Source organism: Pinus tabuliformis, chromosome 9 (assembly GCF_031772625.1).
Source record: "Pinus tabuliformis cultivar Carrire ecotype Pingquan chromosome 9, CPIR1, whole genome shotgun sequence".
Classification (NCBI taxonomy): domain Eukaryota; kingdom Viridiplantae; phylum Streptophyta; class Pinopsida; order Pinales; family Pinaceae; genus Pinus; species Pinus tabuliformis.
Genome location: NC_142307.1, coordinates 752,039,206 through 752,183,384, shown reverse-complemented (window position 1 = coordinate 752,183,384; position 144,179 = coordinate 752,039,206).

Here is a 144,179-nt window from a genome sequence, read left to right as displayed (position 1 = left end):
TAGCCATTCATACAACCATTGCTTTGTTTTGAAAGCAGTCTTCCATGCATATTGCTCTGCTACTCTAACCTGATGGTAACCACTACGTAGGTCCAACTTGGAAAAGTAAACAACCTCTTTCAGCTGATCCAATAGATCATCAATGCGAGGAAGGGGATAACGATTCTTGATCGTTATTTTATTCAGTGCTCTGTAGTCAATGCACATCCTCCATGAACCATCCTTCTTTCTCACCAACACTATTGGATATCTGCATGGCGATGTACTCGGTCTTATGAACCCTTTTTCGAGTAGCTCCTGTACTTGCTTCTTGATTTCTGCATTCTCTAAAGCAGATAACTTGTACATTCCGATGTTAGGAAATGGAGCATCTTGCTACAAATGAATATCATGTACAATTTCCCTTTTTGGTGGCAGACCTTTAGGTTCTTGAAATAAGATATCATATTCTGAAACAACTCTTTCTAAATCAGCTTTTTGTTTAGCATCACAGCCCTCAAATACATTGGTTTTTTTAAGTTTCTTTTCCTTTACAACCATTAGTAAAAATTGCTTGCATGAATTTACAATCCTTTTCATCTACCCTGAGTTTATGAGAGTATAATTATTTTTGAGTTTGTGAGCTCTTACAATATATTCTATTCCATCTTTAACAAGTTGATACTTATTTTCAGCTCTATAGAAAATGGCTTTTCTATCATACAAGTAAGGACTTCCTAAAACAATTCCACATATATCCAAGGGAATTACATCTAACTCAACCTCATCTACAAATGCTGAACCAATAGCAAACCTAAGTTTATATTGTCTAGTCACTTGTAGCTTTGCTTTATCACATAACCAACCCAATGGATATGGCTTCTTGTGAGCTGTGGTTAGTAATCCTAGCTTCTTTACAATTGCTTCAGAAATTAAGTTTACTTGTGAGCCACTATCAAAAAAAGTATTAATCTTTTGATGCTTGGAAATAACTCTAATATGAAAGAGCTCATGTCTTTTCCTCTCATTTTTTTCACTATCAATAGTTTGGGCAAAATTACTAGTAGATGCTTCAGAATTTTTACCTTGTATACCTGTGGCTGTGATGGTTGTTTCATCACTTGAGTTTGACCCCAAATATTTCTGAACAGCTGCAACAACCTTCTTCTTCTTGCCATCGAACTTCTTGGGTTTCAGCTCCGGATGCAAAGACAAGCAATGTTCATCATCATGCCCATCCTTCTTGCAGTGAGTGCATGAAGGTTTAGCCTTCTGTACAACATTTGCCTTCCTCTCTTTCCATTTCTGCTTCCTCTTTTCCTTGTTCTTGCTTGCAGTGGGTTTTGATGATCCCCTAATCTCTGGGTTCACATTCTTGCCTCTAGCCTCTAGATGGGTAGCCTAAAAAGATACCTTAATTATGCTAATAGGGTTAAACATGAGAATGGTGTGCCTCAAATAATTATGCAGACCACCTATATACTTCAGCAAAGTTTCAGGTGAGTCTAAACAAATGCCTAGAATCAAAGCTCTTTTTCTAAATTCCTAGGTATAACTTTGCACACTTTTCCCTTTTAATTGGCGAAGAGTTTGCCAACTCATCATAGCTTGCTACATATAAGCTAGTGGATACAACTGTTATTTAATTGCAGAAACAAATTCACTCCAAACATAAAGAATTTTACCATGCTTCTTCAAGTTAGCTTGTGTCCTGCCTTCCCACCATACCAAGGCAGTTCCTCCAAGGCGTAGGCTGGCCAACTGAATTTTACTCCTATCTAAATCAATGCTCTGCACCCTGCAATACACATCAATCTATCTAATCCAGTTAGCTAGCTTCTCTGCATTTAACTCTCCATCATATATTAGCAAATCAAATCTAACATCTAATTTAATCAAAGATGTTTTCTTCTTTTTATTTTCAGGGCTATCAGGAGGTGTGGATAGAGGAGCCTCTTTTCCTTTCCCTTTGCCTTCAGAATGGCCATCTAGAAGAGATTCTTCTGTTCCTTTGTCTTGTTTGGAAGTTGAAGAATCTTCACTTCGACCTTTCTTAAATTCTCTATACCTTTCTTCTACCATGGCTCTCATGGTTATGAAACTGTCCATGAATTGAGAGTCTGATTCCAAGGGGTTTTCTTCTGCCATTTTCCTCCTAGGATAGACTCTACCAATTTTTGGGTTAGTTTTAACCAATTCTCCTTCTCTCGATTTGAGCTTGGACCTAGTTAGCATTCACAAACAGTCCAGCACAGGCTTGTGTAACCTTAGCAACCTAAAGCCTCTAATACCACTTGATCTGTAAATGAGATCTAAGACAAATAATAAGGTATTACAGACTTATATGCGTGGATTTGTCTATGTTATTTTATGCAATGGATTGAGAAGATTGTGAAATACACAAACAATGAAGCAGTAAACAAAACATAATAGATAACACATAACATAACAAATTTAATGAGGAGTTCACCCACTACTCCTGGGCTACATCTCCTGGTCCAACTTTTAGTGGTGGCCTCTCTATTATGTCTTCAAAACAGAATTTTTACAACAGTGAGCTCAATTTGAGCCTCACACACAATAGATGCAACAACAAGAGCTTTACTTGAACCTCTCAAGCTTTCTCTGAGTACACAGACTCCCTCAATGCTCTCTATCTCTGTCCTAGCTCTGTCTCGGCACTGCCTTCAATACTGCCTCTTTTGTTTGCTCTCTGTTTGTGGCTTTAAAGCTAATTTGGGATGTGTTTCTCCTTCTCGGCTTTCTGTCTCCCAGGTCTCTGTCCGCTTGAATCCCTCTTCCAACATTACACAATCATTGCACAATGCCTAAATGGGAGGTGGCCACCTATTCTGCAATGTAAAAGTGCCTTGGTCCCTTGAAATCCTTCAGAATCCCAAACGCGGTCGTTTTCTGTTTTACACAGGAAAATGCATTCACGATTGTGAAATTCTGCCAAAGTATAGTTCAATTCGGACTTCAAAAAGTCCTTAAATATGGTCTATTCCCCTATTGGGTCTATCCTCAATCGCTATCTCAAGTCGCTTTGGCCTTGCTCCAAGGTTCCCATTTGTATTTTTGAAATACGTCAAAACTGCGAAAATGCATTAGAAATGGCTTTTCTCCAGACTTGAAACAATATACATTTTATTTCACGAACCCTTTCAGGTCTGGCTCATCGCATCGGCATTCATCCTTCACATTTCGTTTAATAAATGAAAACTGCAAAACTGCATTAAAATTGGCTTTGCTACGGATCTCAAATCTTATGCAATGACATTTATATAACCATCGGGCTGGTTCATCGGATCATAGATGTGTCTGTGTATATGCCCGCTCCTCTGTGTAGCCCCGATTGCGATATCACAATGCGATTGATCTCAATTGCATATCGCTCATGCCCCGGGCCATTGCAAGCGCTCTTTGTAATCATCGATAGTGATCATGCGATGCAACATGGGCCGTCGATTTGCGTGCTTGATCGACGGTCCTAGTTGACTCCGCTGGTCACCATCGTAAGTGGTATGTAGTTTGCATCGATATCCATTGTATGTTTGTGCCGATTGCGATTGCCAATCAGCTCTGGACCGTTGATTGGCCAGATCTGACGGCCATTGTGCATTCATTTGTTCTGCCTCTGATACTCTACTTTTTTCACTGTTTTCATGTGTTTTCCTTGGTTTTTGCCTCCCGATAGTGTTTTTCTGCCACTCTAAGGGCTCTTGGTATGCGATGGTTTTGATCTTTGGCATGATTTTAAGAATTTTCAAGACTTAGAGAGTGTTCTAGGATCCATTTGGATCAACTACTGCTCCCTTCAACTGATCAAACAAGTCGTTAATCCTCGACAATGGATACCTATTCTTGATCGTCACCTTGGTCAGCTTCCTATAATCAATGCACAATCTAAGAGTCCCATCCTTCTTCTTCACGAACAACACTGGTGCAACCCATGGTGATATACTTCGTCTAATGTATCCCTTATCAAACATTTCCTTCAAATGCAACTTCAAATCTACTAACTCTGGAATGGTCATCCTATAAGGTGCCTTTGATGCTGGTGCTGCCCCTGGTACCAACTCAATAGAAAATTCTACTTCCTTGTGTGGATGCAACTATGGAATCTCTAATGGAAAAACATCTTGAAATTGCTGCAATATAGGGTACCTATTGAATATTTATGCATCCTCAACATCCTTACCCTTGTCACTATAAATATGAACTGCAAACATCACACACCATTTCCTGCAATTGCACTTAGCCTGCATAGCTACGACCATCTTCACTGATGTAGGCTTCTTCTTCCCCTTCAAGATTCTCTTCTCTCCATTATCATCTAGGCACTCAATTTACTTATCATAGAAATCTACTTTGGTCCTGTGGAGATATAGCCATTCCATACCCACAATCATACTATACGATCCCAATGGAAACACATTCAAATGTGCTGTCGTAGGCATACCATTCAACTCAAATGCACAAGCTCTTACCTAGTGATGAACTCTGTTCTTCGTACCTGCAACCAACTGCACCAACCAATAATCTTCATGCGCTTTTTTTCTCAAGCCACAATTATCCACCAGATCAAGATTAACATAACTATAATTAGATCCAGGATCAAACAAAATGGAAACAACTTGATAAAAAATATTACCGTCCATCTCATGATAGATGCCTGGTGATTCGCCTACCTATTTTCCATAACTGTATAAATCCAAGTAATGCTATGACCAACATCCCCAACTATCTACGCCTCTTGAGGACTATAGATCTGAGGCCTACCTCCCTCGTACAATCGAAAATCCTTCTTACGATGATCTTTGCCACATATCCAACACTGCAACTGTGCTGGACTATCACCTCTAGTTTGCTGCTCTCTAGGATGTGATACATGTCCCTTCTCAACTGTACTGAACGTCTTGTAAGGAGCAACACTTTTTGTCTCACCTACATCCAGGAAAAATTTAAGGGGCGAAATTTCGCAAATGGGATATTTTTTGGACATTTTCCAAAAACAATATTTTCTAATTTGGTTAAAAATTCATCTATTTTTCGCATATATGATTAAATGGATGATATTTGCCAAAAAATTACCAATTTTAATAGTAAATTACATGTTTTTTATTGAATATTTTCCAACATTCTATATGCTTGAATTTTTGAACTGGAATAGTCGCCTACAATACTATATATAAGAAACATATTAAATCCTTAAAAAATGCCTTGCCTTCATCCTGAGGTGTTCCCCGCTTCGATGGGCATTTTCCTTTGACTTTCTCATTTCCTTTCAAGTCATGTTTAGGCTCAGATATTCACTTTGACTGCTCATAATAATGATGCAATTTACAGATGGCTTCCTCTGATGATCTAGGCTCATCAAAACCAATCTGGTCTATATATACTGCTGACAATCCACTAATGAATCTCTAAATCTTAGCCTTCGCCTCCTTGAGATATGAAACATACCTCAACGACTCCAAGAATATGCTAGTGTACTCATCATCTGTCATAGAACCCATCTGTAGCTCATAAAAATCCTTAGCTCTATCATCCTAGTACCTCTCTAATAAGTACTTCTTCTTGAAGAGTTTCTCGAACTCATCCCAAGTTAAGTCTTCTTCCCAAATACATTTGACATTTTTCACGACCTCCCACCAGATATCTTCCTTCCCTTTAAGGCCAAAAGTGGTTATCTTAGCTTTCAGTAGCTATGAAATTTGGATAAATTCTTCATTCCAATCAACCATGCCTCTACATCTTCTGTCTTCTTCATCTCTCCATGAAATTTAGGAGGCTCCACCTTATTGAACTCCTCAAGAAAATACTCAACCCTCCTATAAGGATGGTGATGGTGATCACTGTAATGATGTCCCTTGGACAAGGAACTAGAATTATGCCCATACATACCAGTCCTCCTCTCAGGTGTATCTAGTGATCTTCCACCTATAATTGTGCCCCCTCTGTGCCCCCTCTATCCAACCTATATCCAGATCAAGATATGCTACCATAGGCTCCATTAGTTTTCTCTTCCTACTCTTGACTGATTCTCATATGTCCTTGTCTCTGTAACTTTGACAAGCTCTGAAGGATTGTTGCATTAACCTCTACCTGCTTCTCCTGAGCCATTGCAAGTATTTCCTGAGCCTCAACCAACCTGTCATTGTTTTCTTTGCAACTTTTGATCTCTTCCCTCAAGCTCCTTAATGTATCTACTATACTAGGAGAATACTCTTCTCCTTGCTGCCCAACTGATCTATAGGGGGAGTCACGGGAACTATAGTCTACCATTTTTCTTGTCATCTTGAATTCTCTTCTTCCTGCAAGGATACCATGTTAGATAAACCAAATAGATACCAAAATCAAATCCATACTTGAGTGATGTTCAAGGGAGGCTTATCTCATCTGCAAGATCAGTCCACATTAGCATGTACATGTATAATCATAAACATATACGTGTAATAACATAACATCACAACAACATCATGCATGATCATACCAACTATATACCCTGATCCCATGCATGACAACCATAACCTTGACAACATCAGACTTATCCAAAGAGAGTGAAACCATGCTCTGATACCACCCTGTAGTGTCAAATATGACCATAGAGTGCAAACATCTCTGATACCACCCTCTAAAGCCTCCTCCCACATTTACCCACTTTCACCAACTTTCCTGAGGTAAACATGAGTTGAGGGTCACTATGATATGACTCAACCTCCTATGTGACCTTAAGGAAACGAAGTCAACAACTGAAGACCTTACTGACTTTCCTCAGGTGCCACATGACCTCCAAGAGTAACCCAACTCCTCCAGGTGTCCAACCCACAACTCACTTTTTCCCTGACCTTGAGCCCTAGTCACTTCTTTTCCAAGGCCTCAATTTGACTATGGGTTCTGAGTCGCTCCCATAGGCCTACATCAGTGTGACTGTGGCATTTTTTTTCCAGTGTTGTGATAGCTATTGTGAGAATTAAGGCAACTTTCTAGGGCTAGGGTTAAGCCTCTGCCCAAAAATCCATGAAACTTACAGAACTCATAAAAGAGATAAAGACAATGTTTTCAAACCAAAACTTGAACTAGGACTTGACCTGACCATCCCCAACCGGGACTGAAATTTTGCCAAACACTTGGTAGATATGAAACCTACAGGTTATGAATGCAAGTCTGAACATAAGGGACTGAAAACTTAACTGAGGTTTAACAAGAAGGGTATCCACCTTCTCACATTAGATGTCATATCATCAATTAGGTCTTGCATTCATTATTTATTCAGTTACAAGTAAGAAAAAGAATAGATCCATGACCAAAAACTGTCATATAACCATGCTTATAACAAGCATACAAGCAAATAAATAACCATAAGGGAACAACCATTAAATGCACATAATAACCAATACATTTCCTTACCAAAAGCAAGAGAACTTATCTTTTATTAAACATAGGAAATTACTAACTAGGTTCGAGACTCCCACATTCCACCCGACCATAGATTGGATGAACCATATATTTCTTTCAGCCAATCACCTCTGTGCCAATTCCAAGCATGAATGTGGGATCTCATGGGAATAACCAATCCAAATACAACCAAGGGAATCAAGAGGTTAAACCACCTCCACCCTCTTCGAACTCTGATCACACCTAAACTAGTGCCAAGATCACAAAACCAAAATAAGATTGGATGCTTTTGAATTTCTTCACCGTCCTTGAGAAATTTTGTTGTCTCCACCCTTAGGATTTACCATGTATCCCACCATTATCGGTCAAGGGATTCCTAGGCCTTTGGGAATTTTCCTAAGACCACCTCACCCCAGATTCCAAAACCATCAAATAATCCAAAGCTCAAACTAAGAACAATCCCATCACACCATGGTTATCAAAAAATGGCAAGGCTAGGCTAAAATCCACTCTCAATCTCAAAAAATTCTATGCCAACGACAACAAAAGAACCATATATCAACATGCACATACCATGTATGTCAAAACTAGCTAGGAAATCACACATGCAATCTGTTACCTGCAAGTATTCCTGCTGAAGCTACTTGATTCTTGCCTTCCTTTGTTTTCCTTGTCCTTCTTTTCTTTCCTTGCTTTCTTACCTTCCTTCTCCTCTTGGTGCTTTTCTCCTCTCTGAAACTAATTCCAAAACTGAACTGAAAAAAAGGTACCCACTGATCCTCATGAGCATTTTTATTAACGAGGCCTCTATTTTCTTCAATTTTCCATTATTTTCCTTCATTTTCCTCCTCACATGCAACTTATGACCTTTCACCTTCCTTTTCCCCTAATTTCCATTATGTTCATTAATAAAATGCCAAATAATGCCTCTTTTCCTTTCCAAAGCCTTAGAAATTTCCTTTTCCAATTTCCCTTAGCCATAAACACATCACGTGATGCCCACTAGGATATTTTGCCCAACATTCATCTTGGAATAAGTATCCCTTGCCTGTAGTTTTATTTTACCTTTATTAACTTTTATTACATGAGATTTTAGACCGAGGCTGTTACAGAGGGATTTTGAAGAGGAAACCTTCCTCCTTTCAAGTATAATACTTCCTTATCAATTTGTATAAGAACCAATTCGAATTTTCCTCTAGGGGTATGCATTTCTTAGTATTCTTGTGGAGAGAACTTGTTATTTAGCAACTCCACTTTCATTTCTAGCAGGGATGTACTTGGATTTATTTAAATAATTAACTTTGGTGCCATTTTTAGCTTCTAAAGCCTAGTTTCCTTCATAGGAATCTGAGTTTCCTTGGGATTGGCCATCCTAGGAGCCTTAGATCCCTCTTGTAAAATTTCTTTATTTCCTTTGAATGCCTTTTTCACTTGCATCTCTTATTTCTACATTTACTATTCATGTTTCTTTTGTTGTAGGTTACATTGGTTAAATGATTGAAGTGATTAATTTTGCAGGTTATTTACAGATTCAAAAGCTTGATGAATCCTTATAACAACTTTAAAAATTCATATTCATCATTGAGCTACTTGGATTGGTCTACTAGTTCACAAATCTAGAATCTCTGGAAACCCCTTGTAGCAAAATAGTAGTAATTTTTTGCTATTTTTTAGAATGTGTTAATGAGCTTAATTTGATTTGATTCCACTTCTATTGGGTCATAAAAAAATTCAAGTTAATAAAAAAATTTACCCCATAGCATTTTTACTTGGTTAGGTTAGGCATTTGGTAGGACAACTAGCTCACTAGATCTTGAATTTTCAGTTTCTAAAGTATTATTTTCTACTATTTTTTAGAGCATGTCAAGCGGGGTATTTTGGAGTGATTCCACTTGTAATGGAGTCCTAAAACATCCAAATTAATGGAAAAAAAACTCCCATCCCATTTTCATTTTATTTACTTGGGCATTCAACAAGTTATCTCGCTCTTGTAGCAAAACAGGGCCTCGTGTAGTACCTCCTGTAGCACTCCTCTAGCACATGTAAACTTGTCTAGATCTGCTCCAAAAGCTTGGTTTTTGTACCTTAGGCTTGAATAATGACCCCTAGGCTCGAAAACCATGATTGAGTAAGACAAAAATACCTCTCTCTTCTCCATTGCAATTCACCTCTGCAGTTTGGATTAGTGGACAAATTGATGACTTGAAGAGCATAATGATGATTTTCATGATTACTTTATGAAGCACCTTGTGAAACATATTGAAAAAATATATCTTGAATGCAGTGATTGAAGAATCATTTCATTTTGTTTCAAACATCTTAAGTTATGGCTTCCATTTCCAACATTGTTGTTTCTATTGCATAGACTAGGTTTCCTTTTGATATACCATTTACACTCTGCAAATAGGTTAATGTTTACATTTATACAAATAGGATTAATATTTAGATTCATGCAAAGTAGAATAACCTTTCCTTTTTGAAAAATTAACTAGGATTTACACTCTACAAAAGTAATTATGTTTATGCAAATAGAGTAGTATTTCCATTTATGCAATTAGTTTAGGCTTGGATTTAATGTTATGCACTCCATTGCATCAGATCAATGAAAGAAGGAGACATTGCATATTGCACATATAATTTCGACACCTATTAAGTTTGTATGAACCCGGGGTTAATAATTTAAGTTGGTAGCCTTGGGAGTTGCAACATTCTTGTTGCAATACTGAGGCTCATCACTTTTTGGCGTCATTGTCGAGGAGGTGTCAAAGTATGCATTGTTTTCTTCCATATTTGATTCATTTCTTTTACTTTCCGCAAGAAGAAATTGCACTTAGGCATATTTCATTTCAAAGAGAGAAGAAATTGCACTTCATTAACAAAAAAAAAAAACAAAACAAAAACACATATGCAACACCAAACACCCCCATTTGATCACATGGTGCAGTAAGAACCACATCACCATCTACTTTTGCAGGTAGAAGAAGAAGAGGTGGTAGAGACAGTAGAATAAATGGATGGAGATGATGACAGTGAAGAAGATCCTCTTGGATTTCCCATTCAAGATATTGATATCAATGTTCATATGAAGACCATTCCTCCATCTTTCCTTCCCAACTTCCATGGTATGAGGTTAGAGGATACATAAATCTTTCTCTTTGAATTTTAAATCCTTTTTAGATCTTGTGGTTACTTATTAAACACCCAAAAATTGAGATTGTTTCCGAAAACATTGAAGGATAGAGATCTTTAATGGTTCACGAGTTAGGGACTAATTCAATAAGATCATGGAATGATATCAAGAATATATTTCTAGAAAAATATAAAGATCACGATCTTAGAAGAAATATTTAGAATGAATCAAAAATAATATGAGAGCCTTGAGGATCTAATAAAGAGGATCATGTATAATGTTAAGAGTGAAAAATTACATCATTTAGGATTTGACACACTAAAAACCCTCTTACTTAGAACAATTAGAAATGGGTGGAATGATCTCCTTGATCTCACGAGTAGAGGTGATGTATACCAATTATCATTTGAAGAAATTTTTGAAACATGCAAACTCATATCAAGAGAAAGGGAAAAAGTAAGTAAATCAACAAAAATATTGGTAAGTCAAGCTGAAGTTGGAAATTTTCGTGATAACTTTAAAACAAAAATTCTTTGCAATCTAAGTGAACAAGTATAAATTTTAAGAATGCAAGATGAGAAAAAAGAATATGTTGATATTTGTGTTGTCCATGGAAAATCACATGCTATTAAATATTTCCCACCATTACCGAGGTTGAAAGAAGTTTACCAAGAGGACAATGGAGCAAGTCAATCACCAAAGCAGCTATGCTATGCAGCTCCAAGAAGACCATGGAAGCCTATTCAACCTGGTATGATGTAAGAAACTAATTTAAATTCTTATGGTTATGCACATCTATCTCAAAGTAATTGGTACACACCCTTTCCTTGGCAACCTTGGCCATCTCAACCCCAAAACCAATCTTGGAAACAAGGTTGGAAAGAACCATGGGATAGATCCACAATATCCTCATTGTTTTACTCAATATCCTCCATACCCAACTCCATGATATCCCTACCATCTCAAATACAAACACAACCCCAACCACATCCATCTAAAATATCCACTCCCACTCAACTACCTGTACCACCATTTCCAAACCCAAACAATGAAGTAACTCAACCCACTTACAATGATGAGGTACAACACTTCCAAAAAAACTCCTGTTGATCTAAATGGTATTCATCTTAGCTCAGGAAGAGTATTACAAGAAAGGGATTTTCCTAATTTCATTGAAGAAAAACATCTAGAATAAGAAGATCTAGAAGAATCATGTATCACATTTTATTGAGAGAAACCATTGGAGCCCGAGATTGAGGAGTTTCTTTTATGCTTACCATCAAATAATTTATGTGTGCAAGGGACTAATCGAAAAAAAAGTAAAATATTTGAATGGAACAAAAAAATAAGACATGAAGAATGATCCAGATGAGAAAGCAAACCAAAGGAATCAAAACTATATTGAGGTTTGGTTCCAGAAAATAAACAAGATGGAGCATCACTCTCTTCTTCAACAATGCCCGATGTCATCGAATTCAAAGCATTTGGTCTCTAATATTAAAATACATTTCAAAGCATATGTTTCGAGCCTACAAATGAGTTTATCTTCCATATTATTTTGCACATGGCTCAATTGAAAGTATTCCTACACTTGAAAGAGATTTTGTTTTTTCAAGTAGAGTAGGATAGAAAAAGAAATAAAAATGGAAAAAGAGAGAGAAAAAGGAAAATAATAAAATGTCGGGTGAAAACCTCATTTGAGGTGCCTAATATTGGCTCACTGATTGAAAACCTACTTGAGGCAGTCGGTGGTTTGGAAAGAAAAAAAGGAAAAAAGGAAAAAAGGAAAAAAGGAAAAAGATCCTAGGTGAAAACCTCCTTTGAGGTGCCTAGGCAGACATACTAGTTGAAAACCTCATTGAGGCAGCTAGTAGGCCTAGGAAAAAAAAAAGAAAAAAAATGAAAAATGAAAAGGAAAAAAGGTATTTGCTTCCGTGTATCTCTCTGATGAATGTAGGTGATCTCCAACATTTAAAAACAACAAGAACAATTTAGCACCAAAAGAAAAAAATTGATCAAACACCTAGTCAAAGGAACTCAAACTTGGGATTTCTTCTCTTGTGCCTAGATGCTCCAATAGGATCAGGGCCATGTAAATCCATCACCCTCATCCATTTCCAACATCAACCCATAATTTAAGCCTTTTGCATTCATTTCCCTCGTTGCCCTAAAATGCTACAGGAAGGTTCTATTTTGCTACAAAAGGCCAAAATACATAGGGAAAAAATTGTTTTTACCATATATCGAAAATGATGTATCCATTGGCCGAGCTGTTTCATGGGGAGATGAATATGGATTATGGTAAGATTCACAAGGAATTTCAACTAATTCTAGTGCACATTTTTTAATAAATTGGCCTCCATCACCTACAACCATTTTTATTTTTTTGCTAGATTCATGCATCCTTTGGCCATATTTTTTATGGGGAGATGCCTAAGGATGATGGAAACATGCTCACCAAATGTTAGGTCAATCCAATATACCGTTTGAGAGATATGGATAATTTTTTTTTGTTATAAGAGTATTCTAGAATTGCTACACGAGTGACCATAATTGCTACAAGAGCATGATTGTCATGGAAAAAGGTTACGGATCTTATGTTTTTCGTATAGGAACAAGAGGAGGGGTCCACCATAGCCTCATCATTCATTTTCCACAATAATTGACCTCTTCTCCACTCCCATTTTCGTCTCTGTCCATGAAAACAATCCATTTTCACCCTTTCTTCCATCCCTTCCACCACAGAAAAGACCGTTGATCCATGTTAATAAATTACTCATGGATTATCATTATTTTTAAGGTATCACCTGAAGGAAAAATTGATCCTAGGCGGATCTATGTGTGATTTTAATTTAATTAGGAACGCAAAATTTTTACAGATATAACCATAAATACATAGATGCAACAGAAATAACACTTCATTTCATTAATATCAAATACTGAAATATGCTTACAAACAAAGTGTAAATAAGAATAGCACGGGCGATGGTAGCTTATCTTTGAGAAGAGATGTCATGGCTACATGCCTATGAACGGTGTTACAATGAGGCTCGAAGGCCTATTTATTATTGATAAATAATGGAAAACCCTAAACATCCAAAATCCTAACCCTAGGAGATGAAGCCCCAAAACTATGGGCCCCGTTTGGGTAAATTGGTACCTCAATTTCCCAGGGTCATAAATTTGGCATATAATCTCTGTTTGACATGCACAATATCTCATTAGAAATATCTATCCCAAGACGACAACTTCCGACTGGTTGGCCCCATTTTTTCCAAAAACCATCATTTAGGGCCTTAAAATGGCTTCAGAAGTTCAGGACCCGAAAAACTGCCAAAAATAGTAAACTCTGCTACAATTAAGGAAACTGAAAAACCGAAAGGGGCCGTGGTGGGGGTCCCAGTGGAATAGCTGGGTGACCACCAACATCCACCTGGATCAGCCTTCCCCTCGTAGGAAGCAATGGTCCCCATTATGTTGAGTGCCTCCATGAGTTGGGGAAAATTCTGTTGAACTTGGTCCCTGATGAGCCACTTGACTTGGTGCAGGAGTTGGCCAACTTTGACAACTCGATATAGTTGGATCTTTTGCTAGCGAGTGTTCTTGACCTGTGTGTCCATAATCCGATCAGTTGTGGCATGTTCCATGTAATTTGGGTTTAACTCTGTTGGTGTGAGTTGTTCTGCAATGTCTGATGTGTCCAGTAATGGTGGGAAGTATGGTCGAAGGCGGTCCACATTGAACACTGGGTGTATGCCAAGGAATGGGGGAATGCTGAGCTTAAAATCATTGTCTCCCACAACCTTGGTAATGGTGTAAGGACCATATCAAAGTGGTTTGAGCTTCCGATGGGCTTTGGTAAGGCGTTCTTTCTGTAAATGCAACCAAAATTTGTTGCCCACTTGAAACTTGTGTGGCACTCGATGTTGATGATGTTGCTGCTTATACTTGACATTTTCCATAATGGAGTGGAAATATATCAGCCCATTGGGTAGAGGTGCTCCGGGAGTCAGATCAAATGAATTCTTGACCTGACAGTGCAAAGGTGCCCTTGTGGGTGAGGAGAAGATGTCCCTGTATTCTTCCACGACCATATCCACCTGCTTCTGTTGTGTGGAGGAACCCTTCCTGGGGGCCATGGATGTGACTATGATCTTCCCCTTACTTTGAGAGCGAACCAGAAAGAAAATAAATTTCCTAGTCTGGGAGATGATCTTACTGCATTACTTAGCAGACATCAAAGAGGTGGTGGTAGGTGGGGCTATCTCTAGTATACTCCATAACGTATTACTGAAAGAAATAATAACAGAGCGAGGTCTCAAATCATATATATCATGTCACTTCCACAAGTATGGTTGTCCTAATAATACATCACGAACGTCAAGAGGAGCAACATCACATATTACCTCATTTGTGAAGGGCTTGATGCTGTAGGGAAGGCGACACTACTGGCTAACTCAAAGATCTTTTCCTTGGTGAAGCCACCCAATTTTGTACGACTATGGGTGTAGTGTGGTTGGTAGGCCCAACTGCTTCATGACCTCTATTGAAATGAGGTTCTTTTGGCTCCCACTATTGATAATGAATTGTAGTGGCGAACCCTTCACCCACATCTGTGAGTGGAAGAGACGCTCCCCCTCCTCTAGATCTTCGGGCTCATTCTTTTGGATCTTCATGGTGGAAATAGTGGCACTGGGCTCTGCATCAATGATCTGATTCCCCTTATCATTCCTCTTATTGCATTTTGACTGAGAGTCAGAACATGCATCTGATTCTGAAGCCTTCAACTTGGCCACCAACCACTGGTTGGTTCGACACTCACTTGTGTTGTGAGTGGAGCTCTTATGGAACTAACACCACTTTCCTATGTCCTTCTTTGAATTCCTGGTGTTGTTATTTTCTTGCATCTTGGACGGGTTGTCTTGGGTCACCCCGCCTTGGCTTTGTCCTTTGTTCTCTGGTTTGGGGGAACCTTTCCCTTACTTTGGATTCACAGATCCAAAGTCTTGCTTCTTTTGTTTAAACTTCTACTCAATCTTGACAACGTATCGGTACGTTGTGCTAAGTGAGGATATGTTCAGGAACTCCATCTCATCTTGGATGTACCTGTGTAGCTAGTCACGGTACTTGAGTACCAAATGTTTCTCAGAATCCTTGATACCCAACTTAGTGAGAAGGGTCTGAAAAAAAATGGTAAAATATGACATGTCTTGGTCCCCTCCATGTCAGAGTGTGGTCTGCTTTATGTATTTATCGTCATAGCTCCTAATAGGGTAGTACTTCTCCTTGATGGTGTCCTGAAACGATTCCAAAGTGGGTGCAATCGAAAATAATGAGGGCGTGCTTTCATCCTCTTGCTCACTGTAGGTTTCCCACCAGTCCTTGACGTGGGCGGTAGCTTTGAGAAGAGCAAAATTAATCTTTTCCCACCTGAAAAAATCATGAAAAAAAATATCCTTCTAGCATATTTAACCATTTATCTATGCCGTCTGCATCTATCTGATCCTCAAATATGGGAATGTAAAAGTTAACTTGTACCTTAAAGGATGTGGTGCTTCCAGAGTAGTTGCTGGAAGTAGGTGTGTCGCCCTTGGGTAGTCACCGAAGGATCTAGGAAAAGTTGTCCATCATCACGTTCCTTTGTCACTCGAGGGCTTCTTCGAGCAATATTTTGAAAGGATCTCCTGCCCCCTCATCTTTCTTTTCTTCCCCCATGGGAGGCCATCAGGATTTGCGATGCTAGTCTTGCAAAGGTTTGACCAGTTCAAGCCCTAACTCCTTATATCCCGATCTCACTGGGGACATGCAAAGAAAAAAAGAGAAAGAACAAACTGCTCTGATACCATTGATCCAAATTTATTCAGGAACGCAACAAATTTATAGATATGACCATAAATACAAAGATGCAACAGAAATAACACTTCATTTCATCATTATCAAATACTGAATATGCTAACAAACAGAATGGAAATAATACTATCTCAGGTGATGGTAGCTTATCGCTGAGAAGAGATGTGGTGGCTACATGCCTTTAAACTATGTTACAATGAGGCTCGAAGACCTATTTATTATTGATAAACAATGGAAAACCCTAAACATCCAAAACCCAAACCCTAGGAGATGAAGCACCAAAACTATGGGCCCCGTTTGGGTATGTTGGTACATTAATTTCTTGGGGGTTGTAACTTTGGCATACGATCTCCATTTGATGTGCACAATACCTCGTTAGAAAGATCTATCCCAGGAATAAAACTTACGACTAGCCAATAGTGGTTGATTGTGTTTTTTGGCCCTGCTTTTCCATAAAAACGTCGTTTAGGGCCTCAAAACGACTCCAGAAGTTTAGGACCTGCAAAACTGTGAAAATAGTAAATTGCTACAATTAAGGAAACTGACAAATGAAAGAGATAGTGGTGGGGGTCCCAATGGAATAGGCAGGTGGACACCAACATCCGCCTAGATCAATGTGACTACTACAGGAAGACACATAATCTGCACATCCCATATCAGACCATAACTAGAGCATCAAATTTATAATTCAGTCACCATGAGCACTTTAGGATTTCAATTTTGATACTTCAACAACCACAAGAGATCATATCAGATGTTATAGGATTCTTGATCACCTAGCAAGCAACAACACTCAATTCTAAAAGCACCTACACAAAAGAAAAAGGACCTGGATCATCAAGTTTCAACTAGCAGAGAACATAAAATGTCTATATTCTTCTCAAGAAATTTTAGAAGGCAAGAGAGACAAAGCAATGAACTCATAGAGGAAACTCAAAATAGCCTCACCCATGTCCAAATCATTCATGCAACCGTCAAAGGATCAGCTTTAGCACCACCAAAGGCATCTTCAACAACCATATCAGCAGCCTCAATATCACCTGCAAAAACACATCAAGGGTAAGGCTCAGGTATGCAATCCCATAAAAATTTCCTGCGAACTTATTTTAGCTTGGAAAACATTACAATTATATGAAGGAAAATGTTTTTTATAGCCAAAATTAGTAGCAAAGCAACCTCGGCCTTATCTAGTAGTTAGCTTGACTTTTCCACCAAAACACCTGCACGTGAGAGAGAGGGAACAAGAAAACAATGAAGAGGACTTAAAAAGTAGGTTGTAATCATTTGGTCATTATGGAGGACAAGGAGTGGAAAGGGGTAAGTGACATCCAACTCAGTTAACAAAAAAAACACTATGAGTTTATTTTTCATGCAAAGAAAAAAAGAGAAAAAAAAAATAAAATAAAAGAAATAATTAAAAAAATAAAAATAAAAGGTGGACCCACCACCTCTTGGAATGCAAATATTAGTTTCTATAGGAATGTAAAATTTTTCTACAGGAAGAAAATTTTTGTGTAGAACAACCACTTGATCCTTGGAGAGAAAGGAAATATTCAAAGGAATTGACAAGGGTGCAAACAAAGATGCTACAATTGAAAAACTAATTGCTATAGGATGAAGAAAAAGTGTTACAAGAAGGGACAACAACAACTCAAGAGGAGGGAGAAGGTCCACAAGGACTTCAAGAGCCCACTCCACAACTTGGTATTAGATCTTATTACAAAAAGAGGTAGAACTCACATATGGGTACAAATTGCAAAATCCAAGAAGGTGGAGGATGTGGGCCTCATGAAGGAAAACATGCAACAAATGGTTAAATAATTGGCCGAATTGGGGCTAAAAGAATTAATTATGAAGGAGCAACTGCAAAGGTTAAGAGAGAAACTATAGGAACAGGAGGCACAACTTGCTACCATGGAAAGTTTGTCCATTAAGGCCATCCAATGCAAGCACCCATCCAACTAATCGTCACTTGAGCTAAGGAATGGAATTGCATGAAAATACATATGAGGCATAAAATAAGAGCAATAGGGCAAGAAGTTGGATAGGTTGCTCAGAGGATGAGCAACAATTTTAGTAGGGGGATATGATGGGCCTCCAAACTAGACATAAATTAAGGCCCATATAACCTTTCCTAGGCACATAAAGACTATATTAAATCTCTCCTTCTACACTTAATAATGTTTTTTTAGCTTTAATATGTTCTTAGAAAGGTTTAGAGGTAATTGCATATTATGTGCCTAATATTATTTATTTTTGCAGAATATTGAGAGAATATGGTGTAAATTCTGAATGAGATAATATAGGGAATTCCTCCCTACTATAGGATGGAACAATATTGGATAATAAATAAAATGAATATCATGAAATTATTGACAAATTCTGGAGCTCCACTGATTGAGAAAACCTAGGAATGTGTTCCCTATCATTTAATGCAGATGCCCAGTGTTGGGAACCAAATCCACTATTTGAGGGATTTTGGAGGGAAAATCTTCCTCCTTTCAAGGAGAATGCTTCCCTATCAATTTTTATAAGTACTAATGAGAATTTTTCTCTAGGGGCATGCATTTCTTAGTCTTCTTGTGTAGAAAACTTGTTATTTAGCAGCGCCACTTTCATTTCTAGCAGGGATGTACTTGGATTGATTCAAATAATGAAGTTTGGTCTCATTTTTATCTTCTAAAGTTTGGTGTAATTTTTAGCTTCTAAAGTTTGGTTTCCTTCATAGGACTTTGATTTTCCTTTGGCTTGGCCATCCCAAGAACCTCAGAGCTCTCTTGCACAATTTTTTATTTCCTTTGAATGTCTTTTTCACTTGCATCTCTTATTTCTACATTTACTATTCATGTTGATTTTGTTGTTGGTTACATTGGTTGAATGATTGAAGTGGGTTTTTTTGTAGAATATTTATAGATTCATAAGCATGGTGCATCCTTAGAACAATTTTAAAAGTTAATATTCATCATTGAGCTACTTGGATTAGTCTATTAGTTCACAAATCTATAATTTCTGGAAATCCCTTGTAGCAAAATAGTAGTAATTTTCGGCTATTTTTTAGAACGTGTTAACGAGCTTCATTTGAGTTGGTTCCACTTTTATTGGGTCATAAAAACATTTACTTTAATAACAAAATTTACCCCATAGAATTTTCACTTGATTAGGTTAGGCATTTGGTAGGTTAACTAACTCACTAGATCTTGAATTTCCATTTTTTAGAGTAGTAATTTTCTGATTTTTTTTAGCACATGTTAACAAGGGTATTTTGGAGTGATTCAGCTTGGAATGGAGTCCTAGGACATCCTACTTGATAAACAAATTTTACCATCCCATTTTCATTTGATTTACTTGGGAATTTGGAAAGTTATCTCACTCCTATAGCAAAACAGGGCCTCTTGTAGCACCTCCTGTAGCACTCCTGTAGCAAGTGTAAACTTGACCAAATCTACTGCAAAAGCTTGGATTTTGTCCTTAGGATTGAATAATGACCCCATAGTCTCTAAAAACATGATTTATTAATACCAAAATACCTCTTAAACCTTGCACCTTCTCCATTGAAATTCACCTCTGCAATTTGGATTAGTGGACAAATTCATGACTTGAAGAGCATAATGATGATTTTCATGATTACTTTATGAAGCACCTTGTTAACTCTATTGGCAAAATCTATCTTGAACATAGTGATTGAAGAATGATTTCATTTTGTTTCATACATATTAAGCTATGGTTTTGTTGAAGCCTCGAAAATCGCTGCAACAACATCGGGGATAACCACCCGGTCCGGACCTTAGTACAGCTCCTTTTCCGTTTGGAATAGTGGCTCCGACTGGGGATAATGGGACCAGTTTCCCAAAAGTAGATAATCAGGATGAATGGATGATTTATAAAACTAAGCTAGCGATGGGCGGATAACTAAACTATTTAACAAGAATACAAGAATTATAACCTATCCCGGGAATCTATTGAACTTTAAAGTGCAGCGTTTAATGGTCTGTGTCTAAGGACAGGCATATAGATGACTCCATCGATCAGACATAGATATTAATTCATTCAAGATTACTGTGCCTAAATAGTTAAGCCCAACGATTACAGCAATATTACCGCACTCATCATTTATATTATCGACATATACATGATTAAAAGGAAAGCATATCATAAAACATCCAATAGTGGTATGAATATAGATCTGCTGTTACAACGCATGCATATAATCAACAATAGCAAGGATAATCAAATAACAATTCACATAATAGGAATGAATTCAGACATAGATAGAAATACCATATGAGCTGCTTTGACACTCCCGATATCAATCGCTACTTGTAATTCTTTCTTCAACGCAGAAACATTCACAACAACGACAATAGTGCACAATTGCATAAAAAGCTTCTTTGCTGAATTAAGAAAGACTGGTCCAGTTTCATAAAAGAATATTGACTGAAGCACAATAGTGCAAACTTCAGTCTTTAAGTCTGGTACAAAACTTTACGACCCTTTCCAAAACAATGAAAGGGTCTATAAATACTAAATTAATCTAAATATCTATCAAACTGAAATGCAACTAAATCGGTATCAATAAATTTTGATCCTATTTTCCTCAGCGATCTGGCAATTGGCGGCATGATTCATCAGGTAGGCTGCTTGCCTTTAAATCTGAGCTAACTTATCGCAAGCATTGGCTCTACTTCAGGAGGTTTGTTGAGGCGCGAACTGAGCTGGGCGGCATAGGTGGCATCCTGAATATCGGGAATTATACACCCGATTGCATCTGTTAGGCACTTAAGGGCGGCTCTCTGTGTATGCGGCTTTACCAGGAAGAGCCAATATGCTTCCATAGTTAAACTATTAATCCCAGCGATTAATCTCCCTTTCTCCTCTAAATCAGGATAGCATGATTGTTCCAATGTATTTGTTGTTGTTATCTTTCCTGGTGTACATTGGGAAATCATATTTGCTAAGTAGAGAGTGTTGTTAACTAGATCAACCAGATTGCTGGAAGTTGATTTACATCTTGAAGCTGCCCTTTCTGCTTTCATCACCTGAGTGTGCCATTCTGTGAAAAGTATGTCTTTATATGTTTCTGAAATCTTGGGCAAATTTGCTTCTCTCCCTTGATCAGAATCTTGCCAGTCAAGATATGCGGTTATGATCTCTTCGGCCTGGTCTAACTCATTCCTGGCCTTCTCTACCTGTTGATTTATGGATGTCGTTAGCTCACACAATGGCTCTGCCTGAGCGATTTGTTGACACAGGAGCCTAATTTGGGATATTAATGCAGTGTTTATTTGCACTGCTTCTGCTCTGAATTCACCCACCTGTTGAGCGCCCTTTATCTTTTCGAGCTGCGATGACAATTGAGCGATTTGCTCATCTTTTGTTTTCATCATTTTCTCGTTTGCTGCCCTTAATTGTGCCAATGCCTCTGATAATTCCTTCTGTTTCTGGATTGCGTTTTGGTCGAACCTTTGCTTTTCTGCCTGCAATTGCTGAGTTAATTGACTGTTCACTTGTTGTTGTGTCGACAACTGCTGCTCCGCCTGCTCTGCCTTCTGCTTTGATTCAGCCAACTCTGCCTGTAATGCGAAAATTTCTTGGTCCTTAGTCTTCAGTAGAAGACTTACCTCCGATGCCTTGTCGATTGTTGCTGCCGAATAGGCTCCCGCATACTGTGATAGTTTTGTTAGGTCATCGGAGGGGTCGAATTCCTCCTTCCAAACCACGCTGCCCGTTACAGTTTGTTCTGGAAAAAGGGGAGGTTGATCAATCTTCCTCCTTTTCCTTTGTCTTTTTACCACTGCCTTATGCCTCGGGCTGTAGAAAACATCCAGGGGAGGAATATCTTCTACCTGGAGAATGATTTGGTTGGAGGGGTCTTTTGGTATTATCTCAACATCCTTGGAAATGGGTGGGCCGCTGGTTCCACTTAGAACCTGAGGTGAAGTGATGTCCTGTATATCGTTTGTCTTGGAAGTGTCTGTATCCTTGGAACATTCCAACCCACTGATGATAGAGTCAAATTGCTTCCACTCTTGAAGCAAATTAGGGTCAATAGTAGTATCTGTATTGACATCAGTGGTGGTTTGTTTTTCCTTTTCAGCTTGGGCTTGGGACCCCTTCCGCACATTTTCCTGCTCTCTTTTCTGCTGTTCCTCTTGTTCTTTATTTTGCCTTTCCTCTTGCTCTTTGTTTTGTTGTTCCTCTTTCTCTTTCCTCTGTTTCTCCTCGTGTGCTTTCTTCTGCCTATCTTCTTTTTCTTTTCTCTGCCTTTCCTCCTGTTCCTTTTTATGATCCTTTGTTACCACCGGAGGTTCCTTTGACTGTTGCCGAACAGGCTCGCTTGATGATGTCGCCGGGGTTGTTGCTAGTAAATCTAGAGGCAGAGTTTGCAACCTCTATTCTCTAAGCTTATTAAACTCAGTCAACCCTTCATCATTATATTTCAATCGAGCGAGTTCTTTAGCCTGACCTATTGTTTCGGCTGCAACAAATAGGTCGTCAAACATATCTTCTTTGTGCTCAAATTTTGTCAATTTGGCCTGTTCTAGTGCATTGTAGGCAACTTTGCTTGGATCATATGGCCTGTTTGGGATAGTCACCAGAGTTAAGGATTGAATCTTTGTGGCTTCCTTTTCTGCATGTTTGAGATCATGCAAAGTATAGACACCACACCTCAAGGGAAAAGAGGGCCAGCCCCTCTTCTTTTCTTTCTTGAGAGTCTGTGTAACACTCTCAGCCATAATCTGATAGGCGATTTCTCTTGCTAGCAGTTTATCTGGTATATACAAAGGGAGAACATGTGGGTTAGATTGGCTGCCGAAAACTCTTATGTAAGTAAATCTCTCCTCTCCAAACCAACTTGCTACCGCTGTTATATCAAACGAAGCTTGATAGGAAATCTTGGGAATGGGTTGATCAAAAATAGAATAATGAATAGGCACCTTAAAGCCATTGCAAATTTGGTACAGATGGTGCTTGTAAGAGGACTTCCATAGTTTCTGATGGTATATGTGGATAGCCGTGGGATCTTGTGGCGTCCACCTCCAGCCGAGCACGGGAAATTTAGAATTGAAACATAGTGTATCTAAGATATATGCACTGTAATAGAATGGGGGAATTTTCCTTTCAGTGACGACAGTCTGATGTCTAAAATCACGCACAGCTTGTACTAATTTGTCAGAAAGGATGGTGGCCCAATCCATAATTATACTGTTTACAGCTGCCTCCATTAGAGGTACCATCTCTATGGTAAAATTAGCAGAATCATGCAATCCCCATAATCTACACATCATTATTCCCGCATAGCAATAAGGAGAAGCCAGAGAATCAACCGAGTACTTACCGGAAGATTCGTGTTTGTGTTTGGCTGGATTTTGTCTCCAATCCCGGATGGGTTCAGATTCAACTTCATTTTCACTTGCAAACTTCTCCAGGAACGCTTTATTATATATCTTCTCCGGCTCGGGCAAATGATACATTTGCCTTAGATCATCCGGCCTGAACGATCCGAAGATTCTTCCATCTCTAGTGCTGAAAGTTCTATCCAAGATTGGGATTTCTTGAATTGCCCACTGCACTACGTCTGTGTATGGGAGAATTTGCTCCCTGGCCGCTATTCTGTGAAGGAAAGAGTCGGCTAAATCCTTGAGAGTACATTCAGACTTCCGAGTAGGATCCACAGTAGCTTCTGTTACTGTCTTTACTAGTTCTTCGGCTTCAATTAGGTTGTAAGTGCCTTGCCAAGTAACTCTGGTGAGACCCGTGCATGTAGTATCAGATATTAAGCCCTTCTTCTTGTCCACGAGAGCTTGTCTTGCAGCTGGTGTAGTGGAAGCGCCTGCGGTCTTCTTAGATTTCTTCCCCATCTTTTTTGAGCTTCCTTCTATGGATGAATTCTGCACAGCGGCGAGAATAAACGTAACACAGAGATATGCTAATGAAAATCCAATATGGGAAAGATATATCAATCAAAGCGTGCTGAGAGATTAACTCTTAAAAATGGCTGCGGATCCAATCCATGGGAAGATCTTACTGATACATTAAATGACCGTTTAAGGCCTACCACCCCTTAAATGCTCATTACACCATTATTCGGCTGAATGACTCGCTTAAGCGTGCTATGGATATTTTGGCAGTTGAGTGCAGGTGATGGATTATTTAAGATATCAAACTTTAAATACGAATGTATCATAATATCCCTCCATTTAACAGCTTTTTCGAAATCCGTGCTGTATCGCAATCGGGCATCGGGAACACTTTAAATCTTTATGTTGGCAATTTTGAAACGCCGATCGCCGATAGCGATATCGCATCGCATCGAGAGAATAGGTGTTATATAAACATACGGATAGCATACCCCCGACCGCCGATAGCGAAATCACATCGCATCGGGGGCAGAATCTAGGCGCCTTATTATTATACATGGGATATTGCCGATTTCCGATTGCGAAATTGCATCGGATCGGGGTGAATGACTTAAGGTGCTTATCCTGTATATAAAGTATCGCCGATTGCCGATTGCGCATCGCGTTGGGACTAATGGCATGGGGTACTTTATGATGTGCATGGAGTTTCGCCGATAGCCGATAACGATATCGCATCGGCAGGATCCCATATGTCATTTATTTGCGTCTTCTATGTCATTGCGATATGCGATCTTGCGATCGCTTTATTGCAATGATAAAAGATTGTTATATTTGATTCAATATGGGTTTTTCAAAAGGTTTTATATAATGCCTTCATTTGGTTTGCGGACCTTTTACAAATAATGCAATATTGATACCAATTGACTTCTAAAGGGACCCATATATAATAATTTTGTAAATAAAATGTTATGAAATGGGGGGGTGTTGTGGAGCACAACAATTGGCGATTCGCTGGAAGAAACAGTTATCTCTGAAAAGTATAGAAATACTTAAACTTTTTCAAAAATAGAATTCTAATCAAAGGGGAAAATTCTAATATAACTAGCTATATATGCATTCCAAGTGAAATGAATCTATTTGTGCTAATTTCCTCTCTTTTTTAAGAAAATAGATACATTCTAAGTTTTAAATGAGCCTCTATGGGTTTATAATGATAAAACAGAAAACTTCTCCAAATCAGCTTTTAAAGTGAACTCCTCTGTCATAGGTAGAGCCTCTGCTGCGAGCAAACGTTTATAGTTTCGACAGGGATACCTTTTAGCCATGTTATTGTCCATTGTTCCATTCAATTAAGAGTGAGATTAACAGAATGAATTCAAAACATGTTTCCATATTTTGTATTTCATTTCCTTTTCTGTTGTTGATAAGATAAAAAGCCATTGTCCTAGTTTGGTGGCCAGCTGTTGACAATGTCATTCACTAGTAGTAGTCTAACTGAACAAGCTGGCTCGTGATGAGACCCCTTGTCTTGTAATTTTAAGCCATTACCCTGTTTTGGTATGCAGTATTGGTAATGTCAGTTAAACTATTTCCCTATGAACATGGTAAGCAGGCTTGCAATAAGACCTCTTATCTTTAATATCAGATATTTTAGAATTACACTCTGAGTAATCATAAACTTTAGTGAATGGGATGAACAATCTTCTCCTTAAGAGTTAATGGATGACAGGGTAAGAGTTGAAGATGCTGAAGTTGGATTGGCTTCTATCTTGATATTGATAACCTTTTGAGACGAATTTGAAAACAGAGAATGATTTACAATACTTTTAAACTTTGAAAGGAGTTCACAAAACTTAAACTATAGTTTCAGAATACAATGATACCTAATTTCCTAGAAATTATCCCTTTTGGTTAAGAGTTCTATTATTTTAAAAGCAAATATCGCTGCACTCCTATAGATCAAATTTTCAAACACAACAAAGGTCAATAGTAGATACCTTACAACATTATTTTCTACAAATCCTACAAACTACAAAAATCTATCAAACTAGAAGGAGAAGGGGTTACCTCCTCAATTAAAGAATTTCTTCAAGATAAGGCCATTAACAGGGAGAGAATCTCTCAACCCTGATAAATCTTGCAATATAAAGGTAGAATGGCCTATCTTTTCACAGATCTGAAACGGTCCAAGCCACATCTTCTGGAACTTGGTATGTTTACCCTTATCCTCATGGGCTTTGTCCCATTTCAGAACTAAATCACCGACTTGGAATTGTTTTGAACCGGATGAGACTGAATCAAAAGCTGCCTTAATGACTTGCTGATGTTTGGCATGAATAACCCTGGCTTTTTCTCTTTCCTCTTCTAATTTTAGAATTTGGTCATGTCTAAGCTGAATAGAAGAGGAAGGACTTTCCTCAATGAACTGCACTAGGGCTAAAGAAGGAAGAACAAGATTTGTGGGTAGTACTGCTTCTTTTCCATACACAAGATTGAACGGAGAAGATCCTATAGAAGCTTTCTGTGTTATCCTATCAGCCCATAATGCAAACACTAAAGATTTGTGCCAGTTTTTATGATTCTGTTCGATAGTTCGCTTAATGATTTTGATCAGATTTTTATTAGTAGACTCTGCTAAACCATTACCCTGGGGATAGTAATTAGCAGAATATTTTAATTTAAATCCTCTTTTAATAGCGAAATCAAACATAGCATTGCCTGAAAAGTAAGATGCATTATCAAAAACAAGAGCATTTGGGACACCAAACCTGGTAACGATGAATTGATCTATGAATTCAATGATTGCTTTAGAATTTGCTGTCTTTAAAGGGATTTCCTCCACCCACTTAGTAAAATAATCGGTAGCAGTAAGGATATACTTATGCTGTTTGGAAGGTGGTGGAGTAATCTCCCCAATGATGTCCTATCCCCATTGCTCAAATGGTTGTTCAATGTTGACTGGTTGCAGAGGGAAAGCTGATTTACGTTGTCTTCCACTAGCAGTTTGACAATTGAGGCATTTCCTTACATACTCGTGGGCATCTTTAAACAGAGTAGGCCAATAGTAACCAGCATGAATAATTTTGTGAGCTGTTGTATCAGCTCCAAAATGTCCTCCCGCTGGTCCATCATGTAACTCCTGCAAAACCTTTTGGGCTTCAGTTTTCTCAAGGCATCTCAATAAGATGGAATCATAATTCTGCTTAAAAAGGACATCATCAATAATTGTAAAATTCTTTGCTTTCAACCTAATGGCCCTTTTGTTCTTGTAAGATAAGTTTGGAGGTGCATAACCATTCTTTAAATAAAAGATTAAATCTGCATATTGTGATTCAGAATCAGTAACACTTATCTGATTGATTTCTTCAGTTTGCTCTGTATCGCTTGATTCTAGAATGTTGGATGCTCCTGCCAATATCCTGCAAAAACCTTGGCCCCTAACAATCTTTGCTGGCCTAATTTCTAAGTCATACTCTTGAAGCGCTGTGACCCAATTTGCCCTTTTTTCACCTAGTTCCTTTTGGATTAATAGTTGCCTAACTGCTGGGAAAGGAACTATAACTTTTGTGTGGGTTTTCAAAAGGAAGGGTCTATAATGCTTGACTGCTTTAAATACAACAAAGGCTTGTTTTTCTACATCGGAGTAATTCAATTCAGCACCCTGAAGATTTGAGCTAAAAAACGAAATGGGTGCTTCCAAATTGTGATCATTTAGTTGCGTGAGTACTGCAGCATAAGACAAGTCGGATGCAATGGTATACAATGTAAAATGATTAGAAAAATTTGGAGTATTCAAGGCTGGGGCATTGATTATTGATTGCTTGATTAGATCAAAAGCTTCCTTTTCTGCTGATCCCCACTTAAAGACTGCATTCTTCTTAATCATTGTCTGAAGTGGCAAAATAATTTGAGAAAAATCTGGAACAAATCTTTTAACAAAATTGATCTGGCCTAAAAATGACTGCATCGACTTTTTATTGTGTGGGAAAGGGATTTCAGAGATTTCTCTGATCCGACCAGGATCGATATAAATGCCATCTTTGGATACAATAAAACCCAAGAGTTTTCCTTGATCAAGAGAAAAGAAAGACTTTTTAGGGTTAAGAGAAATACCATATCTTTTACAACGCTGAAAGATTTGATTTAGGTCATGTAAATGATTATACCTCTCCTTAGAGAATACAGTAATATCGTCTAGATAGACGACTACTGTTCTATTAATTAACCCTCTAAAAGTTATATCCATAGCTCTTTGGAATGTCGCTCCTGCATTTATAAGTCCGAAAGGCATTTTCTGATACGCATATGTTCCCCATTTCGTCCTGAATGTGGTTTTAAGCTGGTCATCAGGATGAACTAGAACTTGGTTATATCCTAAGAAACCATCAAGAAAGGACATCAATTCAGAGCCTGCTACTGATTGGAGTATTTGCTCCATAGTAGGTAATGGGAAATTGTCTTTCAAGCTTGCTTTGTTCAAATTTCTGAAATCAATACAAATTCGAATGTCGCCATTTTTCTTTCTGACTGGCACCATATTAGAGACCCAGTTTGAGTGTCGGACAGGAAAAATAATCTTGGCCTTCAAGAGTTTGTTAAGTTCCGATTTAATCTGGCTCTCCAAATTTGGATTTATTTTTCTTAACTTCTGCTGAATCGGTTTCTGATCGGGAAGCATAGGAATGGTATGCTGGATAATGGATGTATCATATGTCTTCAAATCATCATACTTCCAAGCAAAGACCTGTTTGTTTTTCCTTAACAGTTTAATAAATGCCTCCTTCTCTTCCAAGGAAAGTCCTAATCCTAAATTAATATGTTGAGGAGCTTGTTCAGTTCCTAGATTTATCAATTCAAACCTAAGGGTAGAGCTTTGGAGCTTTGCATTAATTACAGGTTTAAACCTGTCTTTAATATCATAAAGATCTTCCAGCTTTACCACAGGCTTAGGAATTGCATTTTCCTGAGGTATTTCTTTCATTTGTAGATCATGGTCATTTTCCTCAATAATTTGATCGTCATAGGACTTTTCAGAAGTTAGAAATTGTAAAATATCCTCATCATGGTTGAATACTCTCCAATTAGTGACATTGTCAGGAATTGAAGGCCTAAAAAGCAATTCTACGGAAAATCTATCTAGGCTGTAGTCTTCAGAAGGTAGAAGCTTGGAAGCTACATTGGCTAGGAGATCGGCTGCCGAGTTTTGAGACCTGGGGATGGAGGAAATGTTGAACGCGGAAAAGTGCGAAGTAAGTTCTTGTACTAGCGATTGATAGTGCTTGAGGTGATTTGAAAGAAAATGGATTGCATTCCTCACCTGTTTAACAATAATTTCAGAATCGCCAAATACTTTCAAGTATTGCACTTTAAGACCGATCGCTTTATACAATCCCTGGACTAAGGCTTCATATTCGGCTGTATTGTTAGTGCATTCAAATTCCAGCCTACACGACAACATTGTCTTTTCTCCTTGTGGACTAACCAAAATGCAACCTGCTCCTGAGCCCTCGCTGGACTTAGAGCCATCAAAATATAAAGACCAAAATAAAGAGGTATTAACAAAAGTATTTACAGTTTTCTCAGCATCATTGAAACATCTAGACTTATCAGTTTGTGAAAAATTTTCAATCTGAGATGTAAAATGATTGACTGAAAAAGGAGATGGTTGGGCAACAAAGTTGCCAAAGAATGACTCTGACGAATAATTCCCCAAAATGTTGTTGTTGAACGCTACAGGTTGGTTTTCTTGCTCAAATTCAGTAACTGTGTGGGTCATATGTTTCTCTCGATCGATCCTTATTTGATTTGGCTTGCCCTTGTAGGGAAGCCACATATGTGACCAATCAGTGGAAATATACCCATGAAATTTTTCGGACCAATCCCTACTCAGAATTAAACCGTAAAATTCAGGTATATCGGCTATTAGGATGTCAATCCTTTGTACTACTCTGGGATCAGCAGACAACCTGATAGTTACGGAATTAATTTCTCCTACAACCTGCACTTTGGTCCTGTCCAACTGTACAATATGAATAGCAGACTTCTGGGGTTCAATGTTCAGTTTAGAGCAAACTAAAGCTGGCATTATGTTAGATGATGCCCCTGAGTCAATTAAATAGTTATGCAGGTTTCTGTTGTAAATCTCATAGGTCAGCAGGAAGGGTGGAGTATGAGAATTCGATCTATCTCCAATTAGAACTGAATCGGTAGCTTCAACCATACCTAGAGGAGGTTGGCCTGAATCATTAGCGGCTTTTGCACTGGGAAGCGGTGTAGGGGGAACAACATTCAATTCTTTAAGAAGTAATTTTTGCTGATGCTTTAATTTACTAAGCTCAAACATAGTAATGTTTGCTTTAGTTTTCTTCATGTCATCAAAAATGTTATACTCCATTGAATCGGATACGACTAATGTTTTGGATGTTGAAGGAATATTAGAAGTTGAGGGCTGGTTTTGGGGAACTGCTGCAGGTGATTTCTTTGCAGGTGTTTTTTCTTTGGTTGTAGTGGCACCTGCACTCCTCTTATTTGATGATACCTGAACAGGTTCAGAAGTACTTTTGCTCCTAGTAGTAACTGGGAACGCCTCTTCTTCATTATCGATATCGGAGTTGGGGAGTATAAAATCCCACATTCCATGACATTCTACTACTTCTTCTTCATCATCAGTCGGTGCGATTGTTTCCTCTTCCTCTTCTTCTTCTTGCTCTGAGTCTGCGTTAGATATGACATTTGGGGGCTTTGACTCATTTCTCTTAAAAGTTCTAAAGGGTCTTTTGGTTGAGGTTTCGGCCACCTGCTTTTTTATTTCGACCATTTCATTTGATAACGTTTTTAAGACCTTTTGCAAACCTTCCATGTCGTATGGGTCTTTTGGGGTCTTCTTCTTTGAGTCATCTTTGAAAGAGACTTTTTTGGCTTTTCTGTCTTCCAGGGCAGCTTTCTTTTCCAGGGCATTGATGCGTTTTTCCACAGCAAGCGCTTCTTTCATATTTTCGGCTAAGGTAGGTTTCCCTGCTCTATCTACAAAGATGGCTATATTGGCAGGCAGAGCTGTTATATACCATTCGCTCCGAATTTGTTCGCTTGGTTTGGAGGCTGTAGGGATTTTATTTAGGAGTTTATTGAAGCGTGCATTAAATTCCTTAATTGGTTCCCTATGTTCTATTCTCAGATTGGAGAGATCGTTTATTAAAGTAGCCAAAGACCTATCATCTCCATATTTGGTAAGAAACTGCTCTTGGCAAGTGTTCCAACTGGTAATGGAACCAGAGGGTAAAGAGAAATACCAGGATCCTGCTGATCCTTGCAAGGTATAAGGGAAGAGTCTAACAACAACATCTTGTTCTGTTACTCCTTTCAAATTGATTGCTAACATGAAATTATTGATGTGTTCCTCAACTTGGGTTCCATCATCTGGATTAAACTTGGGTAGCCATTTTTCAGGATAATCTGGTAATGGATGCAATGGCGCAGGCATGTTGACTGCACTAGGTCTGGTCCATGGATCTGCCATTGTAGTAGCAACAGTGGTTGATACTACTGTTGGAATTCTAGATGTATGAGAAGGAAATAATATTGAGGAGTGGGCAGGTTGAGATGTTGAAGTTTCTAATCCCTGGTGAACAACAATATGTAATGGGGGAGTGGATGGTTGACTTTGCAGAGGGGAAGATGCAATGGAGGATGTGGATGAAAGCTCTTCACTATCAGATCCTTCAGTATTTTTCTTCGCCTTTTTCCTTTTGGGTAAAGGGAACTCAGTGGGTTCAATACCGAGCTTTTCGCTCTAAAGTCTGGTGAGAGGGTGAGGTAGATTGAACTGCGAAGTCGCACTACTTTATGATACTTCAGATTTCTGTGGTGAAATCGAGAAGCTCTGAAGTTTGTGGATAAGAGACTGGACTTCAGGTGATTCAAGACTTAATTGTTCTGGAGTATGATGGGTTTGAGCAGTGGTAGTTGATTCCCCTTCTTCTTGTTTGGATACCGGCGAACCAGTATGCAAATAGGAAGATCGAGGGGATTCGGAGGGAGGATTACTCTTAGAATGGCTTATGGGTTTTGGCTTATGTGCCATTCACAGTCGATGGCCCTCCTTCTAGCGCCAAAAATGTTGAAGCCTCGAAAATCGCTGCAACAACATCGGGGATAACCACCCGGTCCGGACCTTAGTACAGCTCCTTTTCCGTTTGGAATAGTGGCTCCGACTGGGGATAATGGGACCAGTTTCCAAAAAGTAGATAATCGGGATGAATGGATGATTTATAAAACTAAGCTAGCGATGGGCGGATAACTAAACTATTTAACAAGAATACAAGAATTATAACCTATCCCGGGAATCTATTGAACTTTAAAGTGCAGCATTTAATGGTCTGTGTCTAAGGACAGGCATATAGATGACTCCATCGATCAGACATAGATATTAATTCATTCAAGATTACTGTGCCTAAATAGTTAAGCCCAACGATTACAGCAATATTACCGCACTCATCATTTATATTATCGACATATACATGATTAAAAGGAAAGCATATCATAAAACATCCAATAGTGGTATGAATATAGATCTGCTGTTATAGCGCATGCATATAATCAACAATAGCAAGGATAATCAAATAACAATTCACATAACAGGAATGAATTCAGACATAGATAGAAATACCATATGAGCTGCTTTGACACTCCCGATATCAATCGCTACTTGTAATTCTTTCTTCAACGCAGAAACATTCATAAAAATTACAATAGTGCACAATTGCATAAAAAGCTTCTTTGCTGAATTAAGAAAGACTGGTCCAGTTTCATAAAAGAATATTGACTGAAGCACAATAGTGCAAACTTCAGTCTTTAAGTCTGGTACAAAACTTTACGACCCTTTCCAAAACAATGAAAGGGTCTATAAATACTAAATTAATCTAAATATCTATCAAACTGAAATGCAACTAAATCGGTATCAATAAATTTTGATCCTATTTTCCTCAGGGATCTGGCAATTGGTGGCATGATTCATCAGGTAGGCTGCTTGCCTTTAAATCTGAGCTGACTTATCGCAAGCATTGGCTCTACTTCAGGAGGTTTGTTGAGGCGCGAATTGAGCTGGGCGGCATAGGTGGCATCCTGAATATCGGGAATTATACACCCAATTGCATCTGTTAGGCACTTAAGGGCGGCTCTCTGTGTATGCGGCTTTACCAGGAAGAGCCAATATGCTTCCATAGTTAAACTATTAATCCCAACGATTAATCTCCCTTTCTCCTCTAAATCAGGATAGCATGATTGTTCCAATGTATTTGTTGTTGTTATCTTTCCTGGTGTACATTGGGAAATCATATTTGCTAAGTAGAGAGTGTTGTTAACTAGATCAACCAGATTGCTGGAAGTTGATTTACATCTTGAAGCTGCCCTTTCTGCTTTCATCACCTGAGTGTGCCATTCTGTGAAAAGTATGTCTTTATATGTTTCTGAAATCTTGGGCAAATTTGCTTCTCTCCCTTGATCAGAATCTTGCCAGCCAAGATATGCGGTTATGATCTCTTCGGCCTGGTCTAACTCATTCCTGGCCTTCTCTACCTGTTGATTGATGGATGTCGTTAGCTCACACAATGGCTCTGCCTGAGCGATTTGTTGACATAGGAGCCTAATTTGGGATATTAATGCAGTGTTTATTTGCACTGCTTCTGCTCTGAATTCACCCACCTGTTGAGCGCCCTTTATCTTTTCGAGCTGCGATGACAATTGAGCGATTTGCTCATCTTTTGTTTTCATCATTTGCTCGTTTGCTGCCCTTAATTGTGCCAATGCCTCCGATAATTCCTTCTGTTTCTGGATTGCGTTTTGGTCGACCCTTTGCTTTTCTGCCTGCAATTGCTGAGTTAATTGACTGTTCACTTGTTGTTGTGTCGACAACTGCTGCTCCGCCTGCTCTGCCTTCTGCTTTGATTCAGCCAACTCTGCCTGTAATGCGAAAATTTCTTGGTCCTTAGTCTTTAGTAGAAGACTTACCTCCGATGCCTTGTCGATTGTTGCTGCCGAATAGGCTCCCGCATACTATGATAGTTTTGTTAGGTCATCGGAGGGGTTGAATTCCTCCTTCCAAACCACGTTGCCCGTTACAGTTTGTTCTGGAAAAAGGGGAGGTTGATCAATCTTCCTCCTTTTCCTTTGTATTTTTACCACTGCCTTAGGACTCGGGCTGTAGAAAACATCCAGGGGAGGAATATCTTCTACCTGGAGAATGATTTGGTTGGAGGGGTCTTTTGGTATTATCTCAACATCCTTGGAAATGGGTGGGCCGCTGGTTCCACTTAGAACCTGAGGTGAAGTGATGTCCTGTATATCGTTTGTCTTGGAAGTGTCTGTATCCTTGGAACATTCCAACCCACTGATGATAGAGTCAAATTGCCTCCACTCTTGAAGCAAATTAGGGTCAATAGTAGTATCTGTATTGACATCAGTGGTGGTTTGTTTTTCCTTTTCGGCTTGGGCTTGGGACTCCTTCCGCACTTTTTCCTGCTCTCTTTTCTGCTGTTCCTCTTGTTCTTTCTTTTGCCTTTCCTCTTGCTCTTTGTTTTGTTGTTCCTCTTTCTCTTTCCTCTGTTTCTCCTCGTGTGCTTTCTTTTGCCTATCTTCTTTTTCTTTTCTCTGCCTTTCCTCCTATTCCTTTTTATGATCCTTTGTTACCACCAGAGGTTCCTTTGACTGTTGCCGAATAGGCTCGCTTGATGATGTCGCCGGGGTTGTTGCTAGTAAATCTAGAGGCATAGTTTGCAACCTCTATTCTCTAAGCTTATTAAACTCAGTCAACCCTTCATCATTATATTTCAATCGAGCGAGTTCTTTAGCCTGAACTATTGTTTCGGCTGCAACGAATAGGTCGTCAAACATATCTTCTTTGTGCTCAAATTTTGTCAATTTGTCCTGTTCTAGTGCATTATAGGCAACTTTGCTTGGATCATATGGCCTGTTTGGGATAGTCGCCAGAGTTAAGGATTGAATCTTTGTGGCTTCCTTTTCTGCATGTTTGAGATCATGCAGAGTATAGACACCACACCTCAAGGGAAAAGAGGGCCAGCCCCTCTTCTTTTCTTTCTTGAGAGTCTGTGTAACACTCTCAGCCATAATCTGATAGGCGATTTCTCTTGCTAGCAGTTTATCTAGTATATACAAAGGGAGAACATGTGGGTTGGCTTGGCTGTCGAAAACTCTTATGTAAGTAAATCTCTCCTCTCCAAACCAATTTGCTACTGCTGTTATATCAAACGAAGCTTGATAGGAAATCTTGGGAATGGGTTTATCAAAAATAGAATAATGAATAGGCACCATAAAGCCATTGCAAATTTGGTACAGATGGTGCTTGTAAGAGGACTTCCATAGTTTCTGATGGTATATGTGGATAGCCGTGGGATCTTGTGGCGTCCACCTCCAGCCGAGCACGGGAAATTCAGAATTGAAACATAGTGTATCTAAGATATATGCACTGTAATAGAATGGGGGAATTTTCCTTTCAGTGACGACAGTCTGATGTCTAAAATCACGCACAGCTTGTGCTAATTTGTCAGAAAGGATGGTGGCCCAATCCATAATTATACTGTTTACAACTGCCTCCATTAGAGGTACCATCTCTATGGTAAAATTAGCAGAATCATGCAATCCCCATAATCTACACATCATTATTCCCGCATAGCAATAAGGAGAAGCCCGAGAATCAACCGAGTACTTACCGGAAGATTCGTGTTTGTGTTTGGCTGGATTTTGTCTCCAATCCCAGATGGGTTCAGATTCAACTTCATTTTCGCTTGCAAAATTCTCCAGGAACGCTTTATTATATATCTTCTCCGGCTCGGGCAAATGATACAATTGCCTTAGATCATCCGGCCTGAACGATCCGAAGATTCTTCCATCTCTAGTGCTGAAAGTTCTATCCAAGATTGGGATTTCTTGAATCGCCCACCGCACTACGTCTGTGTATGGGAGAATTTGCTCCCTGGCTGCTATTCTGTGAAGGAAAGAGTCGGCTAAATCCTTGAGAGTACATTCAGACTTCCGAGTAGGATCCACAGTAGCTTCTGTTACTGTCTTTACTGGTTCTTCGGCTTCAATTAGGTTGTAAGTGCCTTGCCAAGTAACTCTGGTGAGACCCGTGCATGTAGTATCAGATATTAAGCCCTTCTTCTTATCCACGAGAGCTTGTCCTGCAACTGGTGTAGTGGAAGCGCCTGCGGTCTTCTTAGATTTCTTCCCCATCTTTTTTGAGCTTCCTTCTATGGATGAATTCTGCACAGCGACGAGAATAAACGTAACACAGAGATATGCTAATGAAAATCCAATACGGGAAAGATATATCAATCAAAGCGTGCTGAGAGATTAACTCTTAAAAATGGCTGCGGATCCAATCCATGGGAAGATCTTACTGATACATTAAATGGCCGTTTAAGGCCTGCCACCCCTTAAATGCTCATTACACCATTATTCGGCTGAATGACTCGCTTAAGCGTGCTATGGATATTTTGGCAGTTGAGTGCAGGTGATGGATTATTTAAGAGATCAAACTTTAAATACGAATGTATCATAATATCCCTCCATTTAACGGCTTTTTCGAAATCCGCGCTGTATCGCAATCGGGCATCGGGAACACTTTAAATCTTTATGTTGGCAATTTTGAAACGCCGATCGCCGATAGCGATATCGCATCGCATCGGGAGAATAGGTGTTATATAAACATACAGATAGCATACCCCCGACCGCTGATAGCTAAATCGCATCGCATCGGGGGCAAAATCTAGGCGCCTTATTATTATACATGGGATATTGCCGATTGCCGATTGCGAAATTGCATCGGAACGGGGTGAATGACTTAAGGTGCTTATCCTGTATATAAAGTATCGCTGATTGCCGATTGCGCATCGCGTTGGGACTAATGGCATGGGGTACTTTATGATGTGCATGGAGTTTCGCCGATAGCCGATAACGATATCGCATCGGCAGGATCCCATATGTCATTTATTTGCGTCTTCTATGTCATTGCGATATGCGATCTTGCGATTGCTTTATCGCAATGATAAAAGATTGTTATATTTGATTCAATATGGGTTTTTCAAAAGGTTTTATATAATGCCTTCATTTGGTTTGCGGACCTTTTACAAATAATGCAATATTGATACCAATTGACTTCTAAAGGGACCCATATATAATAATTTTGTAAATAAAATGTTATGAAATGGGGGGGTGTTGTGGAGCACAACAGGTTTTCATTTCCAGCATTGTTATTTCTATTGCATAGACTAGGTTTCCTTTTGATGTACCATTTACACTTTGCAAATAGGTTAATGTTTACATTTCTGCAATTAGGATTAATATTTACATTCATTCGAAGTAGAATAGCCTTTCCTTTTTGCAAAAGTAACTAGGATTTCCTCTCTACAAAAGTAATTACGTTTCCTTTATTCAAATAGAGTAACATTTCCATTTTTGCAATTAGTTTAGGCTTAGATTTCATGGATTCACTTCATGGCATCAGATCAATGAAAGAAGTACACATTTCATGCTGCACATATAGTGTTGACACCTCTTAAGTTTGTATAAACCCCGAGTTGATAATTTAAGATGACAACCTTAGGAGTTGCAACATTCTTGTTGCAAAATCGAGGCTCATCAATTGTTATGTGGGATAACTACTTGAGTTCCCTGTAGCCTTATCTTGTTGTTGTCATCTTTGTCATCCTCTGAGGAGATAGTCTTTAAGGTGAGATGGTTGGCAGTTTTTGAGGATGGAAAAGGGGAGATTTGGGTGGGAGGTTTACTGATGTCAAGGGTGGCATACTAGTCCTTGATGGGCATATGAGAAAGATTAGATTGCTGTTGCTTGCGAGTTGAGTGATGATGAGAGGGTGATTTAACGTAGCACTCAAACATATTTATTGGTATCAGAGCCTAATTTCAAGGGATGATTGACTCGAAAATCTTGGAAGATGTTTCCATGTTCATGGCATTAATGGTAGCAGAAAGATATATGTTTTCAGTTTAGAGGCTGGATCTACATCTTCTCATTATAGTAGAGGCATATTAAGGCAGGGATAGGGACATAAATTTTCATGTGGACACAGATGCATGCATAGAAAGTATAATGACCTAGTCTGGTAGTTTCAAATATTTTAATTAAGGAGCTAATGGAATTCCCTATGCCTTCTAGGGTTTCTTCATGCCAATATTCTAGCAATTGAGAGTACAAAAGGATCCAAATAAAGGTAGAGATGAAATCATATTATTCAAGGTTAAAATGGTTAGTCCAATAATGATATTAAAGGCATACATACTAAAAGAAGTAAGGTCCTTCCTAAAATATTTTTTCTTGATCAAATTGATTTGAATAGATGGTAGTAAAATAACCCTTAGATCCTAGTTTTAGGTCAATATTTTATTTGGCTTTCCAGTGGGTATTGATCCATAGGACCAACTCCTTTTTAGTTGGCCACAAGACTAGGAACCTGCTAATGATGGAATGATCCCTGATGCATTGCATGGAATTGTTAGTTTTTGAAGACTTAATTTGATACTTCGGTGTGTCCACTACTTGAGGGAGGCACTACCCTAACTTCCATGGCATAGAAGGTGCTTCACTAAGTGCTTAGTGGTTTCTATATGGATTATTTCTTACCCTTGTCATCTAGTGAGTCTTAACCCTAAGCATTATCAGTGTTAGGCATAGGTTGAGTGAATGGCTGGTTTAAGAATCGTGGTGAGGGGCCTATCAAGGTTTGTTTAGAGATCAAATTCTTTTGTGAGAGTGCCTTCTTAAATGAGGGCATCTGCAGTGCCAGAGAGGAGGTTTCCATGGGGGATGGAAAAGGTTTGCCTATAGAAGGGTGTAGATGGAGTTGAAGAACAATATCCACTCAATATAAGTATCAATTAATGTATAATTTAAAAACAAAGCATTTCGAAATATAAAAATGTGATATATATATATATATATATATATATATATATATATATATATATATATATATATATATATATATAGATATATATATATATAATGGATGGTTCATATTCGAAGCCATTATATTTCAAAACTTAATATTAAAATAATTAATAAACATATAAAAAATCAATGTTTAAAAAAAAAATTCTTCTAAGTTGTATATCTATATCTCTATATATTATCAATGCTATGCATATCACATTAAAACATTGAATTAAAAACATTCTAAAACATGCTTAAGAAAAATGTTATATATAACTATATGTATTATCAAATTTTTAATAAAATAAAAAATAAGAATATTTATATATAGAAATGTGAAATTTATTTGGATATAAATAATATTATTCCATCGTAACTCTGGATGTACCAAGTGTTAACAGGAATCAAATCTCTTGAGGTGCAAAACTTTCTTCAAGTTTTTCACTCAAAAGAGATTTAAATCTTCAGATATTTAATCCCTCTTAATTCTTGATAGATGTGGAGTTAAAATGAATCAATGCTGGCTCTTTCACAACCACATATTATATAATTGTATGTTACTAATTTTTTTTGGAGGAAAATCTGGGAAGATCTGCTCGAAGTGATCACATCCCGTTGGAAAAAATAATCAAAGACTAACCTCGAGGGAATTGAGGAGAATTGACCCCATGAACTCCCAATGGTGAGGTGATTTAGCAATGGGACCTTGACTAGTTGAGCTAACCCTCATAATTAATTGTATGTGACTACTTACTAATACACTCTATATTATTATTATTTAATAACACATATTAATATATATTATATTTAGTCATTATAAATATATTAAAATTGAGGGTTTGATGGACTGAATCTATGGGATTCCAACCCTGTCTTGTTGTTCGCTCTCCATTTTCCTTTCCCATCTCGACATTCTACAATAATTTTTTTTCCCTTTTCCTTATATTTTCCATGGATGAGGAACTTGTGGATTTTTGGAATGACCCTTTAGAAGGAGACCATATTTGGAGTCTTTCTTGTCATTCTCCGAAGTTATCCTTGGGCTTGTCACAAATATAGAGATTTCAGATCCCCTATTGATTAGGTGCTCAGTATTTAGCTTAAAAATCAAAGTTCTCAGAATGGATCGAAACTTGAACAACCTTGTCCGTTTCAGAAAACGATCCTAACACAACTCATTTCGCTGAAAAACAAGTTCATATGAGAAAGTTATTGTGTTCTAATCACTTTACTAAACATGCGAAATTTGCAAAAAAAATGCCTAGTCACTACATAGTCAACAGTCCATACTACTGATGTGGCAAGTGACTAGGCAGGGTCAATGATGGTCAACAACGAATCACACATGGACAAGTGGCATCATTTCATTGGGTTACACAGGTGGTGTGTTGGCGCAATCTTATTGGTTTGTTTTGGGCCAATGAAAGAATGCCACGTGGAAAACCTGGGGGCCGCCACGTGGCACCTCCCAATGGCCTAGAAAATCTCGACAGTGAAGAATTTTTTTTGGGTGGAGGTTGGGGTCGAATCCGCAACCTTCGGCATACCGTCCCTAAGTCTTAACCGCTTTCGCCACACTATGTTCCTTACCCCATATGTTCTCGGCATATATTTAAAGTTTAACATTATGGGAATAGGTGGTTAGGAGGGCCAGCCTGCAGGCCATCCCTCCGCATGTGATTGCAACAACCCAAATGCTGGCGGTTATGGTTATGTCACCCGATGGCTCCAACATAGATCGTTACCCCGATGGTTTAATGCATACCATGTGAACACCACGACGCGGTCACTGTTGCGGTTTATCTGGTGGACAATCCAACACATCAACACTGCAATGGTATCCAACATGTGAACGTGATTGTTGTAACACCAAATAGTTAGCACTTCCGACGGACCATCACCCTTACAGTTAATGCGATATTAACACCACATGTGAACACTACACTGTAACCTTCAGGTTTTTGATTAACAAAATTGTAGGGTTAACACTAATCGCGAGGTTATTGTTAATTAATATGGATTAATTTAATTAGCTCCAAGTTTAAAATGACAGAATTTTGGCAGTGCCACTAATTTCGGGGCTTGCCTTCACATTTAGCGGCTCTAATTGGAGTCATTCTAGATTTAGAGGAACTTTTCTAGGAGAATACTATCTGAGTCATAGGGAAGGCAGTTTCGACCAAATTGAGCTCGGTAAGAGGTGTTCTTGGCTAATTTGGACATTCTGAACACATTGGTGCAGGTATCAGGAGCCATAAAGCTTTGTAAAATAACATTTTTCCATATTGAGCTAATATAGAGGCCCAAGCCATGGAAGCTGGACCAAGGAGATGTAGCCTAGCAGGGGTGAACTCCTTCATCAAAACACCATGTTAAAGTGTCTCTTTGATGGTTTCTTGTACTTTGAATGTATGTTGTTCAGTGTTTGTTTTTGAAGCTATTTTCCTGAATGCCATTTTAAACTTAAGGAAATTTACATGATTACATACACAAACAACTAATGAAACCTTAGTACAAGAAGCAATAAGCAAGAACATGTTTAGAAATATGTAATTGATATTAGCACAAAATAAACTAACAATGAAAAATAGATCAAGTTGGTATTAGAGCAAGGTTGAATTTCTTGATTTCTTGAGTTTGTGCAATTAGGGTTTTAATGGTTGCAAAATTGTGATGCTTACAAGGTTAAAGTTGCAGAAAGGAGAAGGGAAGCTATTGGTTGTAACTCCTGAGGTAATTCCTAGAAGAAGGAGAGCCACAAGGCCACAATATCCACCACCCAAAGTTCCAATTCCAGTTGCACTTGAAACTCCTCTAGTTTTTCCTTCAACTGAGATTGAAGAGGTACAAGCAGTACCAGTTTTTGAGCCTGAATCCACAACCATTATGTCTGGAGAAAGAGAGCTTGAAGGTCCTTCTTTAGAAGAGGAAGAATTCAAGAAAGCTTTATTCACTTTAACTGAGATTGTTAAAGTCCTTTATGAAGAGAGGAACATTAGAATGGTTGGAGAGAGTTCTAAACCTCCACATGGAGAAGGAAGCTCAGAGGATAAAAAATATGAGAAGAAGGATTCAAAAGGGAATGGTGGAAAGCCACCTCCATCTCCACCATCCTCATCATATTACTCATCATATTCATCATCTCACACAACATCATCTTCCACTACCACCACTGAAACTTCCCATACTCATTCAAAAACCCCAAAAAGAAATACTCCCTTACTTAAATTGGACATGAAATTTGAACTTCCCATGTAAAATGGAGAGGTGAATGCATAAAAGTTGGACAATTGGATTCGATAGTTGGAGGTATACTGTAGAATTCAGAACCTTCTAGAAGATGACATAAATATACAGTTGGCTTCATTGAGGCTAGTAGGAGCAGCATTAGTTTGGTGGGAAGAAAAGACTCAAGAGGAAATGCAAATACGTGGTAAGATATCCATTACTTGGGTTGAATTTGTTTATGCAATTCAAAGACAGTTTTATCCTTTAGCCTATATGCAAAAAACCATTATGAGTTGGCAGAATTTTAGGTAGCTCAAAGGCCAAACAGTCCAAGATTATACACAAGAGTTTAGGAAAAGGGGTTTGTTGTTAGGAGGAAATTTGAATTCCCAAGACACACTGTTGAAATATATTGGGGGTTTACATTCCTATTTGAAACATACTATTCTTATGTTCAATCCAAACAATTTATATAAGGTATGTGTGCAAGCCACACACCTTGAATCTAGAGGAAAGAACATTCAAGGAGAGGGTAGTAAGAGGAAGCCATTCAAGGGAAAGGAGAAAGATAAGGGTGGAAAATGGAAGGGAAAGAAGAACGAAAGTGTGAAGAAAGAAGGGGAGAAAACCATATGCCAACATTATTCCAAAGCTGGGCATGATGAAGCCCACTGCTGGAAATTGCATCCCGAATTAAGGCCTAAGAAAGAAAACAATAAGGGAAAACAAAATACGACCGCTACCACACAACATGACCATGGTTCAGACTCTAGTGATGAGACCAAGATTTTAGCCATCATTACAAAAGGGAAATATAATGTTGCAAGCACTAGTTCCTCACATAGTCAAAACAACACTCCAAATGAGGAGTCAAGAATAGAGTTGTTTCATGTAAGAGTGATTTCAAATCATACAAAGATTGATGCATTATTCGATAGTGGGTCACAATCAAACTTGATTTCAGAAGATTTGGTTAAAAAACTAAACCTTGAAACTGTACCTCATCATAAGGCATATCCATTGGGTTGGATAATTAACAATGAAAACTTACAGGTTACAAGGAAGTGTTTATTCAAGTTTGCCATTACTGAAAAGTTCATTGATGAAGTTGAGTTAGATGTAGTTCCACTTGACATCTTAGGAATCATTTTGGGTAGTCCTTATTTGTATGATAGGAAAACAATATTTTATTGCCATGACAACAAATACATATTGCTCAAGAAAGGGGTGGAGTACATTGTGAGAGCCCATCACAAAAAGCTGAACATTTCTTTGGTTAATGCAGGGGAGATGAAGAGACTAGTAAATGCAAGTAAAATTTTTTTGCTTCTCATGATCAAGAAAAAGAATGATATTGATTATGAATCTTTTTAAGGTTGTGATGATAAACTGAAATCTGAATTGTTTGATGTGGTAAGCAAGCATGGCGAGATGTTTCAGGGAACCAACAGGGTTACCTCCCAAGAGGGGAATTCAACATGAGATTTAGTTGCAACAGGATGTTCCACTTCCAAATATTGGCATGTATCACATGTCGATTATGGAGAGCATGGAAATAAAAAAGAAAATTCAAGAATTGTTGAGAAAAGGTATCATACGCCCATCCACTTCGCCATGTGGTTCGCCCGTTGTCTTGGTGCCAAAGAAGGATTTAACTTGGTGCATGTGTGTGGATTTCCGTGCACTGAACAAAATCACGGTAAAGGATCGTTATCCACTCCCAAGAATTGATGATTTTCTTGATCAATTGAGGTATGAAAAGTATTTCACTAAGTTAGACTTATGAAGTGGTTATCATCAAGTTAGGATAGCTGAAGAAGACATTTGGAAAACCACATTTAAAACTAAACAAGGATTGTTTGAGTGGCTTGTTATGCCTTTTGGTCTTACAAATTCTCTAGCTACTTTCATGAGGGTAATGAATGATGTATTGAGACCATTTTTAGATGATTTTTTCATTGTCTACTTAGATGATATTCTCATATTCAACAAGTTAAGAGATGAACATGTCATGCATGTAAACAAAGTACTTGATGTCTTGAGAAAAGAACAATTGTTTTTAAAGATGTCGAAGTGTGAATTTGGCAAGACTTCTTTAGTGTATTTGGGACGCATTTGTGGAGGAGGTGAGTTGAAGATTGACCTCTCTAAAGTTGAGGTCATTCTGAATTGGCCCAAGCCCAATACAATTACAGAGGTAAGAAGCTTTTTAGGGTCAGCACAATATTGGAGAAAGTTTATTGCTAATATTTCTTCCATTACATGCATTGACAAGTGTCAAGAAAGTCTTCCATTGGGGAGATGTACAACATAAAGCATTTGATGCTTTGAAGCAAAAGATAAATTCAGCACCGGTATTGGCTCTTTTGAATCTTAGACAACCATTCAAGATTCAAACAGATGCAAGTGATTATGCCATGGCAGTAGTTCCATTGTAACATGGTAAGCCCATTTCATTTCATTCTGAAATTTTTAATGGAGATGTAACTAACTATCCCACCTATGACAAAGAAATTTATGCATTGGTACAAAGTTTTAAGAAATGGAAGCATTATTTGATGGGGAAGGAGACCAAAATCCATACCGACCATCAACCATTGCAGTATTTACAGTCACAGTCAAAGTTGCAACAGTCACGACATTTCAGATGGATGGGTTTTATACAACAATTTCATTTGATTATTGGGTATAAAAAGGGAATCTACAATAAGGTAGCTGAGTCAATCAAATTGAAGAGTTGGATTATCATGCACATAGTAGTTTTTTATATCACTTGGGCAAGTTGTGTATTCCATAGGGAGAAAGAAACAATATCCTAAGGGAGGCGAACACCTCATTGATTGCTCGACACTTTGGTGTATGCAAGACAATAGTGAACCTTCAAAGGTATTGTTATTGGCCACGCATGTTGGATAATGTTTCTCGTTTCATAAGAGGATGTTATTTATGTGCTACAAGTAAGCCTAGAAATAGGAAACTTGGTTTATACACTCCACTTCCAGTACCTTCACATCCATGGGAGAGTATCTCAATGGATTTTGTAGGAGGTCTTCCATTTTCGAGGAAAGGTCATGATTACTTGTATGTAGTTGTAGATAAGTTCAGCAAGATGTGCATATTAACACCATGTAAAAATAAAATTACAGTTGAAAAAACAACGCATATTTTCTTTCAAAACTTATGGGTTCGTTTTGGTCTTCCTACTTCTATTGTAAGTGATCAAGATTCTTGATTTGTTAGGAATTTTTGGTCAAATTTGTGGGACATGATGGACACAAATTTGAAGAAAAGTACAACCTTTCATCCACAAACAGATGGAAAAATCGAGGTGGTCAACCGAACAATTATTCATATTCTTAGAGGATATTGCAGCAAACATCCCAAGTTGTGGGATGAACAGTTGCATTACATACAACATGCATACAACAGGGCAAAGAATTCTTCCACAAACACATTACCATTTGAGGCATGTTATGGGTACTTGCCAAGATCGACATTGGACTTCATCTTTGAGAAATATGTCACCATTGATGGTCACAATGACATCGATAAGGTAAGGAAGTTCATAGAGAAAATTCAGTTGATACATCATATAATGCAGGAACAACATGAGAAAAGTCAGAGCAACTACAAGGCAAGGCATGACAAACACCAGGTTGATCACAAATTTCAATTTGGCGATGAAGTTTGGTTATATATTAGCGAAGAGAGACTTCAAGGGGAAGATAAAAAGCTTAAGCCAATCCGTTATGGTCCTTTTAAAATTTTGGAAAATATTGGTAACAATGCATTTAAGCTTGATTTGCCTCCTTATATGAAAATATACTCTGTTGTTAATGTTGAGAATTTGAGATTATTTGAGCCTCCTTTGATTGATGATCAAGGAGAGCATGTTCAGCTGCCATCGATAGATGATTTCTTGCTAGAATATCTAGATGAGCTTCAGCAAGATCTCATACTTGACAAAAGAATCAGGACTTCGAAGAGAGGGGATGTCGAATACCTTAGAGTGGGACCCAAGGGACAAAATCATTCTCAAGACAAATGGTTGTAGATCGAGAAGGTGAGGGAGCTGTACCCTCACTTGCTGAACAATTGATAGTATCTTTTGGGGTCCAAAAGGCTTCTAGTGGGGAGGAATGATCAAGTGCTCAGTATTTAGCTCAAAAATCAAAGTTCTTAGAATGGCTAGAAACTTGAACGACTATGCCCGTCTCAGAAAAATATCCTAACACAACTCATTTCGCCGAAAAGTAAGTTCATATGAGAAAGTTATTGTGTTCTGATCACTTTGCTAAACAGGCAAAATTTGCAAAAAAAAGCCCAGTCACTGCACAGTCAGTAGTCCATACTACTGACGTGGCAAGTGACTAGGCAGGGTCAATGATGGTCAACAATGAATCACAGATGGACAAGTGGCATCATTTCATTGGGTTACACAAGTGGTGTGTTAGCAAATCTTATTGGTTTGTTTTTGGGCCAATGAAAGAATGCCACATGGCAAGCCCCGGGGCTGCCACGTGGCACCTCCCAATGGCTTAGAAAGTCTCGACAGTGGAGCAAAATTTTTTCGTGGAGGTTAGGGTCAAACCCGCGACCTCCGGCATATCGTCCCCAAGTCTTAACCACTTCCGTTAGACCGTGTTCCTTACCCCATATGTTCTCTACATATATTAAAAGTTTAACACTATGGGAATAGGCAGTTAGGAGGGCCAGCCCATAGACCAGCCTTCCGCATGTGATCGCAACAACCCAAATGCTGGTGGTTACAGTTATGTCACCCGGCGGCTCCGGCATAGACCGTTACCCCGACGGTTTAATGCATGCCATGTGAACACCACGACGTGGTCATGGTTGCGGTTTATTCGACAGACAGCCCAACACACCAACACCACAATGGTATCCGAAATGTGAACACGATTGTTGTAACACCAAATGGTTAGCACTCCAATGGATCATTACCCTGACGGTTAATGCGATATTAACACCACATGTGAACACTACACCGTAACCGATGATTTATGGTTAACAAAACTGCGGGGTTAACACTAATCACGGGGTTATTGTTAATTAATCCAGATTAATTTAATTAAATCCGAGTTTAAAACAATGAAAGTTTGGTGATTCCACTAATTTCGGGCCCGCGTCCACATTTAGTAGATCTAACTGGAGTTATTCGAGATTTAGAGGAACTTTTTTAGGAGAAGACTGTTTGAGTCATAGGGAAGGCAATTTTCGACCAAAATGGTCTCAGGAAGAGGTGTTCTTGGTTAATTTGGACATTATGAACACATTGGTGCAGGTATCAAGAGCCATAGAGCTTTTTAAAATAACATTTTTCCATATTGAGCTAATACAGAGGCCCAAGACATGGAAGCTGGACCAAGGAGATGTAGCCCAGGAGGGGTGAAATCCTTCATCAAAACACTGTGTTAAAGTGTTTATTTGATGGTTTACTGTAATTTGAATGTCTGTTGTTTAGTATTTATTTTTGAAGCTATTTTTCTCATGAATGTCATTTTAAACTTAAGGAAATTTACCTGATTACATACACAAACAACTAATGAAACCTCAGTACAAGAAGCAATAAGAAAGCACATGTTTATAAATTTGTAATTAATATTACCACAACATAAACTAACAATAAAAAACAAATCACCTATCAAACATGGTTTTGTGGCACTCTCCTATTGATGAGTGGGCTAAACGGGCTCGATCTTGTTCACCCATGGATCGTACTATTGTTGTTGTCACCAATCAAAGCTCAATGCTTAGCATGGGTTCCTCCTTGGTTCCTTCACCTTTGCCTTAAGTTCACTGTAGGCCTTCATTTTCTATTCTAGATAACAATCCCTCCCCATGGTCTACCCTTTAGGTGGTTATTATGAGTGAGGATTCTATTTCTTTGTATTTTTTCTCTTTTTTCACTAGCCATCTTCACTGACCCACCTAGCTCACTGTCTGGGTTTCTTAACAATTTTATGACTTTCAAGATGCTTAGTGGTAGTTCCTTCTCACTTATCCAGTCACCATCCCTTTAGTTAACAGATAAGGACCCTCTAAAAATAAGTAAAAATGCATAAAAAGGAAATTTGATGAGGTTAGTCTCATTCTAGGGGAAGACATCAAGCTTAATGACATTTCTATGATGGAGAGGAATGATTTTGTGGGACGTTTTGCTAGATAGATAATGACCATTGTGGTCATGAGGTCATGGAAGAAAAAACATTTCTCAACTTACTTGGGTTATTCATCACAATGCCTAACTTAGCCAAAGGTTGTATGGGTTGGATATTGAATTTAATGGAAGACGTTGGGAAGATTTTGCAGAAGCACTAGAATTAGGGCTCTCAAGCCCTATATTTGAAAAAATGGATAGTGGACTTTGATGCTCACCTGGAGCAACTGAAAGTGACCTTGATATGAATTCTCCATCCTAGTATTCCACTATCATTTTGGTCTAAAGGATTTTTCATGGAGATTAGAAATAATTTATGGTTTTTCTATGAAGTGGATAACTCCTTACACTCCTTGGGAGATATTAATATGGCCAAGATTTTGGTAGGGATAAACTTAGCTTTGAGCCTTCTAGACTCTATTTTTATCCAACAAAGGAATATTACTCATAAACAAACCATCGATTACAAGGGCACCCCTTTCAAATGTAGGTGCTATCACTAGTATGGCCATTTGGGAGTGGATTGTGCACAGGGAAGAGCTACAAAAAAATGGGTCATAAAATCATCTTTGGAGCTAAATGCACAAAATAACTACCTAGAGGCTCTTAATAAGTTATTCTATAATTTCCAAAAAATATTATGGGCCACCTTTTAGTTGATGCTAATAAGAACCAAGATAATCCTCTTACACCCCTTGAAGATAACCCTACTCCTCAAGCATAAGGGTTAGTAGTTTTTTCTCTAGTGGAAATATCTGCCTCTATGGTTATGAACTTGTTTCCCTGTTCTCCTCTTCCTCTTTCCTTTGAAAATACTTTTGCATTAAATTTTTGCAATGCTTCCAAGTCATAATATTTAATTTATTCTAGCCTTCTAGTGGAGCTATCTTCTTTATTAGTTCCACCCCCTTCCCCTATATTTTCCTTCTATTACATACCCCCTACTATCTCCCCTTCTCTGCCACTTTCTTCCCTTGCTTTCTTCTTGGATGAACACTTCCCCCCTCCCCCTTCATTTCCCCTACCTCTTGTATACAATCTTCAATCCCTCTCCTCCACTTCTCCATCTCCTCGTGCCAATTATTTAGCCTCCTTCATCTTCGAGCTAGGAGGGAATTTAGGGACCTCTATAGAATTGGAGCTTGGGGGTCAGCGCCGGGGAAGGAGGTCTTACTTATCAATTGTGATGAAACAAAATTTCTCTTAAATTCATTAGGGAAAGAAAAAGTGTAATTTAGGGGCCCTTAAATAAAATTCCCCTGCAAAGGGTTCTAAATGAGAATTCTTTCCCTCAATATTTGGGTTCTAGCCTACTTGACAAAATACCTTTTCTTAATAAAGCACCTCATCACCCAAATTTCCCTCCATATCCTTTTAATCTGGGAAACTATGACAGATGGGTCAAAAGTGGCTTCAATTCCGAGCTCCCTTCTTTTGGCTTATCACTTCCCTTACACTGATGCTATTGGGCATTCTAACTTCCTGATCACTAGTTGGAATGGAAGTATGTTCTTCTAAATGTCAACCTAGTATTCATGGTCATGTATGGAATTTTTTTTCAAGTCAAGAGGATAAGATCTCCCTTTTACATGACTAAATATTTATGGACCATACACTGAAAGAAAATCCTTTTGGTAGAATATTTTCAACCTTCCATGTTTCTTATTAGATAGAATCTTTCTGGGTGGATATTTAACCTTAAATTTAGGTCACTCAGAGATTTATGGGCTTGCAACACATCAAGGTCCTTTGGCAGATTATTTTGTGGAAAATATCAATATGCTTCAAGGATGATTTATGTCCTCCCTGCCAAGGTTCTCCCTACCTAGAAAAATAACATAACTAGTGATGAATATATCTTAAAGAGGATGGATCATTTTCTTATATTTGAATCTTTTTTGGATCAAAATATTCAAATCCATTAGTGGAATTATTATGAGAGGGACTCATATCATTGGCCCATCATCCTAGATATGAATTCTTCACAACAATATCTATTAGGGGCCTTCAAGATAAACCCACACTCAATTGATGGCCACTCTCTCTTGGATATAATCAAATAATCTTAGTTGCCCTATAATACCTCCATTAGGGACTCTCCACTAATCAAATTCCACTGGAATCTAAAATAAAACAAAAGAGATTATTTCCAAATGGGCCCATTATAAAAAATTATAGGATGATTGATTTCTTGTAGAAATATAGAGGAAAATCCAATCAAACCCTTCAACTTTCTTAGAATAGCTAAAATCTTCCATAAAATCACTAGAGGAGGAAAAAATCCCTTCTCCAGGAAAAAGAATGAGAGTAGCGGCTATAGAGAAGAACCCTCTGGATAGGTTGGAGATGATATAAAAAGTACTTCCTGATAATTTCCAACCATAGGAAAGCCATTAATACTATTTTTGAAATAAAAATTTTAGATGGCCACACCATTTCCTCCTTCACTGATACAACTAAGGAAGGGTGCAATTACTTTAAATCCATCTTCCAAAATGACGATAGAGTGAACATTGACAAAATTCTCAAAATTGTAAATATTTTTCCAAGAATCATAGATGAGGAAGGAAATAAGGATCTAACGGCTGAAGTATCCAAATCATAGCTTGAATCCATCCTAAAAGGTTTCTAAAAGGATAAGAGTCTAGGCTAAGACATGTTTCCTATTGAATTTTATCTCATCTATTATGATTTCGTAGGGGATGATTTGCTAAGGGTGATTGAGTAATCTAGATTGAATGGTAGAATGTTGGATCCCTTCAAATATACCTTCATTTCCCTGATACCAAAGTCATACAAGCCCACTTATTTTGATCAATTCCATCCCATTTGTTTATGCAACATTATTTATAAATTATTTCAAAAATCATTGCTTTTCACTTTAATCCCTTCTTCTGTGATCACATTTCTATGGAACAATTTGGTTTCTTGGAGGATCGAAAAATCCATGATGCCATTGGATAGGTTCAAGAGGGGTTTCACTCCATTCACACTAAAAACTAGAAAGAAATTATCTTCAAGGTAGACCTCTCCAAGGCCTTTGATAAGGTAGCTTAGTTCTATATAAGGCTCATCCTCCACATGGGTTTTTCCCCCTCTTTTTTTTCTTAGATATTCATTTGCATTAGTTCCTTTTTAATGGATTTATTGGTAAATGGTTTTGACTCTCCATTATTTAACCATCCTATAGGTCTTAGCCCAAGTTGTCCCCTCTTCCATCTCCTTTTCTTATTGGTCATTGAAGGTCTTAGTAGAGCCATACAAGACGCCAAAATAAGGAATCAAATTTTTGGCATCCAGATAACATAGGATTGTTCACTCACACATTTGTTTGTGTCTATGACATCCTTATTTTCCCCAGAACAATGGTATTGCACCTTTAGTGCCTCAAAGATATTCTTGACCTTTTCTCGTCAACTATTAGAATGTAGATAAATTAGGAAAAGTATACTCTATATGGAAATGTGTTAGAGGCGATATGCACTTAGAACATCTCAAGGCTCCTCTCAGAAAATCCTTTACCATTGGAAAATTATTTCAAATACTTGCATTTTTATTTAAAACCAAACTCTTACAAAAAAAAGGATTATGCTTGTCTTCTGTCAAAAATAGGATCAGAATAAGAAAATGGTGCAACATATGGCTCTCAAGGGATAAAATATTAGTTTTATGTAAGTATGTCATTGAGGCCATCCTTGTTTACTAGGCCTCATTATCCTAGATTTGTACGAGAATTCTACACAAGATAAGACAACTCTCCTTATGTTTCCTTTGGGAATGGAACTAGGAAGAAAATCTCTTTTCTTTGACTTCATGGACCTCTATTTCCATTCCCAAAGACTTAGGTGGACGGGGTTAAAAAAAATCCCTCTATTTTTCAAGAGATCCGATTGCAAAGCTGCAAAAGGTGTGTGGATATTGATCCAAGGTTCATGCCTCTGATCATATTTGATAACGAAAAATATATCTTCCCCTCTTGCACTATAGATTGGATCAAGCCCTCAAGAAATTATTTACAACAGGGATCCATCATATGAAGCCATAATCAACTCCTTTGAAATCATTGGGATCAATCTAAGGTGGAAAATTGGTTATGGTGCTTGTCTCCTCATTGGAAAATATCCTTAGATAGGAAGCCATCTCTGATACTCCCTCTTAGCCCCTTCGATACAAAAATTAAATGATCATGATATTTTCTATCTACAACAAGTCTCAAATAGGCGGCATCTTTTTGGTCCTCAAATTTTGTGCTTCCCTGAATCTCTATCTTTAGAAGGATAATTTCCTAATGAATGGTTTTCATACACTAGTTCGCTACAATAGTCCCTTGTCACTTTTTTTGATTCAGAGGATCTTCTAGTCTGGTTAGGAAGCCCCACCAAGTATTAGTATCCAAAATTAAACTATCAAAATTTGGCTATCTCATGAGAAAATCACCAACTTCATGGTGGAAAAAACAACTATGGAAATTTCATTATCCTCTCAATATGAAGTTGTTCATGTGGTTGCTGTTAAAAATTAAAGCCCCCACATGGGACATTTTGAAAAGAGATATTTTTGCGCCCCCAGTAGATGTCCATTATTCCTAGAGGATTTAGAAATGATCTTTCACCTCTTCATACATTGTCCTTTCTCGATAATAATATGGAAGGAAATTCATAATAAAGAAGGGAAAACTATCAAATGATAAGAGGAATCCATTTAGGAATGCTTAAAATCTTGACTCTTTGCAAAACATAATGAATCTCTTAGATCTCTACCCCTGATTATAAATTAGAGAATATGGTTGGAAAGGAATCAAGAAATTTTTGAAAATCAAGGAAAATCTTTTATTCAGGTTGTCATTAATGGTTAGCCCTTCAGGAATTGGTACCCCTTAGTATAAAACCTAGCAAAAGTCTCACTATGAGGTGCTCATCCAAAAGGATAGGCCTTAGGTTTTATTTGATGGGGAAACATAACAAAATCCTTCAACTAATGAAATAAGGGGTATCCTCTTTTTGTCAAATGACCATTTTATACACCTCTTGCAACATTGGTTAGGAAACAAATAATCATATTGAATTATTCGCTCTAAACAAATCTTGTAACTTGCTGACTTCTTTCACATCTCTTCCCCTCATGTTTATGGAGACTCAAAGTTGGTGATAGATTGGATGTATGGCACTACTTGATTGAGGAACCACAGTATGTCCTATTTATCAAAAATCATTCAAAAAACAGATAGTTTTTCCCATATCTTTTACTCATATTTACATATATTAGAAACAACAAACAGATGACTTATCAAAAGTTGGAATGAAAGTGGAAAAAAGAATATGAAAAGTCTCATAAGATCAAGTGGGCCAAACCATAGAACATTTTCTTGACCCGTGGGGTTGAATGTCTAATGTTTTTCTTTTATGTTTTTTATATTATCTCAATATACTTAACCAACCTATATAAGAACTTCAACATATAGATACAAAGGCACTGTTTGGATACAAGACTTTATTCTTTTTGTGATTAGAGTTAGGATCTTTATGAGACAATTTATGTATATATTTTTTAATGCATATAATTGATCTACTTATTTTTGGTAGGAGTCCTTTTATGCCTTTTTCTTCAAGAAATCTTCTTAGGGATAGACAAAACACTGCCTTCTTGGGGATAAACAAAACAATGCCATAAAGGAACAACCCATTTTTTAATATACTTATTCATGTATATAAACACGTATTATTAATATAATTATTACTTATATTTTTTTTTATATATTGATTTAAAAAAAAAATTCTATAACTAAAATAGATTGAATTAATTGAATTTAATTATTTTAATAGATTAATTTTTTTTATTTGATTGAATTAATTGAATTTAATTATTTTTATATATTATTTTTTATATTTAAAATATTATGAAAGATGAAAACATTAATAATTTTATGATTTTATAATGATATTTTATAAGTTAATTTAATATAACTTAAACGGTTGAGAAGAACAAGTGCACACTTTTTTTTAATCCAGATAATTTTAGATATGAATGGTAATGATTATATTTTATTATTAATGTTAAAATATTTTAAATTAATTACATTTTAAATTATTTTTTTAATACTATTAAAAACATAATATCGATTTTAATATAGTTTTATTTTTTAATTAATGTTATAGAAATTTAATTTTATTTAATACAGCTAAATTAACACATTTTTATATTAATTATATTTATAACCCTTATGAAATTAATTGAAACAGAACAAAAACTATTAAAGTTAAAGTGACACTAGAAACTGTTAAGTGCATGAAAGTTATAATTACGATAGGTTGACATTAAGATATCAATCCCAATTTTTATAATATTCATATGAAAGTTAAAATTACGATAGGTTGACATTAAGATATCAATTCCAATTTTTATAATATTCTTTTACTTTATGTTTGATTTAAATACTAACTCGTATCGAATGTGACATAGACTTTACGTGTCTAGGATTAGGTTATTCGTTTTTTGGAGTTTTTTTATGTTTTTTAAATCAATGATGGACCTACGTGACTGGTTATGTCGTTATGTCTTTAATGGTATGTCATGGAACTTAATAATTATGTACATGAATTATTATGAGTTGGGAACCCTATAATAATTGCTGACGAGTTGGTATGAGTGGCTGATCTAAAATATATGAATACATTTACATTGTGTTTTTATATTCCAAGTCATAAGGCCTAAAGTTATATACTTTTCTTATTTTAAAAGAGGTGATACAAGTATGTTAGGAAAAGGCTCTACCAAATGTGTTTATGGAGATTTGAATTGTTTTTATCTAAGGGCTGTTAGTAAAGTTATAGTTAAAAAATATGTTTCACTCTGGTAATAAAATTGTGAAGTCACTCAAACTATATCCTTTACTGATCCCAAATAAATCTAGAAAATAACTCAAAAACATGTCACAAATTATCTGCATATAGGATATATAAGAGTTGGGATTTTTGCATTAGGTCATAGAGTTATTAATGCCTATGTCTTATGCACTGTAAGACACCCCATGTGTCATAAGTTTACATATTCATTAATTGGAGGAATAGTGGCTTCATTGTATAATGGTCCTGTTTGGTTTGACTACTATTCAAAATTATTAGTGTATGCTTTTGATGAACATTTAGGAGACATTCTTAAATTGCAAATCAAAACTACTGGTTTTGATATGAAAACCAAGAGAACTAATATTTCCATCCAAATTCATTATTGTTTTAGACAATACCAACACGATGTATTCTACAGTATTACACACCCCAAGCCAAGAGTTTCAGTCAAGTACCCTAGTTGTGATAGATCCATCAAATCAGAAGATGGAATGCCAGGTTATAAAATGGGAATACCTCTCTTTCTTAGAAACATGGGTTGTTGATGTTCCCAAGGTTTTGAAGCAACAATCTATTACTTTTGCACTCATTAAAGGATGCCCTTCTTCTGTCATTATTTCATTTCCACATACTGTAAAACCATCATGTTGTCATAATCAACTAGCTACATTAGCTAAATCACTTAACTATTCTTCCTACTCTGTTGTTTGTCCTGATTGTTCTACTGCAATATCTTTGCAGAACTTTGCAACCCGACGTGGTGAGAATGACATTTCCTTTGAACACTAAAACCACAATCTAAGGACGAATCTTCCTCCTCCTAGTTCAACTGCACAAGAACCATGTCCACACCCCTGACGTGATGATATAAGATTTCCTCATGATGATCATATCCTAATGATACACTCTTTTCAAAGGAAATATCCTAGGCTCACAGAAATGTTCAAAAATTTGAGTAGATCTCGTACTCCAAGGTATGACCTAAGATACAAAGTTCTAGGAGATGATGTGATTCCACAATGCATATTTGAAAATATCCTTCCTGGGTAATGAAGAATCCTTCAATTCTAGAAATAAAAAATTTCTTTTCATTAATGAGAGGTTGTTATAAGTGGCAGGTTAATTCTAAATGGATGAAAAAAATGATAAAATGGGATCTATATACTCATCCACAGACAAAAGAGTTCAATGCTTCAATGTCTAATGGACAAAAGAAAATTCTGGTAGAAGAATGGAAAAATTATATGTCAGAACAAAATTGTTGGATCTCCTTTTATGAATGGAGACATAAATAGATGAATGATTCTATTCAAATGATGGAGGGCGGGAAAGAAACCCAAGAAATTGAAGCCATTCCCCTAAAGCATCAATGGAAGAGCTTAGACAACAACAAAATGGAATCTAAATCTATCTTTCCCCCTTTTAGAGGAATCATTCTTGAAGATGAAAACAAGAAGTCTAAAGTAATCCCTTTGGTCTTAAGTCATTAAGCTCCTAGAAGTGGAACAAAAACTAGAATCCAGACAGTTAATCAACAACTAAATTGGACTAATACTTCCTTAAGGGGTATCCCAATAAATACTTTTGTTACAAATGATTATGCTCACAAAAGGCATGTTGATAGCCTTCAAACGTTAATAAATTCTATTGCATCTCCTATAAATGAAATGCGTCTTTTAGTTTATGAAATGAAATATGGAGTAAATGCCACTAGAAAGATTGTTTTTGATGCAAGAGAAAAATCAGAAGAAAACTACAAAGAGTTGGATAAACATCTGGAAACTACTTTTGAAATGATGGTAGGAATTTTAGTAAAGATAGATGAGAAAAATGTAAGTATAAAGAAAATATTTCTTGAAAAGAACACATAAAAAATTCACATTTCTCATCTTATTGCCCATACTACTCCTCACTTTACAACTATAGCCCCTCAGAAATCCACAAAAAGATTTCTAACTCTTTTTTCTAAAGAACAACCAAAATCTTCTTCAAAAGAAGAAGAACATTAATTGGTTACTCAATTCCTACCTATTAGAGAAGCAACACCTAATCTACAAGGAAAGGGAAAAATGCTTGAGTTCCAAACCTTTGCTAATGACTAGTATCCAAAATGGAACATTGATGACATGTTTGTAGGGCAGATCAAACAAGTTTTGGATAGGATGTTTGTTTCCTATAAGATCATGTTCATGAAAGGAAAAAGTGAAGTAGAATCATGCAAATAAATTATTCAATGCTTCACAAGGTCCTTGTTCAAATGGTGGGAAGCAAAATCTTCTCCTTCCATGGTAGAGAAAATGGAACATGAAGTTATGCAAGATGAAAGTGGCAACGTGGTTTACCATGAAGATGGTCATCTTGTGAGTAATGTGATGCATGCCATTACTACTTTAATTTTAGAGCATTGGTTGGAACTGGACAATAAATATTTGATAAACATGCTCTAATCCTCATGAATATGAAATGCACAAAAATGTCTTATTATGATGAATTTCATAAAGAATGGACTCAAAGAATTTATGAGGTCAAATATAGTAAGAACCTTTTATTGGAGCAAGTTTATTCGGCTGTTATTCTTAGAAAGTTTGTTGAATATTTGAAAACACAAGAAGTTTTCAAGCAACCTTATGAATTGTATACATGGGGACAAATTTATTATTAATTACTAGTGCATTAATAGGCTTATGAAATAATATGAAAGTTAGAAAATCTATACAAAAAATGTCCAGGTTGCCTGATAGCAAGTGCATTTGTGGAAAATATGGGTTCACTATAGATGATCTTGTAAGAAGAAAGAAAAAGGCCAAGAAGATCTTAAATAAATCCAAAGATTCAAAACCAAGAGAAAATCCTATCCCAAAAGGAATAATTCTACAGGGAAAATATACAGAAGAAGAGAAAAAACTCATTATTATTCTCCAGAGGATATTAAACTTAAAACTCACAAGTTTCAGGTCATTCAAAGAGTAGTATGTGGTCTTTATGGGAAAAAATACCACCTTGCTAATAGATGCCCAAAAGGTGAACCCTTGAAGAAAAATAGAGGACAACTATCAGAATAGAAAGCATAATAGATAAGAAAACAAAAGAACAACAATTTTTTTTCATTGCAATAGGTGTGGCTTAAATTAACAGGACACAAACCATTTTCCTCACTCTCCTTTTTCCAAAAGAGAAGATGTTCACCTCTTGCAAGAATGATGATGTTCCTCTAGCTTAGAAACCTTTGACTTTGATTATGATACTAATGAATTATCTGATTTAGAGGAAGAAGCACTACTTATTGCGGACTATTGTAATTGCAAAAATCCTAAAATGTGCAGTTGCAATACTGAAGGTGACAATGATTTAAGTAGCGAAGATGAAGAATAAGAATATGATATAAAAGGAAAACTAAAGTATGCATGGCCCAAGTCAGAGAAGATGGAGATGCACAAATGTTAGATAGATTAAAGCATTACTAGAAGGTGACATGAAGACATCTTTGTTAGAAAAAAAATGTCAAAACTATGGCTAAAGCTCACATAATTATAGATTCATCGGGTACGAAGCCCTCATTCATTAGTGCTTCTTTTGAAAAAAATACTAAATCATTCATGAGAGATCATTGAAATGAAGGAATACATCCTATGAATGTGAATGATTTAGGAAAATAAATTAATATTATGAAAAAAGAAGTGAGTGAGCTCAAATGGAAAATGAAAGATTTGGAAAATCATAAGGAGGAATAAGAAGCCAATAAGGTAGATCAACAGGAAAGACAAGAAATTAGGGTGTTAAAAGATCAAGTTTCTATCTTGCAACCTCTCCTTTAGATGATGCAATTGATATGGGATAAAACCCCAACATCAATATGTTCCATACACCAAGCCTTAAAGGAATAAATTCTATGAGAAGTTTGGCTATTCACCATTAGACATTTCATATTCATATCGCACTAAGGATCAAAGGCCAAAATTTTGAATTAAAATCTCTTATTGAGTCAGGTTCAAATTTGAATCTTTTTCATATAGAAATTATTCCTTCCATATATTTGCACAAGACCAACCAATCTGTAATTGGTCTTGGGAATAAATCCATGAATATGTAGTATGCAGTTCCCAAATGAACTCTATGTTTTGGAAAAAAATGTTTGGACTTGAAATTTCTAGTTGCATAAATTCCCATTGACTCCATTTTGGGGACACCTTTTATGGAAATTGTTGAACCATATGGGTCAATAATAACCAGGAATGGTAAGACAAGATACTTCATCATAGTTTCAAACCTAGAACAGAAGAAGAATCGGGAAAAGAAAATTAGTATTCCTTTCATTTCAATCGCTTAGTTTTCCACCATGATCCAAGTTACTAAAATGATAACACGGATTCAAGAGAGAAAAATAAAGGAGCTGCAAAACATGAGAAGTAATATGAAAATTGAAGAGAAGCTAAAGACAAGAAAAGTCAAGCAAGAAATCTATAAATTGAAGAAAATGTTTGAAGAAGAAGTTTGCTCAGAAAAGTATAACATTCTGGGAAAAGAAGAAATATTTTATAGAACTACCCTATAAAGATTCTTACACATGAAAGGCTTATAAAAGTAGAGCAATCCCAATGAATTCTCAATACTAGAAGTTGTGTGAAGAAGAAATCAGAGGAATCCTGAAACAAGGTCTTACTAGAGAATTGCAGAGCTCTTGGAATTGTTATGGATTTTATGTAAATAAACATTCTGAGCAAATTAGAGGAGTTCCAAGATTGGTCATAAATTACAAGCCCTTAAATGAAGTATTAGTTGATGATACTTACCCCATACCACATAAATCCAATCTTGTGAAAAGAATCGCCAGGGAAAAAATATTTTCAAAATTTGATTTGAAATCTGGATTTTGGCAGGTTGCTGTGAAAGAAGAAGATAAATTTAAAACAACATTCAGTGTCCCAATTGGTCATTATGAGTGGAATGTCATGCCATTTGGACTTAAGAATGCACCTGCAAAATTCCAGAGGGTGATGGATAAAGTTTTGAAGCCTTATTTTGATTGGTTGATTGTATATATAGATGATATTTTAGTTTTTTCCAATTCCATAGAAGAACACATAAAGCATATGAAAAAGTTTTTATAGGTAATCAAGGATGTTGGCCTAGTAATTTCCAAGAAAAAGATGGAATTATTTCAAACAACCACTAAACTTCTTGCTCATACTATCTCAAATGGTCATATTTTGTTACAATAACATGTTGATTTTACATGCGATTTTCCATATCAGATCACTCATAGAACTCAATTGTAGAGATTTTTAGGCAGCTTAAATCAGGTGAGCCATTTCTACAAAAATTGTGTTGTGATAGAAAAGTCATGAATGAAAGATTGAGAAAAGATTCAAAGCCATGGACTGAAAAGCATACAAAGGCTATAAGAAGAATAAAATACAAGGTAAAAACATTTTCTATGCTTCATGTTGCAGATGATGTTTTACCAAAAAAAGTAGAGATAGATGCAAGCAATATTAGATGGGGAGTTGTACTTAAGCAGGTAAGAATCACCGATGTAGGAAAAGTTGAAGAAGTTATTCAATTTGCATCTAGGACATGGATGGAATCAGAAATAAAATATGAAGCCATTGATAAAGAAATTAAGGTTGCATTGAATGTATTAGAAAAATTTGAAATATTTTTGACCAATAAGAGATTCTTGTTAAGAACCGATGTTGCAGCCATGAAGAAAGTTATAACAAAGGAGGGGAAGAAAGCTAGTGAGGCAAAATTTTCAACATGGAAGGCATTATTTGCGAACTTTGATTTTGATATTGAACACATTAAAGGAGCAGAAAATTTGATCCCTAATTTTCTAAGTAGAGGACATATATATAAATAATGACAAGACACAAGCAAGCGAGATAAATTCAAATCAAGCGAACAGGAAAATTTGAAAACAAGCAAGCAAGAAAATACAAGTGAACGAGATTCAGGCAAGCATGGTTGAAAAATTTTGGGCGAGCATGACCAATGTCTATTAATTGTCACAAAATTTGCCAATGGACAAGAACAAGTCATATCAATTTATGAGAACATGGCCTGACAAAGGTACAAGATGGAGTGGAAGCCCACATGGAAACTTCATAGTACATAGATTGTAGATCCAAATCTTTAGCCTAGTACCACACTAGTCCTTATGGTACTTGAAATCCATAGAAGACCTACATCCACAATTAAGATATCAGACATGATCTATGAAATATCCGTTTAAAAGGTAGTCTGAGCTGAAAATAATATACAGACTATATTTTGAGATATTTTTCTTATCTAGCAACAAATGAATAATAGAAATGGCCTATTACACCAATACTTCAAGATTGAAAGACCTAGGACTCATAATGAGTGGCCAAGTCAAAACCCCACTCTCAAATTCCCAATGACGGATTATGACTATAATCAGTACAAAAACTTATGATGGGAATTACTATGCAAAGATAATCCAAGAGAAACTTATACCACATTCGTAAAATTTAGAGTAGTAAATACTTTACTTTCATCGAAACATCCTGACTGATTGTTAGATTAGTTGAAGATATTTGGCCTAAATAGAAGCGTAGTGGACCCTTACATAATTGAGGGTGAATATGAGTCACTTGAAGTCTCGATCTCACAAATTAGAGATTTAAAAGAAAGTGAAGTCATGGATGAAAGGCATACAATGGATACATTTCTCTATAATCATCATAAATGGCTCGTAAAGATGAAGTTGTCTGTACAAAATCCGCAAGGGAGGCCCATCATTACCCAAAAAATATATTCAAAGTCTTGGGATACCTTGTACTATGATCAATGATTTTCAGATCATAACATGCATTTTGACTAGGAGGGGGGTCTATCCTCTCAAATGAGTAATGGTATTTCGAATATGTACATATATATATCTTACACTATTTCAAGTTTGTATTTGATTACTTTCCGCGTGATTCCTTCAGGACTCAGAGGAATTCTTTGACTAAATGTGAGGATTGATCCACATCCCAGGGAATCTACATAAAAGTAGTTTGAAAAAGTTAGTCTAATTTTGTTAGAGCCTCATACTTTGAGGATGATTCTTTTGTACTCAGTCAAAAGGTCATGATCCGAGGAGATTCATCTTGCCTCCTATTACGATCTATAAATAAGAGAAGAGAGGTTCATTATTCTCATTTGAAGTGGAAGTCAGTTAGTCTTGATTTAACTATGCTTATTGTGATCATGTATGCATCTTCAACAAACTCAAAGACAATCTAGAGTAAATCCGACAAGCCTGCACATGTGCATGTAGATGCATGTGTGAACCTAAAGTGGTGGGATTTTTAGGGAGTCTGAGTCTAAGCATCTATATTTCTGAAGATCTGTAAATCCTTTCTGCAATAATATATGTATATATATATATTTCAATATTGGTGTGATTATGTTCTCAAAAATATTGCATATGTGTTAAATTTATTTCTTGAAGTTCATCAGAAATTCATCTAAGGTTCGCTTAGAGTTATATGACAATTCCTTGTTGATTGTTGTGTTAAGGCAGGAGTAGCCATGGTGAGTGACTTGTTTGAGGAATTAAGTAACTTGTCTGAAGGTTTGTGTAGGAGTTCACGTATGAGTTCTTGTAGAGAAAGAATAAAGATTAGTCAAGCGTCAGTCTTTGTTGAAGGAAGCCTCTTGTGTCAAAAATTGGTATCAGAGCCACAAAATATGGGTACACATCTACTTCTGAAATTAACTATGGAACAAAACTTTAGATTAGTTTCTTTTAAAAATATAAAAAATCTTGAAGAATCCACAGGCTCTGGTCTTGAAAGTTTGTTTGATAGCTATCGTAAATATTTTGTGAATGATGTTGAAATAGAACTAGTTGAATATAAACCACAAGTTTCATGGAAGTTACCAGTCATTTCTCCTTCGAGTGTTTATGGAGATTCAAATTGTTTTCATCTAAACTATATTAGTAGAGTCATAGTTAAAGAAGCTATCTCACAAATGCAATACATTAATTGTGAAGTCACCCGAACCATTTTGCTTCTAGATCCAAAACAAATCCAGAAAGAGGCCCAAAAGCATGGAACAAATTATCTGCATATCGGATGCATAAGAGTTGAGATTTCATCTTTCATAACTTCTTGTTCCATTTTCTCTACCATGGTAGGAGAAGATTCTACTTCCAACCATTTAAATAGGGACCTTGTAAAGCATTGAATAATTGTTTTGCATGAGTCTACTTCAATTTTTCCTTTCATGCACATGATCTTATAGGAAACAAAAATCCTATCCAAAACCTCTTTGATCTTCCCTATAAACATGTCATCAATGTTCCATTTTGGATACCAATCATCAATAAATTTTTGGGACTTAAGCATTTTTCCCTTTCCTTGTAGATCAGGCGTTGCTTCTCTAATAGGTAGGACTTGAGTAACCATGGAATGTTCTTCTTCTTTTGAAGAAGATTCAAATTGTTCTTTGGGAAAAAGTGCTGGAAATATTTTTGTGGATTTCTAACGGGATATAGTTGTAATGTGAGGAGTAGTATGGGCAATAAGATGATAAATGGGAATATTTTCTCTCTTCTTTTTAGGAAATATTTTCTTTATACTTTTAGTTTTCTCATCTATCTTTATTAAAATTCCTCCCATCATTTCAAAAGTAGTTTCCATTTTTTTATCCATCTCTTTGTAGTTTTCTTTTAACTTTTCTCTTGCACAAAAAATAGTCTTTCTAGTGTCATTTACTCCACCTTTTATTTCTAAAACTGAAAGACTCATTTCATTTATACAAGATGCAATACAATTTTTTGACACTTGAAGGCTATTAGTATGCCTTTTGCGGACATAATGATTTGTAACAAAAGTATTTACTGCCATACCCCTTAAGGAAATATTGGTCCAATTTAGTTCTTCACTAAAAATCTAAATTTTGGTTTTTGTTCCACTTATAGGAGCTTCTTCACTTAATACCAACGAGATTGCTTTAGACTGCTTATTTTCATCTTCAAGAATGATTCCTCTAAAAGGGGGGAAATAGATTAAGATTCTATTTATCTATTGTTTAGGTTCTTTCGTTGATGCTTTGGGGAATGGATTCAATTTATTGGGTTTCTTTCCCGCCCTCCATCATCTGAATAGAATCATTCATTTGTTTTTGTCTCCATTCATAGAAGGAGATCCAATAATTTTGTTCTGACACATTATTTTTCCATTCCTCTGCCATAATTTGATTTTGTTCATTAGACACTAAAGCATTAAACCCTTTTATCCATGGATGAGTATATAGATCCCAATTTATCCTTTTTTCATCCATTTAGAATTAACTTGCCACTTATAACAACCTCTCATTAAGGATTTTTTTTTCATTTGTGGAATTGTAGGCTTTTGCATTATTAGGGGAAGCTAATCTTCACACTCATTATGAGTCTCGAGTCTTTCAAGATTGAAGTATTGGTGTACTAGGCCATTTCTATTATTCATCTGCTACGAGATAATAATAATATCTCGAAAAATAGTCCGCATATGATTTTAAGCTTGGACTTCCTTTTGAAGGGATGTTTCATAGATCATGTCTGATACCTCAACTGTGGATGTAGGTCATCTGCAGATTTCAGGTACTAGATGGACTAGTGTGTTACTGAGTTGACGATTTGGATCTAAGATCCGTGTACTGCGAAGTTGCCATGTGGGCTTCCACTCCATCATGTACCTTTGTAGGTCATGTTATCAGGGATCTATTTGACTTGCTCTTGTCCATTGGTTCATTTTGTGATAATTACTAGACATTGGTCACACTCGCCTAAATTTTTTTGACCATGCTCGCTAAAAAAAAACTTGCCTCTATTTTCCCACTTGCTTGTTTTCAATTTTTCTTGCTCACTTGATTTGAATTTTTCTCTTTCTTATGTTTTGCTATGGTTTTTGTAGATGTTTTATACTTAGAAAATCAATGATTGAATTTTCTGCTCCGTTAATGTGTTTAATATCAAAATCAAAGTTTGCAAATAATGTCTGTCATCTTGCAAATTTTGCCTCACTAGCTTTCTTCACCTCGTTTATTAGAACTTTCTTCATGGATGCAACATCAGTTATTAACAAGAATCTATTGTTGATCATAAATATTTCAAATTTGTCTAATGCATTTAATGCAACTTTAATTTCTTTATCAATAGTTGCATATTTTATTTATGATTCCATCCATATCCCAGATGCAAATTGAATAACTTCTTCAACTTTTCCTGTGCCGGTGGTTTGTACATGCTTAAGTACAACTACCCATCAAATATTGCTTGCATCTGTCTCTATAATTTTTGGTAAATCATCATTTGCAACATGAAGTATAGGCAATGTTTTTACCTTGGCTTTGATTTCTCTTACAACCTTTGTATGCTTTTTAGTGCATGGCGCAGTATCTTTTCACAATATTTTTCTATCTACAACACAATATTTTGTAGAAATGACTCACATAATTTAGGTTTCCTAAAAATCTCCACAATTGAGTTCTATTAGTGATCTTATCTAGAAACTTGTCTGCAAAATCGATAACATGCTGTTGTAACACAATCTGACCATTTGAGACAGTATGACCAAGAAATTTTAATGGATGTTTGAAATAATTCCATATTTTTCTTGGTAATTACTAGGCCAACATCCCTTATTACATGTAAAAACTTTTTCAGATGCTTTATGTGTTCCTCAATGGAATCGGGAAAAGCTAAAATATCATTGATATATACAATTAACCAATCAACATAAGGCTTCGAAATGTTATCTGTAACCCTCTGGAATTTTGTAGGTGCATTCTTAAGTCCAAATGGCATGAAATTCCACTCATAATGACTATTTGGAACACTGAAATCTATTTTAAATGTATCTTCTTATTTCACAACTTGTCAAAATCTAGATTTCAAATCAAATTTTGAAAATATTTTTTCCCCGATGATTCTTTTCACAAGATTAGATTTATGTGGTATGGGATACATATCAGTAAATAATACTTGATTTAAGGGATTTTAAATTATGAACAATCTTGGAAATCCTCTAATTTGCTAAGAATGTTTATTTACATCAAATCCATAACAATTCCACAGGCTCTGTGATTCTCTGATAAAACATTTTTTCAGGAGTCCTCTAATTTCTTCTTCACACAGCTTGTGGTATTGATCATTCATTGGGATTTATCTTCTTTTCTAGGCCTTTCCTATGTAATATTCTTTATAGGGTAGTTCTACAAAAAAATTCTTCTTTTCCCAGAATGCTATAGGATTTTTTGTGCAAACTTCTTCTTCAAACATTTTCTTCAATTTAGATATTTCTTGCTTGACATTTTCTGTATTCAGATTCTCTTTGATTTTCATATTACTTATGTTTTGCAGCTCCTTTATTTTTCTCTCTTTCTCTGCTATAATTTTAGTAACTTAGACCATGGTGGACAACTGAGGGGTTGAAATGAAAGGAAGAATATTTTTCTTTGCTCAATTCTTCTTCTATTGTAGGTCTAGAACTGTGATGAAGTATCCAACCTTCCCATCCCTAGTTCTTATTGACCCATGTGGTTCAACAACGACCATAAAAGGTGTCCCCAATATGCAGTAAATGGGAATTTATGTAACTAGAAATTTCAAGTCCAAATATTGTTTTCCAAAACATAGAGTTCCTTTGGGAACTACATACTATATATTCATGGATTAATTCCCAAGACAAATTACATAGTTTTGGCATTGTGCCAATACATGTAAGGAATAATTATTTATTCAAAATATTCAGATATGAACATGAATCAATAATGATTCTAATTCAAAATTTTGGCCTCTAATACTTAGTGTGATCTGAATATAAAATTTTTGAGGTTGATTAGCCAAAATTTTCATAGCATTTATTCTTTCAATATCTGATGTATGGAACATATTGATGTTGGGATTTTCTCATATATCAGATGTGTCTTCTAAAGGAGGAGGTTACAAGATAGAAACTTGATATTTTAATTCCCTTTTCCCATTGATCTACCTTATTGTTTTCTTCTTCCTCCTTATGATTTTCGAACTCTTTCATTTTTTGTTTGAGATCACTCTCTTCCTTTTTTTAGAATATTAATTTCTTTTCCTAAATCATTCAAATTCATAGGTTGTAATCTTTCATTTATGTGATCTCTCATGAATGATTTAGTATTTTTTTCAAAAGAAGCATCAATGAACAAGGGCTTCTTACTTGATGACTCTAGCATTCTGTGAGTTTTGGCTATAGTTTTGACAAAAGTTTCTAACATAGATGTCTTCATATCACCTTCTAGTAATTCTTTAATTTATGCTAATATTTTTGCATCTCCATATTCTTTGACTTGGGCCATGCAAACTTTTATTTTTCCTTTTATATCATATTCTTCTTCTCCATCTTCACTGCTTAAATCACTGTATTCTTCAGTACTACAACTGCACATTTTAGGATTCTTGCAGTTACAAGAGTTTGCAATCATTAGTGCTTCTTCCTCTAAATCATATAATTCATTAGTATCATGATCAAAGTCAGAGGTTTCTGAGCTAGAGGAACAACATCCTTCTTACAAGAGGTGGACTTCTTCTCTTTTCATAAAAGGAGATTGAGGACAATGGTTTATGTCATGTTCATTTGAGACACACCTATTGCAATGAAAAACTTTTCTTTGGTCTTTTTGTTTTTTGATCTGTTCTGCTTTCTATGCTAATAGTTGTCCTCTATTTTTCTTTAAGAGCGTCACCTTGTGGGAATCTATTAGCAAGGTGGCACGTATGACCATAGAGCCAACATATTGCTCTTTGGATAGCCTAAAACTTGTGAGTTTTAAGTTTAATATCCCATGGACAAAAATAATGGGTTTTTTCTCTTCTTTTGTATCTTTTCCCTATAGAATTATTCCTTTTGGGATAGGATTTTCTCTTGGTTTTAAATATTTGAATTTTATTTAAGATCTTCTTGGATTTTTTCTTTCTTCTTACGATATCATCTACAATTAACCCATATTTTTCATAAATGGACTTGCTGTTAAGAAGTCTAGACATCTTCTATATAGATTTTCTAACTTTCATATTAGTGCATGATCCTACTAATGCACTAATAATTAATGAATAAATTTGTCCACATGTATACAATTCATAAGGTTGATTGAACACTTATTGTGTTTTCAAATATTTAACAAACTTGATAGGAATAGAAGCCAAATAAACTTGCTTCCATAAAATGTTATTATTATGTTTTACCTCATAGGTTCTCTGAGTCCATTCTTTATGAAATTCATCATAACGAGACATTTTCTTGTCCATGTTGCCACTTTCATCTTTCATAACTTCAAGTTCCATTTTCTCTACCATCGTAGGACAAGATTATGCTTCCCACCATTTGAAACCTTGTGAAGCATTGAATAATTGCTTTCTATGTTTCTACTTAACTTTTTCCATTCATGCACATGATCTTATAGGAAACAAACATCCTATCCAAAACCCATCTAATATGCCTTACAAACATGTCATCAATGTTCCATTCTGGATACCAATCATTAGCAAAGTTTTGAGACTCAAGAATTTTCCCTTTCCTTATAGACCAGGTGTTGCTTCTCTAACATGTAGGACTTGAGTAACCAAGGATTGTTACTTCTTCTTTTGAAGAAGATTCAGGTTGTTCTTTGGGAAACAAATTTGTAAAGCTTTCTCTGGATATCTGAGGGGCTACAATTGTAATGCAAGGAGTAGTATGGGCAATAAGATGAGAAATGGTAATCTTCTCTTTCTTCTTTTCAGGCAATATTTTCTTTATACTTTCAATTTTTGCATTTATATTTACTAAAATTCCTCCCATCATTTCAAAAGTAGTTTCCAAATTTTTATCCAACTCTTTGCAATTTTCTTCTGAATTTTCTCTTGCATCAAAAACAACCTTTCTAGTGTCATTTACTCCATCTTTGATTTCTGAAACAAGACTCATTTCATTTATAGAAGATGTAATAGAATTTATTGACACTTGAAGGCTATCAATATTCCTTTTGCTGGAATAGTCATTTGTAACTAAAGTATTTACTTCCATAACCCTTAAAGCAATATTGGTCCAATTTAGTTGTTCACTAACAGTCTGGATACTGGATTTTTTTCCACTCAGAGGATCTTCTTCACTTCATACCAAGGGGATTTCTTTAGACTGCTTGTTTTCATATTCAAGAATGACTCCTCTAGATTTAGTTTCTATTTTGTTGTCGTCTAGGCTCTTCCATTGATGATTTGGGGGAATGGATTCAATTTCTTGGGTTTCTTTCCCACCATTCATCATCTAAATATAATTATTCATATGTTTATGTCTCCCTTCATAAAAGGAGATTCAACAATTTTGTTATAAGATATAATTTTTCCATTCTTCTACTAGAATTTGCTTTTGTTCATTAGAAATTGAAGCATTAAACTCTTTTGTTTGTGGATGAGTATATAGGTCCTAGTTTATCATTTTTTTCATCCATTAAGAATTAACTCACCACTTATAAAAACCTCTCATTAACTTATTTAAAGACATCATAACTTTATTATTAATTGCATTTAGATCAATATAAAGACATGATGAAAGGGGAAATAATACAACAGGTAAAAATGCCAATTTTTTTTTTATTATTATAATTTGTGTTTTCTTATATACATATTAGATTTTTTTGGAATATATATATATATATATATATATATATATATATATATATATATATATATATATATATATATATATATATATATATGTATATATATAATTTAAATTATATTAATCTCATTGGTTTTTTTGGGAAGTCCACATCACTTTAATTGTTTTTACGATTGAGTTTAAAATACATTTTTAAATCACTTTAATTTTAAATATTTTGTAATTTCCTTTTTCCAATTTTTAATAATAAATTCAGATAAATAATCTCGAATTATTTTTATAATCTCCCTAATCAACATTGAAAATAATTTTTTCATTTATGGAATTGTAGGCTTTTGCATTCCCGGGGGAAGAAAATTTTCAAATTCGCATTGTGGAATCTTATCATCCCCTAGATCTTTATATCCTAGGCCCTACCTTGGAGTACCAGGTTTCCTTAACTTTTTGAACATTTTTGTGAGTTTGGGATCTTCCCTTTCAAAAGAGTGTATCATTAGGATATGATCATCATGAGGAAAGATTATATCTGTGCATTAGGGGTGTGGACATGGTTCATGCACATTTGAACTAGGAGGAGGAATATTTGTCCTTGGATTGTGGTTTTAGTGTTCAAACGAAATAACATTCTTACCATGCTGGGTTGCAAAGTTCTGCAAAAAGAATGCAGTAGAATAGTCAGGAAAAAAAAATAGTAGTATAAATAGTTAAGTGATTTAGGTAATGTAACTAGCTAAATATGAGAACAAGATGGTTTTATAGTATGTGGAAATGAAATAATTGCAAAAGAAGGGGATTCTTTAATGAGTGCAGAAGTGATAGATTGTTGCTTCAGAACCTTGGGAACATCAACAACCCATGTTTCTGGTAAAGAGAGACCTTCCCATTTAATGAACTGATGTTCCATCTTCTAATTTGAAGGATTTGTCAAGACCAAAGTACTTGACTGAGACTTTTGGGTTGGGGTGTGTAATACTACAATATGGATAATGTTGGTATGTCTAAAACAACCACGGGTTTGGATGGAAATATTAGTTCTCTTGGATTTCATATCAAAACAAATAGTTTTGATTTGAAATTTAAGAATATCTCTTAAATGTTCATCAAAAGCATAGACTGAGAAGTTTGGATAGTGGTCTAGCCAAATGGACCATTACACAGTGGAGACACTATTCCTCCAATTAATGAATCAATAAAATTATGATGTGTGAGGTCTCTTACAGTGCATAAGACATAGTCATTTATACCTCTATGAACTAATGCTGAAATCTGAACTCTTATCTGTCTGATACGTAGATAATTTTTTCCATGCTTTGGGTCTCTTTCTGGATTTGTTTAGGATCTATAATGGATATGGTTTGAGTTGCTTCACAATTCTGTTGCACTTGTGAGACAAACTCTTTAACTATGCCTCTTCTAATAGCTTTTAGATGAAAACAATTCAAATCTCCATAAACACTGGAAGGAGAGATGGTTGGTAACTTCTATGCAACTTGTGGTTTATATTCAACTACTTATATTTCAACATCATTCACAGAAGATTTACAACAACTATCAGACAAAATTTCAAAATGAGAGCTTGTGGATTCTTCAAGATCAAATTTGTGATGTTAGAGGCTTCCTTCGACGAAGGCTGAAGCTTCATTGATCTTTCTTCTTTCTCTACAAGAACTTGTACATGGACTCCTACACAAACCTTCAGACTAATTCCTTAATTCCTCAAACAAATCGCTCACCACAGCTACTCCTGCCTTATCACAACAATCAACAAAAAAATTCTCACAAAACTCTAAACGAACCTCAAATAAACTTAAAAAAAAAAATTAATACATATATAAAATTTTTAAACATAAAGTCAGACCAAAACTTATATATATATATATATCCATTCTACCCAATGTGAAATAAGACTGTAAAAATATAATGTTATTGTAATTCAAATTATAATAGTCACCATAATTAAAAACAAAAATAATATTAAAAAGTTTAGTAAGACTTTATTACATGGAAGATAAGTTTAACTGAAAATTTTATAATTTTTTAAATCATACGAGTTTTGTGACGTTATTTCGAAGATAGTTAGACCCTTTTTCCATTCGATAAATTTATTGAACATTTATGCATCATCACAATTTCAAAGAACTAAGAATCCTAAGAAGCTATTACAAGTCTATTACAAGTCAATATAAGAAATAAAGCTTTTCTGTTAATTTGTTTCATAGGCAATACATTTTTAAAGCAAAACAATGCTATTTATATATATGTACCTAAACTCAGGAATTTTATATATTAATTATTAAAACGTATATCACATAAAGGCTTAATTTATGTGAAAAGTCATCATATTTCATATTATATTCAATATAGTATTTTAATTTATATGAATTCTTTTATATTATTCATTTATTTTAGATATTTAAATTATAAACTAAGTTATGATCATGAAATTGATGATGCTCATTAATGTTTTTTTAATGATTTTTTTTAATCAGTTTATTAGTTTATTATATATATATATATATATATATATTTAATTTATAAAATATATTTAGTTTATTTTGTTATTATAATTATATATATAAAATTATATATATATATATGTATAATTATATATATATATATAATTATAATAACTATATATATATATATAATTTATAAAATATATTTTTAAAATGATGGCCATTATAACGATGGTTTGATGACATAAAAGTAATGATAACAAGAAATATGCTAATAATAACTATTATGAAAGTGATTATGATAATTTCAAAGAAGATAAAAATAGTGTAAAATGTCAATTATGATTCATAAAATTAATATATAATATATGTTACTTACTTTAAACTATTTAAAAAAACCTCTTTATTTCTATACAAATTTCTTTTAAATAAAATATAAAAAAATACTAATAAATATATATAAAAATATAAAATAATTATCAATTTCTTTTTAATTATTTAAAATATTTTTATTTAATATTAAATTCATTTAAATACAAAAATTGCAAAGGGAAATTTTGATTTTTCCACAATTATTGTCGGGACTTTTAAGTTACTGATGTCATGTAAGAGATAATATGATAATGACATAACCAATGTTTATTCAAGAAATAAAATTAATAATTTTTATATATTTGAGATAACATGATAATACATATTTAAGCTATATTTATTTAAGGAAAAATATCATATATATATATATATATTAAAATTTTGAACACTCCATTCTAAAATAGATACACTTATAACTATAAATGTTTAATTTTCATTTCACATAAAAGTAAATATTCAACTTCCTTTTAAACATGAAAATTAATGTTTAACATTCTTTTAAACATTGAAGTTAAACTTTTCTTTTCACATGTATGTTGTAAGTATCCTTTAACATTATTTAATATAATAGCCTAGATCCATCTTAATTCAGGATCTACTAAGCTAAGAGGGATCAAATATGTTGAGGTGCAAACCTCTTTTAATGTGAAAAGAGATTTGATATTTATAAGCGCTTGGTAGATCCATATTTAAAATGGATCTAGGTTATATTGACTATTTTATGTTAATTTTATTTTAATTTATTTTTTAATATGTAATTTGACCTAGTCAAAATATTTAGATAACATACCATAGCATCATATTACAACATATCATAACAACATATTACAACATATCTTTTATACTGGGTTGGAGAGTGCCTCTTAATACAAAAAAATAAAAGATAAATAATTATTTATTTTTAATATTAAAAAATATTTTTATATATATATATATATATATCATGAATCAAATCATCATCATTATCAAGGACAAATTTTGGGTTTTCTTTGATGGTGCTTCTCAATATTCACCTATAGTGGTAGGTGTAGGTGTAAGAGCTACATATACCTATTAGACTCACATATATTCACCTTATCCTCCGATATTAAGTTGACTATGATATTAAGTTGACTACAACCAACTATGTGGAACTTTTTGTATTGAAATTAATTTTTTAGTGAGCAAAATACATTAAAATCACCGAGTTGAATTATTTTGGAGACTCTTTGAGAATTATCAAATGGTTGAATGAGAAGACAAGGCTCAAAAATACTATTCTCCTTCCTTTTTTTCAAAATAGTACTAATCAACTCCATGCTTTTTCTCATATCTTATTTTCTCACCCAGAAGAAACTTAAAAGCAGATGAATTTTCAAAAAAGTATCAAATAAGATAATACTATAATAACATTAGGGCAAGGTCCTTATCCTTTACCTTAAGCCGCCGTTTAATAAAAAACCATCGGTGTTTTCAAGTTGTTTCATCTCGTGTGTACAATCTCGACCTCCACCTCAAACTCTGATTAGACGAAGTCATTATGTAAATGTGTATGGCATTATTATTATTATAGCATCATGCCTTCTTAGACCTCCTCACAATTATTTCGATTCACTTTATTGTAATTCATCATATAACAATGAATTTAAGCATTTCTTCTTGATGATGATGATGATGGTGGTTAACGTCTGCCGAGACCAAATTATGATTAAATTGGTCAACAAACATTATTATATGTATCTTTATTGTGGGTCTTTAATCAAATAATTTATTAACTTTGTTTTGGATTGCTTTTGTGTAATTATATATATATTATTATTGATTAATAATTTTTTATTAAAATAATAATTTTAATCAAATAAATTTTTTATTTTTTATTTTTTTAATATAATATTTTTTCTTTTTTATTTTTTTAATATAATATTTTTTCTTTATTAGTTTGAGAAATATAACTTGAACTTTTAATTTTATAATTTACATAGTACCAACCAATTATATCTTTTAATTTTATAATTTACATGGTACAAACCAATTATATGGCTTTCCATGAAATTTTAATACAATAATACTAAAAAAATATTAATATTTATAATTTTATTTAATCAAAATAACTATTAATAAATATATGTTAACTTCTTCATGAAAAAATCAAAATATATTATTTGTTAAAAAAAAATTAATTTTATATATTATTTATTTTCTTATTATTAATTTTTTTCCCCTGGAAAAATCAGTAAATTTCATTAATATGAAAAATTTACATGTGTAGATGCATTGAAGCATATGCCATGGTCATTCTGTTACTTCTGAGCTTTTCAAAAATATCGATATGAGTTGCTGTACATCTTCACCACGCAGGGTGTTCTGTTTTTGAGCTGTTCACAGTGTGCCTTTCCGGCACCTATCTAACTGAAAAAACAAAAATTTACAAAATTGTCAATATATATACTGCTGTCATTGACGTGCAATTCATTTATACTGTTAGATGACCCGTGGTTGGATATCCCGGGTCTATGTATGGACGGTGGTAAAATTTTTGTTCCTGTTGGTCTTGTATCTCGGTGATCTCCCAGATGCCTTTGTCCATTATCGCTACCTCCTTGGATAATTTATTAGCGCCTTTGTTATGTTCCCTGTAGATGTGTGAAACAGTGATATTGTTAAATGCTGACTTGAGTTCGAGTACTTCATTCAAAATAATGCTGAGTGTGTGTATGTGACATGTGGATGTGCCATTGAACCAATTTATGATGATCTGAGAATCCCCGAATATGTTGATGCTAGTGCAGTGGTGACTCAGTGCAAAATGAAGTAAGTGGCGCAGTGTGATGAGTTCCGCATAGTTGTTGGTTCCGGCACCCAGTCCAGCCTTAATTTTGTATAGATGGTGTTCTGATATATGGATAATGATGCCGCCCCCACAGCTTTGCATGTTTGCGGCTTCGTCGAAGTAGGCCCATGGTGTACCTTGATCGATGTGAGGGGGCGAGGTAGGATGTCGAGGTTTAGGGGGTGGCGGGTCTGGAAGCTCTCTCAGAGCAGTGATGATACCAGCCTCAATCGATGGCTAGTGAATCGACTTGTCCTCAAATATTAACCGATTTCTAGATTTCCAAATGGACCAGTTTACAATGATGGGCAGGTTGATATTCTTTGAACCTTTATTTCTCCTTTCCCATTCTGTCCAGGCGTTAATGAGATCTGTTCCGTGCCATTCACCAGAGTAATTTGTGAAGTTCTTAAGATTTCTCCAAAGGTTCAGTGTAATACAGCATCTCAAGAATATATGTTCTGATGATTCTGTGGCTTCTTTGCATAGAACGCACCAGGTGGGACCATACTGTGCCCTTTGCATGAGCTGTTCTCCAGTGGGAATTTTATTTCGCAAGATACACCAGGTGAAGAGCTTTGAGCGGGGTGATGCAGAATGTTTCCAAATATTCTGCCACCAGCTAGCTAGGACTTCGGGCTTCTTATGAATGATTAGCTGGTTGTAGCCTACCTTGGGGGTGTATAGTCCGCATTCAGCCAGGTTCCAAACGAGTTCATCCGGCCCCTCTGTAATTCTGATATGTGATTCAATCAGGGCCTCTCTTTATTCTCTCCAAGCTGGGTGCCATCTTCTGGGGAGGTTTAGCTGGTGCGCAGATTTCCATGCCTGATGGAAAATATCAGAATGATCATGATCCGCGATTTGCAAGATCACTTTGATATCTTGTGCAGCGAGATAATCCACCAAGTCTTGAGGGGGTAAATGTCTCCCGCCACTGCCGGACCAAGGGTCGAGCCCGATCCGAGCTCTATCCCCGGCTTTGATACGCCATACCAGGTTGTCTCTGATTAGTGGCAAAGAGTGTAATAAGGCCTTCCAGATGGATGATATGCCTGTTTTGTTCCATACTGGAAGTCTAACCCAATCGATGCTGCTGAGAGGCCAAATGTATTTATGGTAGGTAAGTCTGGTCCATAAGCTGTGTGTTGTCAGTAGAGCCCAGCCCATTTTCCCTGCCAGAGCTTTTGCAAAGGTGGGGAGCTCCTTTAACCCCCAGCCTCCCCATTTCTTTGGTAAAGCTATCTTATTCCAGCCGATCCAGGCGAAAATACGCTTGTCTTGATTACCTGCCCATAAATATCTATTGCATAATTGTTGTAGTTTTGCCAGAATGTTCCGAGGGATCCAGGCAAGTGCCATCCAGAATACCGGCGTTGCTTCTAGTACAGATTTGATCAGGGTTAGCCTCCCAGCCCTGGATAGATATCTGTGGCTCCAGCAAGATAATCTTTTTTCCACTTTTGCTACCAGCCAAACCCAGTCTGCGATCTTTTGGCATGTCGGCTTTAGCCAATATCCAAGATATTTTAGCCCCCTGTCCAGTGGCTGAGTAGAGTATGGAAAAGCCTGCCTTGCCATATGAGTTTCGTTTGCTGAAGTACCAACCAGAGTGATAGTAGACTTCAACCGATTTACTTCCATACCTGTAGCAAGCGAGAAGAGACCTAGAATGCGAACGAAAGTAGATGTGTCCTGTATGCTACCATCCAATAAGATTAGAACATCGTCTACAAACAGTAGGTGAGTGAGGTAGCATTCATCAGTGATTTTGAGGCCTCTGATAGTCCCTTCCCTTTTTGCCGAGATGATTAGCCGGCTTAGGGCTTCCATGACCAATAGGAATAGGAGTGGCGATAGAGGACAGCCCTGTTGCAACCCTCTTTCGGAATGAAAGAAGTGAGAAGCAGATCCATTGATCAAGATACTGAAGGTGGGAGTTGTAATGCAGGCCATGATCCAATTGATGAGAGCGAGGGGGAAACCGATATGAATGAGAATCATCTTAATAAAAAGCCAACTGACTCGGTCAAATGCCTTGGATAGGTCTATCTTCAGCAGAATACACTTAAGGTGTTTGGTCCAAATGGAATGAATAGCTTCTTGGGCGGAGCCAATAGCTTCATGGATCTGCCTATCTTCCAGGAAAGCAAATTGCTGAGGGGCGATATGCCTAGACAGGATGGGCTTGATCCTATTGGCGATGATCTTAGAGATAATTTTATAGAGAACATTGCACAGGGAGATGGGACGGAAGTCGTCAAAGGAGGATGGGGAATCTGATTTAGGGATGAGGGCAATGAAGGTGGAGTTTATAGCGTTATAGAGACGACCCGTTATTCTGCTTTCCTCTACCACCTTAAGGATATCTCCACCCATGAGATCAAAAAATGCGATGTAGAACTCTATGGTCCAGCCATCCGGCCCAGGGCTCTTTTCCTTTTGAAACCATTTGAGTGTACTTTCCAGTTCTTCCATAGTGACGGGTGCAGATAGTCCTTCAGAATCCTCCTCATCTACAAATCTGGGGAAATGAGAGGCCACATTGATGATTTCAGCCAGATTTGTGCCTGCTGGGCTCTTGTATAATCCTCTGAAGTGTGCAGTACCGAGTTGAGAGAGCTTGTTAAAGGAATCCGCCAGTCCACCTTCAGGAAGGGGGAGGTTCCAAATGGTGTTTGCCACTTTCCTTCCTTTTGCGAAAATTTTCTTATTATTAATTATAATACAAATAAAAATATTTACTTTTTGCGGAGAGATTGTTTCTTTCCTTCCTTTCTTAAAAAAAATATCGATATAAAGTAAATATATAATCTTTTGCATGATTTATTATACTTTAATATATTAAGAAACTGATAATTTACTATTTGTTAAATTTAAATAATGAAAATAAACATTAAAATATTATAAAAGTGATTAATTTTAATTTTGAATATATATATATATAAATAATTTTGTATGATTTATTTAGTTTAATATATTAAGAAAATCATAATTAACAATAATGAAAAAAAAATATTAAAAGTGATTAATTTTAATTTTGAAAATAAAAAATGTATATATTTTAAAACAAAAATGATTTCTCATGAATTTATAATTAAATAGAAAGTTTGACTATTCCTAAAATGTCTTGGAATTATTTTATTTTGTTTCATTTTAATGTTATTAAGAGAATTAAAGATAAAAAATATTGCACAATTTCACATTAAATCTCAAATGTCAAGTTTAAAATATTTGTTATATTTTTAAAATTGCTTCTAACTTTGGCTCAAGCAAGGATGGCATCAAGAAGCTAAGTTTGGGATAGATCATTAATATATACATGAAGATGTCATCCTATAGGATAGTGATAAACATTAAAAATATTATTACATCTAAATTCAAAGAGAATTTGAGATGTGAAAAAGATTTAGAAAATAAAATGAATCTAATATACTACACTAGGGTGGTTGATGCAATATCTTGGTTTTCCCTCTTGAATATTTTAAGTAATTTACTTTTGCGGTTAATAAAAAGAAAACAATGACGAAGACTAACAAACCATGAATACCTAAAGAGGCTATGATACCACAATTGGGGAATGTTGAGGGGGTCTAAAGGATTTCTTCATTTTTAAAAATCCTATATTTATTTCGTCTATCTTACTGTATAATTTTCACATTATTTAAGCCAATAGCATTGGAGAAAACCGATTCCCAGAATTAAGACATCACTCCATAGTGCAACAATGTGTCTCCACTACATTCCTGAAACAAGAAGTAGTGGATGTAACTTTTATTGGTGGCATTCATACATGGAAAATTTGAATGGAAGAGGGAGAGTTGAGAGAAAAACAAGAAAAATAAGTTTGAGAGACAATAAAATAGGAAAAAGAGTGTCATTACCATATAGGTTAGACCAACCATGAGAATGGGCATATACACATATTAAAAAGAGCCAAGGAACTTAGCAATATGCAATATTTTTGAAGATATTAGCTATATTTTTTTATTCCCACACCAAAAAGCATTATAAAAAGAAATTTTTAGGGACTAATTATGTGACGACCCTACCCACGATTTCCTTATAAAATTCTTCGTAAATATCTTATAGATATATGAAATAAGAAAAAGGAGAGTTGAGTTAAGGGACGTATATTTTAGATCCAGGGAAGGGGATGGCTTGTTTGGGACGTTATAGTTTCTTGTGCAGAGAGAGAAACTTGAATTGCTTGGAAAACCATTAAAGGTTGTTGGTGCATGAATTTAATGAACCAGCTATCAAAATTGAATGAGCTACAACAGAAAGTACACAACCCATGTTTCTTGAGAAGTAGTAACAAGAAAAAGAAGACAAAAAGGTCTAGCAAGAAAGACTGTGAATTCCAAGGCAGCAAGCATGAGGATGAATAAATATAGGAGACAGGAGAAGAACACCAGGAAAAAGAAAGAGGGGAGAAATAATGCATGTTGGAGGCACCCAAAGAAGGAACTGGATCATGTGCTCAAAGAGGGTAATCAACAAACAACGCGAAGGAGAAGAGAAGATAAGGGGATTGGTTCTCAAGTTCCCTAGAGGCTATGGGTTGAGTTGCTAGTCTTTGGAGCCTTGTAACAACTTGGGATCCCTAGAGGTCGTGGGTTGAGATAGGAGCCCTTGGAGCGCTATAATAACTTGGGTCCTTGGAGGATGTGTGTTGAGACAGAGGTCTCTGGAGTCCTATAATAGCTTGGGTCCTTGGAGGCTGTGGGTTGGAATGGAATCTCTGGAATCTTGTAGCAACTTGGGTCCCATAAAGGTTGTGGGTTGGGATAACAGGCTATGTAGCCCTGCAACAACTTGAGAAAAGGCCATCCTAAAGTAGCACCAAAATAAGACCTGATTGAATACTATGGCTACATTGGATTTTGGACTCCCTAGAAGGGGTGAATCACTATGGGTGCACTCAAGGTGAGGTAGACCACCTCTAGACCCTCTTTGTTGACAAAGAAGTAACAAACAACTGGTGGGATTGAGGAAGGAGGTCCTCTAAAGTCCTTGTTGTTTTTTTGGCGGTTGGTGTTCAATCCCTTAAGCAAGCATCCCCCTCAAACTCTGGAATCTGGTTCGGGGGTGAAAACATCAAGTAAATGTGGGTACAATTGTTTATGGTTGGGTGGAGAGTCCTTGTCCTAGACTCAGTAGCCCTACAAATTCAAAGATAAGTATCCACTCATACTTGTTTATCTGTTGATGAATTATGGTGCATTCTGACTGTAATGGTTTTGGACTTGGTTCTACATTATTGTTGATTATTTCTTAAACATGTGGTTACATCCTTGTGAGAAAATGATAGTGACATGCATGTTAGAAATAGTGGTGCATGTGTTTCTTATTGAAATGATATACACTGATAAATAAATCAAGTAAGCATGAGCTTTTGAGCTAGAAGAAGAGTGTTGTGTAAATTACTTACTTGTGTTGATCATAGAGAATATAATGCACTAAAAGTGTAATTTACCACATGATAATAAATACTAAGCTGTAACTCTGAGTTGAATGCCATTTTTAGTGACATGCTTAACTTTACTAAAATCAACACATGATTAAATACATAAAAGTAGTAGGTCATATAATAGGTTGTAGTGAAGGCCCCAAAAGTTTGGATCAAACTTTAAAAGAAAACAAAGGGCTTAGAGACCCCTTTTATTAATGTGAAAGGTTACATGTGGACTGCCTGTATGGGAAGGGTCTGAGTGTTCTTTTCCACAGTTGATGTCTCAACTTATAGCTTGTGCTGCTATACAGAGAAAGCCACGTGGGTGTTTAAGGAGTTATTTCTTATTCTAATTGTGAGGGTATCCTAAGGCCCTTTCAAGAAGGAATAGCTAGCCTTGCATCCTCAATAGACTGGTTATTTGCTGCTAGCATCCTTGTGTTGTTGGTCAGGCACTGAAAGTTTATGCACAATGCCATGGAGATGTTTGCAGCCTCGAGAAGAGTCTTGGCACTAACAACGTGTGGCAAGAGAGGTGGAACTCCTTCAAGAGTTCACACCAAACTTGTGGGGAATAATGGCCGCTGGAGCCCCTGAGCCTCCATGCATGGAAATACTTATTCGATTTCGGGGAAAGCTGGAGGGGATGGAACACATTAAGGAATCTAGCACCTAATCTTAGGAGGGATAACACTAAAGAATGTCTTAAATATCGATTGATGTTGGTACCAAGCACTGACGTTGATCTCGTGGTCTGCGGAACCTTTGAGGTAGATCCAACTCGAGATGATCAATGTAGAGGTGAGAACTATTTCCACAATGACCATAACGACCTTCCTATAATCCATTATAGATGGAAAGGAAGAGATCCCTTAGTCAATTCATGATGAAGGCTGAGATCCACGTCGATGTAGTGCAGAGAGGAGTTCTCTAACTATATTGTGTAAATTACCTAAACCTTATCCTATCTCGGAGAGGTAAACCCTATGCATGGCGACCCTGGATTGGTTGTTGAGATCGCACAATGTGGTGGTTGGTCATAAATGGACCCCTTGCCAAGTTAGGTGATTAAGCTCAAGATGAAGGTCAAAGGTCAGAAGTAGTCGATGTTGTTGAAGAATACCACTGCAAGAGAAGAGATTCAACCCCGACTAGGCCGAAGGACAGAGAGAAATACCTTAAGAGGTCAGGTACCAAACCAAGTCAGAGGTCAGAAGTGAGGATGTGGTGAGAAGGTTTATTGTGCACGATTGTAAGACCAATTCCGATAAGCTCGGAGATCGGGGATTAGACTGAGATAATTAAGAACATGTTGGAAAAGTTAGACTAGCACTGACCATTCCATGCACTTGACTGACATGCGAGCCTATGGAACACTCCCACGTGGTAGATGGGAAACGTGGAGAGAATTAGTCTGTCCTTTGAGATGAAAGATCTCCCAATTCAGAGGTCCTATCGAGGCAAGGTTTCACATCACTAGGTTTGTCTCGGAGAGACGGGCACAATGACGAAGGTCATTCTGAGTCTAAGTTAAGTGTAAAAAAGAGGAAAAAAAAAGAAGTTGAAAATTATAGGTCTTGTTCCCATAACTGTACCTTGGGAGTTAGAGTTGCATAATGGCTACCCCCCTTGCTATGGGTTAGTGGGGTTGGGTATGTCACAGAGTGGTATTAAAGCTCAACGTTTAACACATGGACTGGATGGGATTAATAACGAGCGAGTGATGATTTTAAAGACATACTAAGTGATTGTTTAACTGTTAGAAACTAGTCTGAACTATTTTTTGCCACTTACTACTAATCTACTGTTGATTATCATGATAGAAATTGTAGGTTTGAACATGGTTTCTTGTAACATCAAAAAGTTCCATGGAAGAATCATGAATGCAAGGCTCAAGGTTATGATTATGTGTTTATACATTTATCATGAAATGTCTAACAATGTGTGTGGTTGAAAACACTTTGCAAGAATCATAAAATAGAGGAAATACAACAATGAGGACCGGAATGGTTAAATACAACTCTGATCAATCACAACATGGAAGTGATGGGGTCAAATCTAATGAAGAAGAAATATCAATTGGCCAAGGGGAAGGGAATCACTCCCCAGATTTGATGGACACCTTGAGAATTCTGAGGGTTGAGGTAAGAAGCGTTAAGGCCAAAAATGAGAGGGTAGTAAGAGCCCAAGAAAGGAAAGTGAACGTTAATGCAGTCATCCTGTAGAGTCTCTCTAATTGGCAGAGACAAAGGAATTATGAGATGAGGGTTAGTCATAGAGATAGGTAGGACCATCATGACTCAAGAAAAAACACCAACGGAGCGAATGGTGGCAAGTATAGAAGGAAACACAGGTAAGGAAGTGAGGAAGTTTTTCTAGGGGATGTACCTATGAGTACCCTAAGGGGAAGAACGAGCACATAGGTGCATTATTCTAGCAAACAATCTAGTTCTACTTCCTGGAGGCACCACCATTCTCACCATCACCATAATCATTTAGGAAGAAAAAAGAAGGATCACATTCCTGAGGAGTTTAAGAAAGCCAATCCACCCACATTTTATGGGGACAAGAAGAAAGTAGAGGATGCAGAGTCTTGGCTACTGGGAATGAAGAAATTTTTCAGAATACACGACTATTTTTCAAAATACGAGAGCTAGAGTCACCACCTACAACTTAAGAGGAATAACCGACATATGGTTGGAGGACTTGAAGAACATTAGGGCCATCGTTGAGAGAGAAATGACCTGGGGGGAGTTTGAGAATCTCTTAAGAGAGAAATACTTGTCTGAAAACTACTATGATAGTAAGGCCAAAGAATTCTATGAATTGAAAATGGGTCAGTTAGCCAGTGATGAGTATATCACCAAGTTTTTAGAACTATTGCGGTATGTTCCATATCTCAAGGATGAAAAATGAAAAACTTAGAGATTCATTAGTGGGTTGCCCATGGAATTTAGAGACAAAATTGAGTTTTTGAAACCCTAATCTCTGAAAGAAGCTATCAAGAATTTAGCACACTGCTATGAGAAAGTGCAACATAGGCTTGATACTAGAGGTAATTGGCAAGCCAAGGGTAGTGTTGGACATAAGAAGAGTTGGCCAAGAAAAGATCAGAAGGGAAATAAGGTGAGCACCCAACTCAGATAAGATAGTTTCAATAGAAAGCTAATATCGCTACCAGGAAAAATTGTGTAGCAACCAATGACAACATAACCCAAGTTTTATGTCTGACCAAAGGTTTACAGTGCTTAGGAGGTGAGCAAGGTGGGTTAAGTAGCGCAAAGTATGCCAAGAATTTATGCAGCCGTGGACAACCGATAAGTAGATCACCAGGTATCCATCATTAAGATGGAAGGTAAGACAGAAGAGAGAGTCATTTTTATTTTAATTGATCTAGGTTCTAATTATAGTTATAGCAACCCATATATCATTTATAAATTCAATCTAGTCATATAATTCATGAGGAACCTTGGTTTCTTCAGTTGGAAATTGGAACAAAGTAAAGGATCAACCATTGGGTAAGGTCATGTGTATTCGAGCTTAGTGACATGCACACCACAACCCACTTGAATGTATTACCATTGGGCGTGTATGATATATTGTTGGGCATGGACTGGTTGTACTTACATAAGACTAAAGTAGATTTCTATGAAAAAGCAATTGAGTGCTTGGATGAGCAAAGAGAAAAAAGAGTGATGCAGGGTAAGAAAAATACCATTTCAGTAAGACTAATCACTTCTATTCAAGAAAAACGCTACAACATGAAAGCTTGCACACTATTTGTAGTATAAGTTTTTAAGGATGAGAGAAATGAAAACATAATAGGATATGAGGAAGTTGAATTTGTAAAAAGATACATTATTTTGTAGCAATATGAAAATGTCTTTACAGTGGAGATGCATGGATTTCCTCCTCATAGAGAGATAGATTTTTCTATTGAGATGGCACCTGGAGAAACACCAATGTCCAAGGCACCATATCGAATGAGCACCATAGAGTTAGTTGAGATGAAGTTGCAGCTAAAAGAAATTCTTGAAAAGGGCTTCATAATGCCAATTATGTCCTTGTGGGGAGCGCCTGTACTATTTGTGAAGAAGAAGGATGGAACCCTTAGACCATGCATCAATTATAGGCAATTAAAAAAAGTGACCATTAAGAATAGGTACTCATTTCCAAAAATCGATGTCCTCTTTGATCAGTTAAGGGCAACGACAATTTTCTCTAAGATTGACTTGAGGTCAGGATACCATTAGATGAAAATTAAGGAGGAGGACATCCATCAAACTGCTTTCAGAAAAATTAATGAGCATTACGAGTACATAGTGGTACCCTTTGGGTTTACCAATACCCCTGCTACATTCAAGTGCCCGATGAACAATGTGTTACATCCTTATTTGGACAAGCATGTCATTGTGTTTGTCGATTGCATATTGGTGTATTCAAAGTCAGAAGAAGAACATGAAAAACATATGGTTGTAGTATTACAATTGTTGAGAGAGCATAAGATCTATACAAATCTTAATAAGTGTTATTTCTTCCAGTCACAAATACATTATTTTGGGCAGATCGGCTATTAGAGAGGAATCTCAACTGACCCCGAAAATATAAAATCCATAAGGGGGTGGCCAACTCCAAGGAATGTGGATGAGGTTAGATAATTCATGGTATTGGTAGGATATTACCAGAGATCTATTAAAAATTTATCCAAGGAAGGTCATCCCATTACAACCTTGTAGAGAAAAGGTAAAATATTTGATTGGACTGCATAATGTGTAGAGAGCTTTGAGCTACTATAATTGTTACTCACCAATGCATTGGTGTCAAGAATTGCAGATCCTAATAAGGATTTCGTGGTGTGTGCAAATTCCTCTAAAGAAGGACTTGGTGGAGTCTTAATGTAGAAAGGGTAAGCTGTATGCTATGAGTCCAAAAAGTTAAATGAGCATGAGGTGATTTAGGCAACTCACGATTTAGAATTGGATTCCATCATTCATGCCTTAAATATGTGGAGGCATTACCTCCTTGGTAGGAAATACACACTCATGACAGACCATAACGGGCTCAAGTATTTTTTTGGACAATGGAAGCTAAATGCGAGGCAATCAAGATGGCTAGCCGCACCCAGTGAATTAGAATTTGAAATAAATCACATACAAGGTAAAGAACACAAGGTAGTTGATACCCTGAGTAGAAGCATTCAAGACAATCAATTAGAAACTGTGAGTTCATACATGTTAGATCTGATAGAAAAGGTCAAAAGTGTTGGACTTCAAGACAAGAAATATCAACAAGTGAGAGAAAAGTTTCTGCAATGAGGTGAGGATGAAGAAAACCACCTCACTGAGGATGGCCTAATCAGGTTCAAATGAAAAAATTATGTGCCTAACAATGATGAAATGAAAATACTGATAATGAAATAATTCCATGTTAAGCCTTATTCAAGCCATTTTGGGTATCAAAATACCCTTACAACCTTAAAAATGTCCTACTATTGGCTAAATCTGAAAAATGAAGTGGCTGATTTTGTTGCAAGATGCATAGAATTATAGCAGGTAAACCTTGAGTGAAAACATCTGGAAGGGTTGTTGCAGCCTATACCCATTTGAAAATGGAAGTGGGAGGTAATTTCTATAGATTTCATTATAGGATTCTCCAAAAATTCTAAGAATCATGATGTAATCATGGTAGTGGTGGATAAGTTGAGAAATGTAGCTCATTTTGTGGAATTTAGGTCCACTAAATATATTAGTGACATTGCATAAATCTTCATAAAGGATATTGTGAGACTACATGGCATACCCCAAAAAATTGTGTTAGAAAAAGATGCTAGATTCACTTCCATGTTTTGGAAGGAACTGTTTGTAGGATTGGGAACAAAATTAGCATTTAGCATGACATATCATCCACAAACATATTGGAAAATAGAGAAGATTAATAAAATCCTTGAGGACATGTTAAGGGTGTATGTGATGCATCAACCCAAGAAGTGGGAATAATATCTTCCACTTGTGGAATTTTCATACAATAATGGATAGTAAGAATCCATAAACATGATCTCATTTAAGGCATTGTATGGGAGGAGTTTCAATACTCCTATTAGCTGGAGTGACCTAGTAAATAGGGTCCATGTAGGACGTAATATGCTCAAGGACATGGAACAATGGGTTTAGATCATAAAGCATAATTTGACGTGACACAAGGTAGGAAGAAAAACTATGAAAACTAGCATAGGGTGCATAAAGAGTTCCATGTTGGGGAACATGTTTACATAAGAGTTAAACCCAGGAAGAGTTCCCTAAGAATTGGGACATGTGCCAAGTTGTAACCAGGATATTGTGGGCCATTTGAAATCCTTGATAGGATTAGACAAGTAGCATATAGACTGGATTTACCTTCATAAGTTAGATTTCATGATTTTTTCCATGTTTCTTTACTTAAACGATACATATCGAACTCTAATCATGTGATTGATTTCATGATTTTTTCCATGTTTCTTTACTTAAACGATACATATCGAACTCTAATCATGTGATTGATTGGTATGTACTATAGGTGGAACTAAAAGGATATTTCCATCCAGAACCAATGTGCATTCTAGACCAAAGGAGTCTCATGCTCCATAATCAAGTCATATAAAAAATCAAGGTGTAGTGGAAGCACTTTGGGCCGGAGGAGGCCACATGGGAAATGGTTAATGCCATGAAAACAAAATTCCCCTTCTTGTTTGTTGATTGAAACAAGTGTGTATATGATTGTGAATACTGTATAGAGATGTGTATATAAAGCTCCATGGAACAGTATGTGTTACATTAAAAAAAAATGTTGATATTGATTATGGGTGAAATAACAATGAGGGTGGTTTTCTCGCAAGGGGGAGGGGAATGTGACAACCCCGTCCATGGTTTCCTTATAAAATTCATTCTAAATATGGTATAGATATATGGAATAAGAAAAAGGGGAGCCAAGTTAAGGGAAACAGATTCTAGAGTTGGGGAAAGGGATGGCTTGTTTGGGATGTTATGGTTTATTGTGCAGAGAGAGAAACCTGAATTTCTTGGAAAAAAATTAAAGGATGTTGGTGCATGAATTTAATGAAACAACTATCAAAATTGAATGAGCTAGAACATAAAGTACATAACCCATGTTGCTTGCAAATTAGTAACAACAAAAAGAGGACAAAAAGGTCCAGTAAGGAAGAATGTAAATTCCAAGGCAACAAGCATGAGGATGAATAAATATAGGAGATAGGAAAAGAATACCAGGAAAAATAAAGAGGGGAGAAATCATGCATGTTGGAGGCATGCAAAGAAGGCACTATATTGGGTGTTCGGGGAGGGTAATCAAAAGACAATGCAAAGGAGAAGAGAAGAGAAGGGAATTGGTTCTTGAATTCCCTTGAGGCTGTGGGTTGAGCTGCTAGTCTCTCAAGGCTTGTAATTTATTGGGGTAGTTGGAAGTTGTGGGTTGAGATAGGATCCCTAGAGACCTGTAACAACTTGGGTCCCTAGAGGCTATGGGTTCAGAAAAAGGTCTTTGGAGCCCTATAACAACTTCGGTCCCTTGAGGCTATGGGTTGGGATGCAATCTATGGAGCCTTGTAATAGCTTGGGTCCCCTCGAGGCTATGGGTTGAGATAGGAGATTCTGTAGCCCTACAAAAACTTGGTAAGAGGCCATCCTAAAGAAGCACCAAAAGAAGACCTGATTGAAAAGTGTGGCTACAATGGATTATGGACTCCTTGGAAGGGGGTGAATTACTATGGTTGGACTTAGGGTGAGGTACAACACCTCTGGGCCCTCTGTGTTGACAAAGAAAGCTAGTTGGCGGGATTGAGGAAGTGTTATCGGGAAAACTAGTGTCTATGCAGAGCTGCTAGTCCCACTAAGGTTGGTAGCTACCTTAGAAACAAACACACTAAAAACTACTTTCGTTTTCCTTTATGAGAAATAGATAAGAGAAGAATAAGGAGACCAACCTCTGTCTTGCGCTTGGTTCCTTGCTCGATTCCTCTCTCTTCTGGTAGGTCTTTGCCACTCGCTTCCTTGTCTACCCAGCTTCAAGGAGTACTTGTAGAATCAAAGTAGCATAACACTATCCAAGAACATAGATATATTATCATAAACAATATAGGATCAGATGTACATTGACCACACAAATGCATAAATCATCAATCATACAAGAATGTGGAGGAAAACTTGAATAGCTTTATTGATAATCAAGAAAGAGCAAAGAGGATTACAACCAATTGTTCTGACCCAGCATCATCCTCTCAGCAAGAAAGCCCTTCTTCACCTCATGAAAAGCTTAGATCACCCAACACTATGATATTGCACCAAGAAACCAATAGCACTTCCTTACAAGATACAAAATTCCAGCCTCTGGATCTCTGGGATGAGGGATCCATATATAGATGTCTGCAAGGGAGGTGAGTCAGCTTTTGAGATTTGATTAGTGTCTTCTCTCTGATAGTTCTTGATTCCACTTGGAGATTGATGATCTCTTACTCATCCCTGGTCGAATTCAGAGAGGCAAGTGTCACAGGAGAGGTTTCTGGAAGATTCCATGCTCCTCCACCTTGCGGATTGACCCTGCCATTTGTCCATTCTCTCCCATCGCACCCCATAGAAGGGTTTTTTGACATGCATCACACCTACTGTGTGTATTCAGGTGGGATGCAACGCACTTTGCCTATGGAGTAGGTGAAATGGTCCAGTTTTGACCAGTTCTGAGTAGTTTTTCATGGAGAACTTCTGAGAGATGCTATAATCAGTTGACCTTGTTCTTTTAGGGGTTGGAACAACACCTTTAGGGACTTATGAGCCCTTGGTTTATAGACATTTATGCTTGGGGTTGTAGTGCCCAAAAATGTCTATAACAGTTGCCCCCTAAAGCATGAGGTCGTTAATCTTTTGATGTCGGGTGAAATGCTTTATCATGAGGATCCAAAGTTTTTTCGAGCTGGAAGGCGACCTGTAATAAGATACAATACAATACATAATCTTCATATTATTTTCATGATCTAGCTGAGGCAGACATTCCCATGCTCAGCTTTATAAATTCATTTTCATGTTCATAGGACAGACAATCGTCTGAGTGTAGACTGATGATTCTAGTAGAGCCATCATCCCTTAGATTGGATGATTATCTGTGCAGCAATGATGTACATTTGATGTCTTTATTTTCCTGAATATATATCGCAGCACGGATGGATGAAACTAGATTTGGGGTCTTCAATCTCGTTCGATCTTCACTCAAAGTACAAGTTGATCCATGTGAGAGATGTTCTGGAGTCGAACATGGAAAGACATCGCCTGATTACCAGCCAATGATGTAAGCTGTTAACAGGCGCGAGAGGAATCACGGATAATGATAATGATCCTCAAGGTACTGCAGTACAATTTACGTGGTGTGAATAAGGGACTTGGCGTCGAACATCACGCAAAATCTTTCGGTCGAAGGCCATTGATGTAAACCTGTTGCCGGAAGTGAGAAACTTGCCATTGAGGCATGCAAGCTTCAAAGTACTAAAAGGGTTGTTCCTAGATCAAATTCTTGGATAATGAGCTGATGTCGACAAGAAGCGATCTGTCATAGGAGGGCCTTAGTGAATCCCACATCAATGACACGGAATGGAGAAAATGATTTTAATGGAGGTGAAAACGATTTGGTGATATATGGTTCAGGGTGGCGGTCATGAAAGAATGGAGCGAAAATGTATTATAGTGGGTGAGACACAGGTGAATTCTCTGAGCGACTTCTCTTGAACATACCGGCGACACTGACATGATGGATTGGTAGCATTAACCCCAAATGTGGATGGTGTGATGGAACCATGGTGATGTGACTAGTGAATGGAACAACCCAACCCAACTTGGATGTGGAGTGAAAGTGTCATGTTCAAGAGCGACTTGCTACCAACAAAGTTTCTTCAAGTTTTCTTCCCAATTTTTTCCCCAGTCATTGCTAACAAGTACCTCTTTATTTTTGTCAAGCTTGAGGAGGATAACATATGCTTGTTCTATAATTTGCCCTTCGAGCAAACCCATCGCTATGTTTTAACGAGCCTAGCGATAGTGAAACTCGTTCTTGTCTGTTATGGACAAGTTTGTCGCTATTAGGTTTTAATGAGTTTAACAACAAAGATAACATGGTCCTTTTCAATTTTAGAGAGTCTGAAAAGGGACGTAAAGGAAACTCCAAAAATCCCTTTTCGTCATCTAATCCCTTAAGTCCGAAAAAGTATAAAATAATACGAAAGGGATGAATTTTCAGTAATTTTAACGAGCTGAACAAAACAAGCGCTCGATCTTTTTGTGTTATAATCCCTCAGGTCCAAAAAAGATTAAAATCTAAAGGAGGGATAGAACTTTCGGTCACTTTAACGAGTTGGAGAGGCCAATGGCTCGGTAATCTTTTCATATTTTACGAGTCAGTGGAAAAGAGCTTAAAGGAGACTCGTTTTTTGAGGAACGAGTGATAGATTTGGGTAGTAGCTGATTCCAGGTAAAGTTTGGAATTTTCCAATCACGACAGTGTCACAAGGATGGCTAACAAGATCACTCTTCACAGCTGTTCCTCAAAAGGGGTAAACAATCAAGTGGAGGTGAATGATCGGCCAATACAGAGTGGAGGTGATGATGAGAACACGACCAAGGCTTCAAAGGCTAAAGTACTATATTCACGATGGTTATTTACCAGAAATTGGTTCATTTTTTATTTTAAAATGAGCTTAAACGCTAGGGGAAACACTTGCTCATTGCTTATGTTTATTTTTTAACGAGCTTGAAGTCCACGTTAAAACTTCTCGATATAATGGTCATTTCTTGACTTTACCATTAATGACTTTGTTCCTTCAAAGGTTGCGCTGCATGCTCAATTGCTTCATCAAACTAGTTAGAAATGAACAATACATGTTTGGAAAATGAGTTAAGACACTAATATTTTACTTGAATTACGTAAAAAGTAATTTAAAAGTGCTTTTACCCCTCATTTTACCATTTCATTTGAACTTTGGTTTGTTGGAGCCTTGGAGGTGCTTTCCCCCTTGATTTTCACCAGCTGATTCCGGGAGATTCTGTGGACGATTTTTGGCGCCGTCTGGACCAGGTAGGAGCTAAACCTGAGCTCTTTCATTTCATCCTTTCCATTTTGCATTCTGAGTCTGATTTCTAGTTTTTCTGATCCTCTGGGGTTTGAAGAACTCGCTCTGGCTCCATCGCACCCTTTATATATTGAAAGGTGCGTTGCATGTTGGCCTTCTCACTGGACAGTTGGCATGCAATGCACCCAGGACACTGCTGGGGGTGCGATGGGCGCAAGGAGGGAATTTTGTGCACAGTTTTCAATGGAAATTTTTGCCTGTTTCTCACCAAATCAGGATCTAACTCTTCTCTTGTTTGTTTTCAGAGATTTATTGGAGAAAAATGCCTATTACATGGTGAGAACGTGAGCATGAAGAAGAGGACATGCTTGCTTTACATGATCCGGTTACAGTAAATGCACTGCGGAACTGTGGCCTGTTCAAGTTTTTCCGTATCTCTAGCATGAGGCTATAAATCAACTTGTTGTAGTATTTGCTCGATGCCTGGGATCCTACCAGCCAGGTGTTCCAGATTAGGGGAAAATCCATCCCCTTGACTGTCATGGACATCTATTTTTTGACCGGCTTATCGAGGCGGGGTGCTCCTATCTCCTTATCAGGTTCGGCCCGTAGGGGTGAATTTGTGAGAGATTACATTCACAGGTATTGTAGAGAGGGATCTCAGCCGAGTAAAGATGGAAAGATCATCATCCGAGATGTCACTGACAGGTCCCTGAGGACCATTTTGTTCACCTTTGGTAGGATGGCTGGTGGTGTGGCTCTTCACGTGGCCAACCGATCTTATATGCAGTATGCCTTAGAATGTCTTGAACCAAAGGTGTTCAACTGGTGTGATGCAGTACTCTCCAAGGTGAAAAATGGAAGATTGAAGAACTTTGGATATGGTTCTATTTTGACCGCCTTCGCCTTGGAAGAGATCCCGTTGATGCAGCCGCAGTATATTTCACTTGGTTTACCTCCATCGACTGAACCACGGACGCAGAGATGGGTCGACCATATGTCCAGACATGCTGGTCAGTCTCAGATTTCCTTTTCTGATACCTTCTTCGGGTGGCTCGATCGTCAGGAGATGGTTTTTTCCGAGTATCCATATGCTGGTATGGACTTCCGGGGTGACCCGGATTTGTTACTGCCGGCTGGCGAGCAGTGGGGTGCCATTGGTAAATTCTTTGACCATATTTCTATTTATCGTTTCTATTTATAATGTCCTTGTGCTTTATTCTGTCAAGACTAGTCAGAACTCATGTGCTCATGCAGATGTTGGTCCCGTTCGACCAGTAGTACGCCTAAGAGTGCCAGCTGCTGCTCCAGCAGGAGAGGCTGTGGGAAGGGCTATCCTTCGCGACCTTGATGTGGCTGAGACTCTTTCAGCATTACAGGATCAGGTCGAGGGCCTCACTCTCGGTATTCTAGATGTGAGGACTGACGAGCTGCCTCTAAGGTTGTAGCGGCATACTACTGGCATGCCAAGTCGATGGACTAGGCTTTTACGCATGATTGCACAGGTGGTGACTTGTTATCACCAGCATCATTAGACTAGGGTGCCCCCTAGCATTTTGAGTTTTGGGTCATTTGACCAATTTTTTCTTGGTTACAGAACATTATGTGTAAACCATAAACAGTTATATATATATATTTTTGATTTTCGAAGTTTTATTTTGGTTAAGTTACATGATCCGAATGCAAATATTGATGAAATGCTTCTTTTTATAAATGTTGCAAATGTCTATCTAACACATAATTTGCCAATGAGTCAGTTAATGTGTTTAAGCTTCTGGAAATATGCTGATATTGAATAAAATCAAATTGCCTTTCCAAAATCTTGACCCTTAGGAACATGCGATAGATAGCTGGATTTCGGATGGAGTAGATACCGGTGAGTTGTAGTATGACGAGCTGTGAGTCTAGCCTGACGACAAGTCGGCATATGCCATGTGTGATGGCATCAGAGAGAAGTTCTATCAACGTGCTATATTCAGCGATGTTATTCGTTGATCGACCAATACATACCCCTCTGAAACTTACTAACTCGCCGCTTGGATCAAAAATGGCTAGGCCGCAAAAGATAGGTTCCGCGAACTACGACTTGCTCTGTCGGCATATCCAACAAAAGATTCCAATAGGTTTGACATCTGCGACAAATGTAAAAAGTGGATTTACTTGACCAAAACGATTACCCTTAGCAAAAACAAAAATGTAACAAAAGCATATAGGTTACTACGCTGAATCATGCATAGTAACGCTTAAGGTACAACCCGTTACGGGGTTGCGCTAGTGGAATTCCGTCGTAATCCATTAACTTGTAGGCTCCTTTTGCTAATACACATTTAACAATATAGGGGCCCATCCATAAAGACTTGAATTTACCTGCTCCCAATTTATCAGATTCTTGGTTGTAAAGTAAGACCAGGTCACCTTCTGAGAAGACATGGGGTTTGACATTCTTGTTGAACTGCGCCTTGACTCGTTTCTTGTGGGATTCGTTAGCCAAAGCGGCATCACGATGGGTTTCATCCAATTGGATTAGTTCCAAGAAACGATCCTCCTCTTTTGAAGTTCCGGGGAGAAGGTCAATTGCGAGTTTGAGGGATGAGATTTCACACTGAACTGGTAAGATTGCTTCTAGGCCATACACTAGTTGGAAGGGTGTAAACCCGGTTGCGTTCCTTACCGATGTTCGGTATTCCCACAAGGCTGAGTACAGGATCAGGTGCCAACTCCTTTTTTGGACTCCAATCATCCTTTGCAGCATGCGTTTCAGGATCTTGTTATTGCTTCAACTTGTCTGTTGGCCTGCGGGTAATATGGAGTAGAGCTGTCGTGAGACAACCCTAATTTGGAAGCTAATTCGGCCATCATGTGATTGCGAAAATGTGATCCATGATCTGTGACTATAGCCTATGGAACGCTGAGTCTGGCGTCTACATGATTGAAAAAGAAAAGGGTAGCTGTTTCATCAGTGTTATCTAATGTAGGCATTGCCTCGGCCCATTTGGTAAAATAGTCCACTGCGACTATGATATACCCATGCCCCTCGGTCGAGGTGGGGTTACATGTCATGAAATCAATGCCCCATTTGGCGAATGGCCCAACAGCAACTATTGGCTGCAGAGGTGCAGGTGGTCTTCTGGTTTTGCTATCGAAAATTTGATAGGCATGGCAACTTCTGACTGCGGTTATGCAATCTTTGAACATTGTTGGCCAGAAGTATCCTGCTCGTAAATTTTTTTGCGTCGTAGCGTAACCAGATTGATGCCCCCCACACGCGCCTGAATGGCAATCATTCAGGACTTTTTCGGCTTCCTCATGGGTGAGGCACCTCCTCAGAACCGTATCGACGCCACGACGGTAAAGTGTATCACCGACGATCATGTAGTCTTTTGATTGGTATCGAATACATTTTTGTTCGGAGCGGGAGGTATTAGGCCTATATTTCTGGGTTTGGAGATAGATGATTATATCTCCATACCACGGATTGCTTGAAGATATCAGAAACAAAGATTCATCCATGATTGTTTCATCTGATGTTTCATCGTTGGACGACGATGGGAGATCGCATAGTAATTCTGCGAAAACCAGGGCTTTCTTTGATTTGGATTTTACAAATTCTAGATCAAACTCTTGTAGAATTGCTATCCATTTTGAATATTTGCCCCCCAGCAACTGTCGCGACAATGTATAAGTCATGGGGTTGCAATCTGACAGAATGGTAGTTTTTCGAAAGAGGACATAGTGTCAAAATCTCTGTATCGCTTGAATAGCTGCGAGCGCCAGCTTTTCAACATAGGAATATTTGCTTTCTGTATCATTTAAGTTCCTACTTAAATAATATATAGGATGTTCAATTCTGTTGTCTTTTTGAACTAAAACCATTGCGATGGTTGTATTCGCTGCAACTAGATACAGGTTGATAATCAAGAGCGTACATTAATGATGCTTTCATTAGGGATTCTTTTAACGCATCAAAGGAGGCTTGCGCGACCTGATCCCTGACGAAGGGCACTTCCCTTTTCAATAGATGTGTATAACCTTGAGCAAGTTCGGCGTAATTCGGAATGAACCTCCTCAGAAAGTTTGCTTTCCCTTGGAGTTTCTATATCTGAAGCAAATTTGAAGGTGGAGGCAAATTTATTATTGCCTGAACCTTACATGGGTTGAGACAAATCCCGTCCTTTGAGACTACAAAGCCAAGAAAATGATCAAAACTGACATAGAACACACATTTGTGTGGATTGAGTCGTATCTTGTAGTGTCCGCAACGTAGGAATATTGCTCTCAAATGCTGTGGATGATCGGTCTGCTTTCGTGAATGAGCCGAAAGGTCGTCGAGATATGGTTGAACGATGTTTTTGATGTCATGGAAGGCATAATTCATTGCCATCTGAAACGTTGCCCCTGCCTTCTTTAAACCAAAGGGTAATTTGCGATATGCGAATGTGCCCCACGGACAAATAAATGCAGTCTTTGACTGGTCCTGTGGGCGGATATTTATTTGATTATACATGGAGAATCCATCCATGAATGAAAAGATTTCGCATCCGGCACATTCGTCAATTATCTGGTCAATAAAGGGTGTAGGGTAGTTGTCTTTCGGACAAGCTTGATTTACATCCCTATAATCGATGCACACTCTGATCGTTCCTTGTTTTTTCATAACAGGAACAATGTTCGATACCCAATCGGTTAGAGGAACCGGGTAAATGAAACCAGCATGGAGAAGCTTTTCAACTTCTTCCTTGATGGCAGCGGCTTTCTTGGGTTGCACCTGACGTAGCCGTTGTCGTACTGGTTTGACATCTGGATACATCTTGATTTCATGTTCAACTATACTCGAGTCAATGCCTGGCATTTCATCATATGACCAAGCAAAGACATCTCTAAATTCGCGAAAAAGAGCGTTATATATTTCCAGTTCTGAAGGAGAACAACATTTGCCCACATAAATATTCTCTTCAACATCTGTTTTGGTCGAGATATTTATGGCGATAGTCTCTTCAATGTTGGACAAGTTTCGCTCGGAATCCACTGTGTTTACAGTATTTGATAGGAAATCAAAAACTGAAGGATGATGAATGTCATTAGGAGTATCTTCTTTACAATCCGGAAGATGGGAACGATGGTGGTAATCTTCCCATGGCGCCCCTTCAATTACCATTGATTGAACAATTCCTTCGTCGGTGTAATGTACTTGCGACCAAGGATTTGAAGGGGTGCCATATTCCTTTGACCTATCTATCCAAACGCTTGATGAGCGTTGATTCAGGTCTACCTCCCATGCCAAAAACATTGCATGCTACAATATTTATATTGGGCTTGGAGGTAATACCGTCGTATGATCCATGTTTATATCGTTTTCTGAGACCTCTTGAATCGAAGATATCATATTGCAGGTTCCTACCGACGCTACTTCCGCCAGATTGATTGGAGGCGGAAGGGTAAAAGTCCCCATTAATATAGGGTCTTTTAGTAGGCCTACTCTGATATTTTGAAGCGTATGGGGGCTTCCATGGATCATTGGAATGCTTCCCGTAACTTGGGAACTATTCGGAAGAAATGTTTGTTGGTCGACGATTGTAATTCCTCGGAAAGGAAATGCAATCTTCCTAAAGTAGGTCGACACAAATGCAGCCATAGCATATATCCATGGTCTTCCCAGTAGGATGTTGTAATCGAGGTTTCCGTCGATTACTTCGACATCTATTTCTACTGTTTTCCCTCCTAGTTCAACTTTCAAGTTACTTAGAATACCGTATGGGGTATACGTTCGTCAGTCAAATGCTTTTAATGTTGTCGAAGATCGCGACAAGGTTGGAGATCCTAAAATTTTCCAGAAACTCATTGACATAGTACATGTAGATGCCCCCTCATCAATAATTGTTCGATGAATAGTTTTGTTGAGGGCTTTCACTTGAATGAGGAAAGCTAGTTGAGCTGGTAACTGAGAATCATATCCTTTATGATTAAAGGACATAAGATTAGAATCCTTTGGGTCTATCCCACCGATAGCTGATAATAAAGCCTGCTTTTGGGATGGGAAATTTTGCAGTACCTCAAGTGTCGACATAGCGGATGGCGATTGGGCCAGATCTTCCACTATATTATAATGTTGTGCTGCTCTGGCACGAGGATTAAATGTCAACTTGTGTACTACTCCCTTTGGCGGTTTTATTGTTAGCTCATGAATGATGGGCGGCGCAACTTCTGTCGAAGTCGTTGTCGAACTACTAGGTTTGATCTTTATCCTTGTTTTTCAACAGCTGTGGATTCCCATAATCTTTGTTCCTTGTCGATATCAAAGCATCATTTTGCTGTTTCGAAACCGACAACATTAGTACTTGGGGTGGGGAAGCATTTTCACTAGCAACCAGATTTGTCCCTGGATTTGGAAACAGATCAGTTAATACTGCCGAGGTTTTTGAATTCTTGATGAATCTTTTAAGCTCAGCCTTATGTGGACAATCTCTTGTCCAATGATCCTCATCACATATTATACATGGATTTTTTGGTTTCCTATCTCCAGGAGGGTTTGCAGAAGATTTTTCAGGTGATGATTCCTCCTGTTTCTTCTTCTTCCCTTTGTTTTTCTTCTTGCCTCCCGGTTGCTTGGTTTCTTTGCCTTTATCTGTCGAGACGACATTTACTTCCGAGGCGAGAAGTTCTTCTTTTGCATTTTGACTGGAAATCTTACGGGCCTTTTTAGATGTAGCCTTTGTCGATTTCGTGTCTGTCGTACCAATCACGCCATTGCCGGCATGAGAGTCATTGTTTGATTTAGGAGGAGGGGGGATGGAAAATTCCGGTCTGGGAGCATCAGGGATTTTATCGTAGAGCGTGCCAGACTGAGTATAAATCAAGTCTAAATATTGCGCATGAGCAATAACTTGCTCTTCAGTGATGACTCCTCCTTTTGCCACATCTTCTGTAATGGAAGGTAATAAAGACTTAATAAACCATTCAGCTAAAAGCTGATCAGGAACATACGTTTTTACCATTCTACGACGACGTCGCCACTCATGAATATGATCGGATATGTGAGTGGCCGTTGTTTGCTTGAAATTGGTAAGGAGTTCTGTTCCCGTTTCGTACGTTATCGGTAACTAAAAATGGGTTAAAAAGGTTGTGGCTAGGGTACTGAAGTTGTCAAACGAAGCTCTGGGTAACTCGATATACCATTTTGCTGCCGGACCAGTTAACGTCCTCTGGAAAAGGCAAAGTCTAATCGAATCATCGTTTAGGGTGTTTGATGAACACCACAGATGAAATGTCATCACATGATTCGATGGGTCTTCACCTGGATTTCCATTAAATTTAGGAATATCTGACGAAAGTTTATGCGGAATCGCTGGCCACCAAGGGGCGTAAGCAATTGGATCGTTTGTTAACCTATTTAGATCCGGTAACTCCAAAGTTGCCACGAAGGGTAACTGTTGATTCAGGTTTGGCGAAGCATACCCAGGATACGACGGAATTTCCTGAGCAGTTGGTCTTTGCATACCAGCATAATGCATTTGATGCTGGTAACTTTGGTAAGGTTGATGGGCATAACCATTGTAGAACGGTTGATTTTGACCGTTTTGAATATACGATTGCCCACTATTTGCAAAGATTTGTTGTTTAGATCCTTGGTATACTTGTTGGAATTGCGGTTGTTGGTATTGCACCAGCCATGGTTCCGAAGCCATGTGCTGTTGTCCAATACTGACTATTTGACCAAGATGAGGGGTAATTGTACCCGTTTGTGCCTGTGTCATTCCACTAGTTGGCGATTGTGGTTGAGTCATAGGGACAAGAGGCTGTTGCATTACCACCTGAGAAACCTGAGGTTGGCATACAACAGGCAATGCTTGTACTTGCGACACTGTCACAATAGCTGGCGTAGTCGGTATATTTGACATAGGTAAGCATTGTTGCATCGAATATACAACTCTTGGTTGTTGAGGTAGTATTGGTACCCAACCGCTAGATGTAATTCCAGCATAACCTGAATTTTGTTGTGAACTCTCGTATGGTTGTCCTCCCAGAGGAGATAATGAAAGGGTATACTACCCCCCATACGGCGGTAATCCAGTACTTAAAGGAATTGTTTGCCCTTGAGGACCGGACTGCCCAAATTGACACCCTGAAGGATCAATTTGCTGAGACTCAACATAAGAGTTCTCGGATATTATTCCGGATGAAAAAACAGGAACGAACCATACTGTCGAAATAGCCCCTGAGTGGGCCTCGTCTAGCGATTGAGAGCTAGTTACGACAGAAGGTATGCCGACGAACATTGTTGGGGTGACAACAGGGAGTTCTGCCGTCGCTGTGTCAGATGACACAGTTCTAGATGTCGATGGTTGTTCAGACATTTCTAGTCTATCCAAAAGATTTCCTAGCGATTCTACAGGAGCTTCCGATGGTAGTAGACTAATTTCTGATGAAGAAGGATATAGTGTGATCCCGACTCCAAATCGCGATGGAGTACTAGATGGAGGATCCTCCACAATCTCTTCTATAGAAATCAGACCAGGTGGAAGAGGTAGATCGTCAGGTCCATAAAATATTTCTGGTGCCGAAGAAGGTATAGAATTTGCAGCGACAGATGTTTGGGGAATAACACCCTCCGAATCAGCTGTAGATGGAGCTGGCTTAGTAACACAAGTGTTTACCTTCACACTAGGATCAGTTCTACTGTCCTTTGGTGGCTGCTGAACTTCTTTTGTAAAGGCAGGGATACCAGAAATGTTTGGAGTAACCGGAGTCTCTGATGGTGTCGAAACACTTGTTCTAACTTTACCAGGGGATTTGGAACCAGTTAAACGAGTTCGCTTTGTCCGTAATAGTTTCGACTCTGGAGACAAAGACGGTTGACTTGTAAGCCTCCGTGAATGACGGGGTTTCAATTGACTTTCTTCCACGATTGCGGATTACTCAATCAACTAAAAATCAAGGGGAAGTATGTTTCCAAATTAGATGAATTTTAGACGCTTTGACACAACTTGTTTTTTCAATTTTTAAGAGTTGGGAAAAAACAGAAGATGACTCTAGTCGCCTTCGATTTTTAATGAGCTTGAAGTGACAAGTGCTCAGATGGACCTTTTCTGTTAAGGAGTCTGAAAAGGAATGAAAGGGACTGCTCTGGAAATCTAGATAGAGGGATTACCAAACCAATCGCAAAACCGCAGAATACTTTTTACGGTACGGTAGTCAATCTTCCCGAATGCTATCTTCAGTGCATTGCGATCGATAGGGCGGCAGACACAACTTCCTATGGATAAAGGATAAAGCCTATTGTGGTCTCCCAAAATATACTCGACGGTACGTGGGAGCACAATTCTGTACTGGCACTTATCGTCTCAAAGTGGAGGAATCACCCAACCAACAGTGAAAACAATAGTTACTAAGCTTTACGATGCTAGAATACATCTCTAGCCTAGACTTATAGATGTTGTGCGTTAGGTTCCAAAGTGTTTTTATATTCATTAAATTTATTTTATGGTTGATCTTGCTTAAGAAATTTGCCTTTCAGGTTCATTGCGTGATGTAGATGTACAATTCCTAAAATGCAATCTAAGATGATAAAAAGTCGTTTAATCTTCTTTTTGCAATGAAAATCCTAGCTACTAAGGAAAGAGGGATGGCATTCTTTCAACAAAGAGCAGAGAGCACACACTATATGCACTGTCCTAAATCAAACCAACAAACAGTCTAAATGCAAATGCACATGCATGTATTTGTTTTCCAGCCTTCTTAATGTGTGAATGATAAAAGGAAAGCTAAGCGCAAATCTGAATTATTTTCCAAAGTGACAATTACTAACAAGTTTCTTTTCAAAACAAAATGAGGACAATGACGACACTTTGTTATTTGGAATTGAAAACTTGCTTTCGACACTTGAAAAATTACTAACTCAAATCAAATACAAGAGTAACAGTGTAATCGACTATCAAGAACAATCAGATTCTCTTCTATGACTGAAAACGACACTTGCGACACTTTCAAATCAAGAAACGACAGTACAATTACGCTACTTCTTTGTAAAGGAGAACTGAAAATGACTCAAAAATACAAGAAAACATTTACAGTTCTTTGCACAATGGAGGCGGAATAACAGCAAGGAAAGGGGTTTCAACAGAGGTGTGCTGACTACAGGTAGTAAAATTCCTGAATAGAGCTAAAAAGAGTGAACGCAGAAACCAAAATTTAGGAACAAGGCCTTGTCTGATCAGCGCACCTATAACACAGTGAAACTGAAATGCAACGCACCTACTACACTCGGGAAGTGCGATGCATTTGAAGTTCACAGAACAGACAGTGCACTGGACCAGAGACGAGACTTTGATTGGATTCCGGGTCACAGTTTGCAGTTCAGTTCAGGGATTTAAGCCGAGCAAGTGGTAATCAGTAAATCAATCACAAGGGTATATGTAAGGAGGTTACTAGAGCCACCACGAGGGCAATTAGAAAGCTTGTAAATCAATTGTTTAATTCATAAACAAAACTTGGAGATTGACTGAAGTAGCGTTGGTCTACTTTGCACTTGCATAGCAAATGTAGTTCGAAGGCTAGCTAGCTTGACTTCAGGCTCCGTCTGTAAGTTTATAAAGTAAACAAATGTAGATGAACAAACAATCTACTCACTCCCCAGTGGAGTCACCATTTTTTTATCGGGAAAACTAGTGTCTATGCAGAGCTGCTAGTCCCACTAAGGCTGGTAGCTACTTTAGAAACAAACACACTAAAAACTACTTTCGTTTTCCTTTACGAGAAATAGATAAGAGAAGAATAAGGAGACCAACCTCTGTCTTGCGCTTGGCTCCTTGCTCGATTCCTCTCTCTTCTGGTAGGTCTTTGCCACTCGCTTCCTTGTCTACCCAGCTTCAAGGAGTGCCTGTAGAATCAAAGTAGCATAACACTATCCAAGAACATAGATCTATTATCATAAAAAATATAGGATTAGATGTACATTGACCACACAAATGCATAAATCATCAATCATACAAGAATGTGGAGGAAAACTTGAATAGCTTTATTGATAATCAAGAAAGAGAAAATAGGATTACAACCAATTGTTCTGACCCAGCATCATCCTCTCAGCAAGAAAGCCCTTCTTCTCCTCATGAAAAGCTTAGATCACCCAACACTATGATATTGCACCAAGAAACCAACAGCACTTCCTTACAAGATACAAAATTCCAGCCTCTGGATCTCTGGGATGAGGGATCCATATATAGATGTCTGCAAGGGAGGTGAGTCAGATTTTGAGATTTGATTAGTGTCTTCTCTCTGATAGTTCTTGATTCCACTTGGAGATTGATGATCTCTTACTCATCCCTGGTCGAATTCAGAGAGGCAAGTGTCACAGGAGAGGTTTCTGGAAGATTCCATGCTCCTCCACCTTGCGGATTGACCCTGCCATTTGTCCATTCTTGTCCATCGCACCCCATAGAAGGGTTTTTTGACATGCATCACACCTACTGTGTGTATTCAGGTGGGATGCAACGCACTTTGCCTATGGAGTAGGTGAAATGGTCCAGTTTTGACCAGTTCTGAGTAGTTTTTCATGGAGAACTTCTGGGAGATTCTGTAATCAGTTGACCTTGTTCTTTTAGGGGTTGGAACAACACCTTTAGGGACTTAGGATCCCTTGGTTTATGGACATTTATGCTTGGGGTTGCAGTGCCCAAAAATGCCTATAACAGGAAGGATGCCCTATATAGTCCCTATTATTTTGTTGGTGGTTGGTGTTCAATCCATTAAGAAAGTATCCCCCTTAGACTCTGGAATCTAGCTCGGGGGTGACAACAACAAGTAAATGTGGTTGCAGCTGTCTGTGATTGGGTGGAGACTCAATTTCCCTACAAATTCAAAGATAAGCATCTACTGATACTTGTATATCTATTGATGAATTACGGTGCATTCTGACTATAATGGTTATGGAATTGGGTGTACATTATTGTTGATTATTTCTTAAACATGTGGTTACATACCTATGGGAATATGACGGTGATGGGCATGCTAGACATAGTGGTGCATGTGTCTCTTATTGATGTGATAGACATTGATAAGGTAAGAACGAGCTTCCAAGTTGGAAGCAAAGTGTTGTGTAAATGACTTGATGGTGTTGATCACAGAGCATCTAATACACTAAAAGTGTAATCAACCACATGATAATAAAGACTAAGTTGTAACTCTGAGTTGAACGTCATTCTGAATGACATGCTTAACTTTACTAAAAGAAACACATAATTAAATACAGAGAAGTAGCAGATCAAGTTACGGGCTGTAGTGAAGGCCCCGAGAGTCTAGATCAAACTTTAAAAGAAAATAGAGGGCTCAAATACCCCTTTTATTAATGTAAAAGGTTACGTGTGGATCTCCTGTATGGGAAGGGTCTGAGTGTTCTTGTCCAATCTTGATGTCTCGACTTCTAACTTGCTACTATACAAAGAATGTCGCATGGGCGTTGAAGGATTTATTTATTCTCCTAAGTCTGAAGGTATCTCGAGGCCCTTGCAGGAAAGCTTAGCCAACCTTGCATCCTTAGCAAACTGGGTATCTACTACTAGCATCCTCGAGTTGTCGGTCAGGCACCAGAAGGTTATACGCAGCGCCATGTAGCTACTTGCAGCTTGGAGAAGGGTCTTGGCACTAACAGTGTGTGGTAGGATAGGTGGAAACCCTTAAGGAGTTCACACAAAACTCATGGCGAATAATGGACGTTGGAGCGCTTGATTCACCATGCATCGAACTCCCTATTCGAGTTCATGGAAATCAGGATGGGTTAGAGCACATTAAGGAATATAGCTCCCAATATTAGGAGGAGTAGCACTGAGGAACGTATTAAATACCCATGGTTTTTAGTACCAATCACTTATGTCGATCTAGGGTCTGTGGAACCTCTGAGGTAGATCCATGGTTGAGGAAACCAACTCGAGATGATAAATGCAAAAATAAGACCTATTTCCATAGCAGCCATAAAGGACTTCCCCTAATGCACATCAGATGGCAAGGAAGGGATTCCTTAGATGATTTATGATGAAGGAAAAGAGGCACTTCGATGCAACACAAAGAGAAGCGCTCTAAATTTATAGCATAGATTACCTAAACTTTATCCTACCTCGTAGAGGTAAACCATACGTGTGGTGACTCCAGACTAGTTGCTTAGATCACACAACATGGTGGTTAGTTAGAAATTGACCCCATGCCAAGTTAGGTGATTAGGCTTGGGACGAATGTTGGATTTCGAGAGTCGGGGTTGCTGTAGAAGAATATTGCCACAGGAGAAGAGATTCGACCTCCACTAGGCCAAAATACGAAGAGCAAGACCCTGAGACATCATTTACCAAACTGAGTCGGAGAACTGAAGTTAGTATATGGTGAGAATGTTTATATTTCATGATTGTAAGACTGACTCCAATAATGTCATAAATTGGGCGTCAAACTGAGAGAAGCGAGAACGAGTCAGGAAAGTTAGATTAGCCTCGATCATTCCATGCACCCACCGACGTGCGGGCATATAATAGACTCCCACGTGGAATATGGGAAATGTGGAGAGAATTAGTTTATCCTTTGAGATGAAAGATCTCCTAATCTAGAGGTCCTATCGAGGCGAGGTTTCACATCACTAGGTTCATCTCAACGAGACGTGCATAATGGTGAAGGTCTCTCTAAGTCAAAGGTATGTGTACAAAAGAGGAAAAACAAGTCAAGAATTACAGGTCTCTTTCCAATAACTATATCTTGGGATCTAGACTTGCATAATGACTACCTCCCTTGCTATGGTGATCAGGTTATCAAATTTTAGCTCAAAAATGAATTGCCCAAAAAGTCTTGAAATTGGTGTCAAGTCGAAGTGCTCATCGTTCAGAATCCAACGATGTTTGTTTCACCTCAATTTGACATCTTATTCTCAATTTATAATGTGCTTACCATTTGGCTCAATAGGTAAAATTTTAGCAGGTAAACTGGGGAGTTGACTGGGTGACCATATAGTTGACTCAACAGGTTGACTGTGCACCCTCGTGCCTATAACAGAATGACAAGCACCCTCATTTTATTGGTGCATGTTGGCGAAATTTGATTGGTTGATGGATTCTTTTGGTGGACCAATGATTGGGTGCCACGTGGCCCAATCATGGGCTTCCACGTGGCACCCTAGGAGTGAACAAAATTTTGTTAAGGCTGGGCTAGCCTCAATTGGGTTTGAACCTATGACCTACATCGTTCAAGCGTAACACCTTACCAGTCGGTCTACACAATGTTTCTTAACACCTTATGGTGCCAACGGCTTTTATATTTTCATAGGCACACAAATGGGAGAAGGGGTCAGGCTATCATCCCTGACCCTCGGTCACAGTGTAATCATATAACTATGGTGCAAATGTGTGGAGTTCAAGACCTTGGCCTAGCCCCTAGTCACCAACCTTCCACATGACCACAGGCGGGAGCTGAACAAAAGGACGCCGACAAAGGGAGCTACATATGGGGAATAGCCCTAGGCCATATGGCCTTCAATAGGACCCTGAGCACGGAGAAAAGAATCTCATATAAAAGGGTGGGCTATTCACCTAGGCCTCAACCCCATGGGCACCAAATGACCACGAACTCAGTAGTTAAGCGGTTAGGTTGGCGAGGGTAGGCGTTAAGGCCTAGTTCGTGGCCTTATGGGCCCACATGGCATGATTTTTTTCCCTTAAGGGTCATTGGTCAATTTAATCATCCAATAAATGATGAGCCTCATCATTGGGTAACTATATGGACCTTAATTCACCTCCTAGCTTAGTAAAATCAAATCTTCTCACAATTTATTACATGTGTTGATTATATTTTGTTTAATGAGATGAGTTAAAGTGAGTTATTATGCCTAGTGGACTAATGTACATTGAATGCAGGTTTGTGATAGAAAATCAGGGAATTTTGGAAAGATAAAGGCTTGAAACTCAAATGGGACAAGGAAGAGAGATTGCAGAAGGTAAATCCTCCTCATTTACTAGTCCCTCATTCAAATATTCCTCCATCAATCACACTAGCTCGGAGTACAAAAAGGCAAGTCATAAAGATCAAAAGGAATTCGAGAAAGTGATGGTCAAAGAGTTAGTTTATCTCGAGTTTTGGAGCCAAGCCTCCCTAGATTTAAGGAAGTAATTGGAGACTTAAATTGTATAAATAAAGAGGCCTACAGCCTCATTATGATTCTAATTTTTGTTGTACAAACACTAGTTATTTTTGAGCTCTAGAATTGTGGAAGACATTGCTATGTAATTTTCTATTTTGATAATGAGAATGAGATTTTTCTTGATCCAGTAGTAAGTTAACTCAAAGGATTGAAGCTCTTGGGTTAGGGACCAACCCTAGTAGAAAAGGCTCCTCTTCTTGCATCTATATTCTTAGATTGATTTCATAGATTCATGGTTAAATTGTCCTTATAAGTATTTCATTGCAAGTGGTGTAGATTTGATTAGTTTGCTTCCATTTGTGCTTTACTTAAGCAGTAGTTTAGAAGAGATAAAGGAACATCAAAAAACTATCAATAAGTGTTTTGGCCTCACTTCTTCCTTCATGGATCATGATGTGAGGAAAGGACTCCTATGCAACCCCAAAAAGACAGAATTTTACTTTCTCATAGAATTTAGAGTTTTGTGTACTTAAGCTAGCATTTGATTAGTTTGCAAAAGTAGGATCTAGTTATCATTTCTTCAATATTTAGTCCTACAGTAGATATCATCAATGGTTCCATATTATTCTGCAATTTTTCCTCATGCATGAAGTAGACAGCTAGCTCATTAAACTATGTTTTCCTAGCCTATTGAAATTCTACTTATTTACATGATTTTTGGGAAAGTATCAATGTTTGATGCAGTGCAAGTGTTTCAGAAGTAAAGAGAGATCTCATAGCCAAAAACCTCCTTCAAACTTCATCCATCCATGATCATTCCTTGCTTGTTGGCTTGTTGGGGCCTGTTGTGCTCTACAACAACCCCCCATTTCAATTTTTTTTACTTTCAAAACTATAATATGAAATGGGTCCCTTTTTAGATTAAAATTGGTATCAACTTATCATTCCTCAAAAGGTTCGAAAAGAAATAAAACATTATAAACCTTTTGAGAAAACACATAATCGGTCTTATAATAAAAAAAATGAATAATCCTTTATTATTGCGATAAAGCGATCGCAAGATCGCATATCGCAATAACAAAGGATGCATAACAAAAGACCCATTGGTTTTCCCCGATGCGACAAGCACGAATAACTATCGGATATCAGGAAGGCAAGCGATCATAACAAAAGGCCCCTCTCTTTGCTCTGATGCGATATTGCTATCGACGATCGGGGAATGTAACATGCATGCAATTAAAAGCCCTCTTCTAAAAGCCTCCTGATGCGAATTGGCGATATCGCTATCGACGATCGGGGATTTCGAAAGGACACCAATATAACAACTTAAGCATTCCTCCGATCGCCGATTGCGATAAAGCTAGGCGCAACTTTCAAAAAGGATTGATAAGGCTGGGATATATTATGATTAATTAGTATTAAAGGCCTTTCTCTTCCCGATAGTGATTCACTTACTCCCAACTGCCAAAACATCAAAGCCACGCTTAAATGAATTATTCGGCCAATAAATGATATGATGAGAATTTAAATGATTGACAGGTTTAAACGACCATTTAAAGGAACAGTAAGGCCAAAATCTCTTTAGAGATTGTATTCGCGGCCACCTTATGTTAGTCTTCCATTATTCATTGATTGATATAACTCTTTCATATTTGGTTTGCGCAACCTATTCTCCGCATTACGTTCATTTTATCTCCTGTGTAGAGCTCCTCCGAAGCAGCGAATTTAGGCCAAATGGGGAAGAAGTCTAAGAAATCTGGAACAGCTTCAGCTTCCACAGTAACATGACAACACACTGCTGATCCGGGACCAAGTAAAAAGGGATTAATCTCAGACACCACATGTCTTGGTCTCGGTAAAACTACTTGGCTGAGCATCTATAATCTGGTTGAGGCCGAAGAGCCTCAGGTAACATCAGTACAAGCCACAGCAGACCCGACCCGGAAGTCCGATGCAACCCTAAAGGATTTGGCCGACTCTTACCTACACCGGATAGCAGCTCGAGAGCAAATTCTTCCATACACAGATGTGGTAAGATGGGCAATTGAGGAAATCCCAATTACAAACAGAACATTTTGCACTATTGACGGCAGAGTGTTCGGCTCGTTTCAACCCGATGATTTGAGACAAATGTACCATTTGCCTGCACCGGAGAAGAAGTATAACAAAGCGTTTCTGGAGAAGTTCAGAGATGAAAATGACATTGAATCAGCACCTATACGGGATTGGAGACAAAACCCAGCGAAACACAAGCATGAGTCCTCGGGTAAGTACTCTGTCGATTCCCTGTGTTCTCCTTATTGTTATGCCGGAGTAATGATGTGTAGGATTTGGGGGTTGCATGATTCCTCAAACTTCACTATAGAGATGGTACCTTTAATGGAAGCAGCATGCAATAGCGAAATAATGGATTGGGGGAATATATTATCTGATAAGTTAGCAACAGCTGTCCTTGAATTCAGAAACAAATCCTGCGTTACTGAAAGGTTCATTCCTCCATTTTACTTTAGTGCCTACATCTTAGATACTCTCTGTTTTAATTCCGAATTTCCTGTGCTGGGGTGGAGATGGACTCCACAGGACCCCATGCCCATTCATATCTACCACCAGAAGTTGTGGAAAGCCCACTATAAACACCACCTATATCAAGTTTGCAATGGATTTATGTTACCCATTTACTATGCAATTTTTGACAAACCTGCTCCTAAGATTTCCTCACAAGCACAGATTGACTTGACAGCCTTAGGAAACTGGTTCGGAGAAGAAAAATTTACATATGTAAGAGTTTTCGGCAGTCATGCCAGGCCTCATGTCCTCCCCTTGTATATACCCGACAAACTATTGGCTCGAGAGATAGCATATCAGCTTACATTCGAAGGAGTTACACAGACTCTAAGGAATAAAAAGAAGCAGGTCTGGCCTCCTTTTCCTCTAAGGTGTGGCGTTTACGCTTTGCATGACTACAAACATGCAGAGAAAGAAGCATAAAATATTAATACAATGAATCTCGCCACTCTTCCTAACAGACGATTTGATCCAAACAAAGTCGCCTATAATGCACTTGAACAGGCAAAACTCACTAAATTTGAACATAAATAAGATGAGTTTGATGACCTATTCTCCTTGGCCGAGTCATTATTTTAGGTTAAAACGCTAGCCAGAATGAGATATCACGATGACAGGTTAGTCGAATTTAACAGACTTAGAGAGCAAAGGTTGCAAACTCTGCCTCTAGATTTGTTAGCAACGGCCTCGATGACACAGCCAAGCGAGCCTGAACAACGACTTACCAACGAACCTCCTGCTACATCAGAAATTGCTGGAGAAATCCAAACAAGAGAGCAGGAGGAAGCGCAGAGGAAAGAACAGGAGGAAGCGTAGAGGAAAGAACAGGAAGAAGCGTAGAGGAAATAACAGGAGCACAGCAGCATGGACGTGAATGTCGATGCCTAGATTGACCCAAAGTTGCTCCAGGAATGGCAGCAATTCGATTTAATCATAAGCAATCTAGAAAGCTCAAAAGAAGCCGATACATCCAAAGCGGCTGATACACAAGATACAACATCAAAAGAGGTTCCAAGTGGAACCAGCGGCCTACCCCCTACTACAGACATAGAAATAATTCCCAAAGATCCTTCAGATCAAATCATTTTTCAAGTGGAGGATATACCTCCATTGGATTTCTTTTACAGCCCAAAGCACAGGGCCGTAGTAAAACGATAGCAGAAAAGGAGAAGGATTGATCAACCTTCTTTGTTCCCTGAACAAAAAGTGACATCCAATGTGGTTTGGAAGGAGGAGTTTGATCCTTCTGATGACCTAACAAAATTTTCCCAATATGCTGGAGCCTATTCGGAGGCCACCATGGACAAGGCATTAGAAGTGTGTAATTTGTTAAAAGAAAAGGTCCAAGCAATCACTTCGCTACAAGCACAGCTATCGGAGGCATAGCAGAAAGCAGAACAATTAGAACAACAATTGTCCATGTAGCAATAGATAAATAATCAATTGAATAAGCAGTTGCATGAAGAGAAACAAAGGATCGATTTGAGTGCAATTCAAAAGCAGAAAGAGCTGTCAGAAGCATTAGCAAAATTGAAAGCAATGAATGAACAGATGGTAAAGACAAAAGATGAGCAAATTGCTCAATTATCAGGTCAAATAGAGAAGTTCAAGAATCTTCTGCAGCCTGCCGAGTTCAGAGCAGAAGCACTACAGATTAATAAGGCATTGGTAACACAAATAAGATTATTATGTCAGAAAATTGCTCAAGTGGAACCCCTGTGTGACATAACAGCATCAATAATTGATAAATTAGTCGATGCTAGAACAGACTTAGAGCAGGCCGATGAGACCTTGACAAATTTTCTTGATTGGTAGGACACTGATGAGGGACAGGCAGCTAATTTGCCAAAAATCTTAGAATCCCATAAAGATATCCTATTTATGGAATGGTAGTCCCAGTTAATGAAGGAAGAGAGAGCAGTTTCTAGATGCCAATTAACCACAAGTAATTTGGTTGAATTAATTAATGATATTCTCTATTTATCTAATATGATCTCTCAATGTACACCAGGTAAATTACTATCAGCTAAAACATTGGAGCAATCATGTTATCAAGAGCTGGAAAAGAATGGGAGATTGATCACAGGTATTAACAGTTTAACTTTTGACACCTATTGGTTGTTCCTAGTAAAACCATACAGCCAAAGAGCCGCCCTCAAGTGCCTAACAGATGCAATCGGGTGTATCATTCCCGATATACAAGATGCCACCTATGCTGCTCAACTCAATTCTCGTCTCAGCCGCCCTCAAGAAGTGGAACCAATGCTAGCGATATGCCAACTCAGGTCGAAAGGCAAACGACCAGAGTGATGAATCATGCTTCCGACTGCCAGATTGCTATAAAGAAGATATTCAAGGTCAAGTTGTACCAATTAAGTAGCATTTTAATTTTGTAGTTTGTTAGTTTTAATCAAGTATTTATAGACCCTTTCAATGCATTGGAAAGGGTTGTAAGTTTTTGTATATGACTTAAACCTGAAGTTACACTACTGTACTTCATGTATATATTTTTTATAAAGACTGGGCCAATTATTCCAATTTTGATAACGAAGCTTTTATGTGGATGTGCACTACTGCCTTTATTTAAAAGTATTTCTGAGTCAGAAGAAGGAACTCGAATTGTGATTGATGTTGGGAATGATTTTAAGCTCATATGGTACTATTATCTATGTCTGAATTCATTCTTTTTATGTGAATTGTTATTTGATCACTCTTGCTATTATTGAATATATGCATGTGTTTTAACAGCATTCTTTATACTTTCCACTATTGGATGTTTACAGCATGCTTTTCTTCTAATCATACATGTATCAGTAATATAAAAAGATAAGTGTAACAATGTTTTATTAATTACTTTGTTCAACTATTTGAACAAAGCAATTATTATATGAATGAATGTCTATGTTTATTGAATAGAGTCATCTATATGCCTATTGATGAACAAAGATCATCAAGCGTTGCACTTAAGAATAGAAGCTTCCTGGGATAGAATAGTCATTTGTATTTTCGCTTTTAGATTAAGTCATCCATTCATTATCATTTATTAGAAAACCAATCACTCATCCATCCCCTTTTTATTCATTACTGGGAAACTGGTCCCATTATATCCATTCGGAGCCACCATCCCAAACGAAAAAGGAGTTGTATTAAGGTCCGGACCGGGTGGTTATCCCCCGATGTTGATGCAACAATTTTCGAGGCATCAACAGGGCCTGACCCAGGTTTGGAGTTCATTTAGCCAAACAAATCCCGGTACTACTGGCCCTTTCGGCAACAGTCCGTGGAGTGCGGACTGAGGTCTCACTCGAAGTAGTATGGGAGGGTGCTAGAACCAGGTTTCCACACCCTTGAGATGTATGATGGTTTCAAGTGGTTCGCGGTTTGACCCTGCGCGTACGGCGCTACACGCACTTACTTGTTCCTCGTAGCCTGAGTTGCTACCTTTACGTAGCCCTACTTGGGGGCTGAACAGTGTTATTATCCAAGTCCTTACTAGTAATCTGATATCAATTGATTAACTTAGCTTATTTGTCTGCTTTCAATTATACTTAACAATTTTCACAATTCATACAAGTGCAAGCAGTAAAGAAATAATATATTCGCAAATGATATCAAACATATAATAACTCAGAACAGATACATAGAATTGGTAACAAAACCTTTCTTTATTAATATCTTCTCCAATTATAAACTCGACTCCACCCTGTGCACTCAGCTGCAGGGGTCCGCGCACTCAACTGCGGACTCTACTAGGCCTCTGCTCACTCAGCTACTGAGCATTTTCCTACTCTACGACCCAAGACACACTTCATACTTCGACTTAATCTCTAGGACCTTTCATGCCCATTCTCTATTAGATTTGATCTTTTTACAACTTAGAACCTCGCTCTATTTATACAATCCCATGGTCTGCGAACCATGGGTAGGCCGACCTTACATTCAAGACTAGGGCGAATAGCTATATGATTCTAACATACATTTCACGCCTGCAATTTGCGGAGCTTTACAGCAACATCAACTCAAAACTTGGGCTTTGAGCCCCAAAACATGCCATGGGGGGATTCCATGCCCAATATGCCCCCAACACAAACATCGTGACTCACCCTCGAGTCACTCTATCGACGCGGAGATCTTAGCGCAGAGTCCCTCCAATTATTCTCGAACGATACTGATGTCCGCAGCGCATTGGGCTATTGCTTGCTGAACCTGCTGCATCTGTTGTTCCAAGACCTTTGTCTGAATTGTTTCCCTACATCTGTACCGGCATCTGCTATGTATGTTTATAGTCCCGTGCCTTTATCTGGCTCCTCGGAGTGCAAAGACTTTGCTTCAGCCGGCTAGTTAGATATCTGGCCCACCCGTGTAGGGCTTCAAGCGGCTGCCATTTACTTTGCCTGGGAAGGGTTCTCCATTTAGTTTGACTAGTTGGACCGTGCCTCCATCTGTGACCTCCTTAACCACATATGGTCCCAACCAATGCATTCTGAATTTTCTTGGGAAATTTTTCAAACTTACTGTCATACAATAGTACTAAGTCATTTACCTTGAAGGTGTGCAACTTGATATGGCGGTCGTGCCAGGCTTTTTCACACTGCTTTTGTACCTGCTGATGAAACCCAACCAAGAACCATTCTTCCTCAAGTTCTTCCAATTGCGTGAGCCTTTATTCTAGAGCTTCACGGTCCGTCATCCCTATGAGTGGTGAGCTCCAATATTGCAGCAATGATGCTGCAACTCCTGGGACTCCCTACTTTACTTTTATCAACCCGGTAGTTCGTAACAAACTTGGAAGTGACGGTGCTATATGCACAAGTACTAGCTCTTATTGCAGGCTATCACTTGATCAACTGGCACAAGTTCGCTAGGAGCTCAAGACAACTTCTATGAGTTCTCAGAAGAATATTTTAACTATGATGGAAGGAAGCTAAATCAAAAGAGGCTAGTCTACTTGTAGAAAGAAGATGAAAGCTAAAAGGAAACGCAAACCCTAGCAAACTCTAGTTTTACCGACTAACCCTACTTGTGCAAGAAAAGAGATGTAAACTACTAAAATGGATGCCATTGACTATTGAAAAGGTAAAATGCATGTGTTTAAGCTACTTCTGAAGGAAAATATGGAAAAATCATCTTTTTGTACTTTTGAGCAATTTTATGCAGAATTATTATGCTTGTGTTTTAACTATTTGTGACTGTGCAGAGGTTTAGTGGCGAAAGGAAATGGAGTGGGAATTTGCAAGAGGTTGGGAAGGTGTGGAGAGGACCTAAGGAGTCCCTAGCATCCTTCTAGAGATTTCCACCATGATCGGACTTCGAAAAATTGCTTGCATGAACTTTTACAGGAGGTTGCAGGGGATCTACAGGAAGTTCTATAGGAAATTCTACAAGAAGAGGCTGAAAGTGGTTTTGAGAGGGTTGATAATGTAGTACACAATCCAAATCAACAGTTCAAACTGAAACAAAACAACTTTTTTGCAAAAATTGATGTTTTCTGCAACAACTAGGAAAAATTGCATTTTCTATAGCTATTGTTGTAGCATCGAGGATTTTTTTAGTTGTAGCAGCTTGTTCCAGGGTAGTTTTGGCACAAATATTGCAAGAGATTGGAGCAAAAATAAAAAATTCTGAGCTACTGGGTTTTCTCAAAATATGATAAATTGTGTAAAATGTGGGAAAAAAAAACAACAATTTTTAATGGCATTTCAAGTGGGTTTTTAAGGCATATTTTCATTTTTCACCATTGTGTGCACATCAATACAACATTTAGTATTTTTTCACAACAATGCCTTTTCTTCATCAAAATGGGGTTTCGAAGCCATGTGGCAGTAAAAAGGGTACAAATACACCATTTTCCTTTTGAAGCACTCAATTTGGTCTTAAAATGAGTTTGTGGCATATGTTTTTGTTAAAACATTGGGTAGCGTGAAGGGTGAAACAAGGCAGAAATTGATTCGACCGTATCTTGCAAACTGTGCATCCATTGGTTATGAAATTTGTATGGTAAATTCATGAATGTAGGGTAAATAAATATAAAAAATTTCAAGAAATTCCAGTGTGTATTTTTCAAGAAATTGGTTGCTTTCACGTACAACCATTTCTTATTTTTTTCAATTTGTGCACCCATTGGCTGAGACGTTTTTGTGGGAAGATATGTAATATTAATGGTAACAACCTCATAAAATTTCAAGATAATTTTATTTACCATTTGAGAGAAATTGCAAAAATAAGTTTGCTACATGAAGATGGTACATTTTGTGGAGCAAGGTTAAAGTGATGGAGTGACATACCTAAGCAAAATCAACATCATATCAACATTTAGATCATGTTCTCTTCTCCACCAAGTTCTTCAAAAGGTAAACTTGAGGTAAAAAATTGTATAAGACTTTTTAATTTATTAAAAATTCAGGAAAATGTGATAAATAACCACTTCAATTACCATTCATGCAATCCATATTCTCCATCATTGACCTAGCCCTCAACAACCTTTTTCATCATTGACTTAACCACTCAACCATATTTTCCATCATTGATCTATCCCTCATACCAAATTCATGCTCCATCCACAAGCTTTGTCATCAAGAAACAATGTGCAATATATTCAAAAGTCATCATGCAAATATTATGAGTATGAAAGCTTGGCATGGCAGTGATCCATAGTAGAAGTCATCATGAATGTCTTACAGTCCCTGAGTTTGAAATATGATATCAATCTACTAGCTTTTGGAAATTTGAATATGATGTGCTTAAGAGCTAGGTTCAAGTCAGAATTTGAAGGGTTTGGAGCAAAATCTAATTGATGATATGTGCTTATGAAATAATGAAGGCAGTGGTTGGTGGCCATCACTTTTGTGATATATGTTATGCAATATATCTCAATGCCTAACATTATGACACTTTGATCCTACCTTCTTAGATTATATGTTGAAGACAACAAAGGTAAAAAAGAGATCCTCTGTTTTCATTTCTATACTAAAGGAAATGCAACGAGAGTTTAGCAGCAAAAGAAAATGCTTTCTTTTCTTTACATATTGAACACATATTCATCAAGGCTCATGTAGAGGACATTGATACCCTATTTCAACATGCATAAGAAAGATTTGAGGCACACCTCCAAAAGTATGGTAATGAACATGATTCACATTGCAAAGAATTGAGTTAAGCCTTGGATGTGGTAAGTTGTTGCTCATTTTTACTAATGCAAATCAGTTTGATTCTGCTCCATGATTTATCTTGAGTGGACACTTGGCAAAATTTTATGGTTCCTCTTCTTCATATTTTTCACTTTCCTCTACTTCACCTACTTTGGGATGATGCCAGTTGTTATTACTACAAGTTGTGACATTCTTCAATCATTTCATCAACCTTTTATTCCTCTTGGAATATTTTCTATAGGTTCATTGTCCCTTGGTTGAAAAATCTTGTACGACGGAGATGTTTTTATTGGTTCAACTCCATTTCTTAGACACTTTATGGTCTAATTACAACAAAATTGAGTGACGTGGATTATAAGATGAATACAATAGAAGTAAAATACAAAAATAGTATATTTTGGGAGAAGCTACTTTGGATTTTTCTTTGATGTTTCATTTTCCATTGAAACATTCAACTTTTAGATTTAGGCATCAAAGAAAGGGGTGTTGGAAATTAGCTTTATTCCATGGAGATGAAACTTGGTGTGGAATTCAGTAAAGTGTCAAAAAAAATAAAAATTCTTTAGTTTATGGAATCAATCAAGCAATTATCAATGATTTATCCTCTCATGATGTTAGCAAGGAGAAAGGATAGGTGATATAAGAAGAAATTCATTGATAGAGATCAACCAACATCTTTTAAAACATCACTCTTCAAGAATGAAGTAGGACAACCTTGTGTGGATAAAGAAAAGAGGTATATAATTTTATTTTTGGGACTCAATTTTCATGAGGACATGCAAAGATATTAGTGTGGGGGAGATCTTGGGTGACTAATTTGTCATCATTCTCACTTGTATTTGTCATTCATTAAGCCATTACCTCCAACCATCCATTATACCATTTCAGTCACTTGCCACCATTTTTACCATAATCCCTCATGGTATGACTCTATATGTCTAAGTGGATAATTAAAATTGTTTTCCTTTATTTTTAGTAGATTAAGGAGAATTATGCATGGTTTTACTAATGATAGTTTTACAGTTCAAGTTTTTGTAGTTTAGTCAAGTTTTCATAACTATCTCCATGGTTGAGGTAGTAGCACCACTCTAGAAGGAAATCTCATAGTTGGCATTGGTTTCTAGAAGCTCCAATATGGATTTTTATTGGTCAAACTCCACCCATCTCACACGTGTGGACCTCTAGCAAAAGATCAAAGGAAATATGTTACAGTTTTGACCAATCAACCTCAAACACATTTTATGAGCAAATGAAAACAAACTTCGGAAAACAAAAACATGAGTTTTTTCAGCACGAGCCCAATTAATCTCTCCATGAGTATTTTTCTCAAATTCATTACCGTTTGAGAGATTTTCCAGGTTCTTTGGAGCCCTATTTTGCAGATTACATGGATAACAAGTTTTCCAATTCATCATTCAATGCACATTCACCAAAAAGATTGGAATGAGCTTTTCTTTAGAAAATTTGTGGTAGGGAGATCACTCTTATCATATATGGGCATATATTTCATCCAAGGATCCATGAAATAATATTGGATTTTATTTTCAAAACTTATCTCATGACCAGAACTCAAGCAAGAAAATTCTGAGTTTGTTAATTGCCTCAAAACTCTATAAATTGTAGTCTCTTTGATAAGAGGAGGGATCATAAGTCAAGGATGAATATTAATGTGTAACTGTTGCCACTGATTGAAGAAGAAAACTTTATTTTTGTTTTGTTTTGTTGTTTTTGTTTTTGTTTTCATTTTTGTTTGTTTTTGTTTTTGTTTTTTTATTGTTTTGTTTTTATTGTTTTTGTTTTGTTTTTTGTTTTTGTTTTTTTTTGTTTTGTTTTTTGTTTTTTTGTTTTTTTTTTTTTTTTGTTTTTGTTTTGTTTTGTTTTTTTGTTTTTGTTTGTTTATTTTTGTTTTTGTTTTTGTTTTTTTGTTTTTTGTTTTGTTTTGTTTTGTTTTGTTTTTTTGTTTGTTTTGTTTTGTTTTGTTTTTTTGTTTTGTTTTGTTTTGTTTGTTTTTTTTTGTTTTTGTTTTTAGTTTTTTGTTTTTGTTTTTGTTTTTTTTTTTTTTGTTTTTGTTTTTTTTTTGTTTTGTTTTGTTTTTTTTTTTTTTTTTGGTTTTTTTTTGTTTTTTTTGTTTTGTTTTGTTTTTGTTTTTGTTTTTGTTTTTGTTTTGTTTTTTTGTTTTGTTTTGTTTTTGTTTTTGTTTTTGTTTTGTTTTTGTTTTTGTTTTTTGTTTTTGTTTTTTTTTGTTTTGTTTTGTTTTTTTTTTTCCCAGCGAATGTATTCTCTCATATGGCGCATATTTGAATGAAATTGGTGATTTAAATCAAGTGATTTGAGTTCATAATTCCTCACACTCACTAGGAGGGCCCCTTGTGGAGTTGTGAGATAGTATAGTTTTCATTTTAATTTCATTTTTTTAGTATTTTCTTCGATTTAGTTTTCAATCTCTTTAGATATTTGAATTCTCTACTTTCAATATAATTTTCTTACTTGTTTTTTGTCTGTTAGAGGTTGAGTGCTCAATATAAAATTTAAAATCCAAAAACACTTTCCTTGAAGTATTTGCTTTGATTTTCATTCTTGTTCTAGTCATCATTTTGATAGATATGGTTGGTTCTTGATAGAATACACACATTAGTAATCTTTGCATGCTCTTGCATTTGAAATTTTGTCAACATATAATTTTTTCAATGCTTTCAATAATAGTTTTCAATTCCATGTTTTTAGAATAGTTGTTCTTTCAATTTGATAGTTATATTTCATTTCATTTATGCATAAATATTGAAATCTAATTTCATAGCACATATTGTCTCGTGTACTTTGCAAGCTCACATACCCAGATTGACATATAAATGCAAGTAATTTAGCAGTCAATTAAATTACCCAACATGCTAGTTATAGGTATGGTTAAATGATGTGCTCTTGTTAAGGATCTTGTTCATGTTTCAATGTCATCAAATGGTTAAATGAATGTATGAGCTAAAAAGTGTTTGTTGTAGCTAGCTTGAGAGGGAAGTGATCCTTCTTGATGATTCTCTATTGAAACTATGAGACAATGAAAAGATATGCATTCATAACTTGTAGCTACTATGTTTACCATATGTTTTTCTAGATGTTTATCATGTATTTTGCATGTTTTGGAAAAATACAAGCCTAATTATATGTTATGCATACTTGTTATTATCTTAGACTTGATTCTAGATAGTTATGGGCAGTTTTGGGTAGTGGCCTGAAGGCTAGCCCTAAAATTGTGGCACTGAATTCAGGGTTGAAGGCAGTTATCTGGGGAATTTTGACTGTAGCCACATGAACAATGAAATGTGCATGCGACTGGGGTCTTCTGGCCACATGCACGACTTGGCATGCATGCGACTAGGATGTGAAGTGAGTCAAAAATGTAGTTCTAGTCCAGGAAAATATGATCAATGGATGTTGTAAGCAGAACTTCGGCGAAAATCACATGAGGAAAGACCTTTGTCGACGCGTTACGAACCAACATTTTTGGTTCATCGTCAGGACAAGTTGAAGAAACAGATCCAGCTTAGCATGTTAAATAGTCTGAGCAGAGACTCCAATGGCTAAATCTACCAACGACTAATATTGACCTACGGACCCAGGTCAAATTGCTATTCATTAATTTAATATTATTATTATTTATCATATTAATACATAAAATATTTTTAATGGTTAGTTTTTTAAAAAATTAATTAATTAATAATTATATATATATATAAATATAAATATATTACAGTTATAATATTAGGTTATTAAGATAAAAGATAGGATCAAAAAATAAATAAAATACTTTTAGTGGTTAGTTTAAGAAGATAATTCACTTATTTATTTAAATAATTTACTTATATATATATATATATATGTTGTTAAGGACGAGAAAAATTCTCGTTGGTTATCTTAAAAAGTAATTTATTAATAATATATATATATATATATTTCAATTAAAATCATAAAAAATATAAATAAATAAAATAATTTAAATGGTTAGTTAGAAAAAGTAATCTATTTAATTTAATTAAATTATTAATATATATTTATATATTAATAGTATAAGTAATTTTTTGTTTAATTAAATTATTTAATAAATATAATTAATATTATATTAGTAATATAGTCTTAATATATTATAAATATTAGTAGTCAAAATATTATTATTAATTTAATATTATTATTATTTTTAATATAATAATTATTATTATTATTTATGGAAATAAGTTAAATTAGGTAAAATATATAGATAAATAAAATACTTTTAATGGTTAGTTTTAAAAACCTTTAATTTAATTTATTTATTTAAATTATTTATTAATAATTAATCATATATATATATATATATATATATATATATATATATATATATATATATATATATATAAGCTATAATATTCTGTTATTAAGATAAAAGTTAGGTAAAAGATAGTTAAAAAAAAACAATAATAATAATAATAATAATAATAATAATAATAATAAAAAAAAAAAATAAAATTAAAAATAATAATAATAAATAAATTAATTAATAAATAAACTAATTAAAAAAATAAAATAAATAAAAATAAAAATAAAAATAAAAAATAAAAAATAAAATAATAAAAATAATAATAATAATACTAATAATAATAAAAATAAATAAATAAATAAATATAATAATAATAATAATAATAATAATAATAATAATAATAATAATAATAAATACATGTAAATATAAGGTATATAAATAAATAAATAAATAAAAATAAAACAGACAGAACGACAACAAATAAAAGGGGGGACATGAAAAAGACCAATAGAAACCACAGAGAAAAACGGATCAACCCAGGAGGAAGGAAGGCTCCAGGGGGAACACAGAAAGCTAGCAAAAAAAAAGGGGGGGGGGGGGGGGGGGGAAGAGAAAGACTAAGACGACAGGGCAGGGATCCAACAACTACTGATTTTCCAGCCGTCATCTCTATTGAGATTGTTAGGCCTTCTTTCAATCTCAATAGCTTCCCTAAATTTACGATGATGGAATTGAGCAACCTTAGCAACAACCTTGGCCTCCTCAATACAAACCTGATGCTTGATCTTTTCCACATGCTCTGCTAACTCTGAAGACTTGGTTCTCCCATGTCTTAGGTCAGCTGCATGTTCGCTTGTCCTTTGATGGATGGAGCGCCCTGTTTCCCCGATATAGGGGGTTCCACAAGAACAAGGGATCAAGACACCCTTCATGTCCATAGGGTCAACAGGATCTTTCACCGATCGGAGGGATTTATGAATGGTGTTGAGGGTCCTAAAGGTAGAGGGGATATCATACCTCTTGAGGATCCGAGCAATTTTGTCTGTGGTTCCTTGAACATAGGGAATATGGACCCCTAGACGGCGCTCCTTCGGTTCTTTATTAATTATCGCATTTTTAGAGGCTTTAAGGAAATCCTTCTGACCTAGGCACCTACTGTAGCCATTCTCCACAAAGACATTAAGGAGATGGGATCTCTCCTTATCAAAGCTCTTATTATCAGAAATCCTCAGGGCACGAGTAGCAAGGGTGTTAAGAATACCCATCTTTTGAGCAGGGAAATGATGGGAATCGGCATGAAGATACTGCTCAGTATGCGTTTTCTTTCGGAATACTGACATCTAGTTGATCAAGTTTTCCTAGAAAGTCATAGGTAGTAGGCCCCACTTTCATAACTATAAATTTGATGTTGGGTAATGCATAGTAATTATCGTCTCATGTTTACCCTGGAGAGATTGTAAAAGCGGGTAAATGTGGGGTGGGGTGTTACAAATGTTTTTGAAGTTACCCCATCCCTTGTTTGAGATGCTTTCCAATTCCTAGTTGATGGAAAATCCAACAATTCACTGATGAAGGGTTGGTCTAGGTGTATAAGCATTTTTCTTAGGATTATAATGAAAACATATTTAAAGTTATTCTTTCCTTAGAAACCCCAATTCCCTAATAAATTGTTTATTACCCTCTTCATACATTTTCTGAGGTTTCTCAATAAACTATGTCAATTATTATATATGTTCTCGGGGAAGATAATATTAACATAGTCAATGAAAAAGTCATCACTCTTCTTAATACAATGTTAAATTGATAAATTAACTTGGATTTCCCTACTTACCTATCCCAACCAATCAATTTCAATTACAACACTTTTAGAACATTGGATGTTTCAGGTATCCTTTGTATTTAGTTCACTTATTTCTATATCTACATATATCTAAGTTTTCAGTTATTAGCTTGAATATGTTGAATGTATAAAGTCAAATCCAAGCAATTATTGAATGGACCAATGCAATTAGAAATAATGGGGAAAATGAAGGGTTCTCTTAATTCCTCACTTCTTTTATGCCTATTTCCTTCACTCTCCTAAATGATTAACATCTTCCTATAATTTGGATAGAAATGAAGCAATTCCTGCAGCTCAGTGTCGATAGAAGGGTAGGAGACTGGTTTCTTTTCAAATATTACATAGAAATTACATTGTAAGGTGCATAAAATAAATCCTACCAACTCCCAGTTTTTCTGCTAATGAGGATCTTCTCTTTGGAGTTTATAAGGAAAAGTTTAATGGTGGACTAGACACATTTTGTTTCCGGGTGTAAATAGCATATTTTCAAGCTTGAAATAAAATTGGGACCATTTATTATGAATACAAGAAAATCTCTAGAGAAAGGGGAGGATATACTACGAAATATGAATTTTCCAAAGGGAGAGACACGGCGCTATGATCTTAACCATGTAATCTCAGATAGGAGACTCAAGGTTGGTTCAAGAACTTACATGCTTGACAATAGACATGGGCTAGAAAAATTAGCCAATCTAGATGACTAGATTAGTGATCATTTTTTGCAGGATCCATTCTCAAATGAAACTGAAGAAAAAAAAGTATTGGCAATAAAGCCCCTTCTTTGAAGGAGAAAGGCTTGAAGAGAGAAATTATAGAACAATCAGATATTGAGATGGAAGATCAAAATTTTTAAAAGAGGGCTAAATTACATGATGAAACTAAAGAAGAAATCCCAAAGATTCAGTTGAGAAAACTACCTTCATAACAACCTGGATTTGAAATGCATTTGCAAAATCCTTAATGGTCAATTCCTCTCTCAAGTGCAATTGAAATAGTAGAACAATTTGTTGGGAAAGCTCCACAAGAAACAAAAGTCTTACAAGGGGAGTACAATCAAGTAAGAGAAAAGTGAAATAAGATGGAGAAGGATATGATGAGATGAACATGTGATCTGAAAATGGAAGTACTTGAAAATGTGTGCAAGGTATCCATTTCCATTAAATTAAATGTGTGCAAAGTTTTCCATGTCTTCCTGATTACACAAAGTGTTTTTGGTAGCTGTTTATGAGTTTCTGTGTGAAGGAAAGTTAATTTAATTTGTTGTTTAACATATTAAATCAGAAATACACAGCAAGATAACTTCAGCATAACATGAAACAGATGTTTGGTGAGCAGTTCACTTCTCCTAGGCTACGTCTACTAGATCAAGCCTCCCAAAATGAGCTTGTCCTCTCGTATTATAATGCTCTCAAATGCAATACAAGTTTAAAAATGCCTCAATAGGCAAATCTGAATGAAAATACAGATTCAGAAGACATTAAAATGATAAAAATGCCTTTCCATATTCACTAAACATTGAAAAATTACCAAATATAGTGCCTTCTTCATTGGGCCCTAATGGCTCTTTCAACTCCTTTGAAGCTTTTCTGGCTGTATAAGTCCTCAAACAGTTTTGAAACCTCTTCCATTAGGTTCATAAGGTTGAAAATAGCAGAAAACGGTTTTTGGTTCACCTCAAACAGTGAGGTTCAACTACGAATAACTCCATTTCCCCAATGACCCTGATGTCTCTCCAAGCTTCCCTGAAGCTAAACAGGCTATAGAACACCTCTACTACCTCTAGAACCTATCCCAATGGCTCCAGAATGATAAGAAAGTATGAAATCAAAAACAAATTCATCCAAAAAGGTTCTCTCTAGCCAAAGTTATGACCTACTGAAGTTTTCTCCAGTTTGGCCTAAAAAAACTCCACTAAATGTGGATAACCACCAGTTAACTTCGCTAGTTTGGAAATTCCGCCAATTTTGGAGTGCACCTTCCAAACTTGTCAGACCATTAGTTGCTAGCATTAAAGGTTAGGCGACATGATCACATGCGGGATAGAAAACCGCCGACAGTTAAGGTTTAACTGTTAGGCAAGTATGGTTTAAATACAATTTTTGGCCAGTAGTTGTTAAGAAATAAACGTGGCCCGTCCGGTTAGGCCGCTCGGTTGGCAGCACGGAGACCATGGTTCAAAACCTGTGGAGTGCCAAAATTTTAACTGCCCACCATTTCTCCAACTAGGGGCCACGTGGCGGCCTTTGGGCTTGCCACGTGTCGCCCATTGATTGGTCCTTCTATATACACATCCAATCACAAACTGCCAAGTGTCACAAGCTGGTTGGCCTGTAGAGAATATTACCAACCAACAGAGAATATTCCAGGGAATATTCTCAAAATATTTTGAGGAATATTCCCAAAATATTCTTTTTTAAAATATTTTTCAAAGTCAAAGTCAACCCAAGTCAAACTGATTTTTGTAAACTTCAAACTTGAATAACTTTCACATATAGTGTTGGATTTGAGTGTCGTTCATGGCTACAAGATCGTATCAACGAGGCCTATCCGGTTGTTTTGGTTTCAACCAATTTTGAGCAATTCAAAATTTGAGCTTTTTCCCTAGCTCAGACTTGAGCTCCTGATCAACATGGATGCAACCAACCTGGGATTATCAGACCAGGTTACTTTCAACCATGGATCTTGAAAGGAATCAATTGAGATTATCATTATTCATCCTACTACACATACTATTTCGACAGGACCATAGCTTAAAGCTATGAATGTGTCTATTAATATGAATGAAGTGCCTTTACCAGATAATATTAATTTACATAGTCAATTTGGAGAAATGATTCATAATGATCTTAATTAAAATACTTTGACTATAACTAAAGAAAAAAAGTTACTTCAAAAGATGAACAATCAATTAAAACAAGAAAGAGAAAATTCAAGGGAAAAGCATATGCAATTAGAAGAATATAAGAAGTTAATAATGAAGTTGGGAGTGGATCCAACAGACAGAGAGGCTATCAAGGTTCTTCTACAAAACATAGAAACATAAATGAAATCCTTGAGGAAAAATCTGAAAATGACGAGAATTGAACATGTACAAACAACATAACTTTTATAGGTAAAAAAGGAAAAGGAGAAATTGTTAGAAGAGATTATATGCAGAAATAGTGAAATTGCCAAACTACAAGAGAATATTCAACATTTAGAATTGTCTCAGAAGACTCATGTCTATGTTTCTTCCACTTCAAATCTCATAGAACTAAGGATATTACAGAAGAAATGTCCAAATCATTATCATATCTTAGATTATGTGAAGTAGAATTGAGGAAAACACAGGGAACTCTGGAAGAAGAAAAAGAATAATAAAATATCAAAGGGGGACATCTCAATTTAGAAAATGAAAGAAACAACAAATTGATACATGAAAAACAAGTTTCTCAAGAAGAAATCAATAAACTAAAGGCCAAATTGAAATGGAATGCCTCCCTATTGGAAGCAAATTGGATAGCTTGGGAAGAAATGATACAAGTGGTGTACTCAGTTTGGGAATATATTTGCATTATGGTAGAACAAAAATATCTTCTGGAAAATTTAGATCCAATAATCAAAAGAATTAAAAATGAGCTGGAAGACAAAGTCCCAAAAGAAAAACAGATGATAAAATATTTAAATGATAAAACTCCAAATGAGCTCAAGGCACTAGATGTGGTTGACAGAAAATATTTCATCGTAGGAGTAAAAAATGTTATCACGAAACACCTTTTTTACATCCAAGCCTCTAACTGACTGAAAGAAGTTCAAAATGTGATCTCATTGTTTAACAACAAATTTTACCAAAGAATGATATCTGTATTGCCTAGTTGTGATCAAAATGCAAAATTTCTTTCCCGGGAGTCATTTGAAAAGGACTTAAGGAATCTGAAAATTGAAGCTACCAAGCCTTGTGAATCATCTAAATTTTTAAAGGGCCAAACAATTGTTAATTTTTTGCAACATGACTTTCAACTTCTATGGCTAGTCAAGACCCTATTCATGGCCAAGATGAATTATACTAAGCACTCAAACTTAAAGATAGCTTGCCGAGAGTTGCTTGATTAACCACATCTAGACCACCTCCAACTGTGGAAGTAGTGGAACCAGAAGCTAGTTTATGATATATCATATTCAATTTTATCTTTACTTAGATTAGTATTTCCAATTTCTCCTTTACAGAAAAAATGTATGTAAATATTTTAAACACTTATTTAGTGAAATTCAATTACAGTAATTAAAAGTTTGACAATTACTTGATAATTGAAAAATTAATTTTGATGTACTATTTAAAGAGAAATGAACCTATTTGAAGGGTTAGTTGACTTAGTCAACTAGCTAAGTTGAGTCGAGAATCTTCATTGTAAAGATAATTGATTCCCTAGTTAGTCAAGAGTCTAATTCAAATAGGTTAAGTTAATTATAATAGTTAAATTGATGTAACCATATCAATTGAGTATATATATGATAATGGATGTATCAATGTATTGGTTCTGACTGGCTTCTCAAGAGATCATAATAAAATATACTGCTTTGCTAGTTCTATACTACTTTGTGTCTCTTCCTTTATTATTATGTTGCATATGCTCATGTGAGTTCTTATGTCCCTTCTACTAGTAACCAATGTGCACTATCTACTGGACACCAAGCCCATCTTACAGAAAGCTATAGAGGAGATGTTAGAAAATGGTATCATTTATCGTAATGACAAGTCAGAATGGGAAATTCCAATGGTCAGGCAACTGAAAAAGCATGACCTAACTAGATTGAGAATATATGTCGATATTTGTGGGCATAACAATTTAACAACAATTGATCCATTTATGGCTCATTTTTCCGACGAAATAATAAACGAAGTAGATAGACCCAACTCAAATAAGATAATTATTGAGGAGAGAGAAAAACGTATGATTATGTCATGGGAAATAATAATAGACAACATGGAAGTTGGAGAACTAGAGTGGATAGGTCCAATCAGCGCATGCCACACAATCCTAAGGTCACATTGTAGTCAGAACCATGTCATCCATCAATTCAAATATAATGAAATCAACCACTGAATTTTCAGAAGCAAGGCAGTCAACCAGTTAACATGAACCAAATGATATGGAATAATTAAATCAGCATGCGACAAGACGTTTAAGTATATAAATTTGATAGAAATTGCAACTGCTCAAGATTTCAAATTGAAAAACAAGAGACACAATTCTACTCTACAATTATATGGAAAGGAAATCACAATTTAGAGACACATGCAAAGACATGAAACAAGTAAAACTACAAGTACACAGTGATTTCTAGGGGAAATTAACTAGGAAAATTCCCTCAATCATTTTTGCATTAATCAGTTTAATAGAGAAACTATTACAATTGCATGCTTAAGCTCTAAGCACCACCTGCAAAAGTAAAACTGTTCTCCCTAATGAATGAGAAACTTTGGCCAACACTTAGCCACTTTATGCCTCCTCCAGCCTCTTATTCAATTGCATAAATCTGAGCTAATTTGAGCTCCTAAAAATAGGGAATTCTTCATTTCCTTGTGAAATTCCCAAGGATTGATCAACTACCTGCATGCAAAATTATGTACACTCCACTAGTATAAAAATAATTTTACATTAGCCTTAATTCCTCCACTCCAGCTGAGGAATTTGGATTACATGCATGCATGAGATATTTTGGATGATTGGTCAGTAGGCTGACAAATCTTTGAGTTAGACTACTGTCTCACTGCTCAACTGACCTTCAATTGACCCTATCAATTGTTAGAGTTAAGTTAATTGAGTACAATTGAAAATAATTGAATAGATCACTAAAATATAGCAATGAACACATGCATGACTAAAGCCAAGCCCACTAACTTAAATTTACTGAGCTAACTGAACGACAAGAGCCACGTCACACTAGTTAACTGCCTCCAAGTTATCCTGTTGATGTGAAAATTCGATTTACTCAATTTGACTAAGGTACAAGTCAAAATTGAGCCTTTTTCTTGCTACAATTTCTAAGACTCTCTCTTAGCAAGAAAAGAGATTTGTACAACCCTGATCCTTCTCCTATAGAAATGTATTATAACAACACTCCCTATCACTGCTGTTGTTGCTACTACAACAACTGCAACTAAGAAGCATCCAAAATACAAAATCATCTATCTCTGCAATTGTCTACTAGGAAAACTACATTGTTGTTGATTCTGCACTATGCCTCCTTGGTGAGCACTAGTATTGCAGCAATAATGTTGCAACTCCTGGGCTGCTTACTTTACTCTTATCAACTCGGTAGTTCGTAACAAACTTGGAAGCGACGGTGCTATATGCAAAAGTACTAGTTCTTACTGCAGGTTGTCACTTGGTCAGCCGGTGCAAGATCACTAGGAGCTCAAGTCAACTTCTATGGATTCTAGAAGAAGCTCTATATGTGATGAAAGAAGAGATTACTCTACAGAGGCTACTTTAATTGCAGAAAGGAAGACTGAAATGTAAAGCAAACCTAGTAAACCCTAATTAACCAACTAATCCTACTTTTGCAGAAAGCACTATGAAAACCATGAAATGAATGCCATTACCTACTCAAGGAAGTAAACAACATATACTCAAGCTATTTCTGGAAGTAAATGAGAAAAAACATCTTTTTGGATTTCTATGTATTTTTATGTGAATTTTACATGCATGTATTTTATTGTGTGTGAAGGTGGAAGTGAATAAGTGGGGTTGAAGGGCGACTTTGGGACATGAGAGGATGTAGGATGGTGTGGATGGGTCCTAGGAGGTCTCAGGTGGAATTCTAGAGGCTTTTCCCACCCTCGACCTTCAAAAGAAAGCCTACAGGAAAATCTATAGGAGGACACATGAGATCTACAGGAGGTCTACAGAAGGAGGCCGAGAGCAATTTTGGTTGTTTTAAGGGTGTGAGAGTGGGTGGAAAAGGTGAATGAAGGTTGGAATGAAGTGTTAGGGAACCTAGGGTCTACCAAGAATCATTAGGAGAGAGAAATATGATAGGATCTACTCAAGGAGAGAAGAAGGAATTCTATGGAAAATGCAGGAAACTAAGGCAGAATTGAGGGGAGATCTGGGCGACCTGTAGGGAATGGATCAGATGGAGAATGGAATGGCTGATAGTCTGGCCTGCTATTAGAAGATATCTGCTGCATAAAAAATTGACAGGCAACCAATGAGATTAAGCAACCAAGGAAATAAGTGTATCTAAAAAAACAGAATTTTGCATCAAGCTAGTCTAAACTATAATCTATGAAAGCAAATGTTGAGAAATGCTACAAGAAAGAAAGAATGGAAGAAGACTGATTGCAAATAAAGAAGTGAGCCTAGTGGAAAAGATATAAAGCAAAGCATTAACCTTCTAACAAACTACAAACACTAGAAGTCCTATGAATGAGGAAAATCTGTGTTTTTGGGGTAGCAAGAGGGTTTTTGCCTCAATCCATGGTCCCAAAGGGAGGAAGAGATGCCAAGGAATTGTTGCTAGCCTTTTGAATCTTCTTTTTGTCACTGCTTAACTTGCTATAGAAAGCTCAAATGGAAGAAAACTCCTAAATCATCAAAAGCAACCTATTCTTAATCATGAAAGAGATACATCAAACAATAACTAATCTACAAACTGAAACAAAGCATATAAATGCAAGTAAAGAGGAGCTTGGCTGCTTGGATTGGGACCTAACCCAAGAGCTTTAGCCCTCTGAGGTAACTCAATGCTAGCTCAAAAAGTATTCAATATTTATTATCAAAACAATAATAAGATTACATGAACTGTCACAAAAATAAGCTCGATGTTGAGCAAAGTTTACATAAGCAATACTACAACAAAAATCTAACCCTAGTGAGGCCCTAAGCCTCTCTACTTATACAACTAAAGCTACCAACAACTTCCTTAAAATCAGGGAGGCTTGGCTCCCAAAACTCGAGATAATCATCAGTTATCCTCCACTTGCTCGGCTACCTCCTAGTGCATTGATTTGGCTGTTTGTACTCCGAGCTGAATGAAGGGGAATTTGAAGTGGGGAGTAATAAATGAGGGGGATTCCCTCCTATAAGTCCTCTCCTTTGTCCACTTCGAGTTATTGCTGCCATTTTTCCACTGAATCTTTGACTTTGTCTTCAAAATTCAACAATAAGTTGCATTAAACACACATTAGACCACATGGCATCATAACTAACTCAACTCACTCCATAAGCATAAATATAATCAAAAAAAATACAATAAGCTAAGAGAATGGTTGATTTGACTATGTTAGGAGGTAAAATGAGCCCATATAATTACCCATTTATGGGGCTCATCATCACCCCCTACTGAAGGTGTTGCTCATCCTCTGAGCAACTTAGTCCATCTCCTCATCTTTTATGGCCCTGGTGGCCTCTCTAGCATCCCAAGCTTCTGATGTTGTTTCCTCTTCCTTGTCATAGAAGCTTGCCTTTCTGTCTATCTCTTCCCACTGCTTCTACTCTTCTTCTTCTATTCTTCCTTCTAGCATGCCTAACAATAGTGGGGGACTCAGTTTGAGGCCAATCCAGTTGACCTGCAGCCTCTGCATGGAGTGCTTGTACATTGGCACTCTCCTTAGTGCCTCCTTCATCCTCATGGGGGAATGATATTCCCTAATCTTCAGACTGTGTGGTAAGGTGTTCCATCTCCTCATACATGCATGCACACAGTCATCCCCAAGTAGCCTTTCCATGTCCTCAAAATGTGCAATGGCTTGTGCTTGATCACTTATATATCTAGGGGAAATCTGAGGATTATTGGAAAGCAGCTGGTGTGTGTTGATGAGTGCCATGGGATCTAATGGCTCACCTCTGATCATTAATGGCTCATTCTGCTCTCTTATTATCAACCTTTTTACTTTTGTTGCCCTCAAATCTTCATGGTTCATCCATGAGGCCATGGCCATTATTTTTAGGTCCCCTAACCTAGCATTGGGATCCCACACATTCATGTCTGTGAGGGCCATATTATGCAGGTAAAATTCTGCCATCTTTGCCTTATCTTCTATTGTGCTTTGGTCACACAGGTCCATAAACTGCCTGTAATCTTAAAAAGGCATTGTGCCTCTTTGTGCCAAAGTCTTGATCTGAAATTGTAGCCATTGGTCCTTGAGATAAAAGCCATAGGATTTTGCTGGTGTTCTACACTACAATGCCTCCATGGATAAGCTGGCCATGCATGGTAGCTGGGTTTCTTTCTCCTTTAGCTACCTCCTTAGAAATTCATTTTCAGTTTCCAGTTGGCTTCTTGCAATTACTTCTCTATGTCTGACAACACTTAACTCTCTGCCCATTTCTCTAAGTTTATTTTCCATATGGCCAACATACTCAACTCCCTTGGATTTGGCTATTTTCATCCACCGATGTGTTCTTATTATTTCCTTTTCTATTTCAAAGATTAGTGGAATTGCAAATGTTTATGGAATTATCCTACCTCCTTCAAGAAGATGGTAATAAGATGCAAGGTTGGGCTGGGGATCAAGTTCTTGTAGCTCTGTAGCTTCCTCCTTCCCCTTTGGTTGTTCTTCTATTCTTTTCTCAAGCTATTGGGTCTCCTGTAATTTTGACAGTATCTCCTGTAGAATTGTCTAAGTCTCCTGTAGGACTGTTTTTGGGTCCTATAGTTGCACTTTCTCCTTCCAGGTGGAATATCTAGGAGTCCCTCATTCATATGTGATAGGTGTTTTGGAAGGAGATTCTTCCCCCTTGATAGAGGGTGAATCTTCAATTATAATTGGCACTGTTGAAGATGGCTGGGGTTTCCCTGTTTTGATCCTTGTGCTTTTCATGGCCTTGAAATACATGGAGGCCTGCCCTTTTCTCTTTTCTTTTGTCTTAATTGGTGTGCTCAAGGCAGTGAGGGCAGCTGCTGTCTCCCTTTCTAGAGTCTTAGGGGACCCTTCTCTTTGTTTTGCCTCTGCTGCCTATTTTTCTCCTCCCTTTGTCCCTTTTTCTTTTTCTGTTTGCTCTGTTTCTTCCTATTCTGTCTCTTCAACCTTCTCCTCTTTTATCTTAGTTTCTTCCTCCTCCCTTTCTTGTCCTACTAAGTCATTAGTTGCTTCACCTTCTCCCCGTTTTTGCTCTTTCTCCTCGTTGTCAGAAGGACTGATATCATAGGTGAGGACCTTTATTTCATCTTTTGTTGTCATGTTTCGGAAGACTTCCCATGCTATAGGGAGTGTGAATGTATGGAGGGCTTCTTCCACTAAGATTTTGATTAACCCATGGTGAGCCAACTGATCTGAATTCCCTGCCTTAACCTTAATGCTGGAGTCTATGAGGGACTACATGAGGAAATAGGGGATGCTAAGTTTCTGGGGTGTTGGAGTGTCCATGCCATATCTTAGTTCATGAAGGATTCTAAAATGGTAACCATAGACTATGCTGTACCTCCCTTCATAGGAAATGTATTTGATGATTTGGTAACTAACCTCATCCCAAGGGTATGGTATGCTAGCCCTTCTAATGCCATTTTTATCCTCTACAGGGGTTTCATTGTTTTGGAAGAAGTTTTTCTTGGCAGCCTGTCCAATTGGTTTTTCATCTTTGCTCCAAGGTAATCCAAGAGGAAGGGTAGTAACCCTACTAATAAATTCAGGGGTTATATCCATGGAAAGACCTCTAAAAGTGATAGTGGCATGTGTTCTTGAGTGAGGGACTAAAGAGAGGGAAAATTCTTGGGAAATTTCCTCATCAAACCCTCGGAATTTCTCAAAAAAAGTTCATCCAATTTTCCCTTGTGAATATGGCCACTACTTGGGGATGTTCATGGAGCCTGGTGGAATTAGTGGGATCCTTCCTCATGAACCCTCTTGTCATTGTGTTTATACCCCTTTGGAACACAAAATGTGGAGATGGAGAGAATATTTTTGAAGAAAATAGGAAAACAGAGGAAAACTATGTTTTTTTTAAGAAAACAGGCAGAAAACTAAGATATCAATTCCTCCTATGGACCTAATTCCTCCTTAAATTGATATCATTTCTTTCATATACTGATAATCAAGGTGGGTATGCATGGAACCTACCTACTTAGGCTAGAAATCATGCTAAAACCCCATGTTTTCTTCTTCAAAACAACTCACTGCCCCTCCTGTAGAACTGCCTGTAGGTGCTCCTGTAGAACCTGTAAGTGCTCCTGTAGAGAATGCTGAGAGCAGGAGGATGGGAGAGATTGATGGAGAAAGATGGTTTCAAGGCTATGGGGGTACAAGGAGTCTGCCGTAGCTTATTTTACAAGGAGAGAATGAAGGAAAAGGTGGTGAGAGTGCTCGAGGAGGAGTACTTATTACTCTTTTTTGATATTTCCGGTGATGGGGGTGAGCTGGAAAAAGTGTACATTGGCCATATTTGGACCATTGGTCCCCACCTGCCTTGTCATCATGGTTTCTCCTCACAATCACCTCTCATCATTGCATCGGAATTTACACACCCTCCACTACTTGTCCTTTACATCTCTCTTGAGTTGAATGTGCGCATGTGTGGGTGACATCCTTGGAGAGTGCAGTCAACTAGATGAAGGTGGTCAAGTTAACTGGCCACCTTTTCCTCGTTCAACCTCAACCATCTTGTTTCTCATGCATATATTTCAATTACACAAATGCAAATAGAGGAGTGGGTTAGTCACTTGTGATTCGAATGCATGTGTTGTGAGGTATTTTGGCTCTTTCTACTGCTGCATGCCTGTATTTCCTTTGATGCATGCTGTCTGCTTGCTGATGTGTGGCTATTTGTCTTGTGGAGGTATCCTCTGGCTGGATCTAAGCTTCATATGTCTCCTTCAATCCTCATGGTTGCACTTCATTCGCTACTGTGGCTGGCTTTTAACGGGATCAACTGCTATAGGAATTCCTACAAGAGCTCCTGTAGCTTCTTCTCCCCTTGAATCTCTAGCTTCTTTCTATGCTGGGAGCTGTGAAGATGGTGCCAGAGATGTAGATGGAGATGGAGAGGTAATAGGTAATCTGCAGGTGAGATTTAATGTGCTGCTTCCTCTCTTATTTTTGTTTTTTTTTTCTCTTTACTAAAAACTATTTTTCTTTGTTTTTTTGGGACATGTATAAAAAATGATGATTGGGGTGTGATGCAGGTGTGGAATGGATGGCAAGGAGGATTTAAGACTGTAGAAGGGTTTATATGTTCTTCCTAAAGCTTCCCTACCCCTTAAACTACCTCTTATATTCATTTGTGGCTCTCTGTAATTCCTATAGGAGCCTCTTGTAGAAAACACAAAGCCTCCTATAGAACACACAGTTTCTGAAAAAGAAGCACAGTGGGGTGAAAGAAATGTCAGAAATGATGGAGAAGAGTGTGGAGGAGATAAGATAGGTGCTGGTGTGAATGTCAGGGCTCTGTGGCATCTTCTCTTTCTCTCTGTAGTCCTCCTGCAAACCTACAATGCACATTAAAATTCAGTTTTTTTTTTTTTCTTTTTTTTTGAAAACAACTAGGGTGCCTCAAGGAGGTTTTCACCCTAATTTCCTGCCCTAGGTGCCTCCAGGGGAGGTTTTCACCCAGGGATATTTTTATCTTTTTATTTTTTTCTTTTGAAATCACTGGGCCGCCTCAGGAGAGGTTTTCAACCCAATGATGGGACTCAAGCGCCTCATGGAGGTTTTCACTTGAGTCCTTATTTTTTCTTTTCCTTCAGTGAGTGGGTGAAGTGGAGGCTAATACATGCTCCACTACCATCACTGTCTTATTCAAATCTTCAATGAACTCTTGCTTGGAGAGGAGCTTCTTGTAAAATTTCAACCGATGTCCATTGACAAGCATGGGGATGGCTTCATCATCAATGGTTCTGATCAGAACTGAACCATTGTTATTGCATTTTTCCACAGTGTAGGGTCCCAACCATCTTGTCCTCATCTTTCCTTTGAAATCTTTATATCTTGAATCATATAGTAGTGCCCAATATCCCTCTTGAAATTTCTTCTCCTTGATATTTTTTCCATGCCATATCTTCCTCTGAAGCTAAACTACCTCTATGTGGAGAAGGGCCTGCAACGTTTGTTCATCCAATCCATTGGGCTGGAGTAATCTTTCCTTCTGTGCATGGCTGAGGTCTAGGTCCAGCTGAGCTACCATCCTTAGTGTATTGAATTCAAATTCTATTGACAGCAAAGCCTTCTTCCCATAGACCAGTTCATAGGGTGTGAACCCTGTAGTGGTCTTCCATGTTGTATTGTAGGCCCAAGTGGCCTCAACTAATCTGTCCGCCCAGTCTTTCCTACTGTTTCTCACTACCTTGGTCAGGATCCCTTCCAAAGCTTTATTAGTGACTTCCACCTACCCATTGGATTGTGGATGATAAGGGATGGAAGTCCTATGCTTGATTCTATGATGTGTGAGCAAGTCTTCAATCAAATTGGAAGTGAATTGGCTGCCTTGATCTATGACCAACTATCTTGGATACCTGAACTTGTAGAATATGTTCTCTCTAAAAAATTTAGCTACTTTTTCCTCTGTTGCTGCTTTGATTACTTTTGTCTTTGCCCACTTTGTTAGGTAATCGGTGCACACAATGATGTATTGCTTTTGCTTTGAAGGAGGGCTGATAGGACCCACAAAGTCCATGCCCCACTTCTCAAATAGCTCAAAGGTCACTTGAGGTTGCATGGGCCTTTCATCCTTTGGAGTAGGTTTCCCCATCTTTTGACACCTATCACACTGGCTGGTGTATCTCCTCACATCTTGATGAAGAGTTGGCCAATAGTAGCTTGCTTACAGTATCTTGAAGGAAATTCTTTTTGCTACAAAATGACCTCCACAAGGTCCATCATGATAGGTTAGGAGGATGTCTAAATCTTCCTCCTCCCTGACACATCTTCTCAAGATCTGATCTGGGCCAATTTTGAAGAGATTGCCCCCAGTCCAAGTGAAAGGGGTGTTTTTCCTTACTATCTCGCTCTTCTCTTTTTAGGATAAGTGTGGTGGGAACTGTGCTGAAACCAAGTAGTTTGCTATATCAACAAACCATGGAGAGAGTACTGAGATAGAAAACAGGTGTACATTTGGCATTTGATCACCCACCATTCCTTCTTCACCTACAGGAAAATTTACTCTAAATAAAAAGTCAGCAACAACATTTTCTTTACCAAGCTTATCAACAATGGTCAAATCAAACTACTACAGTAAAAGTAACCATCTAATAATGCGAGAAATCACATCCAGTTTGTTCATTAAATATATAATTGCAGCATGATTAGTGTGCACAAAGTTTGATAGGCTATGATGTCATGTCTGAATTTGTTTAAGGAATGTACGACAACTAGGAGTTCCTTTTTGGTGACTGTATAGTTTATCTCCGCCTTTGACAAGTTTTTGATTATAAAGTATATGTCATAAGGCAAATTTTCATCAATTTGTCCCATTTCTTTGTTTGAGGCATCTGTGTGAATGCAGAAAGGTAGGGCCCAGTTTGGACCTCTGAGAATTGGGGCAGTTACTAACTTGTTCTTCAAGGTATCTAGGGCTTCTTGACAATTTTCGGACCATATGAGCTCTACATATTTGCCTAAGAGGCCAAACAAAGGAGAGGCTATCTTGTTGAAATCATTAATGAATCTCCAGTAATACCCAGCTAAACATAGGAAACTTCTGACATCTCTCACATTTTGAGGAGGTGGGACCCTTTGGATAATGGAAATTTTGTTGGGGTCCCTTCAGTCATAAAAATTTCACATTTTTTTCGGACTGAGGAATAGGTTCATCTCAATAAACTTGTCTAGAACTTTTCCTAGGTTAGATAAAGCTTCCTGAAAGTCAGAGCCATAAAGAGTAAAGTCATCCATGTATATCTCTACTGCATCATGAACTAATTCAGAGGATATACTTAATACCGCTCTTTGGAAAGTGGCTGGAGCGTTACACAAACCAAAAGGAAGGACTCGATATCCAAAGGTACCCCAAGGACAAGTGAAAGTGGTCTTATCTTGGTCTTCCAAGCTGATTTGAATTTGATTGTACCCGCTAAACCCATCTAGGAAAGAGAAAAACTTTTTCCCTACCAGATCGTCTAACAATTGATCTATGAAAGGTAAAGGAAAATGGTCCTTTTTAGTGGCTTTGTTCAATTCCCGATAGTTGACACAGATTCTCCACTCGCCATTTTTCTTTGGCACTAGCACTAAAGGAGAGACCCATTCACTGTCAGAGATGGGATAAATGAATCCTGCATCAAGCACACATCTCGCAGTTCTTCCTTAACAATATCTTTAAGTGATGGATTCATCCTCCTTTGAGGCTACCTGACTAGTTTGCAATATTCCTTAATGTATATATGATGAGTACATACTGAAGGGTGCACTCCCTTCATCTCCTTATAACTCGAGGCGAAGGCATCTAAATGTTTTCTCAGTAAGCTACACAGCTCCTCCTGGGAAGTGTATATTGATGGATTGATTTTCAAGGTTCTTTCTGGGCCGACACCTATATTCTTAACATGGAGAGGGGTTGGGTCGGCCACATAGAGATCAGTTGAGGGGTTGTTTTGGGTTCCTCTAAGGGTAATACACTAGGAGGTGGATTCTGAATCAAATTTTCAATCATATCATCCTCATCTTGCGGTTTTCCCACCATGACGGTTTCTAATGCACAAAGTGGTGTAGAATAGACTTCATCCTCATCCTTCTCATCCAACCAGAGAGGTAGATCATGTTCTAGCAAGGGTTGGGTAGGAAGGTATAGGATTAACTGCTTGGACATATGCCTGTTCTTTATGGTCATGTTCCCAGCTCGACAGCTGATGTAGGCATTGGCGGTAGCTAGCCAGGGTCTTCCTAGGATGAGAGGATACCCAGTGAGCTTTGCCTTTGGCTGGAGAACTAAGAAATCAGTTCCAAGAATCAATGGAGACCATCACATCTTCCAAAATACCTTCAGGGGTCACGATGGAGCGGTCTGCTAACTGCAGTATTGTCATGGTCTTCCTTAAGGAGCCCTGGAGGTTAATTTTAAGCATTGTGTCCTTTGTCATCACATTAATGGTAGCTCCCAGATCAATCAAGGTATGTGGGATCATGGTGCCATTGATGTGGACATCAACTACTGGGCTTCCAGGGTCCAGATATTTTGGACAGATTACCTACCCCAACATTAGGTCAGACAGTTGTCCTATGATATTGATGGTTGGGGCATCTCTCTTGCGCCTTCTTGGATGCCTAAAGCACTTCTCTTTGATCAACCTATTGTAGATAGGCACATCTTTTATGGCTTGGAGAAGTGGTATCTTCACACATAACTGTTTCAATTCTCCCAGAAGTTCAGTTTCTTCTGGGGTAGGCTGGACTATTGCATATAGTCTCTCAGGAAAGGGTGGATTTGCCTTAGGTTCACTTTCCTCTTTATCTTCCTCAACCTCCCTAGGTGGAGGCTATCTATCTAAGAGAACCTTCATAGATCACAGGTTAATATCCTGAATCTCCACAGCATAAGTTGGGCATGATGGTTCCCCACTATACACTTGCTAATCCTGTCTGTTGTTCAGGTTCGGGTTCAGGTTTAGTTGGGTAGGCATTTGGGGTTGCCTTGGTGGAGCAGAAGGTAATGGTTGTGGTTGGGTAGGTGGTGGAGGCAAAAGAGTGGGAGGAGAGTTGTACTGGGTCCTCCACCCTTGATGAGATGCATTCCACTGAGGTTGCGATTGAGCATAACATTGAAATGAATGAGCAGCTGGTTGGGCATGATATTGAGATGTGAAGGACCAAGGAGGAGGTGTCAATTAGGAAGGATGAGAAGGAGGGATCCAAGAAGGTATGGAAGTGACTTGGTAGGGGTGGTAGTATGCCTGAGATGTACCTTACATCCCCTGCTAGTATGGTCTAGGTCTATGCAGTCTCCTTTGGTTCATGAAATAGAGTGGTTTAGTGGCTCCTTCAGCCCCTTGGTATACTGCTTTAATTCTGGGCAAGGAAGGGAACTTATTTGTAGAATGATATTCTTCACAGACTAAACAAACCTCTATAGAGTTTAATGGACATTCGTTCCTACGATGCCTCCTGGTGCATCTAGTAAAAAAATGGCCAAAGCCCTCTCTGCTTCCTTTTGTTTTCTTTTGATATGTAAGGTATCCATTTGCATTGCCAGAGTCTACAACATATCACTCTTGAAGTCTTCCAACATGTTTCTAATTTCTCCTTTAATTGATGAATTGGAAGAAGAGGTACTGACTATGGGTTGACTCCCCCTACCTTTCTTTCTGGCTGCTCTAGAGTGGTTTCTAAAAATAGTCTTTATGTCCTCATAAGATAGTTGGTAAATGTCTCCCCTGGCCAACAGATGGAGGGTGTCTAGAAGGTCTTCCGAAATTCCCCTGAGCATGACCAACTTTAGAGATTCAGGGTCAAGTGTAAACCTAGCCCTTTTGTAATTGAGTTGGAACCTATCTTCATAATCTTCCAAGGATTCGTCACTTCCCATGGTCATTCAGAAGATTTCATCTTTGGTATCTTTTGACCTACAGTAGTCTCGATACTTGTCATTAAAGGCTTGCTGCATCTGAGCCCAAGTTGTGATGCTATTGCCAGGTAACCCCATGAACTAGCGCAATGCTGCATCCTTGAGAGTAGAAGGGAATAGTTTCAACTTTTTCTCATCTTCTGCATAGTCATAGGTTTGACAGATGACAACAAACTCAAACAAGAAGGTGTCAAGATCTTCTGTAATCAAACCATGGAAGTGAGGTAGGGATAAAGGACTTATATTCTTCATTTTGGTGTCCCCATTGGTCTCCCGAATGGGAAAGGTACCCTCTATTCTCTCTCCATTTCCCCTAGCATTTCTATTTTCAGCCATCAGCTCAAGAGGGATGTTTTCTTCTTCTTCTTCCCCTATAGGTTCTTCAAATATCTCAGGTTGCTCACCTAAAGGTTTTTCTTGATCACTACCACCGAAGAAGAGAGAAGGTTGGCTGTGTGAGGTAGTGGGGGTGTTGGGCAAAATTTTTCCTGAATTATCTCTATTCCTACGAGGCATGGAAGGAAATTTTTTTGGTTGGTTTTTGTTTCTTTTTTCCCCACACTGATAGTACCTGCAAAATTGAAATTGATTGAACAAAACAATTTGCAACTAACTGAAATGAACTTGCTGAAATGAAATTTGCAAAATTGAAGAGGAAAGTGAGGAAATACAAAACTGAAATAAAGGAAGTGACTTTTCTACTTTTGCTGAAATGAAAATTGCAAAATTGAAAAGGAAAGAAAAATAAATATAGAACTGAACGAAAGGAAATGACTATTCTACTTTTGCTGAAATAAACTATTAGTAGAATGTTGCAAGAAGAAAATAGAACAAAGCAGTAATCATAAAATACTCTGACACTTCCCCGAAAATGGTGCCAAAAAGTGGTAAGCACCAATATTGCAGCAATAATGTTGCAACTCCTGGGCTGCCTACTTTACTCTTATCAACCCTGTAGTTCGTAACAAACTTGGAAGCGATGATGCTATATACACAAGTACTAGTTCTTACTGCAGGTTGTCACTTGGTTAGCCGGCGCAAGATCACTAGGAGCTCAAGCCAACTTCTATGGATGCTAGAAGAAGCTCTATATGTGATGAAAGAAGAGATTACTCTACATAGGTTACTTTAATTGCAGAAAGAAAGACTGAAATGTAAAGCAAACCTAGTAAACCCTAATTAACCAACTAGTCCTACTTTTGCAGAAGGAACTATGAAAACCATGAAATGAATGCCATTACCTACTCAAGGAAGTAAACAACATATACTCAAGCTATTTCTGGAAGTAAATGATAAAAATAATCTTTTTGGATTTCTATGTATTTTTATGTGAATTTTACATGCATGTATTTTATTGTGTGTGAAGGTGGAAGCAAATAAGTGGGGTTGAAGGGCGACTTTGGGACATGAAAGGATGTAGGATGGTGTGAATGGGTCCTAGGAGGTCTTAGGTATCCTTCTGAAGGCTTTTCCCACCCTCAGCCTTCAAAATAAAGCCTATAGGAAAATCTACAGGAAGACACAAGGGATCTACAAGAGGTCTACAGGAGGTCTATAGGAGGAGGCCAAGAGCAGTTTTGGCTATTTTGAGGGTGTGAGAGTGGGTGGAAAAGGTGAATGAAGGTTGGAATGAAGTGTTAGGGCACCTAGGGTCTACCAAGAATCATTAGGAGAGAGAAATATGATAGGATCTACTCAAGGAGAGAAGAAGGAATTCTATGGAAAATGCAGGAAACTAAGGCAGAATTGAGGGGAGACTTGGGCGACCTATAGGGCATGGATCAGATGGAGAATGGAATGGTTGATAGGCTGGCCTACTATTAGAAGATATCTGCTGCATAAACAACTGACAGGCAACCAATGAGATTAAGCAAGCAAGGAAATAAGTGTATCTAAAAAACAGAATTTTGCATCAAGCTAGTCTAAACTATGATCTATGAAAGCAAATGTTGAGAAATGCTACAAGAAAGAAAGCATGGAAGAAGACTGATTACAAATAAAGAAGTGAGCCTGGTGGAAAATATCTAAAGCAAAGCATTAACCTTCTAACAAACTACAAACACTAGAAGTCTTATGAATGAGGAAAATATGTGTTTTTGGGGTAGCAAGAGGGTCTTTGCCTCAATTTTGGTCCCAAATGGAGGAAGAGATGCCAAGGCATTGTTGCTAGCCTTTTGAATCTTCTTTTTATCATTGCTTAACCTATTATAGAAAGCACAAATGGAAGCAAAATCCTAAATCATCAAAATCAACCTATTCTTAACCATAAAAGAGATACATCAAACAACAACTAATCTACAAACTGAAACAAAGCATATAAATACAAGTAAAGAGGAGCTTGGATGCTTGGATTGGGCCCTAACCCAAGAGATTTAGTCCTCTGAGGTAACTCAGTGCTAGCTAAAAAAGTATTCCATCTTTATTATCAAAGCAATAATAAGATTACATGAAACTGTCACAAAAATAAGCTCGAAGTTGAGCAGAGTTTACATAAGCAATATTGCAAAAAAATTCCAACAAAAATCTGGCCCTAGTGAGGCCCTAAGCCTCTCTACTTATACAACTAAAGCTACCAACAACTTACTTAAAATTGGGTAGGCTTGGCTCCCAAAACTCGAGATAATCATCGGTTATCCTCCACTTGCTCGACTGCCTCCTAGTGCATTGATTTGGCTGTTTGTACTCGAGCTGAATGAAGGGGAATATGAAGTGGGGAGTAATAAATGAGGGGGATTCCCTCCTATAAGTCCTCTCCTTTGTCCAATTCGAGTTATTACTACCATTTGTCCACTGAATCTTTGACTTTGTCTTCAAAATTCAACAATAAACTGCATTAAACACACATTAGACCACATGGCATCATAAATAACTCAACTCACTCCATAAGCATAAATATAATAAAAAAACATACAATAAGCTAAGAGAATGGTTGATTTTACTATGTTAGGAGGTAAAATGAACCCATATAATTACCCATTTATGGGGCTCATCACTCCTGCACTGCTATCAATACTACTTTGTGCTCCTCAACATCTTATTGCAACTATTCTGCAACTATCAGTCAAGATCTGACTGCATCAACTGACACTAATCCTTTTGATACTAAATACTGTGGGCCCTTATAACAAGGGTAATGATCCATTGGAAGAGTATACTACAACTGTTACTTCTCTTCTATGGACCTTGCCCAAATATTTGTAATTTTGGGACTAGGGCTCTACATTTCCCCACCTCACACCTGGAGGTATAACTACATGCATGGTGAAGTATGATCTACTCATATTTCTGCTGCAAGTTCTCGGTTGTTGCTTCCACACTATTTTTGTAACTACTACAATAATGAGTTTGATCTCCTTAGATCCTGAAGTACAAGCTTCCATAGGGTTGATCCCTCTAAAACTAGACTCCCTTTGAGTCTCGATCTCCCTGTGGGAAATATCTCTACTCCTGAATATGCCAATATTAATGGTCACAACTCCTTTTTGTGTCACTAAACATTTGGCTCA